Below are 121,973 nucleotides of genomic sequence, written 5' to 3'. Positions count from 1 at the left end.
TCAGAGACATTCTCCATCAGGCTACAAGTGACCACACTCTAGCCAGGTAAGCAAACACCAGAGCCCTTAAACACTGATTCTGGGCTAGAGTGCAAAGAGGAGCCAAATGCAAAGCCCACAAAGCCGAAGCAGCTAAACCCTCTCGGTACCACTGCCAGCACATCTCTCTCACCAGAACACCGAGGCTCTGAGCTTGATTTCGTTAACATTGATTCCACTGGCCAGCAACAGAGCAAGTTCTTCATCGGCACTGGCACAAGGTAAAAACTGAACTCCCTAAGCCCTCTTTGCGTTAGAAGTGTCAATTCTGAGTCACCGATCCAGCCACAGTTGCAGTTAGCATCACATTCACTGAACGTCTCCAGAACTTTCAGAATTTCAAGATATATCAAAAGTAGCACCAGGACTTTATCAACAGTTCCATCTCATTCTCCTTGCCTCAGTGTTTCCTACCTGGATAATAATTTTTAGTAAACAGGATGGTTTGAATGAGAAGGGCCCCTATAGGTTCACAGATTTAAATGCTTGGTCACCAGGGAGTGGTACTATTTGAAAGGACTAGGAGGTGTGACCTTGTTTGAGGAAGTGTGTCACTAGGGGTGTCTCCCTCTTCCTGCTGTCTGCAGATCTGGATGGAGAACTCTCAGCTATTTCTCTAGTACCGTCTGCCTGTGAGCTTCCATGCTCCCACCACAATGATAATGGATCAAACCTCTCAAACAGTAAGCCAGCCCCAATTAAATGTCTCCTCATATAGGAGCTGATACAGTTCTGGTCACAGCAACAGAACACTAAGACCGTTCATCCGAAGGCCAGTTAAATGTCTATACTTGGACCTTGAGGGTTAGTCCTTCAAGACTCCATACCTTATTATACTGATTTTTCTTAGTTTAGAAATTTCTGGTCATTTCTGTGACCTCCCCTAACTTTTAACAAGACTCAACCACCACACTCCCTAATTTATACATGAAATGTCTGGGAGTACAAATTGCTTACTGCAGCGAAACACTGTAAAATTAGCTGAAGACTTAACATTCTGATTCAACAATGTATCATTTCAGCATTACAGAGCTACCTTCTGCAATGGGATAATTCCAACATGTCACAATTCACTCCCCTCTGCAATGGGATAATTCCAACATGTCACAATTCACTCCCCTCTGCAATGGGATAATTCCAACATGTCACAATTCACTCCTCTCTGGTGGCTGCCACAAATTTAAGATTCCTTATGTTAAAATACAAAAACGCAAAAATTCCTAATTTTCAAAAATGATTCAACTTTGTTGATTCACAAGCTACACAATTAAGCAGGAAAAAAAGAATACAAGAAAACTCAAAGGTATTTCTTCAATGTCAGTTATCAGCTGAAGGGACAATAGCCCAAATGTGGTTTCACACAAAAGAATACTGATATTATACATTAGAATTGCAAAAAATTATAATTTCATGTCTTGGGCCTATGTGCAGATGACACTGCAGTGGTCTTTAACATCAAGTGCATGCTGGAATCAACTGGAATGTTCCAGAGAGCCTAGATCTCTAAAGATGGAACTTTAAAGCTCCCGAGAGTCAGGAGGGCGCAGCCACGCAGCAATGGCAAGTGTAGCCTCGATGTGGCCTCTTCCCAACGCAAGCTAACGCTTTCTTTAAACTAGCTAAGACTACCCTTCATACTAGCATAAGAACCCTCCCTTATTAATACCCACACTAATCTTTTCTATGCTATAAACTTGTCTGGGCTTCCCCATCCATCACTCATCTAATGAGCTAGCATCTGATGTGGGCTCCGTGTGGAACTGTTCCTATGGGGCCCTGCTCTACCCACACTCCCGTGTGGGTCCTTGCCATTGCCTGTGATGTCACTAACGGATTAGATTCCTAGGGTACTTACTTTAACTTAACGTCTATCCTCTCATCTCTCTCTCCCCAAGATCTCACTGTGTAGCCCTGGCTGAGATCTACCTGTCTCTACCTTCAAAATAGTTAGCAAATTAAAACCATACTCAATTTTACCGACTTTTCTGATTATTCTCAATATCCAGAGACTACATTAAATTCTATGAGACTATTCCCTTACTGAGAATATACTCATAGTATCTAAAACAAATCACTCCCCAGGCCTGATGCTCTAGTATAGCCACACACACTCTCACACTCACACACACACACACTCTCACACTCACACACACACTCATACTCACACGGAGCCACCGAACAACTGGAACCACAGGATCTAGTTGGAAACTTAATGACTTCATGACCTTCAGAGGATCTACTATCTCTGCATGTTAGCTCTTGTCACTAAGACAGAACACAGGGTTATACAAATTAAATTAGATAATGCACCTAACTTAAAAGCGGGCCATCAAATTTTATCCTAAACTTACAAAGTCCACAAATGAAAAACTCTGTATGGCCCAGTGGGAGGTGGCCAGGAGAGTCTGTCAAATATCCACAGGAAATAAAAACATTTTGTTTCTCTTATCTAGTTTTATGCAGTACGTATAACAGATTGGAGTATGTATGTGGCATCAGCGGTTTGGGGGTGAAAAAAATTCTTATAAAGATACAGAACAGCCTGAGAAAAGCTAACTTATTTTAGAAACAAAAGCTTAACATTCCTTCCTTCTCAATCTTAATGAATGTAGACCGAACTCTAATGGCTCAAACTGAACTACATTGTATCACAATGGTGAGGCAGCAACTCTACAGATTCTATTTTACTGGAATCTCTGAATACAAATAGAGACAGCATATGTAAATGCCTTGTTCTTGTCTAAACAAGACTGCGACAACGTACCCTAACGCAGACACAGTTACACATTTGGAGAAGCCCCTTGCCACCTTTAGTATTTCATAGCCCAATGAAGACTCTGGAAGTGCTCTAGTAAGAACATATCAATTCACTTTTAAACAGAAAGCCTCATTAGATGGTACTCCATGAAATGTCATGATGTACAACATTTACTTTCATAGCCTCAAGAGAGCAACTTTTCAAATATCAATGCATGCCACAGAGACAATGGACAACTTAATTTGAAAAGCAAACAAACCGTTGAAAATTGTTGACTCTAAGACAGAAATGGCAGCAGCTACGTGGCTATTCTGTACTGTTTTCCAACTTTCCTGTTACACCACATTAAGCTACACCACATGCCAAAACAACTAGGGAGCTGGAGAGTTCTCTCAGTCCGTCACACTGAACAGGCATGCGTGAGGACCTGAGTTCAACCCCCAGGACCCCTGTGAAAACAGCTGGGTATGGCACACGCCTGTCACTTGTGCTGGGGAGGCTGAGGCAGGGAATCCCTAGGGCAGGCTTTCTGCTCAGCAACACACAAGTTTCAGGCTTAGTGAGAAACTTTACCTAAAGCAATTACATTGGAGGTCAGCTACCAAAGACAAGCCCTGGTGTGTACATTCACACACAAAGCCACAGTCATACATACATGTGGATGGCGTTGCATACCCACAATCCTACCGCTTGGTAAGAGGACTGGGTTTTGAGGCCAACCTGGGCTATACACATAGCCCTTATGTCAAAAAAAAATTATTCTAAGCTGAACGTTATTCTCTTCTTCCCTTAAATAATATGAAACATACTTTAGTAATAATATAATTTTATTTAAGAACTTTTACTAAAAAATAAAAATAGTCAATACAGTTTAAATACACCTCGTTACCTTGTGTATATATAGCTCCTGCACGTGAGGAGCAGGGGCCCCTACATTTGTTTCAGCCATCTGAATTCATTCTCCTGGGCTCCATCATCTCAAGTCTGGACGTCAAATAGTCAGTATATTCAAAGAAAAGGAGTCAGTTCTTGGCTTTTCCTTTTTTTACAGGAAGCTGACCTGTAGCTTCCAAATACTTATTGATGAGCTCTTCTTGTGTGGATGGTGAACACGGCTGGTATTTGCAGTACTCCATTGTGTATTCTCCTTTTCCCTGAGAGAGAGAGACAGAGAGACAGAGAGTTGCGTTTGCTCATGCGAGTCAGGATGTGATTAATGTGCACGCACCCTTCTGAAGAGTAGTGAAGTGAGGTTGAACTCGCTTTGAAGTTGCTTACCTCTGTGCAAGACCTAAGCTCAGTGGAATAACCAAACATATTATTTAGAGGGACCTAAAAACAAAACAAAACAAAAAATATTTTAGCACTGCTGCTGAACAATGTTTGAGGAAAGTACAGGTATCTATCAGTCAATTTAATACCTTATGGTTAGCTTTCTATTGACGACTTTCAGTTTAAAAGACTCAAAAGCCAGAGCCACTTCTGTCTTATGCCAGACGGGAAATGCTATGTGAAAATTATTTTGGCAGGTGTAACTATACCAATTTTTCTATTTCAGACTATATACCACTGATGGCCTTCCCTTCTCATCCTCACACTACCTCCAGCTCACAGTCACACGAGTTTCCACTGCCTGTGTGTGTGTGTGTATGTGTGTGTATGTGTGTGTGTGTATGTGTGTGTATGTGTGTGTGTATGTGTGTGTGTGTGTGTGTGTGTGAGTGAGAGATGTTGGGCTCACGCTTACCACTGAGCCACACCCAAGCCCTCCTTTGGGTACTTACATGATATACTGACAACATCTTCCTAGAGGCTATCTATAAAGTGACTGATACTTTCTCCTCTGTGAGACTTAAGACAGGCACAGATCAGAGAATTAAATACTAGTCTTATAACACAATAAAGCAGCTATATAAATAAGATTAAGATGAGGAGAAAAATAACTATGCACCTATGAAACAACAAATTCATCAATATATATATAGCCAAGAGATAAACAATACTATGTTTAGATTTTGTACTTAAGAGTTGCTCTTACAGAAAATTACACAAATTGCCACCAGGTAGAAACCACAAACTCAAAAGCAAATGGTTCAGTTTGCTCCACAATTTTCAAAACCAAAACCAATTGGTTGCCTTCTGTGGCTAATTAAATTAACCCAGAGGGGTTACCTCACGAGGCTGAGGCACCAGGTTACTGTGAGTTCCGGGCTAGCCTGAGGAATCCCATGAGACCATCAGTGATGTACTTACCTCTGCATAAAGTGTGAAATAGTCCTCAATTCCATCTTGTCCTGTGATCACTCCATGGCGCCGGCTAATTCCTGCAAATACTGCTCCCTGAAATTCATTTGGAGCTATAACTTCCACAGACATAATAGGCTCAATAATACATAATGTGGCATTTGCCAAGGCTAGGTTTAAAAAGAGAGAGAGAAGTTAAGTATATTTGTTATTAAAGTGACTTTCTCTCCAGCTCTACATGACACAGATGGCACTTTCCCAAGGGTTCAAAAGCTTAAAGTTCTCCTGGACTCACTTTTCTTTTTATAGTAAAACTCCAAAGAGATAACATTTCACTCTGGTGTATTTCCATTACCATGCCTTTGAAAAATTCCTTAAATCTCATTAAACATCAATCATCAAGTCCCACACTATGTAAACTGCACATTAATTCTTAATTGCTCTCTCTCTGGAATCATCACTTGAGAGACCAACATAAACCCAATCTTTCTTTCTTTTTAATCCTTGGAACACGAGCACACACACACACACACACACACACACACACTCATACTCACACACACACACACACACACACACTAATCGCAGGGTAGGAGAGTGTGCTTAGAAGAGTCAAGTTACTTCTGACAAAGTCTTTCTTTTTCTAGGCTGACCAATTCCACTGTCTGACTGAGACTCGGGCTTTCAGTTTGCATCTCTAATAAGCTGTTTTATTCTTGTGAAAGCAGTCTGTCTGGATCTTAAGCTTCTTCACCAATAACAAAAAAATATCAGACTAGATGTTAAGAACCACTTCAACATAAAACTCAACGTGTGTTTTTTTGGTTCCATTTAATACACAACCTTTACACTTTTTAGTTACAATACTAATATTTACGGAAAAAGTAAAACAAGACTTCAAATATTTACACTTCAAATATTTACAAAAATTTAGCAGTAGGGCTAGAGCACAGACTGGCTGCAGTTCCCAAATAAAAGACAACTCAGGGGCTATTTTGATTTAGAATAGCCATAGTTTTTCCAGAGGCATCAACTTGCTCATAAGTAATGAATTAGCAGCCATTCTTGTATATTCATAAGCACCTGTAAAGACACTACAGACTTGAGGGCGGTCACTGCTAGAGTGACAATGTAAGACAAACCCTCAGGACCAGCAGGGATTGGCATCAGGACCCCAGGAGGGTACCAAACTCCAGGGATGCTCAAGTTCCTATGCCATTTATACAATGTCTCAGTATTTGAATATAGCACTCTTAAATTACCTATAGATTCTAGTACCTAACTCACAGTAAGTCTATGTAATAGGAACACTGGTGAGTCTCTATTTCAATCCACTAGTGAAAACAGTAAGCCAGGGGCTAAGGGGCTGGATGAGGAGGTAGCCCAGGGCTGAAACTAGTCCAGGTTTAACTTTAAGCTCCACCAAACTAGTATGTCAGCCTGAGTTATGAAGCTCCTTGCTCTGAATCTCAATTCTCTCAGCTCTAAGGTCACACTGTGAGAAGCTCACTTGCGGTGGTGGTTTGAGTAGGAATGGCTCCCACAGACTCCTGCGTGTGAATGCTCGGCTCAGAGAGTGACACTATTAGGAGGTGTGGCCTTGTTGGAGTGTGATCTTGTTAGAGGAAGTGTGTCACTGTGGGGGCGGGCTTTGAGGTCTCCTATGATCAAGCTCTGTCCAGTGTGGAATCCAGTCTCCTGCCTATGAATGTAGATGCAGAGCTCTTGGATGTTCCAGCACCATGTCTGCCTGCACGTGGCCATGTTTCCAGTCATGATGATAATGGAATAAACCACTGTAAGCCAGCCTCAAGTAAATGTTTTCTCTGTAAGAGCTGCCATGGTCATTGTGTCTCTTTACAGAGCTGAAACCCACAAGACACTCATGAGCTCAACAAAATGTAGCACATATGCGGAATCAAGACATTTTATGAGCATCGACTGAAGTAAACATGTTGGGAACTAGGTGGCGTGGTACCGCTCTAGGTCAAAAGGTCACGGGGCCTATTTCTTCCCAGTAAGGAAAAGAGAAAGCCCCAAGTCTGGAGTGGAATGGTGAGAGATCCCAGAGAACAGACGCTGGGTTAATGAAGTAAAGACTGGCTCTGTTTAGCATGGTGGTAAGCCCAGTGTTTGGGAAAATAAGCAAAGAGTTCTCTCTGGAAGTGAAAGCAACATTCACATCCACAAAGCCAGAGCAGACCAAGCACATTCACATTTCAGTTTAAAGTTACATAACTGATTAATCTTTGAGGCAAGTTCAAATTTTGGCCTAAATGGTAATGCATAAAAATCTAAACTGTCTCCTAATTTCGATACTATGTCACATATTTTAGTATATCTTACTGTATATAACAGACACAGCAATCTAAGTATAAGCTGCTCTTATACCCAGCTCAGTTAGCAAGAACATTCTTATCCAGAAGCCTACTATGGCATCCAGTGATTTATATACACCAATTCTTCCTGCACTTGATTTTATTTAATTACACTAATTATTATTTATTTGTTTTGTTTTGCTTTTTTGAGACAGGATTTCTCTGTGTAGCCCTGGCTTTCCCACTTGTTTTGTAGACCAGGCTGGCCACGAATTCAGACATCTACATATCTCTAATGAGATTAAAGGCATCTACTTTTAACCTTTTAAAAACTTCCTCTTTTTTAGGACTTTAAAAAAAAAGTCAATCTTCATTTTTATTCTAAATCTAATGACTCTTTTTTTTTAATTATATTCTATTTTTGACAAATATTTATATTTACTTGTGGATAAAAATGTAGTCCCATATTTTTGCCTTTGATCATAAAGAAATAGTGAGACAAAGAACCCAAATTAGCTGTTTTTCAAGCATACCTGGCTTGTGTACACAACCTCAGCTGTAATCCAGACTTCCCTTCGCATATCTACTGCACAGCTATGCATATCTCATGATTGTTTACATTGCTGTATGTGTGTGTTAGGGGCATATGCATCTATATTTATTTATATTTAAGTATAGGAAGAGTTAGAAAGGATGAGGTCATATGTCGACTGATGACCAGATAATCTTAGCTTTATCTAACCTCTGCTTCCATGAAAGTTACAAACATCAAGAACCAGCCTAAAACAATTGGTGCTTTTTAATTCAACTGCATTTCTAAAAAGTGTTAACCTATTTAAAATATTGTTTAAACTGAAGAAGTATTAAAGTAATGAACATTTCAAGGTCAAAAGGTGGGCATTCTAGCCGAGTCACGCTCAGTAACACCCACATGAGACAATCCAGACACTGCATCAATAAATGCAGTTTAATAAAATAAGTTTAATAAGATAAGGAGTTAGCAACTTAGCATAGACAACAGCAGCCCTCCCTGCCACAGCCTACCAGTAACCAGACATGCAAACTGAGACCAAAGGAGTTCAAAAAGCTCACAGTTCATACAGAATCAACAGAATTCTGATGCACAGAATACTTACAAAATAATGATCAAGGTCTCTCCCTGTCTATTTTAACTCTTTGGTGAGAATACATTTGAACTGTTATGTGAATCAATTTTATTATATAAAGACACTTTTATATATTATTAAGGAATTGGCAAATGCCAGATCTAGATGAGGAGGCAAAGAAAATGAATTTTCTGACTTCAGGGTAACTGCGCTTTGTTTTCCCTGAATTAAAAGCAAAGAATCAGATATGGCTGCCCATAGCATCTCAGAGTTCTGGTCACAGTTTTAATAAACGTATGGTCAAACGTAAGGTTGACAGATTCAGCAGTTTAGCAGAAGGTCTGTATTATGGATAAAGTTTACTGAAGTCTTTCAAAACACTTTCCCATTCTCATAATAATCCCTAACAGCTTAAAATGTGATATGTGAAAAAAATTACTTACAAATGTATAAGCTCCTTGACATTTAAGTAGGTCAGTTAAAATAACACGACTAATTTATCTTTAAAATACTTCTTAAAGTTCTGAGCATTTGTCTTCTCTATTAAAACTAGAACCTTAGATTATATATGAACTTAAAAGACATTAAAAATAAATACCTAGATGATAGAACAGGGCAGGCTTTCATTTTTGCAAGAAATAGAACCCAGCCATCTCCTCTGCAATTCATAGGCTGTAAGTACCCATCCCTCACCTGCGCTTCCCCTCCAAGTCCTGGGTAGAGGGCAGATAAACAGCGCTGCTCTGAGACTACGATGGTCTCCCAGGGAGGTAGACATAGAGTTTGTTAGCACATACCTTGTTTAAGGGCACCTTCTCCAGCTCGGATGAAAGAGATCTCGTTAGAATCAACCATGTGGTGTGCTCCATCTTGCAGAACAAACCGCAGCCCAGACAGCTTGTGACCAGAAAGAGGGCCTTTTTCGCAGGCATCCAAAAACCCCTAACAACAAATGAATGCAGAGTGTCACCCAAAATGCCAAGGGGTTACTGCTCAGAAGTACAACGCTCTTAGGATACATGCTGTCATGCACCTCTCAGAGTGTTTCTGAGTAAGCGTGGCATTCAGCTGAGCACTGTCGTGATGTACAGGATCTGAAGGTGTGAGCTGGCTGGAGCATGAAGCTGAGTGCCCTCATCCCCATCCCACAGTGTCCACTTCACTGACTGAATGCTCACACGCCCTCAGACAGCAGGATGAACCTTAATCTCAGAATGAAAACATGGAGGAAAGGCAAACTCCGGACACTAACCGTACCAGGAGCCGTGTGTAAGCATTAGCTTTGCCTTATGTCTTTGCCTTACTGTCAGGTCACATCATAAAAACCACATCATAAAAACACTGTTGTTTTTAACAACAGTTAGAATTGTTGTTAGAATTAAAGGGAATTTCATTTTTCCCAAATGCAATTCATCTTTTAAAAGACAACTTCATTGAGGTATAACTCATATACAAAATAACTGCAGAGATTTAAAGAGTACAGTTAACAAGTTTGCACTTCATTTCCAGTCACTTAAATACTTACAGAACACCACCAATTCAGTCACACAGCTACACACAGTGAATTACATTTCTGACATCTCAAAAGTATACATTATGTATGCTGAAAACTATGTAAATTCTTCTCTTGTGTGAATTTGAGTCGTCTGATATTTAGAAGTGTGTGAATGGCAAAGTATTATCTCAAAATAAAGATTATATCAAATAAAATACATTATCAAAAATGTCATTACCACTGAAAACAAAATTATAACCTGCTGTTCTCAAAATCAACAACTGCTTAGTGTGTACAGCAGCCTTAATCAAGTAACAGGGAAAGCAAAGGAAGCAAAGGCACTGTAGGGGCATAACCCAGGTGCTGGGTACTTAGCGGAGGAGCACTCCACAGCGGCACACACGGACTCCACCAGGGAGCACTCCACAGGGGCACACGCGGACTTTCATGATCCCTAAGACTGCCATAAATGGAATGGTTGACTATAATCAGTGTGGTAGCATTATTATGAAGAGGATTATGATTACCAGAGCATGCGGACCGAGTTGGAAGCTCTAAGATAGAAGGCCTGACTGTCCAGTGAAGACGGTGAACTAAAAGGAACACACGTATAATTCAATACCAAACAATCAGCTTTCACACAGAGACAAACGCAGAGCCTTGCTCAACATTACCTTTTCAACAGCGGGAACAAACTGCTTTGGAACATTGGCCCCAAATGTCTCATCAGAAAACTCCAACTTAGTGTAGTCCTCAGGGGCCAAGGGCTCCAGCACCCCTATTACTTTTCCAAACTGGCCGGCACCACCTGACTGCTTTTTATGTGTAAAATCAAACCTGCACATGATTAGGAGAAGGCAAACAGATCGGTAATTAGCAAAATGAAATAAACTCCCACTGACTTCCACAAAAAAACACATTTCACTGGGTGGTTTTTGTGTTGTTGTTTTACTTTGACTGTGATAGTCACACTGTAAAATTTTATTATAGAGCTTATTTAAATCTTTTCTATTCTTATTCAGGGTAAAAGTGAAACACGCCGCCTAAGCAAGTTGCTTCTTTCTTCTGACAAAAGGCTCAGTCTAAGGTTTCTATTAACCTACATTCCAAAGAGCTCAACCAGTTCTGGAGCTCTGCCTTGTATGTCACTGTGACTGCTTCTTGGAAAGAAGAATCGTGATGGCTATAAGTCATCATTTAGGTACTTGATTTTAATATTTGGCATTACCGACTTAGGTGATTTAAATTGTGAGCCAGATGTAATAATACCTGAAAATGATTAATGACAAAATGATAAAATGATAGCGATGAACAAAGACGACAAGTTAGTGTTCACTTGAAGCCACTGGACAGAGTATTTTCCACAAGTATTGCACACCAGAGACCCAAGCTCACAGGAGGCTATTTCTTAGGAAACAGGACACAAGCCAGCTGCTTCTTCCTTTAACCCGGAACTCTGGGAGGATAATGGCTTTTTATTTACAGTATCTGCAGGAGAATGGACATAATGGAAGAAGGCAGTGTGGATGGGAGGAGAAGCAAGCTTGGGGGGGGGGGGGCTTCCTAAACAGCAGAGGGTAAGAGTGTCTACCGCCTCTGAACAAACTTCCGGTGGCCAAGAGCTTCAGGATGGGCTGGGCAACCTCAGACTGAGAACGGAACTTTCCTGGGAGGGAAAAACCAGCATCCACCAGAAGCAAGAGAGTAAAGCGGAGGGCGAAAGAAGCACCGTGATCAGGTCAGGTCGGGTCAGATCTGGTCAGGTCAGGTCAGATCCAGTCAGAAGCACAGAGCAGGGGTCCAACTGCCACACACTGGTCCCACCAGGTACTCAGCATTCCCTGAGGTAATGAGCACTCAGTCTCAGTCTAACAACATAGCATCCCTATAAAACAGCCTCAGCCCAAGAGATGGCTCAGCAGAGACACCAGCCTGCTGCCAAACCTGATGACTTGAGTTCGATCCCTGGGACCACATAGTAGGAAGGAACCGGGTCCCTCAAGTTTACCTTAAAACTCCTGCCTCAGGACACATACCCTGTACATATACAAAATAAAATAAAGTGTGTCAAATTTTAATGATAAAATAGTCGGTATCTGTACCATATAGATTAACTATGTGGTTAAAACTAATCATGGCTACTTATTGAAAATTCAATAACATAAGCACTGGAGTACAGGCCCTTGAAGCAGTGCCCACGATGCAGGACGGGGCAGTGCAGGGCAGCTGCGACCTAAGGATCAGTCCACAGCCGGTGTCATTTGTGACTGTGGGGAAGGCACTATATCAGTGTGGGGTGGTGTAAACGGTTTGCATAGACTAAACACAGAACGTAATTCTGTCTCCAGTCACTTTATAGGTGTGAGACCTGAGAGAGAGGTTAAGTGGCCAGACAAACGCACTGCTACCTATCTCCAAAACCAGCGTTGGCGTCAACAGCAATACCCTTAGCCAAACGTTTTCCTAGAATGCTAACAGGAAAATATAAAGCGACCAGACCCCTGACTGACAGTCACTGCGGTGTCACTGGGGGCACTGCATGAGAACAGACTGGTGAGCGGGCAGGCGGGGAAGAGCAAAAACCAGCCCAGAGCCAACGCTAGCAATCGAATCTAGCGTTAATGACAATTGTGGGTTGTTCTTTTCATCTCTAATGTGTAGATTAATTTTTACCATTTATTTACTTGGAGACAGGGTCTCGATATTTTGCTCTGGGCCATCTGAAACTCTCAAGCGATTCCCCCAACTCTGCCCTCTAAGTGTTGGGATTGAAAGCATGAGCCACCATGCCTGGCCATTCTGATTTTATATTCATACTCAAGTTATGGACCATGGGTCTTTTTTTTTTTTTTTTAAACTTGTTTAATTCTCACATTGTAATATAAAATCAGTAGTATAAATTATCTGATTCTGGAAACTTCTTATCTTGGAGACAGTCTACACATTACAAAGTCTGAGTATAACGACTGGACATCTACCATTGGTGAGATTATAGTAGGTAACTTTAAAGACCCGAGTGGGCTTGGACAGATGGCTCAGTGGTTACAAACACTTTCTGCTCTTGCAGACTGGGGTTTGGTTCCCTGCAACAACACAGTGGCTCACAACCATCCCTAACTCCAGTTCTAGGGAATTTGGCAGCTTTGACTGGTATCTCCCTGGACAGGAGGCACACATATATTAACATGCAGGCAAAACAGCCTAAAACATTTAGAAGGCACAGGACTAGGAATGACACTCTTGAAGTTCAGCTTATTTAACATCTGAATGAAAAGCTGTTTCCCTTTTAAGTAATAACTACAACTTTAAGAAAATCCAAGAGCCAGCATACCAGTCTATACAGAATCTCTGACTACCCATTAGACTTTAAAATGCTCACTTAGGAAGCCCATACACGCTCCTTTCCCCCTCCCTTCCCCTCCCCACAAAGGGCTGGTTTGCAGATAAATGGCCTATTGAAAGGAAAAGAAAAAGACAGACATTTTCAATGTCAAGAAGAAATAAAAAGCTTGTTATCCCCTAGCTGCTTCCTGGCTGTTGGCTAGCATAACTAGAAAGGATGAGAAATGCTATACTGCTCCTTGTTTCTTAATAATCCACTTGCTCCACGGAAAGTCGTTGTTTAGAGGAAAAGTTCAGTAGCGTCCCGGAAGGCAACACCTAACACACACAGCGCAGGCCCCTCCTCTGTAGAATGTCACTGCATACACTGACAGTCTAGCCAAAAGGCCTCCAACAGTCTACCTTTTAAGAAAAGGGAATGGAGGAAAAGAGCTGGCTCAGCAGCGGAGGCAGAGGACTGGAGTTTGGTTCCAGCACCCATCCTGTGTGGCTCACACCTGCACAGAACTGTACCTCCCGCCTTCACACACGTGCACAAACACATAAAAAATCATAAAAATAGGATTTTAAGAAAGAGTGCAGCGGCAGTTCACGCTCTTTAAGCGTTATATTTCTAAGATCAGTGAGTCAGAGGAAGTATGCAGGCACGTTTCCGTTCTTTCCCTCTGATCCCAATCAGTCCCCTAACCCCTCACATGGTTTTTCTGCTTCCCCACTCTGGATCTGCCTCTGAAGGAACCTGGGTGAGCAAGCCTGCTCCTGGAGTGTCACATGGGAAGGGGAAAGAGGTGAATCATACTTGGAGCACTTTGCCCCTTGCCCTGTGAGGCTCATTTGAAAAAGGCAAGGTGTAGTCTACTCTGTGTCCCTCAAGAGGACCCACGGAGGTGAGGCCAGAAAGCCCTGCCCTTTCCTCTCCCTCCTCCCACACCTGCCCAGAGCCGCGGGCGCCCGAGGGAATGCCCAGGCTTCTTTCCCGAGGTACCCGCCTACCCCAGGGCGGGGCCGAGGCTCCGGGAGAGCCACTGCCCAGTTTCCTGAGCGAAGGAGGAAGAGGGAAGGAAGGCGCAGAGGACGCGCACGCCCAGCCCAGCCCCTGCCGACTTCACCACCTCACTGAGCCCCACTCCACACGGACAGGATCCCGGCTGGGCTGCACCGCTGTCACCTCTTAGAACCAGGATAGCCCGCGCTCACTGTCTCCGCAAAGATGGAAATCCCACCCACCCACTATGCGGCGTCCAGGGCTGCCTCGGTGGCGGAGAACTGCATCAACTACCAGCAGGGGACCCCACACAAGGTGTTCCTGGTGCAGACGGTCCAGCAGGCCAGCAAGGAGGTAAGTCTGAGAGGTGGGGAAGCCCGAGGGATCCGGCTCGCCCTACCACCCCCACCCGCTCCGGGCCGCTGGTCCCTGCTCCGCCTCGGAATAGCATTCCTACTGAGGTCCTCTGAAGGGACTCATCCCAGAACTGTTCGCTTTCACAGTAAGACAGAGAACCGATGCAGACAAGATTTTGTGCCTATTAGTTTAAGGAATTGGGGAATAAATGGGGTGAGAAGAGGTCTAGAGAAGACGCATTCTAAACAATCTGGAAGCTGTTACTGTTTCTCAATCGGCTGGTAGACTTGGCCAACAAAAGCTCATGGCCTCCAACCAAATCCATAAACTTTCAAGAGTAACTCTTAAGCCCTTTGCCAAAAAGGATGGGAAAACGTGAGAAATTAGCCCCGAGTAAGAAGACAAAAGCAGTGTAGGCTGCTGCCAGACTCTAACCGCCCACATCCTGCCTTAGAAGATGCCTTTCCCTCTGCTGAAGCCGGATTAGACTTTAAGGGCCTCACCTAGACAGTGTCCCTTATTCACAGCTCAAGTTTTTTAAAAAAATAATTTTTAGTTTTGAAACTGTACCAGATAATATGATTAGATATACACTTCAAATTTGTCTTTCATTTAAAAGGAAAATATCTAAATTATCTGTCTATCCATTAGATTTTCTGAAGTATTGTTTGCCAGGACAGATAAAAACACTTACACACAGTGTGTCTGAGCACTTGGCAGTAATCCACCTTAGGGCGTTTACTCACTCAACACTCTGGTGCCTTTAAGACAAACCTTTCCGAAGACTACGGTCATTGTGGCTGTGTTCTCTGCTTCCATCCCTCTTCCACACTAACCTAAATAACCGTGCTGGATGGGCTGAGTTTGATGCTAAACACCCGGTGACAGGGCCTCCTTGAGAGGCCAGGCTTGGGGAAGGGTTGAGGAAGGATGGGAAGATGTCCATTTGTGAGCACTGTCAGAATGAAACCTCTTGTATGTTTAAAAAGATGCAAAGCTTTAGTGCGTTTCTTCCCACCAGCCACCCGCCCAGCCATGAAATAAGAATGTCCTAACTATAAACGTTTGATATATTTCAATATTCTTTTTTCCACTCTATTTCCCTTAATTTTAGGACATCCCAGGAAGAGGGCACAAGTATCATCTTAAGTTTTCTGTGGAAGAAATTATCCAAAAGGTACGTGAGCCATCTTTTTTTCTAGATACACTTCGGTTCTCACCGCTGCTGCTATGAGATGTGTGAGTCCAGGCAGCCTCAGCTTTGCAGAAAAATCTCCAGGAGCAGCTCGAACTCCCGAGCTCTTTCTTTCCGCTCAAATAAATCACCCTTAAGTAAATTCCGAACAGCCTGAATTCATGCCTTGTATGATTAAATGAAGCAATTTACTCTCCGGTCATGATTGCTTTCTCATGCCTGCCTTTTATTTTGGTTTTTAATTGGTATTCAAATTAAGTACGTTTAGAAATCCAGTAACAATAGACGGCCAACAGTGATTCCACTGATCTTTCGATAAGGGGACAGGAAAGTTTGAAAGTTTTGACTGTGACAAATGATTAATGAAATAGATGTGAAAGGGAACTGTAGCCCAGTCATCCTGAAGCTGTGGGGGGTTGTCCTCTCCCTGAGATAACGAGAGGAAATCCCCTAAAGGCACTGAACTTTAGACAACCGTCTACACAACACGCTGCCACCCCTTACTTTACATTAGGGAGAGACTGGTAAGGCTACATTTGGAAGAAACGGTGGTTTCACAAGCAGAGAGAAAGGGTAAGGAGCAAACTTGGCAGGAGCCAGGTCTCCTGTGGGAGGCTGTAGCACACCATCCCTAAGAATTTCTAGATCTGGAACCTAGACACTTTTAATAATGGACGGCCATCTGTAAGACTGATCTTTTGTATTCCTTTTGTAAAAATGCTCCGAACAGCAAGTTACAGTCAACTGCATAGCTGAAGTTCTTTACCCTCAAATGGGACAAGGCACTGCGCCAGAAGTCAGCTTCACATTTGAGGGGGAAATTGGCAAGAACCCCGACGAGGAAGACAACACGTTCTATCAAAGCCTCATGTCTCTGAAGGAGCCCCTACAAGCACAGAATATCCCAGGTACACACATGAAAGCATGGAAAACGACCCGCAAACCTGGACCACAAAACTCACGTTGCCTATGTCGGAAATAACTTTTGGAAAGATACTTATTTCTAACCCAATACACCAATAAAAAGAGGCTTTGGGATTTTATACATGCATGGCTTAGTTTAGTGTTCACTCATGTTAAATAGAACGCTAGAAAGCATAACTATGACTTTTGATTTTTAACCTATTAGAGGTTAATAATTAAATTTAACATCTAAATGTTTCCTCTACCAGACAATTTTGGAAATGTATCTCCACAAATGAAGCCGGTCCAGCACTTGGCCCAGGTCGCCTGTGGTTATGTAGTGTGGCAGAATTCGACTGAAGACACATGGTACAAAATGACAAAAATTCAAACTGTCAAGCAAGTGGTACGTAGTCTCTGCACAGTATGTTACTAACAGCAATGCTGACAAGGTATTTACTGGGTTTCACAGTGGGACAGTGCGCCTGCCATTTCATACTGAAGTCAGTGAGGCTGGCAGTCTGAAGGCACGTTAGAGGAAACAGGGAAGGCAACAGCACTGGCCAACAGTCGCCTCTGGTTAGTGTGCTTTTCGGGGTCACACGCTACAGGAAGTGAGTGTGAGCAAGGCTAAGGGTTTTCTATGAATTATCGTCTAATAATGAGTAGTTCTAGACTGCATTTTCACAGGCTTATGACTCGCAATCTTTCATACCAGCAGTTCATATTTGGTTACCTATGTTTCCAGAGCTTTATTACTGTGTGACATAAACACTCAGGTGTGCTATACACTTTCAACAAACCACTTAATTTGGTTTCCAGAGGTCCTGAGGGCTACTTCTTAATGGCACTCACAAGTAAAGCTACACTATAAAACTATGGAGTTGGGAATCAAAATCTGACAGGTTTTATATATATATACTCAGTTTAAAACAGAGCAGTCCCTTTAGCAACCTAAACAGCGTATTTGAGTTGCTACTGCCAAGTCCTGCAGGGCTAACTGTGTTTTTCTTACTGAATGACGGCTCCATGGCTACCCAGAGACAAGACTGGCACTGCCCCCTGGGAAAACTGTGGCCCTGTGGTCTCTGTAAGCTTGGAGGAGTTCTAGTTATTCCTTGGCTCATTTGGGATTCTTTCCTTTAATCCCTCTGGTCACAGTTTATGACTTCACATTTTGTTACTAGCCTTATGATTTCTCAGGCCTGATACCATGGTTATGGAGAGATACATCTCCCTAGGGCAGAAATATATAGGAATTTCGTTTTTACCTTTTTGAAGTTAAAGGGGAAACTCAACTGGTACCTAATGGAAAACAAGAATGAGTATTGGGAAGCACAGGAGACAGTTTGTATAAACTGAGAGAACAGGGCTTCCTGCTGCCCTCTTTCAGCTTTCAGACAGCCAACTGCACAGTAGCACTGTCTTCAGGGTCTCTGTAACCACGTACCAGACGCAGCTGGTTACAGCCCTTGGAGAGAGGCCAAAACCTACGAAAACCTGCAGCATTTTGAGGAACGAGCAAGTCTGCTTTCTAAATGCATTCACAGATACCAACCTTGGCCACAGCATTCCTTCAAAGGTGCTGGACTTCAACCTAGACCAGGTGCAGGCCATACAGCCATAATCAAGAGTTCTCAAGCTGTATCTATCAACATACAAGCTAGTGGGTTTATGCTTATAAAAACAAACCTATGAATTTTCACTGTACTTGAACAGTTTTAATGAAAGCCCTAGCAGAAGGGCTTAAGTACTGCTTAAGTTCACGTGCATTATATATCTGTACCTATTAAAATCCAACATGTAGGGTCTCATACATGTAAGCAATGACTTTATGGGGAACTTTTTACTGATGTATTTGAAGGAACGCTTACGTTAAGATGCTGTAAATGGTGGCTGTGGGCCACATTTATACAATGGCGGTTGTGGGCTGCATTTGTAAACACTGTTGTTAGCTGCAGAAGCCCCGGCACCTATACTGCCCACAGCAAGGAGAAGCCTCGGCCTCCTGGAGCACAGCAAATTTCTGACCATGTCTACAGTTACACAGATGCAGTAGTTCTGTGTAACTCATGGCATGGATGCTTTTTATTCCTGAGTAACAATCAGTACAGAACAAAGCCTTAATTGTAAGATCGGATAACTCAGTCATTTTATTACTGTCAGTTTTCTAAAGAATGTTACATAATAGTTTCTCTCAATATGGGTTCCCATTGCCATCACCGACACTGGGGTTCATAAATAAAAAGCTACACACACTGATGCTTTTACACAGCTGCCACCAAATGGAGGGTGAAAAACCAGATAAGCATTTTTAGAGGGACAGACGTAAAGCAATGTGTTTCAAAAAATATTCGAAGGAATATTTGTTTATTCTAATATAAGAAAGTAGTTTTCTGTCAGGAAAAATTGAAGTGACTAGATCAGCATTGATACTGTCTACACGTGTTTTTGTTCTTGTAGCAGAGAAAGGATGACTTCATTGAGTTCGATTACGCCATCCTGCTCCACGACATTGCGTCGCAGGTAACGTGTCTGATGCATCTCCACGGGATGCCACTTCCAAAGGAATTGATTTGTAACCACACCGTCACTTATTTCCTTTGACACTAAGTAATGTTAATGACAGTTAAGACAGGCACCAGGTTGAAGTGTATTAACCCTGTAGCAACTGAACTTGGGAGGCGCTATTCTGTCTGAAAACATTTTAAATAGTATCGTCTACAAAATATAAGCCCAATTGTGTTTTTTAGTTTTGTAATGACATTAACTGTCTTTACTTGCAGGAGATTATCCCCTGGCAAATGCAGGTTCTGTGGCACCCACAGTACGGCACAAAAGTAAAACACAACAGCCGCCTCCCAAAGGACGAGAAGGCGGAGTAACGGCGCCCCGCCCCACCCTGCCCCGCCCTGTAAGACTGCCCACTGCCTCACCTGAGGCAAAGGAGCCCCAGTGTGACTCTGTATGTCTGGCTGCCTCGTTCACAAAGAACAGTACTCTATAAAAACGCCTTCCCAGCAGGAGCGGTACCATGTACATCCCCCAATAAAGTCCACATCGGCCTCCCAGTCTAGTTGCATCGTCTACTTACGGCACGGGGGCGGTTATGGTCTCTCTGAAGGCCACTTTGGGCTTTCCTGTGACACAAGGACAGCCATATTCTCTCTCCATTCTCTGGAAGGAAAGGGACAATACATAGTAACAGTGGGTGAAATACAGTAAGTACTGAAAGGCAAATGTCAAGTCACCTTAGTAACTAGCAAGAATCAGACATGATATTCTAACAACACAAGCTACACCTTATATAAGTGAATTCTAACTGATTCATTAATTCATACTTAGGACCAATTGCTCTATCTGCTAACATTTACAAAGTTTCATGTTTGTACACAATCACTGAAAGAACATAAAGTCTGTTGTTGGGACTTGTCATACGCGATGACAGTCTTGTATCTTTTGTTTACAGTTGACCAGATTTACATTTGATCTTGGGAGACTTTTTAAAAAATCTATATTGAACTGGCCTCCATGTCTTAAATTTAATCCATACAATAGTTTCTGAGACAGGGCTCCTCTGTGTAACTGTTTGGAACTGATTATATACATCAGTCTGGCCTTGAACTCAGAAAAGACATTCAGCCTCTCCCTCCCCAGCTACTTTGCTCTGCCCTTAAATTTTAAGAGCTCATCTGTGTGTGTGTGTGTGTGTGCCGTGTTGCCATGCATGTGTGGGGGAAGAAGAGGGCTGATAGATCCACTGGGGCTGGCGTTACAGGAGGTTGCGAGCTTTCAACATGAGTACTAGCAACTGAATCCAAGTCCCCTGGAAGAGCGGGAAGTGAATGTAGCCACTGAGCATTTCTCTAGTCCTCATGTCCTGGGGGGTAGGTATAAGAACATGCTACCTCAAGGCTTGCTTTACTTCACTCAAACCCCAGAGTTTTGGTTCCTAGAGTCTTTAATGTTGAACCAATACAGACCTAGATACACAAAACAACTCATTTATAGCACAACAGGAAGGCAGCGCAGCCTGCCATGCTTGGACATGTCCGAAGGAGAGCCTGCAGAGGCGCTATCAGTTTGCAGCCACTGAGAATTAGGAATTGCTGCCTGTTCCTTCAACTAGCTGTGTACCTGAGGACGACCTTGTACTGCTATTAATCTTCCCACCTCCCCTCCCAGAGTGGCTTCCCAGATGTCAGCCACCTTGCCAGGCCCATTAGGACTCTTAACAAAGCACACACGGTAACAAATGCAGCCGCGCGGAGCTCCTCTGGGACCCATACCTGAGCATAGATTTCCAGGTGCAGTTCCCCCATTCCGGACACAATTGTCTCCTTGCTCTCCGTGTCGAAGTGGACTTTAAATGTGGGGTCTTCCCGTGTAAACCTGCCAATGCCTTTGGAAAATTTTTCCAGATCGTTCTTTAGAGGAAGAGAAGTCATACAGGATTGGTTAAGCATGCAAACAGCTGTATTTTCAGATGTTTCTCAACACAACTGTATGCACTGGCAAGTAAGAAGGGAAGAGGAGCCATATCCAGTTCTACTCAAGCCGTTTTGAGAAAACGCAACCTTGGCCACCACAGCCAAGAGAGCAGGATTTTCTCTCCAGGTGAAGATAGACAACAAGGGTCCAGAACTTAACCCCATCCCTCCTACCACAATAACCTAACTGACCGTTTGTGGGTGTGGAAACTGCCTTTGGAAGGGAGAACCTGGCATTTTTAGAAATCCTCCAAACAATACAGCCAGCATGCTTACCAAGAGCCTTCTGCAAACTCAAGAGGATTAAGCACTCTGTTAAGACCAACAGCAAAAAAATATCCCATTGAGATGTTTCTGTTTGGAAACATCTCCTTGGTTGTCGTCTGATGTCCCTTTGAACTTTGATGTAATCTCAGGATGATAAGTCACTTCTCGTATCTCTTAAGAGAAGGACCATTCTATGAAATGTCACAGCAGGCTCAATGTAATCACAAGGCCTTTAAAGATGGATGAAAGCAGGGGCAGGGAAAAGCCATGGCGATGAGGAAAGAAAGGCCAGAGAGAAGGAAAAAGATCTAATCCATCGTTGCCCACATTAAACACGGTTGGGGAGGGGAAGGAGGACTGGGGAGATGGCTCGGTGGTTAAGAGAACATTCTGCTCTTCCGGAGGACCAGGGTTCAGCTATGCCAGGTGGCTTACAACCTGCAGCTCCGGGAGATCGGATGCCACTGACCTCCCTAGGGAGCTGCACACAACATGCATATATCCGCACACATACGGACACTCATAACTAAAAATAAATACACAAGATGTAAATATGAAATGGGGCATGTAGGAAGCCGTTGGCGCCAATAGATGGCGCCAGCTTCCCGCCCATTGTTCAGCCTACAAAAACCTTTCCCCTCGTGTTGCTTGGCAACCACATAAGTCACAGCCCAATCTCGGGGCACGTGATTGAGCTACAGGAGGATGCACCAATCAGGTAGCAACACAAGTTTCTTAGGCATTTATAAGGAGTGCATTTCTCTCCCACGTGGAGAGGGAGATAGTGGAGAGATGGCAGAGAGATACCACGTGGAGAGAGACCCGATAGGAGAGATTGCGGGAGATCCCACGTGGAGAGAGACTCGGTAAAAGAGATTGCGGAGAGATCCCATGTGGAGAGAGACTGGGCAGAGAGATCACACGTGGGAGACTGCACGCGAGAGGTCGCCTATACAGTAGACCCTGGTAGGGAGTCCCCGGCTCAGAGAGAAGTTTCCTGCTCAAGAAGTCCCCTGCTCAAAGTGCTGTACAATAAAGGTTGTCCGCAGAAGAATCTGTTTGTTTGTTGCACGCCTGTTCCTACCGGCGGGAAGCGTGGGCGCGTGACAGGGGCAGATGCCAAAAAAGGTGGGTGGGCAGCATCTGGAAGCTAGGAATGGCTCTGAGGTGAAAAGAAAATGGAGACAACCCCAATCATAGCTGTAGGAGGGCAGATATCTCCCCAAACACGAGTAAGCCATGAGGATAGCTTTCCCTTAGAACTTCCAGGAAAGTCTGCAGCCCTGAGCCGGGAAGATGGCCCGGTTGATACAGCTTCTGCATCACAAGCTGAGGGGTTGGGCCCGAATTCCCAGAACCCATGAAACACGGGCTACAGTAGCGCATGTCTAACTCAGAACTTCTATGGCCACATGAGTGGCAGCAACAGAAGAGGCGCTGGAAGGGAGCAGGTAAGCAAGCCCGGCACACAGAGGTGAGGACCAACACCACCCTATCTCAGAGCTGCCGGAGGTGCTGCAACGAGCCTGTGCTCACAGCACCCTGAACACATGCATGCTCACACTCCTGCAAATACCACCCTGCTTGATTACACTGGAGTGATCATCAGTCCCTGACCTACAGAACTATAACATAAACACTTTGTGTTGTTTTAAGGTACTAAGGTCTTAGTAATTTCTTACGGGAGCAACAGAAAATGAACAGGTCCTGTATGATTAACACTAGCAGTCCCATCCACATGATAATGCCTAGTGAGCCTGTTATCTCAGATGTAACTGTAGTGTAAATGTACAGACTGAAGTCAGGGTGTGAGCTCAAGGCCACACAGCTAACGCCCGAGGACAGTCAGTCCTGAGACCACACAGCTAACACAGAAGAACAGTCAGTCCTGAGGCCACACAGCTAACACCCGAGGACAGTCAGTCCTGAGGCTACACAGGTGACACAGAAGAACAGTCAGTCCTGAGGCCACACAGCTAACACCCGAGGACAGTCAGTCCTGAGGCTACACAGGTGACACACAAGAACAGTCAGTCCTGAGGCCACACAGCTAACACCCGAGGACAGTCAGTCCTGAGGCTACACAGGTGACACACAAGAACAGTCAGTCCTGAGGCCACACAGCTAACACCCGAGGACAGTCAGTCCTGAGGCTACACAGGTGACACACAAGAACAGTCAGTCCTGAGGCCACACAGCTAACACCCGAGGACAGTCAGTCCTGAGGCCACACAGGTAACACACAAGAACAGTCAGTCCTGAGGCCACACAGGTAACACCCGAGAACAGTCAGTCCTGAGGCCACACAGGTAACACACAAGAACAGTCAGTCCTGAGGCCACACAGGTAACACCCGAGGACAGTCAGTCCTGAGGCCACACAGGTAACACACAAGAACAGTCAGTCCTGAGGCCACACAGGTAACACCCGAGGACAGTCAGTCCTGAGGCCACACAGGTGACACACAAGAACAGTCAGTCCTGAGGCCACACAGGTAACACCCGAGGACAGTCAGTCCTGAGACCACACAGCTAACACCCGAAGACAGTCAGTCCTGAGGCCACACAGGTGACACACAAGAACAGTCAGTCCTGAGGCCACACAGGTAACACACAAGAACAGTCAGTCCTGAGGCCACACAGGTGACACCCGAGGACAGTCAGTCCTGAGGCCACACAGGTGACACCCAAGGACAGTCAGTCCTGAGGCCACACAGGTAACACAGAAGAACAGTCAGTCCTGAGACCACACAGCTAACACCCGAGGACAGTCAGTCCTGAGGCCACACAGGTGACACCCGAGGACAGTCAGTCCTGAGGCCACACAGGTAACACCCGAGGACAGTCAGTCCTGAGGCCACACAGGTAACACCCGAGGACAGTCAGTCCTGAGGCCACACAGGTAACACAGAAGAACAGTCAGTCCTGAGACCACACAGCTAACACCCGAGGACAGTCAGTCCTGAGGCCACACAGGTGACACACAAGAACAGTCAGTCCTGAGGTCACACAGGTGACACCCGAGGACAGTTAGTCCTGAGGCCACACAGGTAACACCCGAGGACAGTCAGTCCTGAGGCCACACAGGTAACACCCGAGGACAGTCAGTCCTGAGGCCACACAGGTGACACACAAGAACAGTCAGTCCTGAGGTCACACAGGTGACACCCGAGGACAGTCAGTACGCCAGCTAGTGCACTCTGGGCACTCTTGGCTTTTCTCTGCACTACCCACACTCAGGAGCATCATCCCACCTACTATCAAAGCTCAAGTCCTTCTGGCGACAAAGGATCCTCAGTTGATTGAAATTAGCATAACTTATGAGAATTTTAAATGTTTGCATGTATAAGAAGGCAAGGACACCCCCCAAATCTCCCTGGTTCATCTTGATTTCTTTCTGTTACTGCAAGTTATTATACACGTCTCCCATAAACTCTGTAGAAATGAAAGGTGTCTTTTCTACCTTGACTTTCTTTTCTATATTGGAAAATGAGCTGAAAAAATCCCAAGGTTCATCAAAACAAAGTGACAGCTGTTAGTGATGTGTGATACAGGATAATTTACCCAAATATGCTCTGTAAATGATACTCACTCGATATACTAATGAATTAACTTCAACAAGGCAACTTAGAAACTAAATAATTATGGCTCAAAATTAAACTGATTCCAACAGAGAGTGATATAAACACGAGGCTTTCCAGCAGTTCTGACTGTCGAATGGCAAATGATATCACACCTAATAATGAAGTTAAGAAGAGTCTAGTTGACTTATGGTTTGTAATCAGACACTTTGTAACAACTACAAATCTAGAAATGCGTTATAATCCACAAGCTTTTAATCACTCAACATTGTAAGGTACTGACAGTGTTACTCTGACTTCAGACAAACACCTTTCTCTCCCCCTTTTTAAAATTTAAGGCTCCAAGAGGGCAGACGTCAGAAGCTAGTGTTAGGATAACGTTATAAAGCACTCCCTACTGTTGGATGTCACCCATTCCCTGAACCACACTGAAGACCTATTAGACTTGACTACAAACTTACTGAAGAAGCAGAAACCAGCTAAGGGCTGCTCTCAGAGGAGGTTAGGGACATTACTGACGTTTAAAGCTCCTACCTTGTTAGAAGGCTTCATTGCTATTGAAATGACAGGATCAGGAACATGAATTGATTCCTAGAAAATATTTCAAAGGCAGTATCATGAGTCAGCACAGATTAATGTAGTACATTAACAAGACAGTCAACATCTTAGGCTGGACCACATGGATCTCAGTCTATTTTGTATTAAATACAAATGTAACATTAATAAACATGGGTGTATATTCACATGAACTCTTCTCTCGCCAAACAAAACACTTTATCTAATTTATCTGTTTAATGTAATCACTACAATGACGTTAATTAAATGTGAGCATATGGAATTCTTTTTGTGGGCATATGTCCTTATTGCTTGTTCTATATTTCCTGTTGTAATCTTCTAATAAGCTATTGTGTTTTATTTAAAGATTTATTTATTGTATTTATAAGAGAACACAGCTGTCTTCAGACACACCAGAAGAGGGCATCAGATCTTATTGCTGATGGTTGTGAGCTACTATGTGGTTGCTGGGAACTAAACTCAGGACCTCTGGAGGAGCAGTCAGTGATCTTAACCACTAAGCCACCTCTCCAGTCCCACTGTTTTATTTATAATAAAGGTAAAGGAAACAGAGAGGTCAACAGAGTCTTTATACACATTTCTTATCTGATCAATGACAGTTCTAAGAAGCAGAAAGTATCTTCATGTTATAAGTCAAGTAACTAAAGTTACTAAGAAGAATATAACATCACCTGGTCAAGGACCAGGCAGTAGTAGTAATACTGGGCAGAAGTGAGACTAACAGACACCTATGTCCTTCACTGTCTGGGTGAGCAATTCCCACAACAACCAACCACTTCATAAGGCAGTGGCAAGTGCTTACTTATGGGGTTCAGTGTTTTGCCTGCACGTACTCATGTGCACCAAATATGTGCAGTAGCCTGTGAGCACAGTAGACCGTACCGGATCCCCTGAAACTGGAGTTAGGTGTGTTACCATATGGCTGTGGGAACCCAACCTGGATCCTCCTCAAGAGTAGCAAGAGCTCTTAACTACCGAGCTATCTCTCCAGCCCATGGTAAGCGCTTACAGAAGTCCTAATCTAAAAATATAACGTCCTTATGAGATCTCAAAACTGTAGACTTATGGGTTTTGTGCAGCCTTATAATGACTTATAAGACCCAGAGAATACAAAAAACAGGTTATAAAATTATGAATTCACATGACACAGGGAGCACAGGGTGGCAGACCCCGCTCTGCTGCGGAAGAACAACGCTGAGAAGAACGCTGCAGACAAAAGGCAGGCGCTGCCTCAATACGCTTCTCTCTCATGGTCCTTCAGAAACCCCTGAATGCCTACAGTGCACTACATCTGATGTCTTCTTTGCACCCCGGCTTCTGAGGAGGTCTGAGTGAGAATGGTCCTCAGAGGCTCATAAATTTCACTGTTTGGTGTGCAGTTACTGGAACTGTTTGGAAGGGCTTAGAAGGCACGGACGTGTTGGATGAGCTAAGTCAACAGAAGTGGGCTTCAAGGTTTCAAAAGCCCTACGCCCACCCCACGGCCTATAGATCCTGCTGTACAGCTCTCAGCTACTGTTTTAGCACCATGTCTGTCTGATTCCCTCACCATGGTGATCATGAATTAACCCTCTAAAACCAGAAGCAACTCCCCTGTGAAATGTTTTCTTTTATACCAGTCACCTTGGATCACGGTGCTTCTCTACAGCCACAGAAGAGGAACTAAAATACCTTCTAAGCGCAGACACATTGTTATCCCCAAGCATTTCTAAACTACAGTCGGCCTTGTACTTCCCTGGGTTACTGGAAGAGAACTGATGTAGTAACCACGCTCCACTAGGACAGCAGTCTGACAGTGACAACAGTTACAGTGGCACCCGGTGGGCAGCAGGTGTCAGGGTGGAAGAGCTGAAGCTACATTTCCAAGTGTTATGTAGTAGAGATTTCCCTCCACATTAGAACTCTGGAGCGTTGAGGAATGGGTTACGAAGACAAGCCAGGTAAGAGAGCCCACACAAAGTACTTATGTGGCTGTCGTCCAAAAAGCTCTGAGCAGCAAAGGGTTGGATGACCTGCGGCACTCAGTGCAAACCTCTGGAGCTGTTTCACTGTGGTGTGAGACGCAGGAAACACTAGCAGACCTCTGAAAACCCAGTGAAGAACAGCTTTGCTGTCCATGGCTTACCATTGAAAGGTCACTGTTATCCTTGTTTGTGAACGTGTCTCCACTTGCACAGTCAATGCCAAACAAAGCACAGATGTCTCCAGCATACGCTTCTTCCACATCCTAGAGAGAGGCAGAGTGCAACTTATACCTGAACATAGAGAGCCCAGGGCAGTTTGCAGCAAGTAAACACACTGCACACAGCAATGCAGAAGTTCTGCATGCATTCTACACGCAGTGAGCAAAGCCAACACGAGGTCATGCCAAGGCTGGTCTTCACAGCTCTCTAAGACTCCGTCTACCTGACAAAATGTAACTAGGGGAAACGCCAGGGCTATGGCCTCTTTAACTGTTTGAGAAGCAGAGGTTACATCGCACTGCGTCAGAACAGAGAGACCACGCAGGACAGGCATACAAGGGAAACCGCAAAGGAAGTGTCATAAACAAAGGTGAATGGGAGTCATTGTAATAAAATATTTTTAATTTCTCACATATGCAAGCGATATGAAAACACAGGAAAGCCAGGACAAAGCCCTGTGGCCCCCGGGCTTCCGGTTCATTGGGCTTCCCCACTCAGCCTCTGATGACACATATTTGCTCGAGTCTGTGAAATACCTGTGACAGTAACTCAATAGCCTGCTCCTTGCTGCTTAGTTTGCAAAGCTGGCAAGTTTTGAGGCTACCTATTCATCTTCCAAGAGACAACAACTTCCTATTTCTCATTTCAATTAATAGGTCTCCCTGGGTACACAGAGCTAGACCAAAGAGAGGGACGGCTTCACGCACCTGGAATTCTTGCCATGGCCTATCTATAAGGACTACAAAAGGCCAAGGCATATTCAAATCAAAGACCCAGACTACACACTGTATGGCCGAGAGTTTGTATTATGTATTCCAGGCTGGCCTCATGAGTCTGCTTTATTTAACATCCCGAACACACACACACACACACACACCATCACTGCCGGCGTCTTTGTGGCTCTTGAGAAAAATACTAAATCTTGTACAGGAATAAAGGCTCTAATGCTAAACATGGGTTTTTCAGAAAGCAAATTTATCAAGTCACTTAAAAACTGTGATTTTATAACTCATTTAGGAATTACAGTTCTAAATGCCTCTAAGATTCCTTCTCTCTTCCACACAGGGTCCCCTTATGTATTCCAGGCAGGCCTGTGAGTCTTTCACGGTCAGCATCTTTATAGCTCTGGAGGAAAATACCAAATCCTGTGCCAAGTCTCTTCCTCTGAGGAAGCCTAGCTACTTCCTAACGCCACGAACCAAGCTCCTAACACCTGCCAACTTGTTTAACCTCTGGCAAGGCGCTGGATCAGAGCCCCAGCACAGCGGAGTGCAAAGGAAGCCAGGGAGGCGCGTGTTCACAGAGGGACAGCTTCGGTGCGTGCAGACAGCAGGAAGGCACAGCTGCTCTACATGCTGTGGAGAAGCCGTGTGGTGCAGGGGCCCGCCGCGGCATCAGCGAAGATACTCGCCTCCATCATGTCGGCGTGCATGCGCACCAGCCGCTGCACGCGCACTTTCTTTCCCGTCCTGGTGTTGTAGATGGTGCTTCCCTTCTTCAGCTCTCCTTGGTAATTGCGGACGTACGTTAACTGTCCAAAACGGCCTGCCTACAAGTCAAGATTGGGGTTTTAGAGGAACAAAAGGAACTGGAAGAAAGGAAAGCTTTTCAGCTGCCTCCAATCTCTCAGCTTTAGAGATGAGATTACTTCATGTTCCAGTTTACTGCACACTAGCAATTCACACTGTAGCCATTGGGATACCAACAAGGTCAGGAAAATGACTGCTGCCAATCCATCTTTTTGGTACCAGAATAAACTGCTGTACTGCTGATGTTACTACTTTGTTTATTGTTTACATTTAGGTATCTTTTGCTTTCTAATATTTCAAAAATTCACTTTAATACAATATGGTGTAAAAAGCACAGTGTGATTATGAAGGTAATTTACCCTTACCTGTCTCATCTGTCTAAAGATGACTAACAATTTGGAAAGTACACGAGTCTTATGAAGAAACTAAATGTTCCACGTTGGACTATTAGATACATACTTCAGAGTTGCCATTTATTATCATGTTAATTTATACAGTTAGCAGAACAGCAGAAAATCGCAACGGAAGTTCTTGAGATGCGTGTTTTATGAGTACAGGTGTTTCTGTATTTGGGGTGGGGAAAAGGGAGCTTAGGTACCTGAGCTGACCTTAGAGGACAGTGTGACAGTCAGCTTCCTCCTCCCACCACATGGGTTCTGGGATCAAACCCAGGCCGGCAGGTTTGGTGCTCACTGAACCGTCTCCCAGCTCCCAACAGAAATTTTAATTACAAGACCTTAAAGCTCACTAAGAAGGATACTGGAAAAACAAACATTTCTCAAAAAATACAGTAAGGAGGAAGAAAACTCTGATATAAAACATTAAATGCTCATATGTAAAAGTTTACCATGACAGCCGTAATGAGCAAAGCCCAGGCCTCTTTCAGAAAGACAAACGGGACGGAGACCCTGCTAAGGTAAACGGGACGGAGACCCTGTTAAGGTAAACGGGACGGAGACCCTGTTAAGCACAGTAAGTGAGGCACAGAGCGTTCCAAAGTCTTTTCTCTGAAATGAGGGTCCAGGTTAAAAGCACACGCAGAACATGGGAGTATATGGGGTGTACTGGGGAAGAGGAAGGGACCGATGGGCAGGCAGGAGGAATAAGCGTGTAATGAGAATTGGTAGAGAATCAGAACACATTATATTTAACAATTCATAAGAAGATAATATAGACATCAAGGGTATGAAATATATTTGCTAATTGATGTTAAAGAACACAAGAGTTAAACAGAAATGGACAGACCTGTTTTCAGAAGGTACCTGGAAGACTGGTTTTCTATGTGAGGTAGCATACATACATACATACGTGACAGTACTTCACTAACTCCGACCCAGACAGACAGGCTTCTCATGGGCTCTCTCCTGTGCTTCCTAGCTTCGATTTCACACTCTCTGTATTTAATGTGGGGTGTCGTTTCTGGAAACACTGGCATAGCAACTGGTAGGCTGCCCACACCTCACACCTATGCACTAACTGTACTCTGTGGGCTAGTAAAAAAAAAAAAAGAGGGCTAGAGGAATGGCCCAGCAATTACAAACACTGCTTTTCTTGAGGTTGGTCCTGAGTTTAATTCCCAGCACCCACATGCCTCCTATAACTGTCGTCCTACGGGATCTGATGCAGATGTACGTACAGACAGAAACATGCCTCCTATAACTGTCGTCCTACGGAATCTGACGTCCTCTTCTGATGTGCAGATGTACGTACAGACAGAAACATGCCTCCTATAACTGTCATCCTACGGAACCTGATGCAGATGTATGTACAGACAGAAACATGCCTCCTATAACTGTCGTCCTACGGGATCTGATGCAGATGTACGTACAGACAGAACACCCACAGCACGAAATGCATACATAATATCCTTTCCGAAAAGGCTATTAACACAGGAGGGAAGGTACGGAAAGGGCCAGGGAAACAGGAGGGGGATCTGGGTCACATATGATCAACATACACTGCAGGCATGAATAAAATAACCAAATAAAAATGTTCTTTAAACAAGTCAATGTTTAAATATATAAAAAGAACCTATCAGAAAGAGAAACGATCCACCCTGGGAACACACACAGTAATAATGCAAAGACAAAACCAGACAAGTAAAAGGAAACGCCAACAAAATAACTTCCCCAAGTTCCACATGAAGAAACAAGTGGAAACTGACTGGTATTTTACCACAAAGTTAAGTTGCTAGTCGCTTTTAAAAATCCAGCTTGTTGACAAGTCTGTATAAATTAAGTAAAACACCTTGGCCTTAACAATAAAAGAACGAGAGCTTTTGTTTACATTTACAAAAGAAAAAAGAAAAAAAAAAATGCAGACAGAGAAATGGCTCAGAGGTTAAGAGTGCTGTTCCCAAGTTTAGGTCCCAACACCCACGGTGGGCAGTTCACGCTACCTGTAACTCTGGGATCTGATGCTCTCTTCTGGTCTCTGTGGGATTCTGCACCCAGTGCCTACACCCTCACACACAAGCACTGATGAAAAACAAAGCTTAAGCAAAACCCAGCTGCTCTACGAACACACAGAAAGCAGCGTTTCCTCTAAACCGAACCATTTCCTCCACGTCCCCACCAGAGAGAAGAACCTGCTTCATGAGACTCAGGAAACCAAGAGACCTTGCAGTACTGGGGAGCTCAGAAAGCTGTCAGAATTCAAGAGCCGTCGGTGGCGAGAAGCAGAAAGGCTCTGGGCAAGAACAGACCCCAGATGCAGCAGCCTGCCAACTGAGCAGAGATTTCCATGGAAGAAGCTCTCGGGAGGCTCGACCACCAGGGGCTGGGTGCTGGGTGCTGGGTGCTGGATGCTGGGTGCTACAGCTGTCCAGGGCCCACCCTGACTCAGGAAACCCAGGCGGTGCACGTGCTTGCTCTGTGGCCCGTGCCCTATCTGGGTGGTAGACGCTTGTTTCCTTCCTCATGAGAAGGCATTAACAGCCAAACGTAATGACTTCTTTTTAAGGAGTGTAGTAAGAAGAAAATGAAGGGGAATTTTATACGGAAGAACCCTGACAAAGCCTACCTAAGTCAGGTGACCAAGGGAAGCATAATAGTAAACCCACATGCCTGATGTGTGACAAGGATGACACCTCCTCTGCCGCCAGCCTGTCACCCATCACCCCAATCTAGTCCTCACAGAAACATTAGTCTCAAATGGAACACATCCTTGACTAGTGCTTCTGAAAGATGTCAAGGATATGAGAAGCAAGGGAGAAAACAAATCTAAGCAACAGTCACAGGAGCTGTGTTAAGGTCTCTACTGCTAATAAAAGCTGTCACATGACAAGGGGGCGGAGTCAGGACCGGAACTCAAGCAAGGCAGGAACCCGAAGGCAGGAGCTGATGCAGAGGACGCGGAGGGGTGCTGATACTGGCCTGCTCCTTCTGGTTTGCTCGGCCTGCTCTCTTCTAGAACCCAGAACCACCAGCCCGGGATGGTACTGGCCACATCATCATTTGGGAAAAAGCACCACAGGCCAGTCTGGTAGGAACATTTCCTCAGTTGAAGTTCCCTTACCAAAATGACTCTAGCTTATGCCAAGGTGCCATAGAACTAGCTGTGACAGAAGTCTAAGGGGACACGATAACAGAATCTAATGTGTTAGCCAAATGGGATAAATCAGAAAGGGGGCATAAGCAATAACCATAAATATCTGCATAAATGTGGGTTTATTAATAATAAATTAACATTGTTCCATTAACAAGTTCCAGTTTGTAACTCCAGCTCCAGGGGATCAAATCCCTCTTTGGCATTCATGGGCCAAAGCAAACGCATCATTAAAATAAATAAGCACCTTCCGTGTCACAGCGTAACTAAACCACACTGTAAATCACCCCATCCTTACCCGGCTGTTCATCTGTTACCACCTACAGACCACGGGAATAGGAGAGCTGTCCGACTTCCTTCCTAAGTAACTCAGAACACTGTTTCTAAAAGTGGACCATTACTATTTATAATAATGTTCCATAATTACAAAATTTTAAGCCAATTTACTTAATACACTTGTTTGTTTGTTTTGTTTTTCTGAGACAGGGTCTCTCTGTGTAGCCTTGGCTGCCCTGGACTCTTTTATGTAAAGCAGGCTGGCCTTGGATCCAGAGATCCGCTGTCTCTACCTCCCGTGTGCTAGGATTAAAGGTGTTCTGCCACCCTCCCCCCAGCTACTTAATACAATACTAAACTACCTTTTAAAATGCTTAAAGTAAAGCCAAACACACTTGTAATCTCAGCTCTCAAGAGGTTGTAGAAAGAGAATTACCAATTTGGGACTAGCCTGGGCTACCTTATCCCAGAACACAAAACAAGAAAGTAAATTTCCAAACAATTTGTAGAAACATGGATTATGTCTATTAAATAAAACTACTCAAGTAAAATTATGCAGAGTATAATTTCTGAAAACCTTACATTTTAAAACCGCAGTTACTGCATCCAGAAACAAGGAGCAATCCTTAAGGAGCAATCCCTATCTCTCACCTCTCACATGGGCACAGAGTCATTTTATAATAGGGTTAAAATACATTAAAGAAAACTTCCACAGACAGCGGTAAGTTAAATAGTAACTTACCTCCAGTTTAAAAGCCAGGCCTACAAATGGGTGCGAATCGTCTCTTTTGGGGTTCATTAAGATTTTGGTCTTCTCTTTTGAGTCACTTAAAATAAAAGAAATATAAAACTATAAAATATAATACTTAGTCTTTCCGTGTGTACTGTACATGTGGTGGTGAGCGTACGTGTATGTATGCATGTATTTGCATGTATAAATGGAGACCAAAGGTGTCCTGTGGCCACTCTTGGCCTTAGTCCTCTGACACAGGGTCCCTCACTGAACCTGCAGCTAGGCTGGCAGCCAGCACACCCCAGACATCCTCTTGTCTCACACAGGTCCATCCCACACCACCAGAGCACAGTGTCACCAGCACACCATCAAAGTGGCTCTTGTGTCTTCACGCTTTCTCAGCAAGCAGGCTGCCCCACTGAACCACCTGTGCAGCTTTTAACGCTTCTTCCATATTAATTTCTTCTTACAAGGGAAAAAAAAATGTTTGCTGACAATTTCCGGTTTACACTCACAGAAAGAGCTCAGAAAGAAGAGTCCTGAGGGCTCTGCAACCACAGACAGGAGCAGAGTACATTACAACACTGAACTCGACAGATCTACGGGAGCCTTAAAAAGGTGCCTTTCCTTGTTGTTGCTTTGCATTTATTTTGTGTTGTTTTATTCTACGCATGTGTGGGAACGTGTATGAAGAGTCTGAGGACTTCTGTGAGTCCTAGGGGTCCAACTGAGATCATGAGGCAGCTGACACCTTTATCTGATATGCTACCTCACTGGCCTCAAATTTGTTTTCTTTAAAATAAAAAGATTCTATAACTGAAAATGAATGATAGCAAATTTTAAAAAGCAACACTTTAAACCTTGAGAGATAATAAAACAATCATACTTCTAAGTCACAGATGATATGGGAACCTACCTGGACAGTAAATATTTTCCTGTACACCAAAACTGATAACCAACTAAAAATGGTGATTTTTGTGAATAAGAAAAGAAAATCATAAAAATAAAAGGAAGAATAATCCTTAAACTTTTTAGGGTGTTCTCATAAACCAAGATTCAGGTGGTAAGACTTACTTCTGATTGAGTATAGCATAATTCTGGACTTCAGATGGGTTGGGGAGGTATTCTAACACAGCATCCAAAAGAGGCTGGACTCCTTTGTTCTTCAAAGCACTTCCCAAAAAGACAGGCGTAAAGCATCTACTCAGAGTAGCTCTCCGGATGGCTAGCTACAGAATAAGGGAAAATGATTCATGTTAACAATTTATGCTCCAGCTCAATTACGAACAAACCAAATGAACTGATACTCCAGAGTGCCGGCTCCAGGGAAGGGACACAAATAACAGCTCAATGACTCAGTCGACATTGAAAAACAGGGAAAAAGTGTTTTCCTTATAAGAAGGCCAAAAGCTGATTTATGGGACAATTACTTTTTGACACTCCTAAAATCATTATTTTTTATTTGGTATCAAAAGAGGTACATACATACAAAATAGACGCACAGAAGATTGTAAAAGGTATGCCAATAATTTTATAAAAGGGAGAAGACACACACACACACACACACACACACACAGCTGGGTGTGGAAGCACATGCCATTAATCCTAGCACTCAGAGCAGAGGTGGTTGAACCTCTGAGCACAAAGCTAGCCAGGTGAGGTTGACAGTCAGACCTGGAGAGCCTTCCTGTCACACTGCTTCCTACAGCATTGTTCAGTGCTTGTTTCAATTCCACCAGGAAGGCCCCAGGGTTCACACGTCTCAAGATCTTCATCAATACATGCTTTCTGGGTGTTTGTTTCCTTGGCTAGTTGGTTGGTTGGTTGGTCTTAAATAACATTCATCTGAATGGCACGAATGGTATCTCACTGTGACTTTGGTTTGCGTTTTTCTAGTGATTAGTACTGAAACTTCAATATCGTATTTAGGGGAAATGTTCATTCAAAAGTCTCTTGCAAGAATCTTCATTTTTTTTTATAGAAGTGAACTGTATTAAATATTTTCACTCAGATTTCACTCATAAAGCCCACTAACAAAAGAATCTATGTCCTCCACCCCAAAACTAACCCATTCTTAAACGATATTAAGATTCATTTTGAGGGCTGGAGAGACAGCTCATTAGTTAAGAGCACTGGTTGCTCTCCAGAGGACAGTGGTTCAGTTCCAGCCCCCGCAATCACCTGTTCACAATCATGTGTACCTCCAGTTCCAGGGCACACAAAGGCACTGAATGCAGGCAAAATACCCAAACACATTTTTTAAAACCATGCTTTTTAAGAAGAGCTATTTTTGAGAGCACTTGCCTTTAGGTCGGAAACCGAGGGGGTTTTTTCTTCCAGGAACAGCTCGCCGAGCTGCTCGTCTGAATCAGCAACGCACTCGATGAGCTCCTGCCGGTGGTCAGCGGCTGCCGCCCTCAGGTCAGCCGGAATCTCATCATACCGAACAGTCTGACTAAGACAAAGAACGCTCTCCTTTTGTACCTCTAGGAATGTTCAGTTAAACATATACACATCAAAGGTGTAGTAACAACTAAGGTGTTTCACTGACGGTCTGGCGAGAGCTCTGAGGCATCTACACCCAAACAGCAAATAAGACAGCATGCTCGGTGATAACTGAGCCAGGACAGTAGGCAAAGCCAGTTCCATGGACCACGGAATTGGCTCCAGAGTGGACTACCAGGGAGCAGGACCTCAACCCAGCACAGTCCTCCATGAGGGAAACACAGCACATACATCCTTCATGTTATACTAGGCACCATGGTCCACTTTCTACATACCAAGCTTTCTAAAATGATACACGATAAAATATAAAATCCTTCCCAATCTAATACAAACTGGCTTATCTTATCCTGGAGATTAAAATGAGTCACAGGACACGACATCAGAACAATGACTTGGGAGCCAGGTATAGTGGCACACGCCTTTGGTCCCAGTGCTCAGGGGTGGAGACAGTCCGTCTCTGCAAGTTTGAGAATAGCCTGGTCTACACGGCCTGTTCCAGGCCAGCCTGGACTGCATAGAGACCTTGTCTCAAAAAAAGAAAAATAACAAAAAACACGTAGAAAAGTTATCAATAAAAGATCCAAGTTCTTTTCCGTGTGGCTATAGGCCTATTTTACTGCCATTTAATTGAAAAGCAAAGACGACACCATATTTAATTTCTGAATTATAGCAGTGTAAAACTGGAGATCCGATAACTACCACACGAAAGTTCTATTATCTGCATTTTCAGAGGAGAAAGCTCGTTTAAACAAACTAAGTAAACATCGGCTAATTCTCAAGCTAACCTATCTAAAGCCTGATTAAGCTTTTGAAAATTCTATTAACACAGGAGGTAAGATCTGAAGGCTTTAAGACACCATAGCCTTGGGTCTATTCTGAAGCACGCAGCCTGTCTTGAAGTGGGTGGGACAGAATTCTTGAGACAGAACCCTGCTGTGTAGCCAATGCTGGCCTAGAGTTTGCTCCTGACTCCGCCCCTAAGTGCTAGCAGGCTTAGCCTGTGCCATCAGGGCTGACTTTCCATTTTACTGTAAGTGGTCAAGTCCATATTATCAAGTATGCTATATCTTTCCGTTACCACAGCTGGTATACATCATTACTTTCCTGGGCAACCCCCAGAGCAGCGGTTCTCAACCTGTGGGTCTCCACCCCTTTGCAGGTCACATGTCAGATTTCCCGAGTATCAGACATTTACATTACGACCCAGCCATTCAAATCACATGAAAGAATAACATTCAGGTACATTTCACAAAGATAATTAGTATATGTTTAACTTATGTCTTCCTTTCCTTCTATGTTTTCCAACATGGAGGATCTTAGTATTTTAGGACTTACCCAAAGTCTCCATCAAAGTAAATAGCTCGTTCTTCAATGAGGTCTATAATTCCCTTAAAATCACCCTCTAAACCAATGGGTATTTGCACAAATGCAGCATTGTGATTTAGTTTGGATCTGAAAAACAAAAACATGTATTGACTTCTCTCAAAATTATTTTGAAATGACAAAAGGCAAAAAGGAAAGAAAAGAACAATGGCAGACAACAGGGCTGAGAGGCGCCAGCAGTGAAGAGAGATGGAAACTGACACAGACACCGTAACTCCAAACGCTAAAAGATCAAGCCCGTCTGAACGACAAAGAACACAAAATAATCTTTTACTCCAGACTGCCTGACTGTCTCACCCAGAAGTAGAAGGGAAGACAGAAAAATCAGTTGCAGATGACCAGGACATTGAAAGGCAGCAGGACAGCAGAGCCTAGTTCTTATTCCTAAGCCAAGTGACAGAGAGACTACCATCCAGTGAGAAAGTTCTCAGTGGAAAACTCACATCAGCCTACACCTGGACTCAGAACAGGCTCTGCCTTGAGAAGAAATATGCTCTAGTTGGCATCATTTAGCATGTACTAGGTCTCCCTGTGTAACTGTGGACAGTGAGCTAAGCACTGCTAACATTTGAAGAAAGCCAAGCGCTTACAGATACTAATATTTGGGTTTGGAAATATAGCTTGGTGGGTAAGAGCACTTGCTGCTCTTCTAGTGGACCTGTTAGGGAGTTGACAAATGCCTGTAACTTAAGCTCCAGGAGACCCAACACCTCCTTACCTCCCTGTATATGTGTATATGCAGGTATGATATATACTTACAGAGACCCACATAAATATAAGTGTTGCAGGATATTCGATTATACTATGAACCCTGAAATTGTGTTAGTTGCTGAAAAAGCCTGTCTCTAGCTGTGGCTTAAACACCTTTGTTCCCTCTGGCTGGAACAGACAGTACCCACCTTTAATCCTAAACAGTGAAGGCAAAGTTAGTTTAGCAAGGAAGCAGCAATGTTTGAAAGTGATGTCTAATTGAGTGGCAGACAGAGCGACAAATCAGAGAAAGAGCTGATAGAATAGGATCTGCCCAACTCTCACAAGAGGAAAGGGATGCTGCTCACAAGAGAGCAGTGCGGAGAAGAGGAGGCAGCTTCACTAGGACAGTTGTAGAGACAGGTCGGAGAGAGAACAAGGTAGACACAGGTAAAGACAGAAAGAGCCAGAGAATGAGCAGAAGCCAGATTACAGCAGACTGCCAGAGTTAGTATAAAGCCACGCACAGCAATGCAGTCAGAAGCAGGGACAGAAGCCAGACTAAACCAGTCAGCTTGGAGAGGAGTTTGAGCCAGAACGGCTGAGTTGAAGCAGCCGGCCAGAGCTCAGAGAACAGAAAGGGTGAGCTTGTTCGGCAGTAAGTCTCAGCTGAACACACGCTAGGCGGGGATTGAGCAGACTGAGGAAGCAAGCCGTGGAGACAACATTTACAACAGGAGAGTAAAGCCACACTTCCATAAAGTCTAAAAAATGTCCTAACATCTAAGAACAGTTACCAAGGAAAGAAAACACATTTAAACTTAGATTGTGCTGCGTCCACGGTTAAGCCACGGCAGACTGCTCTACCTCTGAGCTACATCCCCAGACCACTGAAGAGCACCTCTATGCAAAATGGGGTTACAGTAAATGAGGGGTTGATGGAAGTTAGCTACACAAGTGCTGAGTATTTTTAAAAGACAAAATAACAGAAAAGACATAGAAGACTATCAAATTTATGAGCTAAAAAACCTCAAGAATTCTGTTTGGACCAATATGATTGCTCAACTGCTAGTCACATAAAATCATGTTTAAAAACTTTAAAATATTCAATTACTGGAGCCCATGTTAACATGGAAGACACAAACCACAAAGCCGTCCACTGATTCCCGTGTGTGAGTGGCATGGGCTCACACACACTCAAAACACACCCACACTAAATGAGTGAAAACAAGCTATCTCATGAGCCAGTGCGTAAGGAAAGAGAAAAGCCATGACAGAAGCCGATACATGGAGGCCAGATCCAAACGTCCCAAAAGTGAGAAGACACATAGGAGTCACACAAAGAGCCAAAGCAATCAAGTCACAAAGAGAGGTTTCTCGAAATCAGAACCAGCAGAAAGAGTTCACCCAGTGCCAGCCACCAATAAGGACCAAACACTGTTCACTTTTACCAAAAGATATTCCAGCACCGAAGAATATAAACATCACTTTCACATTTATGTCAGTACCTCATTTGTTGAAGGGCCCTGGCTGGGTTGGAGCCCATTCGGTCCAGTTTGTTAATGAAGGTTAAAAAGGGGACGTTGTAACGCTTCATCTGCCGACTGACTGTCATGGTCTGGCACTGGACCCCACTAACTGCACAGAGGACAAGGACCGCACCGTCCAGGACCCGCAGGGCCCTTTCCACCTCTATGGTAAAGTCCACGTGGCCTAAAGGAGACAAAGCAGTAAGGGAGGGTTTTAAAGAGCAGTTTGAGTTTGTAATATACAAACCAGTTGTCCTTGTTAATTCCCTATTGCTGCGAGAAAACACTGACCCAAACCATCATGGGGCGCAATCAGGTAGGTTCATCCTCAGAAGCTGAGGTAGAAACTCAAGGCAGGAACAGAAGCCAACACCAGGGCTACCTATCCACTGGCTCCTAATACTAGCTCAGCACTCTCTTACGTGACTGAAGACCACTTGTCTCGGGGGTAACAACCCAGGGCCCGGCCCCTCCTATTTCTCAGCAATTAAGAATCATCCCACAGACTTTCCTACCGGCAATATGATGTGAGTATTTTCACAAGTTGAGGTTTCTGTTCCTCCTTGTCTCTAGCTTGTGTCAATGTGACAAAAAACTAATCAAGATCCCCTGTCAACAAGCCACATAAGAACACAACAATCTTAAACAATACTATCTTCTCTTTTCTTTTCCCTCAAGACCTCATGTTAATATTAGTATCACAATATAAAACATAAGTTTCAAAACCAATGTCTCTTTTAAAGGAGTAAAGTCTCTCTTAAATATCTTAGATCCCATAACTGTTCATTGCTGAAAAATCAAAAAACAAGTTAAATACTTTTTTACTCCAAGAAGAAAGAGTCAGGAAACACTCAAAATCAAAGCAAAGCAAAACCCAAATCCAACAACGTAAAAGTTCCAACCCCCTGGAGTGGTGCCGGTTCTCTGGCTTTACCCTCACAACACACACAGCTTCTCTCCCAGGTTCAGGCCAGCTCCAGTCCACAGCACCAGCTGTCCTTGGTGGTCATCCCACTGCACCGTCAGCTCCGAATGCCGGGGTCCTCTCCAGGGATCTTCAGGGCTAATCCTACTCCATGACGCCTCAACTGCTCTCGATGACCCTGTCAATCCTGGGCCTTCTACTGAACTCCCCCCAAGCCTCAGCTGATCTTCAAGACCCCTTCATGCCTTTAGAGCCAGGAGCGCCTAGCTGACTCTTACGCATCACCACGATCGGCTGAACAGCACAGCATCTCTGTGCTGACCCTGGGGAAATAATCCCAGAAGATTTCACTTCGGTGACGCTGGTTTTTTCCTAATTACCGCTAACTTCTCACCTCCGCTGACAAGCATCGACTGTTCCAGCAAAGCCAAAACTTTAGTGATGTTTACTGCCTACTGATTCTTTAGCGCCAGCTGACTAGACACTATATAGTCTTAGTTCAAAATATCGCACAAGTGGCCCTGATACAGTGTTTGCTCACCTACAGCTTGTCCAGCATTCCTGCTTTCTAAGCACCCACAATAGCTGAGTAAGTTCTAAGCACTCAACGACTTTCTCAGTTCCGAATTCCAAAGTTCGTCCACAACCCTCTCCAAAACCAACATGGTCAGGTCTGTCAGCAGAATCCACGACCTGGACCAAGTTCTGCATTTAGTTTCCTATTTCTTTGATAAAATATCATGCATGGCCCAAAGCAACCTGGGAAGGAAAGGATTCATTCGGCTCAAACGTTACAGCCCATCACGAGGGAAACCAGGGTGGGAACTGAAGCAGAAACCACGGGGGCTGCTTACTGGCTTGCTCGGCACGCTTTTCTCTATCTCTGCATGCAGGCAGGGAGGGGTGGGGGTGCCCCAGGAGGCCTGGCCCTCTATCAATTAGCAATCAATAAAATGCCCAGCAAATACCTACAGACAGTATGACAGCATGTCGGGTGGCAAGAAATAACAAACCAGGACACTATGACAGGTCCTTCACCTGCTCACTGCACACATCTTTACACCTGGATGTAGATCCCTCGTGCCCTCAACCTCACGCACACAGTATCGGGTTCCAGGCTCAGCAGGGTCCCTGCTAAAGGCCATCAGGGAGAGCCCACAGTAAAGGGAGAGCCTTTCTTACTTTCCCGTGGTATTTTTCAAAGAAGCAACACACAGATGAGGTGATTTAAGTCCAAAACCGGGTAAAAATTCAGTCTTGCACTTTTAAAATTGATCCTCAAAGATGTACTGGGTCACGCTAGAAAAAAGAATTACATATATGTTTTTGTTTTTCCTCAAAGAAAACAGGAAATAAAGGGCCCGCTTACCTGGAGTGTCTATAATGTTGATATTGACATCTCTCCACATGGTGTAGGTAGCTGCTGACTGGATAGTGATTCCTCTCTGTCTCTCCAGCTCCATGGAATCCATGACAGCACCGACTCCATCTTTACCTTTCACCTAAACATGAGCACAAATTCACATTTTCCTGTCTCTCATCCTGAGAGAGAGATCCTGACTGAAATGGAACCAGAAGACAAAGCTAAAGTGTACAACTGAGAGAAAAGCCTAATCCTCTACCGGCTTCATTTCACAGAACTGTCATCCGGCACCAGCTCCTGGCCCGGCTACAGCGCTGGTCTCTCCTTGTTGGCAGCTGACAAGCATCCAGGACCATGTTTCCCCTGACCCGCTGGCTTGGCAGGGTCTACGAACTAGTGACAGGCAGCAGACCTGTCTGCTCTGCTCGGCTCCGCTGGGACTGTGAGGCTCAGAAGGGGGTGCTTTAGTGGATGCTCTTCACCTGAAGAACAGTTTGAGCTGGAGGGAAGTTCTTCAGCTCTGGCAGCAGCTTCTAGCGTCAGTATTGTAATTTGTTCGGTTTTTAGTAGAGCTGTAATCAGTGCCGTGCAAGAAAATTCCCAAAAAGAATTGTCTGCAGAGACTGCTGGGCCCATCAGATTTTCCTACTGTGGAGAAACTGGAATTGTGCAGGGTCAGGGGCCACTTACCTTGTGCTGGGCGGTGCCTTGCCCTACTCTGTATCATAAAAATCATTCAAAACCTCTTAGAAACTATTAACTCAGCAGACAGCAGCTTCTGCAATCCTAAAGCTAAGAATGTCACCCGGGGCCGATGGAACAGCTCCCCATCTCACTGTGTCCGTCCCTCTGTCCTGCCTTCCAATGCATTTGAAACTGACCACCTCTGACTTTCTTTGTTCTTTAAAGCTAAAGCATCATAACACTGCTTGCACATTGGAACAGAAATTTGCGACAGCCTAAATCTGTGTTTCTGAGCCATAGGCACTAAGAATGGCTCCAGATAAAAATCTCCTTTATTTCCTTTCAGATGGGAGCCGTGGTGTTTGTACATCGACAGCTCCTCCTGAGAGTCATTTTCCATTTACCGTGATAAACATGGACCCTGTAGTAAAGACCACTACAATAGCTGTGTAAGGGTCAGCGATCTGCTCAGGACACTTAGTGATCACTTTTGGATGATCCACAGTAACATCTCAACCCCTCTGAGGTGGAAGGACCCTTTCACGATGGTTGTCTAAGAGCATCAGGAAATACAGGTATGTATAATTCGGTTATGCAGTAGCAACAACTGTAAGTGTATGGTTGGTGGCGGGGTCGCTCATGACCACTGTTTTCATCCTAAAACAAGGCTTTGTGAAGCTTATGAAACCAGAACCACGGAACAATTGGAATCCAGTTTGAATGGCTGTGGAATCCCCAGTGAGCGCACCTCATGCATCGCGGCGATCCTGCCTGTGTAGAACAGCACCCGTTCCGTCAGCGTCGTCTTCCCGGAATCGATGTGAGCTGAGATCCCAATGTTTCGTATCTTCTCATTGGGAATTGGTCCTGACGAACACCATCGGTAGGTCTTCCAATGAGCCTGAGAAACAGTTTGAAAAGCTCAGTTTGGCACGCCTATTGTAAGAGATCACAGTTGAAATGTGAACTGTTTGTTTTTTTTCTCAACTTCAACACAAGGGTTCTCAACCCCCCCCCCCCATATTATATAAGAAGCCCTGGATTTAATTCTGAATAATACTGAAAACTAAAAATAGGATAAACACTCCTGCTAAATGTTAATTTTAAACTGAAGACTTTTGTTTACGTGTTTTGCTGGCATGTATCTATTTCTGCACCATATGCATGCCTGCTGCTTGAACAGATCAGAAAAGGCCCTTGGATAATCCAGAGCTGGAGTTATGGATGGTTCTGAGCAAAGATGACAGTTTGGGGGAGTCAACCTTTCCTCTGGAAGGAGTCATGGGGTGATAAAGGACAATTTGAAGGACCCCGTTCTCAGTCTACTGTCTGGTTCCCAAGACTGACAACCACCCTTATGGCCGAGCCATGTTGCTAACTTTTAACTACACACTACCATAAAGTCAGAACTACACCACTCAATGACCACTTTAACAAGAAATACAAGTTTTAGATTGAACCGTGCCTTAGGTTTTCTGTCTTTCCCTATCCTGTAACTTAAAGCTCGCAAGAGCATATAAGGGCACACAGGTCTACCCACCTAACAGCCTCCAGACAACCCCCCAAAAGTTTCCAATTCCATCTGCACAATTAAGTGCCTTTGGGGGTGGTAGTTGTTCCCGTCAGCTTTACAGTGGGGAGAGGGGATATAAGTATTGTATCAAAACAAAACTGCACCCCCAAAGTGCATGGCAAACACCTCTGGAAAGAGGGAAACTGACAACATGTCAAAGCAGACAGTTGACAAGTGCTTGGATGGTTAAACCACAAGGACATTTGGTACCAAAGCAAAAGAGGGCTCCATGACAGGTAAGGGGCCACATCTACCAATGGCTTCCCTGCTGAGTATCTCACAAAGACTTACAAAGTTCAATCTATACACCTAACTGGGAAACATGACCAGTAAAGAGCACCAGGAAGTTGAAAAGGACCCACTCGACCAGAGAGCAAGCAACCATATCCAGTAGTAAGAGGAGCACCGGATAAAAGTCAGAAATCCGGGGCTCGAGCCCCGGGGGCACTAACTTTCATCTGACCTTCACTTCTCTTTAAGGTAGATCATACCCATCAGGAGGCGGGACACCCCAGTGCACAGCTGCGGGTCACAAGGCCGAGCTGGCATGCGGATACCCAGGGGGTTTCGGGGCGCAGGGTAAGGAAGGGGTGTCGCCACCTGCCCTGCTCTGGAAGGCTCGCTGGCACCAGTACCTGCTTTCCCTGCCAGCCCAGAACCGCGGGGACCCGAGGGAGCGACCCACGCCCCAGGGCTGCGGCGACCCGCAGCAGCCGCATGACAAGCCTGGGACAGCCACCTCCAGGGCTCCTGCTGTGCTCTGCTGTGCTGTGCTGCGCTCGGCGCCGGCAGCAGAGCGGCAAGTGCACAAAGTCACGCCGGCAGCCCGAGCCTCAGCACTTCCGGGAGGAAGGTCAGGAGGACGCCCGAGGAAGGCAAGCAGAGGCACCTCTGTCTGAGCTCTGTGTAACGCGCGTCCTCTACTGGTCAGGAGGAAAAAGTGCAGTTTGTGCAGAGGATTGTCACAGGGAGGTGTCATTACTACCGAGTCAGGTAGTCTTCTGGGTCCCCTTGTCGTTAAAGGAAAAAATAAAGAATAGAAACCATCGCTGTATGAAAAATGTGCCGGGCATGGCGGCACGCTCCTCTAATGAGAACACATCGGAGGCAGAGAGCTAGGTGGGCCTCTTGTAAGTCCTACACAGAACTGAGAACCCGTTTCAACAAAACGAAACAAAAGCAGCGAATTTTGAATATAGTTGCTTTACTTGCATGACAATGAGAAAAAGTTTATAACAATTTAAATGGAAGGAGTACAGAAAATGTCTTCATTGGTACAGCCTCAGAGAATATCGGGAAATGGGCGTAGATAAATGTTGAATTACAAGTAAACTGTCTTCAAACCCTTTTTTATTGTTGGTCAGTAACACTAGCTATGTATTCTCCCATGTACAAAACTGCACCCGTGACACTTCCGCTTGGACATCTTAAAGGCTTTTAGAACTTTGACATATCCAAAACAGAACTTCTGATCTCCCCAAACCTCCTCATACAGTCTCCATCCTAGCAAAAGAATCTCCATTCTTCCAGCTGACCTAGCCAAAGATGGCGGTCCCTTTGGGACCCTTGGCTGACTGGTGAAATCTAAATCTCCCAGCACCTGCAAACCGCCCACTTCCTTCCACCTCTGGACAGGGCTATTTCTTCCTGGGGTTCCTGTGATGAGACTTGGGTTGATTTCACTGCTCTTTCTGCTTTGCTGACTAAAAGGATCCTTTCGAGCCGGACCATATTCCTCTCTGCTGAAAATGGTGCTGTGAATCGACTGATCTCTCTACTTTGGTGATGTTAGACTGGAACCCCGGCTCATCGCACCCCACCCCCAGCTACAAAACCCTATCTGCCCTCCTTCCCCAACCCCAACTACACAGAAAAGGCTCTCCCACCCCTCAAAGGAAACTACAGTTTAGCAGGTCCTCATCTCCTGGTTCAGGCTATCCACCAGGCGTGCCCAGCCTTTTAACCTTATATGGGCATAATCCCAGCTCTGCGCTCTTGCGCCATCACCATCCGCCCCCAAAATCATAAAACCTTGCTTTAGCCTGGGAAAATGACTTTACTGACCTTCAACTGTGAGGTTGGTGAATTCATTCGCCAGGCTGCTGCTGCCTTTCAACAAACCTGCCTTTATGTTGTGTTTTATAAACCGGTGACAGTGATGCAGCCGGAAGGAGCTTAGTGGACACATGGCGAGGTGCCCCCCCACCTCCACCCGCAATCATCTGAGAATAAGAGGAAGCTTATTGGGGGAAGGGAAGGGAACGGAACCTGAAAAGGGGGTACATGCAGAAAAAGGGGGACAAAGAAGGACAGAAAGAAAGAGGAGAGAGGAAGGGAGAGTCAGCAGGAGACACATGGGAGAAGGGAGAGGTCTTATTTGCCTAGCTGTGGCTCATACATGGTGTAAGCTGTTGTCAGGTCACTTGTTGAGTGGAGCCCAGAGCAACGCTAAGGATTTATACTTTTCATTTGACCTGAACTGGTTCATTTTGTTGGCAGAAAAACTTAGTGTAAGCTCAGTGGTTTTTTTTTTTTTTTTTTTTTTTTCTCCTTTTTTTCTTTTTTTAAACCAAAAACTGTTATGTTTTTTAATCAATAAAATTTTATTAGAATTAAAAAATAAATCTCTGGGCTAACAAATTGTCAACCTCAGCAGTGGTCCGGAGAAGGAAGAGGGAAAAGAACAGAGAGAACAAGTAAGGAAAGAAGGTGTGAGAGTCAGTCACAAGGTCATAAATCCATATGGCGTGGCAAAACACTGGAGAAAGAATGAAAAACACATAGCACCTGAGGAGTCTGTCCCATAATAACTACCTCAAAATTATTATCGAGAATTATAAAGAAGAAAAACTCTCTGTGTTGCCTGTTGCCGTAAGTGGTACGGAGAACCCTGGGGTTACACTTTTCAAGACATAACTCATAGAGAGGTAAGTTTTTCAGTAACTCAGCTTCACGGTTTATTTCTGTCCTTGTAATAACCCCTTACTCACTCATAGTCCTGTTACTTATCCCAATACAAACTCATCATTTATTCAACTTGGACCTTCCTGCAATTGTAACTTTGATCTGCCATCTTTGAGAAAGAGAGGGAGGGAAGGAGGAAAGGGGGGAGGGAGGGAGGGAGGGAGGGAGAGAAATAAGGACAAAAATTATGTAGACCGAAGCTTCTAAACCTAGTGGCAGATGTGGAGTATAAATGCTAAGGAGCAGAAATTCTGGAAACAAAAAGAAAGTTGTGGAATTATTTTTTCCTACTATTCCTTTAGCATGACAATGAACCATTCCTTTTGAGTTCTTTGGGTAAGTAATTGGCCCACCCTACTGGATTAACTTTTTTTTAAATATAGTTTATTTACATTTCAAATTTTATCCCATTTCCCGGATTTGAGTCCATAACCCCCCCCCCCCAGTCCCTGCTTCTATGAGGGTGGTCCCCAAACCCACCCACTCACACCTTCCCACCTCCCAGCCCTGGCATTCCCCTACACTGTGTCATCGGGCCTTGGCAGGACCAAGGGCTTCTCCTCCCATTGATGACCGACAAGGCCATCCTCTGCTACATGTGCAGCTGGAGCCATGGGTCCCTCCATGTGTACTCTTTGGATAGTGGTTTAATCCCTGGGAGCTCTGGTTGGTTGGTATTGTTGTTCTTATGGGGTTGCAAACCCTTCATCTCCTTCAATCATTTCTCTAACTCCTCCACTGGGGACCTCGTTCTCAATGGTTAACTGCAAGCATCTGCCTCTGTATTTGTCAGGCTCTGGCAGAGCCTCTCAGGAGACAGCTGTATCAGGCTCCTGTCAGCATGTACTTCTTGTCTTTGTTTGGTGGCTGTATATGGGATGGATTCCCAGGTGGGGCAGTCTCTGGATAGTCTTTTCTTCAGTGTCTGCTCCACACTTTGACTCTGTATCTCCTGTGAATATTTTTGTTCCCCCTTCTAGGAAGGACTGAAGCATCTGCACTTTGGTCTTCCTCCTTCTTGAGCTTCATGTGGTCTGTGAATTGTATCTCGTGTAATCCAAGCTTTTAGGCTAATATCCACTTATCAGTGAGTGCACACCATGGGTGGCTTTTTGTTTGTTTGTTTTGTTTGTGACTGGGTTACCTCACTCAGGATGATATTTTCTAGATCCATCCATTTGCCTTAGAATTTCATGAAGTCATTGTTTTTAATAGCTGAGTAGTACTCTATTGTGTAAATGTACCACAATTTTTGTATCCATTCCTCTGTTGAAGGACATCTGGGTTCTTTCCAGTTACTGTCTATTATAAATAAGGCTGCTATGAACATAGTGAAGCATGTGTCCTTGTTATATGTTAGAGTGTCTTTTGGGTGTATGCCAGGAGTGGTATAGCTGTGTCCAATTTTCTGAGGAACTGCCAGACTGATTTCTAGAGTGGTTGTACCACTTTGCAATCCCACCAACAATCTTCCTCTTTCTCCACATCCTTGTCAGCATCTACTGTCACCTGAGTTTTTGATTTTAGCCATTCTGACTGTTGTGAGGTGGTTCTCAGGGTTGTTTTGATTTGTGTTTTCCTGATGACTAAGGATGTTGCACATTTCTTTAGGTGCTTCTTAACCATTTGGTATTCTTCAGTTGTGAATTCTTTGTTTAGCTCTGCACTCCATTTTTAAATAGGATTGTTTGATTCTCTGAGCCTAACTTCTTGAGTTCTTTGTATATATTGGATATTAGCCCTCTATCAGATGTAGGATTAGCCAAAATCTTCTGAATCTGTTGGTTGCCTCTTTGTCCTCTTAAAAGTGTCCTTTGACTTACAGAAGCTTTGCAATTTTATGAGGTCCCAATTGTTGATTGCTGATCTTAGAGCATAAGCCATTGGTGTTCTGTTCAGGAAATTTCTCCCAGTGCCCATGTGTTTGAGGCTCTTCCCCACTTTCTCTTCTATTAGTTTGAGTGTATCTAGTTTTATGTGGAGGCCTCTGAAATGTGGAAAGACCAGAGCTGGTTTGGTTTTTAGGCCTGTGAAGAGGTTGGGCTGTGGGGTCCTCAGACTCAGTTTGAAGAAGTTGAAGTAGAAATTTCTCTACCCTTGGCACCCACCCTACACATTCCTTAAATTTTCCTCCCTGTCCTGTGCAAAAATAATGGCCCAGAGGCCCACCTCGCCTTGGCCTAAGGGACTTCCTTAAGTAAATAATTCTCAGGAGAGCCGTCCCTCCCCATCGAGCCTCCGGCGCTCGACTGCTGGTGTCTGGCTGAGACAGCATGGCGGCGGGGGCGGCTGAGGCAGCCGTGGCGGTGCTGGAGGTCGGCTCTGCCGGGCAGTTTGAGGAGCTACGCGCCTCAAAACCAAGTCACTCCTTGTGGTCTACTTCTGGGCGCCATGGGCTCCACAGTGTGTGCAGATGAACGATGTCATGGCAGAGTTAGCTAAAGAACACCCTCATGTTTCATTTGTGAAGCTGGAAGCCGAAGCTGTTCCTGAAGTATCTGAAAAATATGAGATTAGTTCTGTTCCCACCTTCCTGTTCTTCAAGAATTCTCAGAAAATCGACCGATTAGATGGCGCACATGCTCCAGAGTTGACCAAAAAAGTCCAGCGACATGTGTCTAGCGGATCCATTCCTCCTAGTACAAATGAGCATCTTAAAGAAGATCTCAACCTTCGCCTGAAAAAGCTGACTCACGCTGCCCCCTGCATGCTGTTCATGAAGGGAACACCTCAGGAACCACGCTGTGGTTTCAGCAAGCAGATGGTGGAAATCCTTCACAAACACAATATTCAGTTCAGCAGTTTCGATATCTTCTCAGATGAAGAAGTTCGACAGGGGCTCAAAACATACTCTAATTGGCCCACCTACCCTCAGCTCTATGTTTCTGGAGAGCTTATAGGAGGACTTGACATAATTAAGGAGTTGGAAGCATCAGAAGAACTAGATACAATTTGTCCCAAAGCACCCAAGTTAGAGGAAAGGCTCAAAGTGCTGACCAATAAAGCTTCTGTGATGCTCTTTATGAAAGGAAACAAACAGGAGGCAAAATGTGGATTCAGCAAACAGATTCTGGAAATACTGAATAGTACTGGGGTTGAATATGAAACTTTTGATATACTGGAGGATGAAGAAGTGCGTCAGGGATTAAAAAAGTTCTCAAATTGGCCAACCTACCCTCAGCTATATGTGAGAGGGGATCTTGTTGGAGGATTGGATATTGTCAAGGAACTGAAAGACAATGGTGAATTGCTGCCTGTACTGAAAGGAGAAAATTAGTGAACGTTAAGCATAATGTCCAAGGACTGCAGGAAGTATTTAATCACCGTGGAACAGTCGATGATTTGGTCCTGAGACGTGGACTGAGTAGAGACATGACACACTCAGCTATGCTCAGTGTGCTTCACAACGTTGTGCTGAAGAAACATATGTTACATTTTCCGTGAAGCATAGAAGGCAATAAACTCTTCAGATTCAGCTAAAAAAAAAAAAAAAATAATAATAATAATAATTCTCAGGAGAATCATAGCCATCTGACCCTCTAGTCTCAGACAGGGTCCTGACACATATGCTCACTAACCAACAGGTTTAAAGGTCAGTATGCTTAGCCAATGAGTTTAAATTATAACCTTGCTGATGTAACCTTTACCCCTAAAAAGTATAAAAACTGCATGTAACAGCCTTTCGGGGTCGCCTCTCCTCGGGATGTAGGCCACCCCAGTGCACTGGACTAATAAACCTCTTACTTTTGCATTGATCCCTGATCTCTTGTCTCATTCATAGGAGCCTCAAACAGGTTAAGTCTCAATTTGGGTCTTACAAGTTGAGGAAGAGCAGAGAACAAAGTCAGCTAGGGCAAGTGTCTAGTGGTGGTGGTGGGGGTTGGGGTGTAGCTCCAGCTTGTCCCATGGGTGATTGTTCTTGGCTTGGTGGAGGCAAGGAGTAGTTGGTGGCAGTTGTGGCCAGTTGTAGACAGGCCTTCTACAGAACAATAAAGCTATGGCTCTGTAGACAAAGGCGCCTCATGGAGGATCTTTACAAAAGAGACAGTTCAAGGTTCTAAACAGTTTATTGTCATGGCAGAAGATGGATGAGTAAAAACATACCCCATTTCTCAGGGTGGTCTTGAGCTTAAGTACCTTTTGCAGGGAGTAATGTCTGGGAAGGGAAGCTTATTGGCTAAGCCCTCCAGGCCTCTAGGTTCCTCATTAGCATGGAGAATGCTATTTTGGGCCTATGTGACCACAGGACACATTTCTTATATGTGAGAAGCATGGCGTATGTTCCAATGGCCTGGCCTACTTTGTTGGCCATGATTACTCTGGACCTTTCCGGATGTCCCTGGCTGAGCTCTCCCTCACTCTGACAATTAAAACTGTTCTCAACTATACCTCGGAGCAGTCATGTCCTCAAAGTCTTCACAAACTTTGTCCCAAGCCGTGCCCAGTCATCTGTCAACAAGGTTATTAAAAGAGCCAAATTAAACATGAAAGCAGAAAACGAGTTTTATTTAACGTGGCCACACTGGGAGGAGGGACAGAGAAGACCAGTGTCTTAGAATTTTATTGTGAACAGAAACACCATGACTAAGGCAAATCTTATAAAGAACAACATTTAATTGGGGCAGGCTTGCAGGTTCGGAGGTTCAGTCCAGTATCATCAAGGCTGGAACATGGCAGCATCCAGGCAGGCATGGGGCTGGAGGAATTGGGAGTTCTACCTCTTCATCCAAAGGCAGAAAGGAGAAGACTGAGTCCTCAAGTAGTTAGGAGGAGGATCTCATTGCTCATCCCCACAGTGACACACTTCCTCCAACAAGGCCACACCTACTCCAACAAGGCCACACACTAATAGGGCCATCCCCTGAGCCAGGCTTATTCAAACAACCACATCCAGTGAATCCCCCGCCCCCAAGTTCAAGTTACTGAAGTGAGGTTGAAGTTTAAATAGAGAGCTAAGAAAATGCACACATCAACAGTTCTGGTTAAAGTGTGGCCCTGCCAACAACTGTGACCCATCCTCCCGGTTTCATTCTCACCCCATAAGGTGGTGTGATAAGTTGTGAGAATGGTACGAAATCTTTCTGGAAGAGAAGGTCCCCCTGCGGATAGCACCCTTTCCTTCTCTCAGCATGAGAATCCTAGGAAAATTCCTATTTCTTTGGGATTATTTCAATAGTCTAGTAGATCAAGAGGCACAAGGGTGTCTTCAGAATACCTTTACTCCAGCCTTGTTAAACAAGCACGTTAAACTGAACTTTTTGTAAGGCTGACTAATAAGAACTTCAATGTCTGTGGAGGGTTTGGAATGTCCAGAGCTGATCTTATCCTGGGCAACATTTACTGCCCTAATAGCCATTCTTTGCCTGGCTGAATCTGACTTACCATCTTTGTGGCTATCTGGTAAAACCATTTATAATATATAAATTTAAGAGACCACTAACTTCTATAAACCAAAGGTTAAGAATGCCATCAGACAGCATCTGAGGCCTAACATAGAGATTTCTCTCTGTCTGTAACCAACCTACTGAACATTTCAAAAGTCTTATGAGGATCTTTGTCCTGTTACTATAAATCTACAGAAAACTATTACCATGTTAAAATATAGTACTGTAGGAAAACCTTTGTTCCCAAATCTCTTATTTGACTCCAGAATAAATCATTTTATCACTTTTGAGATTTTTTTTACATCAGCAATTATATTGTGATCAAATTACCACCCCCCCAGCCAACCATCAGACTTAACATGGGAACCCCAAATGGAGGAGTTAGAAAGGACTGAAGGGGCTGAAGAGGATTGCAACCCCATAGGAAGAACAACAATATCAACTAACCAGACTCGCCAGAGCTCTCAGGGACTAAACCACCAACCAGAAAGCACACATGAAGGGACCCATGGCTCCAGCTGCATATGTAGCAGAGGACGGCCTTGTCAGGCATCAGTGGAAGGGAGGCCCTTGGTCCTCTGAAGGCTCAATACCCTCGTGTAAGGGGATGCTAGTGCGGTGAGGCAGGAATGGGTGGGTGGGTGGGTGGGGCACCCTGATAGAGTAAAATGTGAGGGAGTCTGCAGAGGAAAGACGGGGAAAGGGAACCACATTTGAAATGTTAATAAATAAAATAAGCAATAAAAATACATATTTATCTAAATAAATAAGTAATCCCCCTTACCATCTCAGTCCCTCTCTGTATCTCCCTGATGCCCTTCTGTTTCAAAGCTGCCCCTGTCTGCTTTCATGCTTCTCCCATTTTTGTCACTATTAAACAAAAATCTATTTGTACTTTCGGGAAGATCATCAGAGTACATCTGAGGCACGTGTCTCAGACTTGCCCAGCTTTGCTATACCATGAAGGAATCAACATATTTGAAAAACACCTTAATTTATGACTTTCTATGTCTGTTTATTACAAAACTTCAGAAAACAGTGCCACGTTGATAGGGTAATCTGAATTTGTGTTCTTGGTTCATGCCCAATGACTTTAGCTCCACTCCTGGGCATATACCCAAAAGAAGCTTCAACATCTAACAAGGACACATGCTCCACCATGTTCATAGCAGCCTTATTTATAATAACCAGAAGCTGGAAAGAACCCAGATGTCCTGCAACAGAGGAACAGATACAGAAAATGTGGTACATTTACACAATGGAGTACTACTCAGCTATTAAGAACAATGACTTCCTGAAATTCCTAGGCAAATGAATGGAATTTGAAGCTATGATCCTGAGTGAGGTAACCCAGTCACAAAAGAACACTTATGGTATGCACTCACTGATAAGCAGATACTGGCCCAAAAAAGCTTAGAACACTCAAGAAACCATCCACAGAACTTATGAAGCTCAAAGAAAAGGAAGGACAGAAGGTGGATGCCTCTTTTCTTTGAAGAAAGAACAAAACTTTCATGGGAGAAAATAAAGGTACAAATAGAGGAGCAGGGATTGAAGAAGAGATCATCCGGAGACTGCCTCACCAGGGGATCCACCCCATATGCGTCCAATAAACCCACACACTGTTGCTGATGCCAAGCAGTGCTTACTGGCAAGAACTGACATGGATGCCTCTTCAGAGGCTCTGCCAGAGCCATACTGATGCAGAGGAGGATGCTTGCAGCTAGCCATTGGACTGAACACAAGGATCCCAATGAAGGAGCTAGAGAAAGAGACTGTAGGAGCTGAAAGTGTCTGCAACCCCATGGGAAGAGCAAAATTATCAACTAACCAAACCCACCAACAGCTCCCAGGGACTAAAACACCAGCCAATGAGTTCACATGGAGAGACCTATAACTCCAGGTGCATATGCAGCAGAGGACAGCATTTTCTGGCATCAGTGGGAGGAGAGGCCTTTGGTCCAGTGAAGGCTCATTTACCCAGTGAGGGGAATGCCAAGGTGCAGAGGTGGGACAGGGTGGTTGGGAGAGGGAGCACATTCATGGAGGCAATGGGAGGGGAGGAGGGATGAGATTGGGGGAAGGGGATAACATCTGAAATGTAAATGCAGAGAATATCCAATAAAAATTTTTTTGGAAAAAAAAAGAAATTGGCTCCACAATAAACTTTCTCTTATTCCTTTTGAGTAAAAACTGTTTTTGCACCAACAAAGAAAATCTCATTGCACTAAAACTTAAAAATTTAAAACACAAAGCCTAATTACTGCTTTTTATTTCCAACATGCACTTTAAGGCTACACCCTCATTTACTATTAATGAAGGAAACGCGGGTTTTTACTTATTACTTGGAATGGAAGGCAATGCTTTACTTTTAAAGACAAATTCTGTCTTAATTACTTTCAACGATTTAAGCTGGATTTCAATGCATATAAATCTTAGTAAAATGTTAAGTAGATAGTATTTAGTACATGGCTTTTGTGAAATATTTTACATCCAGCACATGGCTTAGACAAATGAGAGACTGTTTAAAAGGGAATGAGAAACAGTCTGCATCAGGTTCAAAGGTTAATGATAAAAGAATATATGTCCACGGGAAAATTATCAAGATATGTCTCATATTTGCAAACACACTGCACCTTGATCTTCCTAATAGCTGTATCTCTTTAAGGGTCTATGCAGGATCTCTTGAAAACTTATAAATTGGGCTACATACAACACACTATGTGACAACCTCTAAATGGCATATAATTTGTATGTATTCCCTATGAAATCACTGCGGTTAAGAGACATATCTTTTTCATTGTTATCTGATTTCTATAGAAGATAGATCAAAAGAGAAAAGGGGTCTATATATTCTGTAACTGCTATGATTAAGAGTTACACTGTGTCTTCAGATTTGACTGGTATTATGTAAAGTCATATGCATAAAGATCTAGGTAAAAGATTAAGTTATCTATGACATTCTGCCTTTCATGTCACTTATATAAAATACTGTTTAAAATGAAGTTTACTAGGGAGATGCTTCCGTTGGGAAAGTGCTTGCTGTGTGAACACAGGGCCCGAGTTGGATCCCGAGTACATATATAAAAAGATAAATGTGGTTTGTGCTCATAATCCAAATCTGGGGACAGGGGGACTGGTAAGTTCCTGGGGCTGGCTGACCAGGCAAGTTTAATGTGTGAGCGCTAGACCAATGAGAGGCCTTGTTTGAAAAATAAGATGATGACAGTGAGGAGCACCGCCAGACTTTGTCCGGTGGTGTCTACATGAGCACACAAGCCCACACACACATGTGCACTGGTACAGAATTTCCACTATGACAGCTTCCCAATGCTGTTACTGGTATACTAAAGCACGCACTTAAATAAATAAATTTTGTCAAATGCTTTCTTAGCATCTAGTGAGAGGATTATGTGGGTTTTTTCCTTTGAGTTTGTTTATATGGTGGATTACATTGATGGATTTCCATATGTTGAACCATCCCTGCATCCCTGGGATAAAGCCTACTTGGTCATGGTGGATGATTGTTTTGATGTGTTTTTGGATTCGGTTTGCAAGAATTTTATTGAGTATTTTTGCATCAATGTTCATGAGAGAAATTGGTCCAAAGTGCTCTTTCTGTGTAGTGTCTTTATGTGGTTTAGGTATGAGTGTAATTGTGGCTTCTAAGAATGAGTTGGGTAGTGTTCCTTCTGTTTCTATTTTGTGGGATAGTTTGGAGAGTATAGGTATTAGGTCTTCTATAATAGTCAGATAGAATTCTCCACTTAACTTGGTCCTGGGCATTTTTTGGTTGGGAGGCTTTTGATAACTGCTTCTATTTCTTTAGGTGTTATGGGACTGTTTAGATGGTTTATCTGATCCTCATTTAATTTTGGTATCTGGTATTTGTCTAGAATTTATCCATTTCCTCCAGATTCATAGGCAAATGGATAGAACTAGAGACTAACATCCTGAGTGAGGTAGCCCAGTCACAAAAGAACACACATGGTATGCACTCACTCATAAGAGGATATTAGCCCCACAAAGCTCTGAATACCCAATACCCAAGAAACAATTCACAGATGTTATGCTCAAAAATAAGGAAGACCAAAATGGGGATGCTTCAGTCCTTCTTAGAAAAGAGAACAAAGCTTCTTCTTCTTCGGGAAAACACTAAATGGCGGATGACGCCGGTGCAGCGGGAGGGCCCGGAGGACCCGGGGGCCCAGACTTAGGAGGCCAGGCGGCTTCTGCAGAGGATTCAGCAGCGGTCTTAGGGGCCGCGGTCGTGGTCGAGGCCATGATCAAGGCCGCAGGGCTCGTGGAGGTAAAGCTGAAGAGAAGGAGTGGATCCCCGTCACCAAGCTGGGCCGCCTGGTTAAGGACATGAAGATCAAGTCTTTGGAGGAGATCTACCTGTTCTCCCTGTCCATTAAGGAGTCTGAGATTATCGACTTTTTCCTGGGTGCATCTCTAAAGGATGAGGTTCTGAAAATCATGCCAGTGCAGAAGCAGACCCAGGCTGGCCAGCGGATCAGGTTCAAGGCTTTCGTTGCTATCGGGGACTACAATGGTCACGTTGGTCTTGGTGTTAAGTGCTCCAAGGAGGTTGCCACTGCCATCCGAGGGGCCATTATCCTGGCCAAGCTTTCCATCGTCCCTGTGAGGAGAGGCTACTGGGGGAACAAGATTGGCAAGCCCCACACTGTCCAATGCAAGGTGACAGGCCGCTGTGGCTCTGTGCTGGTGTCTCATTCCTGCCCCCAGAGGCACTGGCTTTGTCTCTGCTCCTGTGCCCAAGAAGCTTCTGATGGTGGCCGGTATAGATGACTGCTACACTTCAGCCAAAGGCTGCACTGCCACCCTGGTCAACTTTGCCAAGGCCACCTTTGATGCCTCAAAGTCCTACAGCTACTTTGATGTCTCAAAGTCCTACAGCTACTTGACCCCTGACCTCTGGAAAGAAACTGTGTTCACCAAGTCTCCTTATCAGGAATTCACTGATCATCTTGTGAAAACCCACACCAGAGTCTCTGTTCAGAGGACCCAGGCTCCAGCTGTGGCTACCACATAAGGGTTTTTATAAAAGACAAAATAAATGAACTAAGTCTGTTAAAAAAAAAAAAAAAAAAAAGAAAAGAGAACAAAACTCTCATGGAAGGAAATGCAAGGTCAAATAGAGAAATAGGGATTGAAGAACAGATCACTCAGAAACTCCTTCACCTGGGAATCCACCACATATGCAGTCACCAAATCCAAGCACTATAGCTGGTTCCAAGAAGTACTTACTGGCAGAGATGCCCCCTCAGGGACTATGCTAGAGTCACATAGATACAGCTGAGCATGTTTGCAGTTAACCATCGGTTTGAACTCGGGAATCCCAATGAGGTTGCTAAAGAAAGTACCTAAGGAGCTGAAAGGGTTTGCAACCTCATGGGAAGATAACAACATTATCAACCAACCAAACTCTCCAAAACTCCAATGGAGTAAAACACCAGCCTTTGTGAGCATTTTGAGAGACCTATTGATCCAGTTGCATATGTAGCTGAAGATGGCAGTTTCTGGAATCGATGTGAGAAGAGGCTTTTGTTTCAGAGAGGGCATGCTTCCCAATGTAGGGGAATGTCAAGACAATGGGGTGGAGAGGGGGATCAGAAGGGAGTGCACTGCTGTGAAGGCAAGTGGAGGGGGAGGTGGGAGTGGGGTGGGGTAAAGGGATAATATCTCAAATCATCTAATAAATCTATTATCATCTAATAAATAAATAAATAGAGAAGTTTGCATATCCTGAAGTTGAAGGAACTAAATGCTGGCAGCAAATCTACATGCCTCTGTAATGCAATGCGGCTGTTTCAGGCCTTCATTGGTTTTAAACATCTCTGGCGTACAGCAAGTAGAAAAGAGCTGGGTTCTAGAGTCCAGTGAATCACCCAGGTTCTAAGTGGGAAAAAAATCCGTTTTCCCACCTGTGAAATGGGGGTCTTGGGATTTATGTTTTACAATCTATGGCAATGCATAACCTCTACCTGTCCACAAGAGTTACAACTGCATTTCACAGACATTTCAAATTAAGGGCCCATCAACTGCATTTCACAGACATTTCAAATTAAGGGCCCATCAACTGCATTTCACAGACATTTCAAATTAAGGGCCCATCAACTGCATTTCACAGACATTTCAAATTAAGGGCCCATGTGCACATGGCCACATGGAGTAACTAATTTATCCCCCCCCATAGATAATTGTATTTACATTAAAAAATTTCTGATATAAGGCCCAGACTGTCCTTCATTTATGCTGTTGTTCAGACATCCTTCAGTGTTGTGGTTCCCCAGCCTAAGCCTCCATACTGGTGGGGTCAAGGCCATTCAACAGCATGCCTAGCTCCCAACTGTTTGTTAATATAATAAACACTTTAATAAATATAATAGGCTTCAGAATTTCAAAAAACTGATACGTGCTCAATTAACTTTAGTTATTAAGTGAATAAACATACTTTAAAAGATTTTAATGACCTATTAATGACATAATACAAAATTCAGAAAAAATAACCAGAATGTACCGTAATTAGCTAGTGAAGTGTGAATGTGGTTTTACTCCTTAGGAAAGACTGAGGCTTACAGAACAATGCTGAATTTTTTTCTTGATAAAAATTATGAAAGAACCTCTCTATATTCTTATAAACTCTATCCCCAACTTGTGTAAAGATAGGTTAGTACTTGAATTCCAGAGGGAAAGGCTAGCTGAATTCTTAAATGGTATGACCAAAGGAAGAGCAACTGAGGTAACAGCACCTTGCTCAGGACTACACATCTAATGAATTTTGAGAAAATCGATTACTCTAGTTTTCAAAACAGAAACTGTACTTTTTTTTAGTGTATAAGGCGTCTCTAAGCATCGACAAGACAGAAATAGGCAACATTAAAAGTTTTAAAAGGAAGGATATATAAATTATAATAAATTATGAGTGTGATATGGAACAAACCCTATGTTTTATGCAGAAATTATAAAATCCATATACATTAGCAATTTAAAATATTCTTTTGAAAAGAAACTGATCATTCCTGATTTTTTCAAGGTAATTTCCTCTAAAATACTAATAGTGTATATGTATTTATGTATAAATAATTTATTTTTGAGATAGGGTCTTTTACCTATCTAAGACCTCAAAGTCACCGCAATTCTCTTGCCTCGCCTTCTAGGAAATCTGGATCAGAGGTGTGAGCTACCATGCCTGGATCATTAATATAGCTTTATTATTTTAAGGTTTTAAGCTAGTTAATTATATAGCACATTATAAAACTTGAGAAATACTATCCTTCGAGACACTGGATATATTTTGTTTTAATGTCTTACTTTTCTGTACTAACTCAGTGATAGAACCAGGTCAGAACTGTTGGGGACTGGTTCTAATGCTATGTCTAAATTCATCTCCCAAATCACACAGAAATCTGTATGTCCAAACGCTGAGGGTCCCTGTCCCTAACTGGTTCTGGATTAATCAGTACAGTCAATGGCCAGTGGCTGGGCAGGATGAAAGAGGCGGGGCTTCTAGGAGTCCAGGAGAAGGCATGCAGGAGGAAAGATGGCCCAGGCCATGGCAGGAAAGGAGTGCAATCAGAATGAGTCAGGAAAGCGGCCCAGGCACCACTCTCCCAACTGGATCTTGGGTAGCAGAGATAAAATATAGATTTAGAAAGCCTTAACTCAGGAATACTGGAGGGGAGTGTATGCTAGCTGTGGGGAGGTTTAGAAGTATCCAGTCATTGAGCTAGTAAGGCATATTAAAAATAATGTCGTGTGTGTGTGTGTGTGTGTGTGTGTGTGTGTGTTTGTGTGTGTGTCTGTGTGTTTGTGTCTGTGTGTGTGTGTGTGTGTGTGTGTGTGTGTATCTGTGTCCATTTGTGAATCCAGAGCTCTTGGGCAGCTGCAGGAAGCTCAGAGCAGTTTAACAATTCACCGCTACACAGAACCATCACCATGGTAAGTATGTGAGGGTTTATGCATTTACACTATGGATAAATGTATTATACCTATTATTAAAATGTATACTTTAATTGAGTCAGTTTTATTTATATATTGTCATAGCAGAATAATTGAGAAAGTGAAATGAGCGTGTGTGTTTTAAAGTGAGTTCATCTTAAAGATTTTATATAGATGGTTAACCAATTTAGCCACATTGTTGAACATCAAAATTTTATTCCTAAAGTACGAACAATGTAAAGCTAAAACTTACAAGAACATTCAGATTCGGAAGAAAGTTTCGAAATTCACCACTAATTTAACAACAGGAGATTGGTCTTTTGTGTAGTAGCCAGCACCATGCCATGGCTTTGTTAAAATAACCAACTAAACAAAATGAAATGCACGGCTATTTATTTTTTGGTGATTTTCACAGGTGATCCTTTGACATTGAGTTTGTCCACAAAAATGTTTGATCTTCTTCCACTCTCAATGGCCGAATTTCGATGAATTTTCTCTCTAAGAAATATACATATGACTATTAATACCATTAAGCTAAAAGCCACTGTAATCTAGAGTTTTATCTTTAAAAATCCTTAATAACTGGAGCAACATATAAGAACGTAGAGCTATCTTACCTAAGGTTTACTGAATCACTTGCATCTTAAAGTGTTGTCAAAATTGTAGTCATAAGCAACATTTATATTTAATTCAGCTCCTGAGTTGTGCCACCCAAGTGTCAAAGGGAATCAATAGTCACGCATATCTAATAGTTAACATGCTGGCCAGCACACGCTATCACATGGTAAGTCACTTCTGAAAATTCTACTGGATAGAACTACCATGAGGCTGATGGCCACAGGTTTACAGAGCATCAGAAACAAACATACTTTCTCTACCCCGCACCCAGATTTTGTGTTTAAACTTTAAACAATGTTTCAATGCAAGACAAATATTACCAAAAAGATAGAGGCAAGTTTTAAAGTGTTTTTATAGAAAGTATTCAGGCTCTAAATTTCTAAACGAGTACTTGGATGCCAGCTCATGGAATTCCATAAAAAGCTTCTCAACTATTTGATGTCCATGAGTCTAGCACTGGTTCCTGAGGCCTTCTTCAACCCTGCACCCTCTTGGAGCCTAGACTGGATTTCTGTTTCAAGAAACTGCAAGTTTCTCCTAAGAACTTGGGAGTCAAGTCATGGTTCCCAAGAATTAATAACTTCAGAATATGTACTATGTAAAAGCTATACATCTTAATATGTGGTTTCAACAAAATTTTTCTAGTTATTCCAAAAGCAACTTCAAAAATAAAAATTTTTTATAAAATTTATCTAAAATATCTAATATATATGAAATATCACCTTAAATACTTTCCCAATACTATTTCATATTATGAAAGTATTTAAAATTCATTTATAATTAAATACTGAATTTTGACTTGGTACAAAAGTTAAGTTTTTAGAATACAAACCTTTCCCTTACACTGTCTATATAGATATCCAAGCCTTGTGTGAAATGGACAACTTTGAACATTTACATTAGGAGCTGCTTTACAATATAAATCACAGTATGTAAAATTTCCTTAGAGTTGTTGTCTAATTTTTCCTGATGATTCAGTACAGTTCTAAAATCCTATTTTTTGGTTTTCAGAGACAAATTTTGACTTGTATTGACCACACAGATTCAATATAAAGTTTCTTTTTTCATAAAAGATAAATCTTGGATATCCTTAAGAACTTAATAAGAGGCAAAGTTATACAACTTACTGTATTTGTGTATGAGGATGAGAGTGCATGTGTGTGGAGAGGTTCACGTTGGTGTGTATGTGCATTTATATAGGTCATATCATTTTTGGTCACCATAGTTTAGGGTTTGACTCAAGGTAAGCTGGTGTCTGTCTGTCTCTTCTTCCTCAGTGTTGGGATTACAGCTGCATGTTACTATGTCAGGCTACTTGTAACTTACTATTTAAGTTTTGAGAATTAAACATAGTGATTACATGGCAAAACCTCTACTGAATGAGCTATCTCCACAACCTAATCTCCATAACTTGTAAATCTCTTTAAAAGCACTGTTTTTAGAACGAGCCTTTACCTCCTTTTGAGTTCCCGAGACCCTGGGTGCTCATGACCCACGCTTCGCATTCCAATAGGCTTGTACTTCAGAACTTCATTTTGCCACTCATCATCAAAAGCATGAGCGTCACCTACATTCGATATCGAAATAAAGGGAATGAGTATGTAGGTCTCTTCTGTCAGTATTGCTTTAGGTCATCGTACACTTCATGACGTCTAACCCTACAACAGAGGCAGAAGCCTCTGCAACATTTCCCTTGTATTCACTATCTGCTTACTGACAATATGACTCTTCACGTATCTTCTTGGCTATCCTTATTATCCTATATGGGCTAGATGACTCAAGTATATCAATTATGAAATCTTTTCAATGGCCTCATAATGACTATAATGTTTTGAATCATTTCACCATGACCATAATGTTCCCATGTTCTTAGACACTCCTTCTGTAGCTTGCATTTTTATTCAGTGCTTCATGTTCCTAACGACTTCTTAAGCTTGGTGTCTGTTTCCTAACAATTTATGATGTCATGAGGTAGGTACACTAACCTCCATAAAAACAACACATAGATGCCTTTTAGATTACCTTTATAAAGATATCTTAAATTTGATTTTTTCCAACATATTGAATATTGATCATTACAAAATACTTAGTATCTCCATACATGTATGTATGTATGTATGTATGTATGTATGTATGTATATTGTGCTTTAATTATATGTGCATGTGTGAATGAGCACATGTGTTAGTGCCCTTGGAGGCCAGAGGCCTCTCCCTGGAGCTGTAGCTAAAAGTACTTGTAAGCCACTTGATGATGCATCCCACACAGGTTGGCCCTGGAACCCTGACTAGGGCCTGCAAGGGAATAAAGAAATGATAAATAGACACACATAAAGAAAGCTGGGATCAGATGGGGTGTAAGCACTCTGTTGAGTAGCACCAACCGCCAGACGACAACCTAGAACGTCACTGCTTTTACTGACGTGGGAGGGGTTAGGTAGTATCCACAAGAGGTGTCTGCAGACAAGCCGTCTAAATCTTTAAAAACATCCAGGAGGAGGAGGAGGCTGATGCTGCTAGCTTTTGTACACACTGTAAAGATGCACACTTGGACTTGAGGAAGAAGGCTTTGCCAGTCTCTCATCCGTCTGAGGCCTTGGTCCTGGTCAAGGCTGTACCCACACCAATGCTGTGCACTCACTTAGGGCCTCCCTCTCCTCACTACATCCTGACAGTGGACTGAACCAGGGTCCTCTGTAAGAGCAGCATGTAAGTAGTCTTAATGTCTAACCCATAACTCTAGGCCACTCAGTACAAGTTTTAGTAAGATCACAATGCTTATCATAAAGAAAGCTCAAGTATTTGGCCTTTCTCTTATATATAACAAAAAACACTTTGCTACAGTTATTATTTCTGTGTGTGTGTTTGTGTGTTTTCGCCTGTACACTTTGCAGCCATGGAGGTTAGACAACAGCTTCTAAGAGTAGATTCCCTCCTCTGCCATGTAGGACCTTGAGGGTTAAACTTGAGCTGTAAGATTTGGTAATAAGTTCCACCTAACAAGCCCAGAAGAGTAATTTTTATGTAATTCAAATATAATTTCCTTTTCTGAATGAAACATTAATCTAAGCTCTTGACTATGCTAAAACATTATTCAAAGTACTTTCTGAAAATTTAAGATAAATGTACTGACATTTCAATATAATTCTATTTTAATTAAGGCATAAAAGCTTGATTAATGCTTATTTAGGAAAAAAACACTTTGTCAATAGTGTTAGTAATTTTAATATAGTTTAAAATCTAATGAGAAAAGCTAGGCACTAGAATGGCTTAAACGCATTATAAATAAATATGTCTAGGAAACAAAGATTTGCTTAGTATCATGTATGCTGTCTCATACGCACTAGAAACTAAGATTATTTGTCCAAACTCTAGAAGCTATGGTCTGTTTACCCTGGAACCTTTAGGTAACCATTCGGAATACTTGTGAACATTAGGTTTGCACGTACAATGGTAGATAAGCTGAGCACAGACGAACCACATAGATGTTTACACACTCACAAAACTATTCAAGAGAAATTCATCAAAGCGTGAGTGGTACCTCGGATCAAAGTTATGATTGGCTTTTATTTGTTCCTTTAAGCTTTTCAAGTACGCTTCTTGACAATCAAAAAATTTAAAAAGCCCATTTTGCCTACTGTTATTACTAAAAGAGAAAACATCAAAATCTTTCATCTTATAAGAAAACTGATATCTCACATTAACAACTTGTAATTTTTTAAAAAATGTAAATTAGATGATAGAACAATTGAATAATTTTGATAAAAATTTCCTACACACTGTTTATCTTAATAAAAATTAAAATTCATGAAGTTCTAGAAATGCAGCTGCTATTTTAACTGTTGACAAGCACTTGTGCGTGTGTGTGCGCGCGCGCAGTGACTTACTTTCGTTCATATTGATGAACTCTTGATTGACCTCTTCATCTCCAGTTTTGTTGTTCTTTGACTTCCTAATGACATGAGCCCGGTCGTGGATGTGGTGACCAATAGCCATTCGTTCTAGGCCACTGTCAGAGTCTCTCATTGCCTTCCTGGTTTCTTTCACCTTTGAAGAGACAGTGAAAGCTATTTAACTAATACTTAAGGATGTCAGAATGGGTCCCGTCCTGTGTTCTTCAGGGTCTGTTTATGAAGTAAGGCAGTGGATTTGCTGCTGCAATGCCCATTATCTTGTATAATTAATAAAATGAGGATCAGGAGGGAGTGCACCTTCGTCAATGCAAATGGAGGGGGAGGGGGATGGGAGCAGGGCAGGGTAAAGGGGTAACATCTCAAATGTAAATACAGATTATCTAATAAACAAAAGAGAGAGAAAAAAATGAGTAACTATACTCAGTTCTCATATCAACATGGTATGGTAAAAAAAAAAAAAAAACAGTTTACCTTTTCCAAGTCATAATAAAATATTAAAACAATGTTATACAAAATTTGGTTACATAAATAAATCATAAAAAATAAGTTATATAAAATCTTCAAGGCTGGAGAGATGGCTCAATGGTTAAGAGCACTGACTGCTCTTCCACAGGTCCTGAGTTCAATTCCCAGCAACCACATGGTGGCTCACAACCATCTGTCATGGGATCAGATGCCCTCTTCTGGTGTCTGCAGACAGCTGCAGTGTACTCATAGATAATAAATAAATAAACCCTGAGAAAACAACAAGGCAATGGACAGAAGCTATTAGTGTAACTACTTACCCATTGCTTATGTGGAAGGGTTCAAGTCTCATGACTCCTAACTACCAACTCCACAGAAATTTAACTAGAATGTTTACACTAGCCAAAGATTATTAATATGATTTTCTGTATGACATCTATAATCATACTTTGTTTACTTTAAGACTTTGCTATGTTCAGCAAATGAAAATGGCAGTGAATCTGCTAAACAATGCAAAGAGATCGCTAACAGGTATGTCTGCATGTCAGAACTGAAATTCTGAATTACTTTATAGTCATTATTCAGTGATTCTAAAATCTTACTGCAACCTACAAGGTAATGGAAAAATGGGAATTTTCATATCAGTTTGTAGAAGCCAAGAATTTTCATTACTATGGGTCGTATTTAAAAACTTGTTTTTCCTCCCTGTCACTTAATTACCAGAAATAAGGACTGAGACTGATTATTGATAACTGCCTAGGCCATCCACTTCGGCTGGTTCTCTGACCTGCCATTATTATCCTTTGTATTCTAACCTTGGTTTAGCAGCACAGCCGGTTTCCTTTCCTTGTCTCCTGATGTCTAACTCCTCAGAGTTCTTGGGGCAAAGTCCCCCTTTAGTCTCTCCTGAGTTTAAGGTTTCCATAGTGATAAGTATCCTATCTCCTTGCCTCCTCCTGTCCGTCCCACTGTCAGACAATATAATTCTTCTATACTTCACTCAAACACTAAGAATGTTTAAAAAATCCTCAGTGCCAGACATGATAGTTCCTACCATTGATTGCAGACTTCCGAGACTGAAGCAGGACTGGGGTAGTTTGAGGCCCACTGGGGCTACCCAGTGAGACCATCTGAAAAACAACCGTAAGGAACACTTACTCCTCCTGGAACCCTACGGGTTTGAGTTGCGGCCTGGAAAACCTTTGGCGGTTCATCTCCTACTTTGGAATAGGTCATAACAGAGGAAGAACAAAACGAGTGCCCATTTGGATCCATTGAAAGTTGACCCTGGAGACAAAGGAAATTGCAAACTAAGATTCTAGTCAAATATGAAGATTGAATGCCAAGAAGCAACAATATTAGCTATATAGTTGATCCAAACAGAACCTGGCATCCTAATCTACTTCCATTTTTAGTGCTCATTTCTACTTCTCTAAAGAATAACAAGTGATTCGCTAGTCTGAGTCTGTGGCTTAGCTTTACATAAAGATGCCACAGTCCTTTAGGCAGAGGCTGTTTCTTTTTGTTCATTTATTTTATTGTATTTTACTTACACTCAAGATTTTATTCCCCTCCCGGTCCACCCTCCTGCTGTCCCACGTCCCATACCTCCTCCCACCACCCCATCTCCACGAGGATGTCCCCACCCCACCCTCCCACAAGCTATTTCCTGTAACAGCCTTGCCGACCAGGATCAAGCGAACTAGGCATGTATCAGGGGCTTTCATACCCTCTCTGGGTACCAGGTTGATAAACTGCAAAAACCATCACTAATGCCCTGGATCTTGGCATTGTTAAATGATCCATAGAATTCCAGTGGTTATTGGAATGAAACAGGTCACTTTCAGATCAAACCAAGTTACTTGTTTTGATCCTACTGTTATAAGCAGATCAGTAGAAGTATTAGTATTTGTTTAAAATATTCAGAGTGTATGAATCTAATCTAGCATACAAATCATTGTTTTCAGGTTTTTAATATTAAAATTCAGTTGCTAGCATCCCATGAGTTTTTGGAGAGGTAATAATAAAACATGTAAATTTATAGAAAATGTTCATTTGTAACAGACTCAGAAGAATGTATTGAGGCTGTAGTTTTTTTAAATTGCGGAAGTTAAGACTTAGAGGTTGTGAAATACAATTTTAAGTTTTCTATCGACTAAGAAAAGATCAGCAGGCTGACAGTATAATATCCTAATGTAATATAATCAACTTACACATCTGCTTCAGGGACAAACTACAAGTACTGTATGTATTAATCATGTAAGTTTTTTTTTTTTTTTTTTTTGCTATTTTAACTATGGTTAAAGATGTTTGAAAGTCACTATAACACAGGCGATCAATAACTAAAATAATGTTCTCTTCCATTTATCTTTAGTACTTACAAAGTTTCTTTGTAGCTCCTGCATACCGTTTCGCATGTTTACCATCATCCGATCCACTGCCTGAAAAGGGCTGACATCTGCATGCTACAGGATATTGGGAAGTATATTAATTACAGCAAAGATGTAAATAAGTCTTCCCCAAACAGATGAAAACGGTTCCCAACTTACTGTACGATAATCATGCAGTAATCAACTGGGGAAAATAATTTAAGGACTATATAATAAGAGTTGTTTGTTAAAGAAAGAGAAGCATATGCAAAATCTCAAATAGCCAACCTAAATTAGAGAATTGCATTGTGCACACATATACACATATTATACATAAGCACACACACATGTATCATTTCTCAGCTTTCTTAAACCAGACTTCTTTCTTCTCCATGCTTTGCTTATCTTTTTACTCATCCTTATGGTAAGAAGAGCCTTCTCTAGGGAGCAGGGACATGACTGGGACGGCACATACAACTCTTATAGGACCTGAGTTCAGCTCCGGAACCCAAGCAGCTCTCTACTGCCCTCTAACGCCGGCTCCCAAGTACCTGACACATTCTGGCCCTATGGGTACTGAATTCATGTGTACGACCCCCCATATAAACACATAAAAAAAAAGTCACCTCTGATTGATTTTCACCATTACACTCAAAAGTTTTGGGCTGTGGTTTGCATGGGCCATGGGTTTGCATGTTTGCATGGACCACAGTGGGAACTTGCTCATCACTAGTATCTTGGTGATATACTGCTTGCTTCCTCTCACTTGTCCTTCGGGAAGGAAATATGTTACATCGCAAACTTTAGAAATACCGGTAACTCAATTAGTACAAAAGAATGAAAAGACGCTTCGTGAGAATATAAATATTCTAAATTCACTGCATTCTAATCCTTGGATTACTCTTTAATATTAGAAACTAGTAAGGCAGATCAAAGTCGGAAAGTTGACAAGGTCTGCTAGAGAACAGCTATGCTTGTGAAGGAAGCAAGAAAAACCAAGAACTCCTTGGCAACCAAGTCGGAGAAGAGTTTCCCAGATACTGTGCGTTGTCACCTGATGGAGAGTTATCATGGGCATGTGGATACAATTTGGAGATTGATATCATACATTTTGATTAATTTACTATAACCATCTTGATAGAAGTGAAAAATTCTAAAAAAAGATATTTGCACCTCTCTCTGGATACTGAAGTAATGAAAAAATAGGGGTTTCCTCAGGAATTTCATGGTGAGAAAATAGAAAGTCTGAGGCCTGGCACTGGCTAGTGGAAAAAACGTGTCTCCCAGAAAAAGATATCCCATAATTACGGCAGCTTGTCAGACTCCTTGGCAGGAGAGGCTGGAGCTAATGGGAACACAGGCGGACTAGGACTGCCTACTCATACAAACAAAAGGGCCCTAAAGACGGAGTTGTGCCCCTCTCTGGATCTTTTGCTTCTTCCCAAATGTGGGGACATCAAACACATCTCTCTTTTTTCAGCTTTTCACTATTGTCTGTTCAACGGCCTGCTGAAGAAGTGGGTAAGCCTGGCTCGCTAGTGCTGTCAGGCCTAGGCTCTGAGGCTAACAACTCACTTTAGAGAACCCGTGCACTCAGGTACACGTGACGAACATTTCTAGTACAAAGCTTAAGAGCCATTATGGAAGTTAGTGAGATGCATGCAAACTCACTCTACTTGAGTTAATGAAAGTATCTGTTAAAAAAATGTAGCTAAAGTTATTTTCTCATGACACGAACCATTCCACCAGGCCTCCCAAAAGGCACAAGAGAAAAATTTGTTGTCTAAAAAAAAAAAAAAAAGAATAACAATAAATTTTAGTTGCATTTATTATATAGGCATAGCTAAAATATAAAAATGCACTGTTACTCAGAACATCATCGTTACAGACTTTAATAAACACACTCAATGTGTACTTTTAAATTACGTGTTATTACTTATTGTAGCATCTGCCTGGTCAGAAAATAAAGAATCCACAGTACTACTAAATATATGACTACTTAAATAAGGAAACTGGAAGAAAAAGTCTTTGCTATAGACCAAAACAAGCACTTCAGAACTAATTAAAACAAAGTATAATGACGAGGATTAATGCATTTTCTGTTGCCATTACATTTTTTAAGATCCACTACTCCTCCCATAGCCAATTAAAAACAATAATATTAAATTGCATTATTATCATTACCAAAGAGTAGATATTGTTTGGTTTCAATCTGGGACAAGGGACTGAGGTTTATATCAAAGCAGACCTGGCCTCCAGGTTCTCCTGGCATCCCTCAGTCCCTACCTGGCATACCCTGCCCCTACCCTAAACTTTCCAGCCCAGGGGCTGTCCTATCCGCAGAGGCTCTTCCCTATATAATCCAGACATTTTGGTCTCTCTGTCTTCTCTCTGCTTAATCAATCACCTTTTCTCTAATCCTCTTTTCCTTCCCTCCCAATTTCCCCATGGAGATTCCACTGGCCTCAATCCTTGGGGCCAGTGAACTTGCCTGAGAGCAGTGTCCCAATAAACCTGCCTTAGATATAATATAAGGTGGCTTGCTCAGTTCACCTGTGGACAAATAACCTATTAGATGGTGCCGAAACCCCCCAGGAGGAGTCGAGTCCACAGCTCAATGGCCCAGGACTTTGTATGTGGGGACCACTTCTGTCCGTTTGTCCTTCTATGCTGGATACAGGATTTCATGAGTACCCATCCCCAGCTAGCCTATTAGGGTCCAGGACCCTTCGGGCTCTCTCTGCTGAGTCTTTCCAGGACTTTTGTTGATTATGTCAGTGAATAAAGGACGCCGTAATTGTCCATGACCACTTCCTATTGACACTGGGGTGCAGCTTTGTGTGCGGTATGGTCATAAAGCTGGAATGCTACTTCCTGGAATGTCCAGGAAGGCTGTTTCACTGCTGTGCAGGTTCTGTGGGCCCATCTGCAGCTAGGAAAGAGTGTAGTAGAGCACCCGTAAGGAACTGTTTTGGAGCTTTTCTGGATGCAGGTTCTGAGAGAACACCTGGAGGCTAGAAGATAATAGTTTAGGGAGAAACCTTTTTTGGGGGGTGGGCGGGAAGTGCACATTTGAAACTCTTAGGACCATGGTGCTGGTAGGGAGTCCCAGGAGCAAGGAAAGGGAAACAGATCCAACCTCAGGAATGGGCAGCTGGGGAAGGAAACAGGCTGCTAACTGACAGTACTGATCTTGGGCCCACTGTCCTGTGAGAGGTGCATTCAAGTGGACTCCCTGAAGCTTACAAGAAGTAGAAATAAGAACTGTACTGGTGCATCCAACATGTTCCTGTTCTAAATACACATAATTTATAATTATTACTGTACAGATATTTAATTTGATGCCATCCCATTTGCCCAATTGGGCTTTTATTGAGCACTAGGCATATCTCAAGTGTTTAGTAGATATGGAGCCTGAGCAGAGGCACAAGGGAAGGACTAAACACAAGCCTTCACTCCCCAGATAAGGAAAGCACCCTCTCTCTCCCTCTCCCTCTCTCTCCCTCTCTCTCCCTCTATCTCTCTCCCCCCCCCTCTCTCTACCTCTCTCTCCTCTCTCTCCCTCTTCCTCTCTCTCTCTCTCTCCTCTCTCTCTCTCTCCCTCCCTCTCTCTCCCTCTCTTCTCTCTCTCTCTCCCTCTCCCTCTCTCTCCCTCTCCTCTCTCTCTCCCTCTCTCTCTCTCACACACACACAGAATTACCAGTCTACCAAACCTGAGAGAAATAAATGTCCGATGTTTAAGAGCCATTCAGCATAAAGTATTTTGTTATATCAGCCCAATTATACAGAAAAATAAGGGACCAGTAATTTTAGATTTAAATTTAAATGATGGCCTTGGACTTTCTGTTCAGAATCACCTTCCTACTTGACTTTAAGCATGACGTTTCTGCAAGTACATTTCTTTTATGCATTTTCCTCTTGATTTAAAGAAATTTTTGCAAGACAAATACTTTGAAGAATATTTATATGCAAATAGTTCAAAATAATGAATCTTGCTAACTACAGTTTCACAGAAGCGTTATCTATTTGGCTAAATATTTTTCATTCCACTTTCTGCTAAATATTTAGTGCTTTTAGTAAGTGTCTGTGAAAGTGACATTTATTTCTGTTCCAATTGGTGACCAATAAACTTCCAGCTGATTTGTATAAACATCTTCAAAACATTTCTAGCTGAATTATACACAAGTCTTATTTATATGCTTATAGGTAATAAGATTGTTTACTTCTTGCTTTTGTCATAAAGGCTAGAAGTGGCTTATTTATATATATAAATCCAAAGAGATATATGCTTGCTATAGTTACAAAAAGTATGATACAAAAATATTTTAATACTCAAATCATTTTCAGTTTTTATAATTAATGAGCTCTTGCACTGTCAATTTTTTCCTGGTGTTAATTTTTAACTTTTAAAAAAATTTTCAACTTTTAAGAAAATGAATTAAACTAAAAGTTGTATGTAATATGTATGTAACATTAATTTATAGTATTATAAATATAGCACTTATAAATGATATTATTTACTAATGAAAAGAAAAGTACCTTAAATGGGATTACTTATTTGAAATGGCGCATGTTTTTTATTAGGTTTTATGATGATCCAAACTATTTTGTTTTCTTTAAGTTTATTGCTTAGAAAATATAAAAATATTTTTCTAGAGTAATTTAGATTTCTTTGACTTGATTAACCATATTTACTGAATTCTAAATATATTTCAATTGCCAAGATACATTTTATAATGATAATTTTAATAATAATTCCTATGGATTTATTATTCTGTAATTGCTATTCCTGAGGCTGAATAAATAAAAGAGGTGAACCCAAAATATTTAACACACATATGTAAACTTCACCTTTTCTTTTATTGACTGTTTTTACCTCCCATCCTGATGAGAATAGGCAGTTATATCAGTTGTGGTAGTCTGAAACTGTGTGGCCCAGGGAATGGCACTACTAGAAAGTGTGGCTCTTTGGAGGCAGTGTGTCACTGGAAGTCTCCTGGCTGCCTTTAGGTCAAGATACAGAATTCTCAGGTCCTCCTCCAGCACTGAGTCAGCCTATATAACGCCATGCTTCCTACCATGATGATAACGGACTGAACCCCCAGCCCCAATTAAATACTGACCTTTATAATAGTTGCCTTAGTCATGGTGTCTGTTACAGCAGTAAAACCCTAACACAGAATTTGGTACCAGGGACTGTGGAATTGCTGTGATAGGCCTGACCATGCTTTTGTTTGTAGGAATGTAGATTTTGGAACTATGAATTTGGAGAGCAGTGTGGAATATTTTAAGTGTGGCTTAATGGGCCATCCTAGTGGAAATATTGACAACACTGGTGTTGAGGGTAATACTCTGGGGGCCTGGCTCAAAGAGTTTCAGAGGAGAGGAATTTTAGTCTGTTGCCTGGAGATCATTCTTATGTTTGGTGAAGAATGTGGCTGTTTGTTTTCGTTTTGTGTCTTTGACTGAAAAATCTACCTGATGCTAAGGTAAAAGAATTCAGATTAATTGCATTAACAAAGGAAGTCTCAGAAAAGCCCAACACAGACTCTGGTTTACTTTCATGAAGAGCATTCTGATCAAGTGTAGTGAGCTTAGAAGGTTCAAGTAATAAAGGGAAGTAAAACGGAGTTAGATCCTGTGTTAAAGAGTTAAGTGTAATTAAGGAAGTGGCGACGTTGGGGACAAGTTCCTACATAGCTAAGCTTACTATTTATGTTCTTGCAGCTGAGCAAGAGATAGTTGTATCATGTTAAGAGCTACGGTTACCTGGTTATTGTTTTTATTCGAACTCTAAATCTGGAATGAAATGCAATAGGGCCATGGAGCGTACACCTGTGACCCAGACCTTGAGGATGGAAGACACACACTTTTGATCCAGATCTGGAGGCATAGTGGCCGTGCAAAGCTTAGGTCCAGCATAGTGGTACTGCCTTTAATCCCAGCATTCAGGAGACAGTGGCATGAGATTTCTGAGTTTAAGGCCAGTCTACAGAACAAATTTCAGAACGGCCAAGCTTAGGCAATGGGGTTGCAAAACAGAAGCTGGTGGTGATGTGATAATATGATGAGGCAGGCGATGTTCTAGCCTCAGCAAGTAGCTTTAGAGTCAAGAATAGGAGGGCCTGTTGAGCAATTGATGCTGGTTAGCTGAGCTAAAACATTAGCAGTCATTAAGAGACCAACACCACTGAGTAAAATCTTGAGGGAAGTGTTTTGTGAGATCACAAAGGTATGTTCTAGAGATAATGCGTATTCTGTGACGTTGGAAGTATGTGATCTTTTTCACTTTGATTTATAGGGGATTACAGTTAAATGATTACATGAATCTCAGAAGAGACTCTGAAACTTGGACTTTTAACATTGTTGAGATTCCTATAGACTGTGAAACTTTTGAAGATGAAAAAAACATTTTGCATTATATGATGGGTAGGTGTGGACTCCATAGACTCATGTGTTTGAACAAGGCTACTGGCGCAGGGAGTGGCACTATTAGAAGTTGTAGCTTTATTAATATATGTGGCCTTGTTGGAAGAAATGGTTCACTCTGAGGGGAGTGGGTGTTGGGCTTTGAGGTCTTATGACTAAGCCCCTCACAGGGCGAAAGAGGGAGTCTGTCTGTCTTCGTGGCTGCCTGGGGAAGACAGTCTCCTTTCAGCTGCCTTGGATGTGTAGAACTCTCAGCTCCTTCTTCAGCACCATGTCTGCCTGGAGGCTGCTATGCTGATAATGAACTAAACCTCTGAAACTGTAAGCCAGCCCTCGTTAAATGTTTTCCTTTACAACAGTGTGTGCTTTCATAGCAGTAAAACCCTAACTAAGGTATAAGTCTTCTGAAATAAAATTTAATCTAAGTTTGAAGGTCTAGAGTGGTCCAATAATGATAAAACACCATACTAGATTTTTTTTTTAGTATTTAAACTGTAGAAGTATGTGGTACCAGGAGTCATCATTGGTTTTAGTTTAGTACATGAAAGAGAAGAAGTTATCAGGGAAGGAATATGTAAGAAACAATAGCTTAGTATAACTTACAGTTGTATAACCTTATGATCCTAAGTGTTTTAAGAGCACAGTGCAAGTCTATACCATTAACAACCCATTGTTCCAGGTTTTAGCTTTGGAAAATGCCTCCCCTTTTATATGACATTTCCATGACAGAACTGTTAGTTACACGCTACCAGTATGTAACTTAGAACATTTGTGTCACGTTTCTACAGAACTTTCTTGCTAGCTGTCTTTAAAATTACTTACAGTTAAGGAATCTTCACCATCATGTCCTCTACAATTATAGGTTCTTCCTCTACCATCAGAGATACTGAGCAAGTCTCTTCCAAGAGGTTCAGAGAAACTTCTCATCATGTTGCGCATACTTTCTCGGTGTGCAAGAAAAGAATCACTGTTGAAAATACAGATGAATAGAAAATTAAATGTTATCATTTTCGAAAACCTGGCATAGAAATACTATGAAGAAACTCCTGAGATAATATAATTGTTAAAAAAAGAAAATAAAACTTAGAAGAGACTATTTAATAAAAAACCTGGTATTTATAAATACAATTATAAATATAAATGAAATCTTATCCTATTTGCTATCCACTATATTTATTATACTAATGAAATATATTTTTATTTCATGAATAAATATGGTAAACATAAATTACCATATCATAAGTAGTTTAAGATGAGGAAAACTGAAACATATTTTTATCAGGTAAGACTACTCTGAGAAGTCTACAACATAATTCTATAACTGCAAAAGCATCAGGAAAACATTTCTATCAGGAAGACCATTTTGGGAAGTGTACACCATAAATTCTATAGGATTAATAAAGCCTCCTCCATGCTAAATGTGGGCACCAAAAAACCTAATAAAGTCTTTTAAAATTGAATGTGCACAAATATATTTGGAAAAAGGCTCTCTTAAAATAATCATACTTGTAGCTGGAGAGATAGCACAGTGGTTAAGAATGTCTGCTGCTCTTCTAGAGGAGTGGGGTTTGGCTTCCAGTACCCCCAGAAGGCTTATGCTTCTCATAAATACCTGCTTCTCACTGTATCTTCTGTCTTCTACAGGCTCCTGTACCACAGCCCTCTCTCACACATGCACAACACACACACTTAACAAAAAAAATAAACCCACTATTTTTAACTTTCCTGACAGAGTAGATCATTGACATACAGCATTGGGATCTATATTTATGTTTATGAATACCATGAAAGTACAGATTATATCTGAATAGTCAAAGCCAAAGCCACACATGACCTTGACAAGGCTAATTACTATTATTATTATTTCTTTGAGACATGGCTTTTTTGTGTAACTCTGGCTGTCCTGGAACTCAGAGATCTACCAGCCTCTGCCCCCTAAGCCCGTACCACCACGCCTGGCTGTCGACTAGAATTTTAAAGCTCACTAAATAACTCTGTAAATTGCCCCTGGTAATACAGCCATGTTCACAATATTAATTCACCCATATATCCTGTGGAAGGTCTTATAATGCCTTCTTCAGTTTCCTTCTTTACTGGTAAGAGGTGTTCACTGCAAAGGTCATTCCTTTCTTAGGTTTATTCCAAAGTCTTTTTTTTTTTTCTTTTTTCCCCCCATATAACTGTGAATATGATTGTTTTCCTAGTTCCTTTTTCTGCATGTTTCTTGTTTATATATACTTAAATTATTGATTTTATATGTTAGTTTGATGTCCAAATTGCTGAAAGTGTTTAGCATATCTAAGAGTTTCCTGGTAGAACTTTTATGGTCTTTTATTTAAAAGGTCACAAGAACATCAAGTTAGGATACTTTGACTTCTCCTATGTGTATCCATTTACAGGCTTTGCCTTAGTTAACACTTCACCAACCATATTGGGTAGGGGTAGAAGGGTAGATTTTTGTTTCATTCCTATCTTATTGGAAGTGGTTTGAGTTTGTCTCTGATGTTAGCTCACACGTTTCTCATATGTAACCTTTATTATGCTGATACATATTTCTTCCATTCCTAGTCTTCTTGGGGCTTTTATCATAAAGGGATGTTGTATTTTATCAAAAGCCTTTATTGTCTATACTGTAAAATGACCATGTGAATTCTTTCCTTCAGTCCCTTTATGTGACATATTTATGGCTTGCATTAGCCTGACCTACCATTGTATCTTAAGAATGAAGCCAACATGGTTATAATAAATGATCTTGAAATTCAGTTTGCAGACATTTTAGTGTTAAGTCCTGTGTTTATGTTCATCACACTGACATATTACTTTTTGTTGTGTCTTTATCTGGTTTAAAGGTTGACAGTTTCTTTCTGTCTTTATTCTATGAACAGTTTTGAGAAGTACTAGTGTTACTTGACCTTTATAAGTCTGGTAGACTTCAGTATTAAATTCACCTGGGTTCACACTATTTTAGATTGAAGATATTTTTTAATTACTACTTCAATCTATTTTGATAATTGTTATAGACCTGTTAAATTATATATCTCATATTAGTTTAACTTTAGTACATCAAATAATTTAAGAAATTAATCCACTTTATGTGATTTTTCTAACTTAGTGGAAATACATTCATTAAGGTATAATCTAACAGTCGATAATCTTCAGAATTTCATTGTTATCTGTTGTAATGTTTCTCTTTTCATCATTAACTTAGTGACTACTATTTTCTTTGGTTAGCTGGGCTAAGGGACTGCTGATCTTGTTCATCTCTTTTAAGTTTACTATCTTTTTAAAGAACTCAATCTTTCATTGATTCTTTATACTTTTTCATTTTTACTTTATTAATTTCTGCCATGTTTTTTTTTTTCTATCCACTAATTTGGGGTTTAGATTGTTTTTGTTCTTTCAAGGTCCTATAGTGTATCATTAAGGTACTTGACATTTTTTTCATGTAGGCATCTATATAAATTTCCCTCTCTAGCTGCTTTCTTTGCATTTAAGACATTGTATTCTTTCAGTTATAGGATTCCTTTTTTTCCCAATTTTATGGCATATTTTCTGTATTTACATTTCAAATGTAATAACCTTTCCCCCACTGCCTTCCCCTCCTTCTGCTCAACTTGCTTCCATGAAGGTGCTCCCTCTCCCAATCACCCTCTCCACCTCAGTGCCTTGATGTTGTTCTTCCCATAAGGTTGCAAACCTTTCAGCTCTTTCAGTCCTTTTTTCTAGCTTTTATTGGGGTCCCTGTGTTCAGTCTGTTTACCTGCAAGCATCCTCATCCGTATCTATGACTCTGCGAGAGCCTCTGAGGAGACATCCATATTTGGTTCCTGCCAGTAAACACTTCTTGGCACCAGCAATAGTGCTTGTGTTTGGTGGCTGTACATGGGGTGGCTCTCCAGGTGAGGCAGTCTCTGTAGATCTTTTCTTTAATCCCTGCTCCTCTATTTGACCTTGTATTTTCTCCCATTTTGTTCTCTCTTCTAAGACTGAGGAATCCACATTCTGGTCTTTCTTCTTTTTGAGCTTCATAAGTTCTGTGGTTTCTTGGGTATTTGGAGCTTTTTTTGTAGTGGAGGGGGGTAGTATCTGCTTATAAGGGAGTGCATACCATGAGTGCTCTTTTGTGACTGTTACATCACTCGGGATAACTTCAAGTTCCATCCATTTGCCTAGGAATTTCATGAACTCACTGTTTTTAATAGCTGAGTAGTACTCCATTGTGTATATGTACCACCATTTCTGTATTCATTCTTCTATTGAAGGACATCTGGGTTCTTTCCAGCTTCAGGTTATTATAGATAAAGCTGCTTTGAACATTGTTGATCATGTGTCCTTGTTAGATGTTGGAGCTACATTTAGGTATATCCCTAGGAGTGGTATAGCTGGGTCCTCAGATATTACTATGTCCAATTTTCTGAGGAATTGCCAGACTGATTTCAAAAGTGGTTGTACCAGTTTACAATCCCACCAACAATGGAGGAGTGTTCCTCTTTCTCTGCATCCTCCCCAGCATCTGCTGTCACCTGAAGTTTTGATTTTAGCCATTCTGATTGGTGTTAGGTGGAATCTTAGGGTTGTTTTTATTTTAATTTCCCTGATGACTAGGGATGTTGAACATTTTGTTAGGTGCATTTCGGCCATTTGATATTCCTCAGTTGAGAATTCTTTGTTTAGATCTGTACCACATTTTTAAAATAGGATTATTTGATTCTGTAGAGTCTAACTTCTTGAGTTCTTTGTATATATTGGATACTAGCCCTCTATTAGATGTAGAATTGGTAAAGATCTTTTCCTAATTTGTTGGTTGCAGTTTTGTCCTTTTGACAGTGTCCTTGGCCTTAAAGAAGATTTGAAATTTCATGGGGTCCCATTTGTTGATTCTTGATCTTAGAGCATAAGCCATTGGTCCAGGAAGTTTTCCCCTGTGCCTATGTGTTCTGAGCTCTTCCCCACTTTCTGTTCTATTAGTTTCAGTGTATCAGGTTTTATGTGGAGGTCTTTGATCCACTTGGACTTGAGCTTTGTACAAGGAGATAAGGGAATGATTTGCATTCTGCATGCTGACTGCCAGTTGAACCAGCACCATTTATTAAAGAGGCTGTCCTTTTTCCATTGAATGTTTTTAGCTGCTTTGTTAAGATCAAGTGACCATAGGCATGAGTTCATTTCTGGGTCTTTGATTCTATTCCATTGGTCTACCTGCATATTTCTGTACCAATACCAGGCAGTTTTGTTTTTTTCTTGTTTTTTTTGTTTTTTTTGTTTTTAAATCACAATTGATTTTCAATACAGCTTGAAGTCAGGGATGGTGATTCCCCCAGAAGTTTTTTGTTGTTGTTATTGCTGCTGCTGTTGAGAATGGTTTTTGCTATCCTGGGTGTTTTATTATTCCAAATGAATTTAAAAAATGCTCTTTCTGACTCTATGAAGAATTGACTTGGAATTTTGATGGAGACTGCACTGAATTTGTAGATTGCCTTGGGCAACATGGCCATTTTTACAATGTTTATCCTTCTAATCCATGAGCATGGGGATCTTTCCATCTTCTGAGGTCTTCTTCAATTTCCTTCTTCAGAGACTTGAAGTTCTTGTACTATAGATTCTTCACTTGCTTGGTTAGGGTCACCCCAAGGTATTTTATATTCGTTGTGGCTATTGTGAAAGGTGTCGATTCTTTAGTTTTTTTTTTTTCAGCCAGTTTGTCCTTTGAGTTGAGGAAGGCTACTGATTTGTTTGAGTTAATTTTATACCCAGCCACTTTGCTGAAGGTGTTTATCTGCAAAACTTCCCTGGTTGAATTTTTGGGGTCACTTAAGTAAGTATACTATTGTATCATCTTCAAATAAGGATATTTTAACTTCTTCCTTTCCAGTTTGTATCCCTTTGACCTCTTGTGTTATTGCTCTGGCTAGTACTTCAAGTAGTATACTGAATAGGTAGGAAGAGAGTGGACAGCCTTGTCTAGTCCCTGACTTTAGTAGGATTGCTTCAGTTTCCTCACCATTTAGTTTGATGTTGGCTTCTGGTTTGCTGTATATTGCTTTTACTGTGTTTAAGTATGAGCCTTGAATACCTGATCTTTCCAAGACTTTTAACATGAAGGCGTGCTGGATTTTGTCAAATGCTTTCTCAGCATTTAGAGAGATAATCATGTGATTTTTTTCTTTCAGTTTGTTTATATAGTGGATGACATTGATGGATTTCCCTATATTGAACCATCCTTGCATCCATGAGATGAAGCCTACTTTATCATGGTGAATGATTGTTTTGATGTGTTCTTGGATTTAGTTTGCAAGAATTTTATTGAGTATCTTTGCATCAATGTTCACAAGGAAATTGGTCTAAAGTTCTCTTTCTTTGTAGGGTCTTTGTGTGGTTTAGGAATGAGTGTAATTGTGGCTTTGAAGAATGAGTTGTGTCTGTGTCTATTTTCTGGAATAGTTTGGTTAGTCTGGCTAAGGGTTTACCAATCTTGTTGATTTTCTCAAAGAACCAGTTCTTGGTTTTGTTGATTCTTTGAATGGTTCTTTTTGTTTCTATTTAGTTGATTTCCGTTCTGAGTTTGATTATTTTCTGTCATCTACTCCTCTTGTGTGTATCTGCTTCTTTTTGTTCTAGAGCTTTCAGTTGTCCTGTCAAGTTGTTAATGTATGCTCTCTCCAGTTTCTTTTTAGAGGCGCTCAGTGCTATGTATTTTTCCTCTTAGCACTGCTTTTAATGTATCCCATAAGTTTGGGTATGTTGTGTTTCCATTTTCGTTACATTCTAAAAAGTCTTTGATTTCTTCCTTTATTTCTTCCTGTCTAAGCTATCATTGCTTCTAACATTGTTTAGCTTCCATGTGTATGTAGGCTTTTTGTTGTCATTATTGAAGACCAACCTTAGTCCACGGTGATCTGATAGAATTCATGGGATTATTTTGATCTTCTTGTATCTGTTGAGGCCTATTTTGTGACCAACTATATGGTCAGTTTTGGAGAAGGTGCCATGAGGTGCTGAGAAGGTACATTCTTTTGTTTTAGTATGAAATGTTCTATAGATGAGAGTTGGGTGTTGAAGTCTCCCCCTATTAATGTGTGTGGTGTAATATATGCTCTGAGCTTTAGTAGAGTTTCCTTTATGAATGTGGGGGCTCTTGTATTTAGAGCATAGACGTTCAGGATTTAGCGTTCATCTTGATATATTTTCCTTTGATGAGTAAAAAGTGTCCTTCCTTGTCTTTTTTGATGACTTTTAGTTGAAAATCTATTTTATTGAATATTAGGATAGCTACTCCAGCTTGTTTCTTGGGACCATTTATTTGGAAAGTTTTTTCCCAACTTTTTATTCAGAGGTATTGCCTGTCTTTGTTGCTGAGATGTGTTTCCTGTATGCAGCAAAATGTTGGATCCTGTTTACATATCAAGTCTGATAATCTTTTTATTGGAGAATTGAGTCTATTGATGTTAAGGGATATTAAGGAACAGTGATTGTTGTTTCCTGCTATTTTTCTTGTTACAGGTAGAGTTATGTTTGTGTGCTTTCTTCTTTAGTGTTTATTCCAAGAGGATTAGTTTCTTGATTTTCCTAGGGTGAAGTTTCTCTCTTTGTGGCAGAGTTTTCCACCTATTATCCTTTGTATGGCTGGATTTGTGGACTGACATTATGTAAATTTGTTTTTTTCCTGGAATATCTTGGCTTCTTCATCTATGGTGATTGAGTGTTTTGCTGGATATAGTAACCTGGGCTAGAACTTGTGTTCCCTTAGGGTCTTTATGATGTCAGTCCAGGAACTTCCAGCTTTCATAGTCTCTGTTGAAAAGTGTGGTGTGATTATGATCGGTCTGCCTTTACATTTTACCTATCTTTTCTCTCTTACTGCTTTTAGTATTCTTTCTTTGTTTTGAGCATTTGTTATGTGTTGGGAAAAATTTATTTTCTGGTCCAGTCTATTTGGGGTTCTGTAGGCTTCTTGTATATTCGTGGTCATCTCTTTTTAGGTTAGGGAAGTTTTCACCTATAATTTTGTTGAAGATATTTATTGGGCCTTTTAGTTGGGAGTTTTCGCTCTCTTCTACACCTGTTATCCTTAGGTTTGGTCTTCTCATTGTGTCCTAAATTTCCTGGATGTTTTGGGTTAGAATCTTTTTGATTTTTGCAATTTCTCTGACTGTTGTGTCAATGATTTCTGTGGTATCTTCTGCTCCTGACATTCTCTCCTCTTTCTCTTTATTTTGTTGATGCTCTAGCATCTATGACTCCCGATGTCTTTTCTAGGTTTTTGAACTTCAGGGTTATCTCCTTTTATGTTTTCATTGTTTCTATTTGTTTTCAGTTCCTTCACCTGGTTGTTTGTGCTTTCCTTTAGCTCTTTAAGTTTCCTCTTTAAGTGCTTCAACTTGTTTGTGTATATTTTCCTAGTTTTGCTGTACTTCCTTAAGTGTGTGATTTATGCAATTCTCAAAGATCTCCATCATCATCGTGAAGTATGATTTTAAATCTAAATCTTGTTCTTCTGGTGAGTTGGGATATCCACTATTTGCCCTGGTAGGAGAACTGAGTTCTGATGTTGCCAGGTTGTCTTGGTTTCTGTTTCTTAGGGTCTTGCACTTGCCTCTTGCCATCTTGTGATGATAGGTGATCTTATTTTCTCTTACTGGAGCTTGTCTCTCTGTGGGTCTGTGGGCCCGTGGTCTCTAGAGGGAGATTGTTCCTGGGTGTTCGTCTTTCTGGGTAGGTTGTGAGTTCTGATGGCAGAGCCTAGTTCTGATGAAACTGGGCCAGGTATGGTCTTGGGCCGGAAGCGTGTGCTCCCAGGTGTACTTCCCCCTGTGCTGCAGGAATTCTGGGCGGCCACTCCTGGGGTAGACAGTGGGCAGAAGTTAACTTACCCTTCCACTTAGGATGGAGAGTGCTCCAGCTCTTCTGAGCTCCCTGCAACCTGTGGGCAGGTGAGCCGCTGGTCCTGATAAAACTGGGCCAGGTCTAGCCTTGGGCTGGAATTGTACACTCCCGGGCACTACTTCCACCTGTTCCTTGAGAGTTCTGGGAGGCCTCTCCTGGGGTAGACAGTAGGCAAAAGAAGTTGACTCACCCTTTCACTCAGGATGGAGAGCGCTCCTGTAGCTCTTCCGAGCTCCCTGCAATCTGTGAATTGGTGGAACTGAGCTGGGTCTTTTATAGGATTCTTAACAATTCTCTTCTTGATTTCTTCAAAGATCCATTTGTTTTTCAACATTCTGTTGTTCAATGTCCACGAGTTTGTATATGTACTATAGTTTCTCTTGGTTTCTATCTTTATTCCTCCGTTGCCATAGGTTAAAACAATTGTTCCCATTGTCTATATTTGCTAGGACTTGATTCGTGTTCTATTATAAAATCTATGTTAGAGAAGGCTTCATGGATTGCTGAGGAATATATACTCTGCAGACAGATGTTAGAGGTTTTAGTCTGTGAGGTTATATAACTCAAATGTTCTCTACTTTTTGATAAGATAACCTATAGGTCTGAGATATTTGTGGTTCTCCTCATTCTTGTGAAACGTTCTGTGGAAAGCGGGTGTGGAGGCAGTCCCAAGACTCCGGCCAAGTCTTGTGACTAGCACCTGACTTCCTCCTGCTCTCCCCGCCCCCCCCCCCCCAGATTAGCCACTTCCACTGTGCGAGCTGCGCAGGCGCACCCATGATGCGAGATCAGGCCAGATGACGCAGACCTATGAACTGCAGCCACGCAACATGGACTGAGGAGGTAGAGTTGAGAGAGGAGAGAAAGAAGAGAGAGAAGGGGAGACAAAAGATTTTCACTGGCATGCTGTAAGGTTCCTGAATAAACTGCTTTGAGAAGAATGCTGTGTCATCACTCCTTTTCTGCTGGTTGGAGAAGGTAGTGACAATGTTCATTGATACAGTCCATGAGGGCAGTAGAAGCAGAGATGGTGAAAGCCCTGTGAGTATGTAAGGTAAGTGACCACTCTGGGACCACTTGTCAGTAGGCAGAACAACAGATCAACTTTATTTAAGGTAATTGGAGGTTAATGAAGTTTTAGAGGACTGAGGACAAGAACATTCAAGATGGGCAAAGGTCTGACTGGGGCCTTAGGGTACCTGGCATACCTCATTAGCATGGGGAAGCATTTCAGGAATCTCAGGTGCTGGCTGAATATGTTTTGTCAGGATAAAGAAAATTAATTCTATAAATTAATTAGGGCTACATGATATTCATTAGGTAGATGCTAGTGTAGGAGATTAGAATCCCCCAGAAAAAGTCAGAGAAGGAGAAAACATGCTAACAAGGGAGTCTTCCGTTTTGCACTGAGTTCAGAGACTATCCCATCATGGTGGACTTTGACTTTAATTAGAGTTTTCCCACAGGTATTGAAATGAATTTTTAGTGTTTTTTTTTTTCTTATATTGTGTGTGTGTGTGTGTGTGTGTGTGTGTGTGTGTGTATGTATGTGTGTATGTATGTATGGAGTATATGTCTAGAATGGGAATGTTCTCTCCATTGATTGCTCCCCCACTTTTAAAAAATATTTTATTATTTCATATATGTGGGTACACTGTCACTGTCTTCAGATACACCAGAAGAGGACATCAGATCTCATTACAGATGATTATGAGCCACCATGTGGTTGCTGGGATTTGAACTCAGGACCTCTGGAAGAGTAGTCAATGAATGCTCTTAACCACTGAGCCATCTCTCCAGCCCATTGACTGCTTCCTTAAAACCTATTTTGTTACATAAAAACAGAGACATATGCTTGCTTCCTAGTTCCATTTGCTTAAAATATTTTTCCCATCCTCTTACCCTTGGTTTGTGGCTATCTTTGATAGTAAAGAGCATTTCTTTTGTCCTCCCCAATTTTATTGGATATTCTCTGTATTTACATTTCAAATGTTATACCCCCACTCCCCTCCCTCCTCCCTTTCAACTTGCTTCCATGAAGGTGCTCCCTCTCCCAATTACTCTCTGCACCTCAGTGCTTTATCTGGTTGATGATGTTGTTCTTCCCATGAGGTTGCAAACCTTTCAACTCTTTCAGTCCTTTCTCTAGCTGTAACAAGCATTTCTTGAAGACAACAAATAGAAACCTTATTGGACCTTTTAATTAGGATACTAAGACCAATAATACTGATAAGCATGGTTTGTTAATTTTGTTAGGCTTAGTATTTTCTTATTGCTAATTTGCTTAACTATTGTTTCAGCACAGATATCCTTTCCTGTAGACTTGTGGATGTTTATCTTTCTCTTCAGTCTAAATGGTTCAATATCTTAAAAAGCTGCCTTAATTCCTTGTATTAGTTTGTATTATGGAAAGCTTGTATTTTTCTTTCTACTATGTATGACAAAGAGTTTTGCTAGCTATAATTACCTGGACTGACTATCTTTCAGAGTTTGAAATACATACTCCAAGCTTGCCTGGTTTGTAGAGTTTCTCCAGAGAAATCTACTTTTATTTTCATAAGCCTGTCTTTATATGTGACTTGTGTTGTTCTCATAACTTTGACTATACTTTCTTTGCTCTTCATATTTAATTTTTAGCTAATTGGTGTGAGGAAGGTTTTTTTTAACAGCCCAATAATATTTTATTCAGAAATGTCAGTATCAAACTCAAACTAAGCAACCCAAACATCTATCAACCAATAGATGCACAAAATGTGGCATATTCTGGTAATGAACTATCATATGCTATTAAAAATAGGGATTCTAATATATGTTACAACATGGATGACACTTGAAAACACTGAAGTATGTGAAAATGCCAATAAATATTAAAAGGATTTCATTTCATAATTCCACTATAACATTTCCAGAGGTTCCAGAGTCAAAAAATAGATTGATAAGAGATTTCTAGGGCAAATTTTGGAGTAAGATTTGAGAAGAAATGAAGAATGATCATGAGTACATAGCTTTTTTTTGGAGATGATGAAAATATTCTACAATTTTACTTACAACTATACCATTCTATGACTATACTGAAAACAATGTTTACTTCAATGTATGCATTCTATACTATATTAACAACATCCTTAATAAAACCATTTTTAGAAAAAAAAGGTTGTGAATGCCTAATAACATTTTACTTTTATATTTCATGTTCTATCCCATTTATAATATTTATTTACTTTTCTTGGATATTTTATTTATTTACATTTAAAATGTTATCCCCTTTTCTGGTTTCTCCTCTGCAAACTCCCTATCATATCCCCCCAAGGAGCTTCTTGTTCCTGGTTTCACTGAGTTGAAAAACCTAAATACCTCCTTTCCTGGATAAACATTTCTTTTCTAGAGTTGGAGAATTGTCTATTATGATTTCATTAAAAGTGGTCTTTATGTCTTTAGAATGAAACTCTTTTGCATCCACAATTAATAGATTTGGTCTTTTCATAGTGTTCCTGGATCTTATATTCTTGTATATTTCTTTGTATATTCTTTATTTCTTTATAACTGAATATTCTAATTCATCCTCCTTGTTTTAAAGCTCTAATATTGTCTTTCCCTTAACATATTCTATTGATAAAGCTTTTCACAGAGCTTTTTATTTGATTCAATGAATATTTCACCTCTAGCATTTCAAATTGGTTTTCTTCTCAATTTCTCTTTACTGAATTACATCTTCATATCTCATATTAACCTCATTACATTCAGCTGTTTGTATTCTCTTGAAATTTATTCAAAACAAGAATAGAAGGAAAAAAAGAAATAAAGAACAGTGAGAAAAAAAGAGAAAATGTTAACAGTTAAACTTGCATTGGGCGTTAAATGGAGCAGAAAGAGAAGCAGACAGGAGGGAACTGACAGGAGCAGTTTCTGGCCTGCTTGCTGTTTCCAGTCCTTGACTTCAGATTCCTTCCTGGGTTGCCAGATCAAGCCACATTCCTGAGGACTAGCAATGGCACTGCCCTTCAGTGGAAGGAGACAGGACCCCAAACTGCGCCAATCCTTCTAGGATATAGTCTAGATTTCTCTCATTCTGCTCCATTAAGTATTCTATTATACTTTACTATTAAAACTAGAAACTTTTTGGCAAACACTCACCTCTTTTTATAGCGTTTTATAGCTGTATCTAACTTCCCTGGGTTTATTTTCCCAAAGATCATGACCATGCTGCACACTGTCCACCATCCTCTTCTTCCTCAAAGCATTTCTAAAGAGCACAATTGCTTCAAATGTGACTGCTTTAGAATTAGAAAATGTGTACCTGGATTTGTGTTTAAGTGTATGCATAGGTTTTTTGTTTTGTTTCAGTTCACCTTTGGGTATAATTTACACTCAATAATTGTGCAGTTTTGAGTTTTCAAAAAAAATCAATAGCCTAAGCAGCATTTATATTCTGTTTTGAGCCTTTGTGGAAAATCATCTCCCCAAATTCTACTTACCATCACTAGGCTTTGTGTTAGGTCTTCATCATCATGATGAAATACCTCACAGAAAGAACTAAGAAGGATTCATTTCACTCATAACGTCAGAGGTTTCGGTCTGTTGAGGCAGAGAAGGGGAAAATGCAGGAAAGAGGCTCCCTTTCGAAGGAGCGAGGAAGGAAGGAGAATGCCCACACCAGCAGCTCTGCACTCAGTCTGGACGCGGCCTGTCGGGATAGTGCTGACTATACTCACAGCGAGCCTTTTGCCTCAGCTGATCCCCTCCAGAAACTCCTCAGAAACACCCAAGGGTGTGCCTTACTAATCCCGGCACTTCATAGGTCAAGCTGGCAATCCAGATTAACCAGCACAGGCTTTGTCAGTACTGTCTCACCCACTTTGGAATCTCATTCGATAGAATTATACAGTGTGTCATTTTTTACATCTAGTTTGACTCAGACTAATGTTTTTTATAACTTATCCCTGCTGTTCTTACTATTAACTAAATCTAGCACACACACACACACACACATATATATATATATATATATATAATTATATTATAATATAATCAAAACTATTTCTAAGTTTTTTCTTTATAAATAAGGCTGCTATAACTACTCAGTTTTTTTTCAATTTAAATTATTCGAGTAGTATCCTATCAGTAATTTTCTACTTGTCATTTATATAATTGATCAAATGAGTGCAAAAATATATCCTATCTATTTAAAAATGTCTTTTGCTGCTGATTGTTAAGTGTGTGTGCATAAAGTTATTTTTTAAAACAAGCTTTAGTCTTACCCATTTTATTTTACTCTTATTCATTTTAGAATATCAACCACATATCTATAAGTCTTCGTTATTTTTTAGGCTGAGGTCTTTTTTAATCTTCGTTTTGTTTGAGATAGGGTCTCATGCTGCTGAGTCTGGCCTTGAAATCACTATATAGCTGAGAATGGCCTTGAACTTCTGAACTCCCTACCCTACATTCAGAGTGTCAGGATTTGGGGCAGCTACCACTGTGCCTAGTATTTGGTTCTGGGCATCAATCCAGGGCTTCATGAAAGCCTGCTATCAACTATGCTACTCCCTCAGCCCAGCCGCTCTTTTCTACTACAGATTATGACCTTGCAAAGTACAGTCTATTTATAGCAATTTTGTTGTCTTTTTATCTCTTTTTCAAACGTAGTTATGTTAGTAGTATACGTCTGATATTGGTGTATTAAGCAATTGTTTAAATATGTGTGATAGACAACTACTCCAATAGCAGTGTCCTACAGTGCCAAATCCCTGGTCTTCATGCCATCATGTAATCTCTTCTGCCCCTGAACATGAGCTGGACTTCTGGACCCGATTTATAATAAATTGGATATAATGGAATAGCAGGATGTCACATTCAAAGTTATGTATGTCATAGACTATGGTACTCTCTCATGTACAGTGGCTAGTACAGCTTGGGGAGAAGTTTACATGAGGGAACTTAGAGGTATTTTTTTTTTTAAACAGCCATGTGAATGAACTTGCAAATGGATGATCATTAAGACAATATTTGTGATGACCCCTCAGTTCAATAGGCTGTAACCTCCTGAGGCTTGAGTTAGAACTACTTCTCTAAGCTTCTTGACTAACAGAAGGTGTGATATAATACTTTCAGATCCTATAAGCTACTGCAGCAATAGAGATCTGATACATATTACAAGACAAAGCACTTAAACTTTGGGGCAGCTGGAACAGGCACAAAAAGCCAATGGGAACTTCTGACCAGCAGGATAACATATTCATAGGTTCTAGGAATTAGGATAGGATTATCTTTACAGAAACCAATAAATTCTGCCTACAACAGATACATTCCTAAAACAACACTGTTTAAAGGTTCTGCCAAGACTGTTTGGTTCTAATTTCCTTCTCTATTTGTCTTTATGCAGGTTTAACGACTGGTCTACCATCTCCATTCTGCTGCTGAGCATGCCCAATCTATCGTTTTCTCTCAGATATAATTTCCATCTCTAGAATTTCTATCTGATATATAATATATATAAATATATTTATACACATTAGATATAGACATGTTACATATAAAATGTCACTTCCTTTGTTGAAATATCCTATATTTTCCTTCATTACAATCATATCTTCCTTCACATATGGGGCAAAATTATAACTGTCTTATTTTTTTTTTTTTTTTGCCCATTAAAGCTAATATCTTAGATGAGATAATAACTGATAACTTCATAATAAGTCCTTTATATAGAAATGAGTCATACAATGTACAGAATGTGACTATTATATTGTAGAGGTTCTGAATTTTGTTGTATTCTTCAGGAATGGTAAAACTTTCCATGCTGGAGAGATGGTTCAATGGTTAAGAGCACTGACTGCTCTTCCAGAGGTCCTGAGTTCAAATCCCAGAAACCACATGGTGGCTCACAACCATCTGTAATGAGATCTGATGTCCTCTTCTGGTGTGTCTGAAGACAGCGACAGTGTACTTATATATAATAAAAACTTTCCTAAGCAGGTAATTAATGTGGTTGCCTTAAAATTCAAATTGTCTTAAATGGGAGAATAAATCTTGCTTTATTCATGTATCCTCTTCAGCAAGCTGCCCTCAGAGCCTGGCTCATGCACAGGCAGTTAAGTTTAATATAGACTTGTGCAGATTTATCCACAGAAAAGCTGTCTAGCTGTCCCTTTGAGGAGGCTGTACATTCCCACTCTCAACCCCACCTGTCCAGTGACTGTAGTAGTACTGAGCTCTGTCCTTGGTTCTTAGGGAGAAAGACTTGAGTTTCCTAGTAGCTTTGACTGCTTTGCACAGAGCACATGGTGCTTGAGCTCAGGGTAGAACTTTCTTTTCACATCTGCCGGCTCCTCTTCAGTCTACACATGCTTTGGGTCATTTCCCAAACACCTTCTGCAGAAAGCTGTTTTTATATTATTATTTTATATATTATAAAAAATATAAGGCAAATTTGTAGTAATTAACTATAATATTGATGCGTGCTAATTTATTTTTACAGCCACTATTTGTAAACACATCTGGGGGGAAAAAAAGGAAAGAATGAACTTATATTTCAAATAATCTGTCCTTTAACCCGTCCTTTTTACTCCAGTCCTAACAAAATGAGAACTAAGACTTAATATAAATTAAAGAATTAGTGACAAGCGTACTAACCCATCTACTGACCTTAGGAACATCAAAGGGAAGTAAAACACACTATAACCATGCTTAGTTTTTTTCATTAATTTATTTTTATTTCATGTGCATTGGTGTTTTTCATGCATGTATGTGCCTTATATTTTTTATAATGGCTGCTTGGTTCTGAAGAAGGATAAAATGTTTTGTAGAGTGTGACTAATGGTCTTTTTTTTTTTTTTTTGCTAAGCATGGAGGAGGGGTGCTTTTGGATATGTATGTCTGTCTGTGATCTGTTACTATTTTTGACTTCAATTCTGGGTTCCCTGCCTTTGCTCAGAGGGTCATCCAACAGTTTAAATAACACTCCTGGTAGACATATTTTTGAATACTAATTACATATCAAATTACACATGTAATTAAGACATTACTCATTTTACTATAGCTAGGCATATAGTAAGGTCAAATATGCACAGAAAACTAGATACTGGTGAAACCTAGTTTTAAATGATGTTTCCCCAAGACCTCACTATGTCACTGGGAACCACTCACCATTTCTTGTTAACAGAAGTGTTCACTGCACACTATTTCTTTACCCCTGCCCCATGATTGCACTGATAAAGTCTCTTCCCAGGCAAGACCAGTTCTGTTCATGAAACAGGTAAAGAAAACAAATGGTGTCCCACGGCAACGTCCAACCACTGTGAAGCAGCCAGCACAACTCTCCTACTTAGTAATGCTGTCAAGGTGACAGCCTTCACTATATGAAAACTTGTTTTAAATATCCTAGTGCACAACCTTTAATCCAGAAGGGGGGAGGATGAGGAGGAGGGGGGAGAGGAGGAGGAGGAGGAGGAGGAAGCAGCGGTTACAGCAGGTGGACTGCTTTGAGATCAGCCTGATCTACACCGAGTTCCAGGCAAGTAAGGTGTCTACACAGACTTCTCTCAAGCAAAACAATAAAAAACACCCCCGCCCCGTTTCCCAAGTCAAGGAACTGCCACCCCAGAAAGCACTTCCACCCTTATATGAAGTTAAAGGACTATTTCTCATCAGAAGTTCCAAGTTGGCAGTTCCGGTCACCAGCTAAGCACTGCAGCTGCACAGGAGGACTTCGGATTCGGTTACCCACACATCTGGTCGCCCCAAGTAGTCAGCAGCCCGCACCTTGAAGATCCTAGTCCTCATCTCCCACCAGCAAACCTCACCTCCAGCTTCTAAATCCTCCTCACCCCACCTGCCCAGCTCACCCTCTCTCCTGTCCTCCACTTCTCCTTGCCCAGTATCCTCGAATCCTCTCCTCACACTCTATCTTGATCTCTTCCCACACCCTTCAGCTCCTGTCCCCACTTCTCATGTTCCCCTTCTCCTCACACCCCCCATTTGTCTTCCATCCCCCATTACACCTCACAGCCACCACTTATCCTCGCTTCTCCTCACCCCCACTTCTCCTCACACCCACTTCTCACCCCCACTTCTCCTCACCCCCACTTCTCACCCCCACTTCTCCTCACCCCACTTCTCCTCACACCCACTTCTCACTCCCACTTCTCCTCACCCCCACTTCTCCTCACCCCCACTTCTCCTCACTCCCACTTCTCCTCACCCCCACTTCTCACCCCCACTTCTCCTCACTCCCACTTCTCACCCCCACTTCTCCTCCCCCTCACTTCTCCTCACCCCCACTTCTCCTCACCCCCCACTTCTCCTCACTCCCACTTCTCACCCCCACTTCTCCTCACCCCCACTTCTCCTCATATCCACTTCTCACCCCCACTTCTCACCCCCACTTCTCCTCACCCCCACTTCTCCTCACTCCCACTTCTCACTCCCACTTCTCCTCAGTCCCACTTCTCCTCAGCCCCCACTTCTCCTCACCCCCACATCTTCTCACCCCCACTTCGCACCCCCACTTCTCCTCAGTCCCACTTCTTCTCACCCCCACTTCTCCTCAGTCCCCACTTCTCCTTAATCCCCCCCCCACTTTTCACCCCCACTTCTCCTCACCCCCACTTCTCCTCACTCCCACTTCTCACCCCCACTTCTCCTCACCCCCACATCTTCTCACCCCCACTTCTCCGCGCCTCCCGCCAGGTGTCCCCCCACAGCGTGCCAGACGCAGTCCCCTCGCCCTTCCTAGCGAGCGCGGCTGGGACACTCACGCGAAGAAGGGGTCGTCCTCAAAGCTGCTGCTCAGCATCCGGAACATCGTGGCTGCGCGGCGGGCGGCGGGCGCGGGTGGAAATGGACGCAGCTCGCAGCGCCGCCACCGGCCTGCTCCCCGCGAGCTTCGCGCGTCTGTCCGCGGCGACGGCCGCGCCCGCGACTAGGGCGGGGCCTGGCGCGTGGCCGCTTGCCCATTGGCCATGACTCTATGTCGTCACTAAGGAGGCAGAAGGGGGGCGGGCATTGCGCGGTTGCTATGGCACCGCGGTAAACACACCGCAGCAAAGTTTGTCTGGAGGCCCCTTTCGGGAGGCTCCTGAGAGGCAACTTGGTCTCAGAGCTGAGGGAACCAAAACATTATACTAGTTCTGAAAGACCTTGGTCGTTACACCCGACAATTCCGTGTAGCTGCTCAAATAATGAAAAGAAGGTTTTGAGAACAATTAAATGAGATGCGGCCCATGAGATTTCAAAAGCAAAACAGTTTTCTGTAATTCTAAAACTCAAAGCACTGTCTCCCAATACACAAATAACATCGAGACATAGGATCAAATACATAAAAGAGAAAAAGCAAAAGCAAAATGAAATCGCTCCATTTCAAGGATCAAATCAAATCTTTTAACCCCTTCCCAACGTTCTTAACAAACAGAATTTAGGCACAAGATTTGAGGCAAGCAGCTATATCTAGAAAAAAATTCTATTTCTAACACTTCCATTGTAGTATAAAGGGACCTTCTATTTATAGTAAAGAAACTGGTTTTCATCTTAAAGCGGAGCAGTACCTTAATGATAAGCCCAGACATTTTAAGTGATCTTCATGAAGCAGTATCGGTGAGATCGGTGTGTGGTATGGTGGGGTACAACATGAAAGGTTCTATTGGTTTATTAGGGTTTGAAAAGTACTATATAGTCCCTTTTGAGAGCCGGAGATGCAGAGGAGGAATGTGACAAGAAGAAAGAGGAGGCACACATCCCCTCAAGTCACTTGTCCCCACTCTCCAGAGTTCCCTTGGGGAGGCAGAGGGGTGTCCATGGCTCTTTGGGGCCCTGTGGGAGACATATGACATGCTGCCGCTGGGAAGAAGTGACCAGGGCCTGATTTGGAAGTGGCAGAAGTCCTCGGGGTTATTTTTGGGAGCTGGAAATGCAATCCTTTGAGCCTCCTCCCCACCCCCATTTCACCAGGTTTCTCTGGTAGTTCTGCTCCCCTGAGTTGGCCTGAGGCCGGGACAACTTCTCAGTCTAAAATGACATGGCCCTTCCAGGAAATAAATATTCTATTTTAATCTTTCTCTGGCCTCAGCACAATACTCAGAGAGCATGCATGGGTCAGAGGACTTGTAAACTAATTCCATGGCAAAACTGTCTGTAAACACCTGGAACTAGTTTCTGTTTCACAGAAAGCTTAGAGAGACTATACTTAAGAACAACATGAGTACAGGCAGAAGCATGACAAACTAATTAAGACACTTTTGCATTGAGGCAGAATAGAGAAAATTGTGAGGAAAAAGTTCCATCTTGTTGCAGGGAGCTTTTCTCAGAACCACACTGTTAAAACAGACTGTAAGGAGTCAGTCCCTCAGGGAACACAGAAGCAGTGTAGACGCCCTGTCCAATGCTATTTTCAAAAGTGGTAGAAGAAAAAGGACTGAGAAGACCATGGCAACAATTTTAAGTGGCAAGAAAAGAAGGGGTGCAGTCAGGAGAGAATGAACACCCCATTAAGGAAGCACTGGAGGTGTAGAGCAGGCTGAGAGAAGAAAGCCTTGACACTGGCTGTAAATACAATCACAGCTTGTGTGAAGCCCCCCGTCATTTACAGTGTGTGAGGGCAGGTCTGGGATGAAGAGGTAGTTACGTGTGTGGTGAAAACTTGAGAGGAGGGGAGGGAGTGTGCAGTTATAAATAGGGGAGTCCACATAGTCCTCACTGAGAAAGTGGATCTGAGTGAAATGTTAGAGGAAGGAAATAAATATCTTCTTGAACTTTCCAGGCCAGAATAGAGGCACCTGAAATCTGTCTTGAATAGTTCCAGTCACATCACTTGAAAGTCCCCTTCTGAGAGTAAAATCATATGCTTTATTTTTCAGGATAATAGTTCTCACATACTTCCTATGTCCCGAACATTGTCCTAAGTGCTTTCAAATACATGCTCCCAGTTAAACCCTCCCGCCCCGTGTGCCAGCATGTTTATCCTTTATCGTATGTGAAAACACCGATGTCCAGAGAAGCAGTGGCTCACTTTAAGCTGCGGTCGGTCCTGCTGCAAGGTTTACATTTTCTCCATCACCCTACTTTGCCTTCCTGTGACATTTAAAAGGATCACTACTAGTCCATCTGTGCGGGAAGTTACATAGTCACACACGTGGTCTCTAGCCTTGCCATTGCTTGTTTCCTTTGGAGGAACACTGACCAAGTCAAGGAAAGACTTCCAGAGACAGCATGACATGAAATACAAACCAATTCTGCAACTCTACTAGTAATGCCAACAGTTCAAAGGTCAGTGAAATTTATACCCATTAATCACTGGTTACTTAAGGATCAATCACATCTCAGACACTGCTTTAGCCATTTAGGGTACAAAATTCTCTGGCCTATTGGACATGTCTATTGAATATACATTAGCTCACTTGTCAGAGATTCTACAAATCCTCAGTTACAGCACCTTATATTTAATATATTTCTATCTTCCCAAGAAAGAAGAAATCAATTGGCCTCTGAATGCTGAAATTATACTTTATTATAACTCTCCAGACTCCTGAGTTTTAAAGTGTTATAAAAATCTTCATTACTGTGAATTTCAGTGCCCCCAAGGACTCTGTGCCCTCACCTTATTATAGATTATATATCCACAGTACAGAGATTATTGTCCCGGTGAGTTTTACTGTCGTCAACTTGATACAACCAGAGTCACCTGGGGAAAGGGAACCTGAGTTGAAGTATCAGTTCATTCAGACTGGCCTGTGATGGGGTCTTGGAAGAATTGTTTTGTTTGATGGTGTAAGATGGCCTAGCCCACTGTGGGCAGCACCACCCCTAGGTATCTGAGCCTGGGCAATGTAAGAGAGCAAGCGAAAAGGCAAGCCAGAAAGTAAACCAGCAAGCAGCACTCCTCCAAGACCTTTGCTTCAGTTTCTGCTTCCAGGCTCCTGCCTTGAGCCCTTCCCTGACATCCCCAGGGGCCACCGGTTACCTGGCAGCATAAACCTAAACAAACCCCATTCCACAACATGCTGTCGAGCATGGTGTTTATCACAGAAACAGAATGAAATTAGGACAGGTGTGTACAGGATGAGATACAGTTTGTCATGTGACAACCCTGGAAGGAAACACAGATCATGGGATAGTGGGTATATGTAAACACCACCAAGTTACAGGTTTGAAAGGATTTCTAATGGCCCCCAGAGAATTTCCTCATGCCACTTCTTAGCCACACCACTCAGGGTAAACAATATTCTGAGATTTGCTTCTTTCTTGAATCCACTCCTGTTAGACTTTTTAGTGGCAGTTTAGTCTCTCTCAGTGTGTATAAAGTTATCCATCTCTCATCAAAAAGAGTTTTGGATTATTCCTCAATTTTGCTTTTAAAAATAAGGCTGTGCTTGTATGTTTTAAAAATCAACATTCTGTCTCCCAGAGCTCCCATGGACTAAAACACCAACCAATGAGCACACATGGAGAGACCCCTGGCTCCGGTCGCATATGTAGCAGAGGACGGCCTTATCTAGCATCAATAGGAGGAGAAGCCCTTGGTCCTGTGAAAGCTTGTTTCCCCAGTGTAGGGGAATGCCTGGGTGTTGATTTGGGAGTGGGTGGGAGGGGGAGCACCCTCATAGACGCAGGGGAAGGGTGTATGGGTGAGGGGGGACCCGGGAAAGAGGATAACATTTGAAATGTAAATTTATAAACTATCCAATTAAAAAGGATAAAATAAACACAACATTCTGCTATTTTTAGGCTCTCATTGAGATTCTGAAAATGGTTTTCTTAAGGCAGTTCATGAAGTCAAGTCTTTTCCTATTGATTTGGCACATTAAAGTTTGTTAATGGTTCATGTTTCTAGAAGTAAACTGAGGTTTCCAGAAAAAAAAAAAAAAAAAAAGGACAAAAGCTATCCATGTTTAGGATTCTACAAGATCAAATGGTTGATTAAACTTTGTGACAAGACTGTTGCAGAAAGCCAAGTTACCATGGGTTCTTTTTAACCCTTTTAATAACTATCCATTACCCAACTCTCCTTCCTTTTGATTATCAAGACTTTTTAATGCATTTATTGGCCATCTTCAATCAATCCAATAGCCAAGAATGCCATCTTATGGCATCTGAAAACCATAGCAAAATGTTCTCAGCTTGGCTACAACTAGTTTACTTATGGTATTAGGTAAACCTTTATGACCTTTTCTGTATTTAATGACATCTTCAATAGCCTTCATGGTGGGACATCTTAGTCATGGCAACCTGAATCTATTTTGCTGTGGTCACTCATGGAAGCTTCTTGTTATGCCCTTGGAGGTGAGATCTATGTTTTGGACTGACATAATTAAGAAGGAACACTTTAAATTAAGAAATAGAATTATGGAACCTAAAAAGATGGAAAGGTAGGAACATTTCTTCAGAAGACAGTGCTAAGGTCATTTGTTCTTAGGAGACTTAATCCAGACTATCTAAAGGGATATTTGGAGGGTTATTTTTAAATCCTTGATGTGGTTGGACAGAATCCAAACTAGGGGCAGGATAACCCAGGGAATCTGTTGGAAAACACCGAAGACTAGGATTTCCTCATTCCTTACCATGTTTGAATGAGATTATCTGTTGCCAGTCACTGCAAGGCCATGAAAATCTCAGTGCTGTATGATATGTACTTCATGTGTGTGTATATGTGTGTGTGTGTGTGTGTGTGTGTGTGTGTGTGAACTCCTCCCTTTCCTTTTCTTTTTACCTATCCTTTCCCCTTCCTTTCTAATTATACAACCTACACACATGTATGTGTGTACATGTTAAAATCTGGGATCCACTGTAGAATAACCTAGGCATTTGTCTTTAAGGGTCTAGGTAACTTGATAAAAGCTAGACTCTCCTATAGTCAGGCGCATTCATTCACAGAACCCTTCACTGTTTCACTGGGGGAGACAGGATGCTGTAGAACAATAAGAGTTCCTACAGCAACATTGCTCGGAGTGGTAGGGTTGGAGCCGGAAGGTTGGCTGTGGCGCTGCAGAATCTGCGGCTTTAATCCACGCACTGGTATGAGTTCTTCTGACCCCCTTTTCTAACAAACAACGACAAAAAAGCCAGACCCAAACAAAACAAACCAACCACCCAGACCAAAAATATTCATTAAGTTGTCATCCTGACTGTCAGTTAGGGGCAGAGTGAAAAATCAGATTGGATCCAGTCAAACAATGAATGTGAGGGAAGAGAATTACAGAAAAGGACAATGGAATTAATCAAAATAATAACTAACTTTATTAAGTTTCTGCTGTGTGCTGGCCACAGCATTAATGCTCAAAAGATGGAAAGACATAAACACTGTCATTATGTCTGTTGTAGAAGAGCAAGCTAAGGGTCAGAGCAGAGAAAGCAGTTGTTAAGGTCACACAGCCTGCTGAGAACCACCTCTCCTGTCACCATGCTGTGTGGTTGTGGCGACCCAGAAGCATGGGGCCGACAGCCTGCTGCAGATGAAGGGGCATTGCCACGGTACAGTGCTCAGATGTACCCCACCCCTACCCCAGGGATTCATGTCCACTGGTCATATTGATTCTACATGAATTCTCTTAATTTTCAAAAAGTTAACAACTGATTAAAAACAAAGTACCTCTGAGCAGGCCACAGAACAAGCGTGTGGGCTGAACTCAGCTGCAGGCTGAGAGCTTGCGATCCAGTTACTGGGAATGTGCTTTCATGGCAGGAGAGAGGGACATGAGCCCCGTAACATCTACACACTGGCTTCTGCACGTAACTCTAAGCTAGATGGCTGGCAAACCATGTGTTGGCAGAGATATGATGTCCCCTGGCCTTTGGCATGAAGCCCTTGTCAGTGAACACCAGGCTCAGCCACATCACCAAGGTCCGGATTTTAAAATGTCAGGGTCACAGGCAGTATTTTATTTTGGAGGATGAATTTTCACCTGGATCACAAAAGCTTAGCTCAAATATGCCAGGTTCAATGTATTCTATTACTTGTAAAATTCATCCTAGTAAAGTTTAAATCATATTGAAATGATATTAGCCTAAAATGCTTGCATTTCAATTATTTTTCTAGATCGCCTTGTAATATAGTTTTGACAAAAGAATTCTATTGATGTCAGAATAAAGAATAAAAAATCATCTGCAAATAAAACTGTTTACAGCCAAGATTTTACCCTCTTAGTGTTTTGCTGTCATGGAGCTAGCACACACAGTAGTCTTGGGTATATGAATATATACACACATATCAAAGCTATACATATATAAAACTTTTGTATAAGTTACTAATAGACACTGAATAATGAGTGGATAATATGCCTGGCCTAACACATGAGTCCTGAGCTTCAATCTCCAGTATTGTAATATATAAATAAAAGGATTTTTCCTTCTCATAATATGTATATACACACTCACTCTATCTCTTTCTCTCCCTCCCTCCCTCCCTCCCTCCCTCCCTCCCTCCCCACCCTCTCTCTCTCTCACACACACACACATACACACAAAACCTCAATCAATTCTTTTCTTTTTGTGACACCCGGGCTTTACACCTGCTATGCAAGTATTGATTTGTTTCTCCCCCTGAAGACTTTAAAAATCCTTCTTGGATGCCTCAGTCCTACTTAGAAGGGAGAACAAAACACTCATGGGAGGAAATAATGGGATAAATAGAGGAGCAGGGATTGGAGAAAAGATCATCCAGAGACTCACTCACCAGGGGATCCATCCCATATGCAGCCACTAAACCCAAGCACTATTGCTGATGCCAAGAAGTGCTTACTGGCAGGAGCCTGATATGGTTGCCTCCTCAGAGGCTCTGCCAGTCATACTGATACAGAGGAGGATGCTTGCAGCTAACCATTGGACTGAACACAAGGATCCCAATGAAGGAGCTAGAGAAAGGACTGAAGGAGCTGAAAGGGTCTGCAACCCCATGAGAAGAACAAAATTATCAAACCCACTAACCAAACCCACCAACAGCTTCCAGGGACTAAAACACAAACCAATGAGTTCGAAAGGAGAGACCCATGGCTCCAGGTGCATATGCAGCAGAGGATAGCATTGTCTGGCATCAGTGGGAGGAAAGGTCTTTGGTCCAGTGAAGGCTCATTTTTCCAGTGTTTGAGAATGCCAAGGCACTGAGGTGGAGAAGGTGGTTGGGAGAGGGAGCACCTTCATGGAAGTAATGGGAGGGGGAGGGGAGTTGGGGTTGAGGGAAAAGGGATAGCATCTGAAATGCAAATACAGAGAATATCCAATTACAAAAAGATTTTTACATCTAAAATAAAATCATTCCTTCTTTTATTTATATATTACAATACTGGAGATTGAAGCTCAGGACTCGTGTTCGGTCAGGCATATTATGCATTCATTATTTATATGTCTGTTAGTAACTTATACAAAAGTAATCAGAAGAGTCCAGGACAAAATTATCAGAGTTTATCATTATCCTGGGCTTGGAATCGGAGCCAAAAATGAGGTGGCAAATTTGAAAGTGGGCATTAACCAAATGTATAGTTTGTGTATTTGTACCAGTCTAACTTCTTACCTTCCTGTTTACACTCCCTGGAACTTGTCTTCTGACTTAGTGAACTGTGTGTCTTGTCTAGATTTACTCTGTGAATTTTGGTAGCACACCTGAGCTTTTCTCGAGCAAAGACTGGTGGGTGTTCACAGCACAAGCAGGCAGGTAGCCGCTGTTAACCTGATGGCGGTGTTGAGATCTTGGCCTCTGTCTGAGAACAAACTCATTAAGGGATACTTGCTGACATGACGAAGCGCCAGTGAAGATCTCAGAGTGATGTCTGTAATTGCCCAGGCCTTTTTTACACTAGGTATCTGCATGAATTATAACTCTTCAGTGAAGATAAAAAGGCTTCTGCAAGAAATTGCCCCAGCGCTGTGCGGGCTGTCAGACTGGAGGGCATCTCCGATGAGATTAATGATGTCAGCGCTAACAGAAGAAGATTTAGCATAACCAAGATTATGGCTCTGCAGAAACCTGCCAGCACTCATTTATTTTGAATAAATATTATTTTTAATTAAAGTCCTAGGGTGGGTTATTCCTGAAATAATGAGATCTACAGTGATTTCCTTTGGGAATTAATTTTCTCTCTTAATTCTCAGTCACTTTAGTAGTTATGGCTCAGAGAGTCTTACTCATGACAGTCGGCTTTGTAGAACATACTGATTTCCAGCTAAAGACACTAAATAAGCCATTGTTTGTTATAATAAGGTCCTCTCATTTCCTAACTATTTATCGTTCCGTCCAAGCTCGTTGGCAAGGTACTGCCCACAGACATCTATGGTGAGTCTGCTTTGTAAAATAAGACAAATACTCACGAGGGAAAAATTGCTGTTAAAAGCAAGATGGCTGTGAACATAAAACAGAGAATTGCGTTATCCTATACTTTGATTGGCTTTATCCTTTTCTGAGTATCTTGTTAACTATTTTACATATTTAAATTCCCATTCACAAGGACCCTGACATGATGGAAAATCTCAGCTGCCTTTTACTAGATCAGAGAGGAACTTGAAACAGTGAATGTGAACTCTCCAGCTCAAGTTTAGAACATCAGTCCAGGAAGCTTTTCTGCTAATAGTAGCAACTGCCCAGCCCAAAGCTGGCTGTCTTAGTGTTCATCGCTGTGAAGAGATGCCATGAACATAGCCAGTTATGAAAGAAAGCATTTGACTGGGCTGGCTTGCAGTTTCAGAGGTTTAGTCCATTGTCATCAGGGCAGGGAACATGGTGGCACAGGGAGATATGAGGTGCTGTAGAATTAGCTGAGAGATAGAGAGAAAGAGAAAGAGACAGAGAGAGAGAGAAAGAGAGGGAGGGCAGGAGGGAAGGAGGGAGGGAGGGAGACAGACACATCCTGGACCTGCCTTGGGCCCTTCAAATCTCAAAGCTCACCCCCAACCCTCAGTGTCATATTCCCTCCAGAAGGCCACACCTCCTAATCCTTTTAAATAATGCCACTCTCTGGTGACCAAGCATGAAATCTATGAGCCTTGGGGGGAAGGGGCATTCTTTTTCAAACTGTCACACCAACCTTTCTATATCAGTATTCATCAGTACATGGTTTAACCAGATTTTCTGTGACTCAGTGGAGTAGCTCTTTTATTATTACATTGCAAAGCCCAAACATTATGCTATAAAACAATCACATTATTAGCATCAAAAATTCTGTGGGTGAAGAACTTAGACATATGACAATGCTTGTGATGAGGCCTCAGTGGGAACACTATGTGCCTGGAGGCAGATACTCGAATAGCCGAGGGTGGATGCAGGTTTGGAGCTAGAAGCTCAGTTGAGACTATTACCTAGGTAACAAGAAGTGGATTCTATGGGAGCCCGGCGTTGTCACTTATGGTGGGTCGAGTGTTGTCTTCTGTTGAAAGAGTACGTGTTGCAGGAAGGTGAGGCATAAGCATACAGCTCTCTGAACTAGCTGGCGGTGGCATGCTGTCACCCACTACCCATGTAATCTGCTGGCTGCAAGCAAGACTTAGGGACAGACAGACATCCAGAGTCGGGGTAAATTTGCAGACATGTTTGAAAGATATCACAGATAGTGACAAAGATGACTATAAACTGCTTCTTGTGGATGGTTGGTGTTGGGGCTGCTGGCTTTCTCTTTTGCTAAAGCCACTTTTTGTCCAGCTATTTCCTGCTCATACAGTGGTTTTTCAGACATATAAAGGGACGCTTCAGCAGTCAGCATCCTGATTTCTAGCTCTGGCTACCTTGATAAATTGGCCAGGGAATCTTTCTCCTCCAGGTGTAGAGAGCAAGGCTGTGTCTCCTATTTCTCTGTTGTCATTTGAGGACCAACTGTAGGCTAAAAGAAAACAGCAACGATGAAACTGGATTTGGCTTTTCATTTGCATGAGAGTCTACATCTGGGTAATTCAATAGCTGGTAATTTAAAACATCTGTTGACAGAGAGCCCTTGCTAAGGGGAGACAGAAAACCTGCAGCAAAGTCTGCTTAGAAAATGTTTAATTGGAACTGAATCAGCACTCTCTGTTGACTATAAGATGGATTCGTCCCTTTTGGTTTTTCTTTGAAAAGAGAGAAAGGTTAGTTAAGATACCAAATTATTTAAGCTGTCAAGCTGGAAAGGAACCAGAGTTAAATTGATGATGTTGTGCCTCCTTTTGCCTAGGTTTTATCCCATCAATTTCATGACAGGGGCAAGATGAAACCTCCAAGCCAGACTTTCTCCATGAGATAGTTTCAGCTTCCAAGAACGATTCTAATTGGCTAGGACTGGCCTGGGATAAAGTGCTGTAGCGAGTGGGTGGTTAGCAATTCTCAGGGTTTAAATGTTATTCTCTTTACATGTGAAATGTCTGTTTAAGGCCACTGTTGTTAATCTAATTTCACTGGAAGGAGCTAGTCTAGCATCTGGAATGTTGGAAGAAGCATAATGCCCTCCAGTACCCTCCATGAAGCTTTTCCCTCACACAAACAGAAATATAAATGAATAGATATATTGTATGGCTAAGGTTTTTTGATTAAAATTTGCTCATGATTTGTCGATGTAAAGCACAGCTTTTGCTTGAAAGAAAATACATTATATTATAACGAGCCAATGATGAAAGACACCGGTCACTGTGAATAACAATGCTCTTTATCACGGGAGAGGTCACGTGGGAGGTCACAGGTCACGTGAGCCTTTACAGTCATAGGACCAAAGAAAGAAATCAGTGTGTCTTGGTGTTCTATTGCTGTGAAGAGATTTCATGTTCAAACAGACACATAAGATATGTCATTTAATTTCAGATTCATGGTCCCAGAGGGTAGCCGAGTTCATGACCGTCTAGGCAGGAAGCAGATAGGTATGGTGCAGACGCACTAGCTTCTCCTGCAGCAGACAGAGAGACCAACACTGGGCTACTGTGGCTTTGGAAACCTTAAAGCCCATCCCTCAATGACACACCTTCCTCCAAAGTGCCACACATCATTCAACAAGGCCACATCTTCTAATCCTTCAAAACAGTTCCACTATCGAACATATAAATATGGCCTCTGGGGCCATATTAAAAATACCACATTGTCTTTACCAAATGCCTTTGTGAGGAGATCAGGAAGGCCAGGTAGAGCCAAGGGGAAACCTCTGGAGGATTCCAGATATTACCATATAGTGTTCTTAGCTTCATCAGTGGAAGTTAGCTTTCTGTTAAGCTTAGTGATACATTCTAAGTTTAACTTTGTGGTTATGAGGTTGTTAGATTAGATACTGGTGGTAAAAGGTTATTAAAAGATGCTAGCTCAAGATAAATTTGGCCCTTGATCTGCAATATTCCATCTCCCCATAATCACAGTGCTTTAGTTTTTGTAGGACCTTCAATATAAATGTGACTTCTTAAAAGATCTTGACTTTTTGAGACTCCACTTCATAATTATCAGGGACATTTCTGCTATGAATGAACTGGAGTGCTGTATTTCCACTGTGGTTTGGGTATTAAATATTCCCTAACCTCATGTGTTGAAGGTGTGGTGTCCAATGTAATTGCAAAGGTAGGACTCTGAGGAAGTGACTGGCTCAAGAAAGCTCTAAACTAAATCCATTGTTTAATTCACAAATGCTTCATAATCTGATGGCCTTTCTGGAGGATGGTAGAGGCAGGGATAGGCACTGGGCTTGAGGAAGCAGGTCAGTGAGGGAGCTCCCTTGAAGGCAGACCTTCACCCTTTTCTTTGCCTATCTGAAGGTGAGTTCAGTGAGCAATGTGTGGAAATCAGTTCTCTCCCTCCCGCCAAGTTCAGACAACTCAGGTTGGAGGCTTGAGCGCAGCATTCCTGCAGACCAACCCATGCAGCTGGATAAGGGAAATAAGAAATTAATACACAATTTCCACTTTACATTATCATAAGAAGCTATTTCCTTTATACAAAGCTAGCAAATGAGCACATCTGTTGCTACCTAAAATACTTTCATTAGATCATTTATCTAAAATACATTGATAAACGGTGGGAACTTTGATAAACATGCACAGAATCTAGTAAGATGGCAGGCAATCGTTTAATTTATAAAGTTCATTTTAGAACTGAAATCTACTATTTCACTCCTATTAACCTATACTGTCTTGTTGCTTCAAAAAGAACAGGAATTTTTGTCACCAACTGTGGCAACTCCAAAATGGACTTTCAAGTGAGAAAAACCCAATACTCTTCTTCAAAGAACTCATGTTAATCATTCTCCCAAGGGGGTTAGAAATTAGTGGAACACTGTTTCTTAGAAATTCTACCACAGTTACTGTAATGTAACGACACGTGTGGCTGTGGTAAACAACAACACGTTTGCAGGTCACCAGTCGGCTCCCCATTGTGGGACTGACAAGGGAGCGGAGAACAGGCGCTAAGGCGAACACAGGCTCCTTGAAGGTTAAGTGCTCTTGCTAGAGAGCTATTAAGTGATGCAGGGTTCACGGTCTGTGGTGTGTCTATAAAACATGTTTTTATGAGAAGCAGCAGGGCGTATTTACAAGACCATGGTTTAGATGTCCTATTTTTCACCTCCTATGAGTAGACACTTGTCATTCAAACACAGAGCATTTGAAAGACAACCATTTTTTTCCAACTTCTTAATTCTTTGTGAGTTTCACATCATGCACCCTAGTGCCACTCGTCTCCCTGTCCCTCATATGCACCCGTCCTGGCAACATCCCCACCCAAATGAAATGAAGAAACAAAACAAGGCATAAAAAGCATCCTGGAAGATGTCAGTGTGCCCAGCAAGTCTACCCTGTCTACACATCTCCACTGCAACGAGTCACTCACTGCTCTGGTCCCAGGCCTGCGGCTTCTGTGACACCATCAGTTTTGGATCCTCACTGGGACTTCTGCCATCCTGCTGTTGCCCTGGGTCACGGAGAGCCCGAAGCTTTGGACTAGCAAGACTCTCTTTCATGCGATCCAACAGTTCACAACTGGTGGAGATTTTGGGATGGGCCAACGCAAAGCCCTGGGTGTGGGTCTGGGTGGTGGGTAGCTGAGCGGGTAAGCCCACAGCTCTGCCTTCTGTGCAGCACCAGGGCAAACTCTGCAGCTCACCGGGTAGCTCTGGGGGAGGGGCACAGGGAGCTCATTATTTCCAACCCTTACAAAGTTAACAATTCTAAGACTTACCTTCTCCAGCTAAAACAAGTATGAATGAATGATCTATCCCTAGAATTTATTAAGAAAACATAACAAAAATCAAACAAGTTCAAACAAACAAACAACATCCACAATCCCCCCTACCTGCCTTTAGTATAAGTACTCAAGTCACTGCTGTGGTTATTTTGGAAAACATTTATGATCTTTTAAAAATTCTATTTTTCAAAAACAATCAATTTTTTTTTAACATAGAGACAGACACAGTTGTGAATTTTTCTCAGGACACTTGAGGACTTGGCTGCTCATTATTGAAGGGCTTCTGACTGCATGGTTTTCACTGAGGTTTGTCTGAGTACCATGCCCAGGGTGCTAAGAAGAGGGTCAGCTCAGTTCACCTCTCTGGGAACTGTAGTGGTGTCATTTTGCAACTCCACTCAAAGACCTAAAAATAAAGTGTATGCTTGTTGCGTTTAAAGTGTCTTACTACACCAGCACACAGGGGGGTCAGAGGCAGGCTCTGAATGTTCAAATCCCCATGATCTGATCCATCCATAGAATGTTAAAAACCCAAACAAAGCAAAACCAAAGTAACAACCAAACCCACACACCCTTCTTTACTCTAACTACTCAGTGCATTGTGCGGGTATTTGGAAAACATTTGTGCTTTAAAAAAATTCAATGCAAACTATGCAATGAAAAGGAGACTTTAATGAGCTCCTTGCTACGGCCAGTAGACACTAATCCAGAAGAGAGGGCACCATATAATTTTCACTTCATCCTTGGATACATGAATGGGAGAAAGGAGACTCCGTCAGTTGTAAGATTCATTTATTTTTTATACTTGTCCCGAAGAGCTTGAGCGTTAATTTGATTGCATTTCTGTCTATTTTGGTGCCGATGCTTAAACCCACTAATGCTGAGATGGCCAAGCGAACTGTCAATTCAACTGCATGAAGACATGTCAAGAATTACAACTCTGTGTCTGTGCATATATCCGGAAAGGATTAACTGAGGAAGACTTCTCTGAATGTGACTGTCCCCGCCTCACAGGCTAGGTGAACAGAATGGTCTAAAACAGAGGTCCTCTACCCGTGGGTATGATCTGTCTCCAAAAATATTTACATTACGATTCATAACAGCACCACAATTATAGTTATGAAGTAGCAATAATTTTATGGTTGGGGGATCACATGGGGAGCTGTATTAAAGGGTCACAGCACGAGGAAGGCTGAGATCCACTGGTCTAGGAGGTGAGTAAGGAGAACGCCTCGTGCAAAGGCGTGCACTCTGCTTCCTGATAACTGTCATGGGAGCTGCTCGGCTATCCTCTCCTGTCCTGGTGGACTGAAACCTCCAAAACCGTGAGTCTAAATGAGTCCTTCATTGTGGATTGTTTCACCCGGGACTTTACTCCAGCAATAAGGAAGTAACATGACTACCGTATCCCGACTGAGCCATGCAAACACCAACAGCTAACGGATTTATCTAAAACCGGACGATTCACAATAAAAACAATACTGTGCTCTCTGTGTCAAACACTGGGCCAAATTCTGTGGGAAAATGATAGTCAAAATAGTTTTGAAACATGTCTGGACATTTTATTTGGTTAAAAATATACTACTAGTTGGAGCCGCTTTAAAACTTGATCTTCATAGCAAAGGGTTACGATACCAAGCTCTGTGTCCCCCCTTTATTGTTTGGGGGGCTCAATGCAGGGTTTCTCTGTGTGGCCTTGGTCGTCCTGGAACTGACTCTGTAGACCAGGCTGACCCCCAGCTCAGAGATCTGCCCGCCTCTCCTCCAGAGCACTGGGATGAACGTGTCCACCCCCTCACGGCCGGGCGTCTCTCCTTATTTCAGATCTCTTATAAAGCCTCCATTTCTCATGGAGACAGCACTTTGTGTATTGGGGGGGGGGGGTGAGGGAGTTTCCAAAAGTAAGTTTTGTTAGGATGGTTTTTAACAGTTGTCTGATCATTTCACCAACAGATGTTTGAGTGATGTCAAACCAAAAACGTTGGAAAAGACCCAATTGTAGAATTGGAGAAGATTCCAGTTTTCCAGAGCAGCTATCAGAGAATGAGTCAGTGAGGCCAGGAGGTGCCCGCATTCTTAGCTGTCTAGTTTCAGTTCAGTTGTAAGCTCTTTCATGAAATCTTCCTTCTTTTCTCTTTGGATTAGGACTAATTTCTCTCTTTCATTTTGTAACCCAGTCTTTTCTCCTGCCACTGTATGCTAGATATACTATGTGTATATCTGGGCTTTGTATCTAGGCCTGGTGAGGATAGGTCCACTCACTGATTCACCTTCTCTATGCCCCAAGGCCCCCACAATATGCCAAGCATAAACTAAGCACCCAAAATAATATATACAAGTTGGTACTTATGACCATGAAGTTCTATTCCTTAAATAACATGGCAGACGGGTCAGTAGTGGTGTTGTCAAGGAAACAGCAGACCAGTGAAGGCTGACTGAGGACACAGCCGAGATGTGGGCCACTACCACAGACAGAGGAGCACGAGGGGGCAAGCAGGAGCTGGGGTGTAGCTTTTCTAACCATTACCCTGCAACTGCTTATTCTGTGCTTTATTAAAATGCCCTCCACATTGGGCTGCAGAGATGGCTCAGTGGTTAAGAGCACTGACTGCTCTTCCAGAGGTCCTGAGTTCAATTCCCAGCAGCCACATAGCAGCTCACAGCTGTCTGTGATCACAGTCCCATATGCAGACAAAACACCAATGACACATAACATAAATAAAAAAAAAAGACCTCGTGTCAAAATGTTCACTTGGCCTAAGTAATGTGCTTTTCTATGAACACATGTACTGCCATTTCCCTCACATCAAACAAAGAAGGTCAAAGTAAGAAAGCCACTTATGAATGTCTTTACTTTACATGCTAGGATGCTCAAACCGGGCAGATAAATGACATGACCCCAAGCACTCTGTCCCTCATCATCTGGGACTTCTCGTAACCAGTGAGTGACAGAAATGCTGTTCTTGGTACATTCTTTCTGACAGTGTACCTAGTGTCAGAAATAAAACCTAATTTGCATTAGCACCTTTCATTTGCAACAAGAATGTTTCAAAGCATGTAAGGTCACATATAAGGCAAGCTATTATCATTAATCAAGCAACATAAAACAGACTGTTCTGTTTACCAGCTTACTCTGCCGGCATATTAAAGACGGCAAAGGAGCATCAGCAAGCTTCAGTTTGGCAATGTGTTTGATAATGTTCTATGAAGTCTCCTCGTTAAATCTACTTTGGCTTCTGTGGTCATATTGTGGTTTATACAAAGAGACGGAAAGAAACAAAATTCATAACATAACAAAGCGGAGGGAGGAAGCAGTCACCGAGTTCTCTAGGACTACCACATTTATTTGTTTACTTAAAACAAAAGAAAACGTATCTTCCACAAAAGATTTATCTTTAAGAGGCAAATTCCTTGCACCCCGAGCCTCTGTAGGCATATGTATGGTGTGATGTATACAAATGGTGAACCTGTCACTGAGAACCACAGGTGTACTGTGAAGTGGGTCACAGTGTCTTCACAGACTCCCCACGGCAACTGATAGCTCATAGCCTTTCCTAAGAGCATGACAACACGCTTGCAGTTTACAAGTTATATAAAGAATTAAAATGCAGAATATTTGAGAAGATTGATCCCTCCTGAAATCACTACTGTTTTGCTGTTTTTCTATATTAACAACTACCTGGACCTGCCTTCATACTGGACATGTTTATTTGTAGAGCCAAGGAAAAGCCTTTGCTAAGATCAGGAAAACATATATATGAAAACAAGCATTTTAAAATAAACTTTCTGCGACTGGAGAGGTGGCTCAGTGGTTAAGAGCACCTCTTCCAGAGGTCCTGAGTTCAATTCCCAGCAACCACATGGTGGCTCACAACCATCTGTAATGAGATCTGATGCCCTCTTCTGGTGTCTGAAGACAGCGACAGTGTACTCATGTACATTAAATAAATAAACAAACATAAATAAAATGTTCTTTATAGCATCTGAAACTGAGTGTAGGGTTCTTCTGGTTTTTCATCTTTAACAGAGTTTCAGTAGCTCTAAAGTGTAAAAAGGATGGATCAAAACGGCTTCTGTATCACATCCCAGAGACTCCCATGGCTGTGTCCTCAGCTCCGGTCTTCAGAGACTCGGTATAAAAGTAAGCAGAGGAAAATGGAGGAGAATGTGTGTACTAGGGGTTGCAGTTCCACTTTACAGTGAGGCCCAAGGCTCTCTTGTCCAGCATGTTTAGTATGGACTGCGAAGACGTCCATGGCGTGTCTATTAGAGAAGGACACTCTACACGTGCCACAGTGGCTTCCTCAACAGGGGACAGACACTGCCTAAGCAAGCGCTGCGAGAGCTCTTATTTCCACCATGAGTATTGGGTCATTGAAGTTTGGGTATGAAGTGTCTCCCAAAAGCCTGGCTCCATGCTGGTGGTGTTAGCGAGGGCCTTACTGGAGCATGAGGACCCCCCAGGAGGTAGGGGACAGACTAGAAGCAGGTGGCTAGAGTATGTCTCAGAAGGGCACACCATGGCCTTAGCCTGTTCCTGTCTCTGCTTCCCAACAGCCATTAGTGAGTGGCTTTCCTGGGTATGGCCTTTTGCTGTGCTTCTGCCTGCCACAGGCCTGCAATCAGTGGGGCTGACCATGGCCTGAGATTGCTCAGCGCCCTTTCCTGAGGCACAGCAGTGCTCGGTGAGGACTAGTGTACTGGGCATGTGATTTCTTCAGCAAAGGGCTGAGGCCTGCCTATGCTTTTAAAGGAATATTTAATACAAAGTGATCTCTCAGCAAACACTACTCCTTTACTTAGTCAACATTTTCCAGACGAGACTTCACCATGTTGTCCGAGGTGTGCCGGTACTTGTTGTGCAGAGTAGACCCTTCCTTCCCAGCCTCCAAAGAACTAGGACTGGAGGACGGAGGCCACACTTGACACACACCGTGTTGCCTTCAAATCTAACATGATCACTGCTTAAACCTTGTAGTGAACCTTTTATGGTGCCCCAATCCTTAAGAAAGGTGAGCCGAGGAATTCAAAAAGAGTTTCCTACTACACAGGAGATGAAATCTTATATTAAATAATATGGGTCTTGTATATAAAATTATCAAATAGTGGGTCAGAACCATGACTTTGTAACAATTGTAATGAGAAACACTACTGAGTATTTGTTTATTTTAACACCAACATTTTTTATTATTTGCTTTATTAACAGTATAATGTGTTCATGCACTTAAAACTTTCATAGCAGATTCACTATCCACGGTGTTTGATTCAAGTTACCAAATATTTAGTTAAACATGAGGGCAGATATGAGATTTCTTTTCTCATGTAATTGGTTAAGTTGTTTTTAAGAGTGAAAGTTAATATTGGTATTTACAAACCTAACATTTCAAGCTTCCCGTCAATCCAACCATGAGTCTATTGCTCAGGCCACGGGACTGCCCATCAGTCTTTCTTGTCGGAGAGCTATCAGTCTCTTGAACCACTTCTCTTCAGCTTCAGCTTTTCCAATGAACAACTGCAGTAAAAGAAAGGAGAAGGAAGAGTTAGCTGATGTGACACAACAGGAACGGTGACAGAGCAAGTGTGTGTCGCTCAGCCCTGATGCCGCCTTTACTGCTTGGCCCCACCCACTGTGAGGCAGCAGTGTCAGGAGTCTTGAAGTAAAGGGGTAACCTGACCGGCAACTTCACAGCCTACACCTGCGAGGTCCTTTCTGAGAAACAGTCACGTCAGGACACAGACTATGTATCAGTGACAGGGTCACAGCTGAAAAGCCAATGGCAGGCTAGCATTAGAATGTTGACTGCATAAAACGTTCCCATTTCAGTTATTAATTTTTTTTCTATTTTTGATCATTTTTCTTAAGAACAGTTTTGGAAGTCAGGAAACATGTTTACACAACACCAGATTAAAAGGCTTGAGGTCAGTTGCCCATTTGTAGCAAAGGAAAGCCTTGAACCCTTCTGCACTGGTCTTCCTAGTGTCAGAGGAAAAGGACAACTTTGGGTGACTCAGAGAGCAGATGCGATAGGTTTAAGGGTCTCACATTTGGATGAGCTAGAGAATTGTCATCTTGGTACTTGATAGTCGTGGGGATGCTGTCAGGATCTATTTCCTTTCCAGTGCTGGGTGGGTCAGCAGCTACTGATGCTGGTCCTGATGCTGGAGTCACTTGCTTCACTTCACTTGGCTCTACTGACTGAAAGTGCAACACAGTAATCAGCATAACCTACGTTTAGCAATTGGGTTTCACAATAGCAAATACTGAACAGTAATAGCTCTGCTTGGTCTCCTCTGAGATGACAGTCATTCCTGAACGAGGAAAAATGTATTCAAAGAAACACAAACAAGTGTGAAGGAGAGTTTTAAAATTTTCTACGATCACTATGCATTTCTTATGAAATCAGTGTTTAGTCTTTTCTACTGAAACATACACATATGCATACATACATGCACAAACATACACATATGCATACATACCTGCACAAACATACACATATGCATACATACCTGCACAAACATACACATATGCATACATACATGCACAAACATACACATATGCTTGGTGTGTATATTATGATAATCAAAAGTCGCATTATACTTCTAGCATTAAATTGGCCTCAGATATAAAGAAAAATTCAAATAATACCTTTAAAATACACATCTATTATTAAGCTATAAGTCCCATACCATACTTTAGCATATCCACACAACTGTACAAATGCTCTCATGACCTGTTTCAGAATATCTTTATTATTCCTTCCAACATTCCATATCTATTAGCAGTCACTTCCTATTTCTCCAGCCACTGGAGAAAAGGAAGCCAACCGATCTAGGCTGTGCCTAGTCTGGGTATTTTGTGTAAAGGGAGCCATGCCACGAACGGTCTTCATTTAGCCTCGCATTTTAAAGAGCCACTAGTGTGATGGCACACCAACACCTCACTGTAACGTTGCTGAAGAACGTTCCCGTGTACGCTCTGATCTGAACATCATCCACTGGTGGACTCATAGGTTAGCTATTTAGATTATTTAAAAGTACTTTGAAATAAAAGCTTTAAAAATGTCCATCATATTCTGTAAGAATAAAACTAACATTCTTACTGCCCCTCAAGTGCATGCAGGGTTTGCCCGCACACCGCACTCAGTGCTGGGGCACAAAGGCGGGGAAATCACTGCCTGGAAGGAACCTGCGGTGCTGACTCAGGCAGACTTCAGTCTCCCTGACAGAGCGGTGGCCTGATGGGTGACTGCAGGGACGGAATGGTATGAATCAGATAAGACTCTGAAGTTAAACAGAACAGAGCAGAGGAACGGGCGGTCAGCTCTCTGTAGTCTTTTTCTACTTTACTTCATTTCTATTTTCTTTTGACTTATATCTACTTCTTAACACCCATTTTTTGAATGAAGCTCTAAACAAATATCACTATGGAAAATGCCTAGAGGATGAGTTGTACACAAATTAATTAAGTTTTTTTAGATTATTTATTTTCAATTTGGAGACCAATCAATTCAACTGTCTCATTAAACATTGCTTGGTAAACCCCAGAGACAGAGGGAGAATAAATTGGAACAGGACCCTGAGTTTGCTGGCGAGTGTTGCTGACTGAATTACCAGATTATAAACACACTTATAACAATAAATACCTAATTATTAGCCACAGTATATGCTCACAGGAAATAAATAAGATACTGACACAAAATGATGGGGATTGGAGAGCGAGTCTAGTTCAGATTGTGTGCCTAGGGACAGTATCTTTTATTTACAAGGTAAAATTTAAGACATAGGAGGAAGGAAGAGAGTGCTTTAGCCAGAGGGAACACTGTAAAATCAGAAGGGAGGGAGGCCAGCGTAGATACTGTGCAGTGAGACACTGCAGCCCAGTCCCTTGACTAGCACTTGCTAAGATGGCCGCACGACCACTCAGCGCCAGGACAGGAAGCTGATTTCAGGCAGAGGCCAGGAACTGGGAGGCACGTTGTTTCACTCATGGTACGGCGTTCATCTGCTGACGGCTGCCTAATAGCAGAGCTTGTCAGCTTCCATAGCTGTTTGGTAGAAGGGAAAGTCCTCCTGTGCTGGTCAGTAACAGAAGTCCCTGTGTGTCTGCCTGCTTATGCGAATGTGTCTGAGTGTGTGTGTACATGCGTGCATGCGTGTGTGCCTGCATGGTGCTGTTCCTCAGGTACTGTCTATGCTGGTTCTCGATAAAGAGTCTCTTATGCAGGTCACCAAACAGGCTAGGCTGCTGGTCAGTGGCTGCGGGGAGTCCTCCTGACTCTGCGTCTCCAGTGCTGAGATTACAAACACAGCACCACACTTTTATATGGGGTTCTGAGGATGGAATCCCAGCCCTTATGCCTACAAGACAAATATTTGACGGACTCTTCATCCCAGATGAACTAATGCTTAATGGTAAGATTTATTCATTGTCTTAGCACTTTATTTGATTCAGACTGATTTCATTTTCACACTAAAGGAAGCTGGTCTGCATGCATAAGAAAGACTTAGAGACAAAATGACCCTGAAGGCTGTATTTCTGGGAAATCAAAGAAAAGCAGACATTCTTACAAAGTGATTCCAAATGAAAGTATGCTTATCAATAACCAATTATATTCATGTGAATCACAATGTTAATTTTATACATATTAAAAGAAACTGATTACATTTTATTTGGCATTTTTCTTATATTTTGGAGGCATCATTGCCCCTCCCATGCCATCCAGGTTTCAAACATTTGTGTATCTCTTATCTACTGAGCCTAGAAGGCACACGGCCCTAGTGATAAAGTTACAATGCACAGTTATGAAACTGAGTTAAAGGCAAACCCAATATTCTGTGTGAGAGAATGGGACACGAGTCAGTTCAACAAGACTCGAGGAGTCAGTGTGTGGTGGTGCACGCCGCCTCATAAGGACCATTTGGCATGCTCCATACGGCTTAGGTGGGGATGCTGACCACAAGTTGAACTGCCTTGAAAAGATGCGGAGGAGCGGTGGGTTCTCTTCAAGTATCACTCTCGTTACACAGGCCAGTCACTCTTGCTCTGTTTCCCGTGTGTTTCCCACAGTGGGTGTCGGTGTCCAATCATGGGGGAGGACGGGGGAGTCCTGTCCCAGAACTCATGCTTTATTCCACTGACAGGGTCTCTCACGGAGCTAGTCCAGGAGGACCCAGGGACCTGTTTGCCCCACAGCACACATGTGACCATGCCTGGCTTTTTTGTCACCCCCCCCCCCCCGTTCCCCGTGTGCTGACATACAAACACACCTTTACCCTTGCAAGAAAGAGCTCTTGCCTAAGCCCAACATTAACAAGCTAGGATTGGAGCATGGAAGTTTAAATTTTAAATTAAAATTTAAAGTTTAAAACTAATAGATGCTTCTCAGTGATGGAAAATGTGTGAGAAAAATTTGGCTCAGCCATAAAAAAAATTCTCAGCACTGGACCATAGAGCTTCTGCCTTTGTGCAATGCTGTCACCTGGTGGTACAACTGGAAAATGACTTTCCTAATCCTCCAATTAGCAGAAATGCCTATGTTGCACAGGTTTTTTTTTTTTTTTTTTAAAACAACCCCCCCTTTCATTAATTAATTTATTCACTTTACACCCTGATTACAGCCCCACCTCTCCTCCAAATCTCCACTCACACAGCCCCTTCCTTTACCCCCCTTCCTCCTCTGGTACATCAAGTCACTGCAGGACTAGACATATCCTCTCCCACTGAGGCCAGACAAGGCGCCCAGTCAGGAGGACAGCCCGGGCTCCAGCTGTCGGGGAACCCGTGTGCAGACCAAGCTGCACTCTGTTACTCGTGCTGCACAGGGCTTTCTACTCTCCTTATGAACACTGGGGGATTATCTGCTAGACACAACAGTCTTAGGGCTATACAGCTGGGGCCAAGTTTATGTGGGACAGCATTTTAAACAAGCTGCACCTTCCTTTAAAGATTGCGATGTGTTGTAGGATGCTCGGTGTGTCTAGCGTGTCACTGCTATGAGGCATTTTCTTCCTTAGTCAGTGGAAAGCCACAGGTGAGAAGGTAGCCAAGCACGGCAGCCTTCTTTAGAGAAGGAAACTTTATACTGAGTGCACATGACTGTTCAGAGGACAAGGATCCAGAAAGTTGGGCCCTGGGTGATTTAGTCCTTGGGAGAGTTCATCTTTACTATGCAGCAAGGAGAGTCCATCATGTCTTCTGAGGACATGGATGAAATAGTACTCAGGATAATTTACTTCTCTTTGCTAAGTAATCTCCTCATAAATAATTCATCTTCTTAGGCATCCCGAGTCCTTGCCTTACACTGCAGACAGACATTTCAGACCAGACAGCGATGCCACTTTCTAAGCTAATGCATTGTCCCTCATTTTATACCTCAGAGGAGGGTACATTTACTCTTGTTAGGGCGTCTCTGCCCTTCTGATCATTCTGAAGCACAGTTAGTAATAACGGCCACGTGCTCGATGGCTAAGACTTTACTGTGTATTAAGAGGTGAATGCCATCTCCGGAGGCCTTAGCAGACTCTTCTGTTAAAACATCAATCCTTACCACATACGCTTTCATGAAGGAAAACCCGAGTTAAAAATAAATGTAAACAGAAACAATACCTTGAGCCAGATAGGAAAGTATTGTAGAACAAAGGCCAGTCTATAGGTTGTGGAGTAGCATTTCCACAGAAAAAAATCGTTCACTCATTATAAGAACATCCAAAGCCAATAGAGAATTCAGAATGAAGTTTGGAAAATAAGTACAGTTAAGACCAAACCCACGAACAAATCCTTCTTTAGATAAATGGATTTATACTATGCAAGAATAAGACCCTAAGTCCAATGCCTCTATCTCCGTTTTGTAGCTGTGGCTGTCAGGAGCTGTGGTGCCGCACCACCCCACCACCCCACCACCCCACCACCCCACCACCGCGCCACCCCGCCACCCGCCACCGCACCACCCCGCCACCGCACCACCCCACCACCCCGCCACCCCGCCATCCCACCACCCACCACCTCACCACCCCACCACCCCACCACCCCGCCATCCCAACACCCCGCCATCCCAACACCCCGCCACCCCGCCATCCCACCACCCCGCCACCCCACCACCGCGCCACCCCACCACCGCGCCACCCCACCACCCCGCCACCCCGCCACCCCATTACCCTGCCACTCACCACCCCACCACCCCACCATCCCACCATCCCGCCACCCCGCCACCCCGCCACCCCGCCACCCCACCACCCCACCACCCCGCCACCCCACCACCGCGCCACCCCACCACCCCACCACCCCGCCACCGTGCCATCACGCCACTGCAAGTTCAGACGGAAGGAACACTGACAGCACAGCGCTGTGGCCCACCCAAGGCCATCCAGTCCATACCTGACAAATATCGCCCAACTCATTCTTTGGAATAGTCTATATTTAAATGTATTAGGTAATTAAAAATTCTGGATCTCATTAACACCAGAAGTTCTATAGGAATAAACAATTTGATAGTTCTTACATTATCAGGTTAGTAAACATGAAACAGAATTTGTTTAAAAGACAGAAGGCCCCTTGCACTTTTAGTGAGAATTTAAATAGGTACAATATTTTTCAAGGGTAACTTTTGAGACATTAAATAATGCAAACGTGAAAAGTAGCTTCATCTTATAAAAAAACATGTAAGATCCAGAATATAACTACTTATAAACCTGATACCAGAAAAATAAGTGACTATCATTAGTATGTTATACAGCTTTACTATACTTGTACATGTACAGACTTTGAAATGCCATCAAAGCTCTTCTCTACTGAAGCCGACGAAGTGACACACACCTGGACAAGACCAGAGATCCCCCGTCTTCTGTTTGAACAATAGCATTAGCATTTAAAGTCCTCAAAAAAAAATCTATCTAGGAATAACAATTCAAAACGTATGCACACACACGTTAAAAAAAAACCCTGCTTCTACTGGAAGGAGCAGTACAGTCACAGCATCGTATGTGGTGACACCGCAGCTGCTTGGATAAACTTTAAAATACAAACAGTACCAGAGCCATGCTTGCAGTGAATCTTTGTTGATGTATTCTCTCACCACATGACTGGCACTCCCTTCCTCACCCATCCATATAGGAGGAAGCAGTCAGATCTCAGCAAAATCCATTCGTAACACCCTCCTCTAACTGGAACCCAAAGGCTCAGAACATCCATGTGGACACTTACCTTTTTCACGTCTTTACTTGATCTGAATGTCTGCTGAACAAAAGAATCACTTTCAATTGCTTCAATTTCTTTTACTCTTTTTACCTGTTCTACCAGGGTGGCTTGGTCTAAAAAAGAGAAATGTTAGAGTACTTTAGTACAAGCTTCTTACCAACACTACACCCACAAATGAAAATACTAAGTCAAGCTGTACTAAGTACTGTCCTTCTTGAGTTTCAAAAATAAAATATGCCTAGAAACTAAGTCTTTCATCTAAAAGCTAAAGCTTACTGAGGAGGCACTGCTATTGTGATTTTGGCAATTCTAAGCCCCTTCCCTCTACTTTTAACATTTTATTATGAAAACATACAAAAGGAATGAAAGAACAACAAAACCTCCCATAACCATCTTTAACACTTTGCAGTCTCATATATTTTGGGGTGGAAACCTAGAGCATGTAAAAGAAATCCAAGAGGACCTATTACACAAAAACAAACTCCAGACCACATACAGTTTGGTCAACTCTACAGATTAAGATGTAACATCAATAATATTAACATTATCATAATTCTGTTGGTCAGGACTCAGATTACCAGTAATTAAATATAATTTGCATGCTCATGTTTAATTTTACACTGGTATAAACAATGTCTTTATACAGTAGCTTGTTTGAACAAGATACAAACCAAGATCCACATGACACATGCTTGGTGGCAGGATTTCTTGGTCTCTAGATCATGCAGAGCCTCCCCCTCTTCACTGTCACTTGTTTACTGAGCAACTACTTATTCCGTAGTTTCCTGCCTTCTGGATCTGGCTGGCCTTAACCTCATGATGTCATCCAACACAGTTTTCTATCATCCACTGTTGGTGCAGATTAGCATGGTGACCTGCCTCCATTCTGGCTCCGTTTATTTTGATCATTTTGAGGTTTGGAGAGATGGCTCAGTGGTTAGGAGCCATTGCTGTCCTTGGAAAGATCCTGAGTTCAGTTGCCAGCACCCACTGGGCAGCTCACAACTACCTATAGCATCATTTTCAGGGAATCTGAGGTATGCTTCTGGTTTCTACATGTACCAGGCATGCATGTGGTACACATACATACATGCAGGCACTCACATATACACATAAGATAAAAATAAATAAATCTTCAAAACTTATAAATGCTACTGTTGCATAATTTTTCTTACGTTAAATCAGGAGTCACGCTGACTACCTGTCTTGATGTTCAGATTGATCAATGGGTTCAAGGTGATGATGCCAATCTGACCCTTTCCATTACAAAGTTCTTCATAAATCTTTCAACTAGTGGTTTAGTAACATTAATGTTTGCCTCTGAACTCAGTTATCTAATTAGAAGTCATAAAATACGACTTCTCTTGTATTCATTACTTCTGAATTTTTACATGGGGGACATTCTTGCATTAGCTGTCAGTGACTGAAATCAGCCTGTATTATGGGGTAACAAAAACATTTCCTCTCTAAAACTCTGAGTGTGAGCACAGGAAAGCACACTTCTGATGGCACGCGTGTGCAGTGCAGAGGACAGCTGGGTCCTGCTTCTCTCCTTCCCTGTGAGCTGGAGACTGAGCCTGACTCACCGGGTTTGGGTGGCCAACACTTTCACCCACTGCGTCCCCACAGCCTCCATCTCTCTTTAGTGTTTTCAGTCCCCAGGTTAGCAAAGGTGTCAGTAATGAACTCACAACAATGTGTAAATAGTTTCAATGACGCTTACATTGTTCACTCTGGGTCCTGTGTCTGATCCCTAGTAGTGAAGCCAGGGCCACCTTACACAGCTCCTGTCCCTCAGGTGACATGAGCCACCTGTCCACTCCTGTCGGAAGGGTCTGCAGCACAGCCATCATAGCTGAACGGCCACCACTTCCCAAGCCTTTCTAATGTGTAGGGAAAAGATCTTCTAGGAGAGAAAATGTTACTATTACCTAAATTAACAATTATGATTGGAAGTAATTTTATAGTTACGTATCTTTTCATATGCTAAAATATTTAACATTAACAATGTTGTTGAAATGATTCATTTCCCATTTAGGTATGCATTAGATTAAAAAATAAAATGGCAATGATTCCTATAAACCACAAAGGGTGTTAATGTATGTTATTAAAATTTGTTCTTGACCTTAACATTTATCTGATGAACTGTCAAAACACTATGCTTTAAGTTACTTGAGATAATTCTCTATTTGATTATGCTACTAAATTTTATAGGGTTATTCATTTGCTTCAGTTTATTTTTTATTTTTACATCTTGCTCTATGACTAACATGTTTTTAAGTTGTGATGTAGTTCTAGGTTAAATTGTAAACATTACAATTCAGAAACATTGTTTTTTTTCTAACCCCAGAGCCTTCATTCTTCCTGAAACCCAAAGGTAATTATTTTTATTTGGTTTGAATCTAGCTTCTGTGGCTCACAAGCCGATGTGAGGCACTCGTACGTATACTGCACTCCTCTCTACCTCGATGTCTTCGCAACAACTCCCACCCCTCAGAGCGTCTGTTACTCCTGCACAGCGATGGTCACTACTATGTAGTTTTATGATGATCCTTGTATGAATGCTCAAACAATGACAAGGCTACTGAAGTAGTTCTCTTTCAGACAGCATTTGAGTAAGAAGCAGGACTAAGGTGTCAATTCTTATTTTTGTGTTTTCTTTTCCACACATTGGCTGGACAAAACAAAATTACACTCTTGTTGAAACTCTCGCCCGACACTTATGCCAATACAACCAGGAGCCAATGGACACTCAGCTAAGGCAGCTCAAGTTTCGGGGTTTGGACTGTATGTCTAGTGGCTGGGTTAGTGTGTGAGAACTAGCCGGCCGGCCACAGGTAAGGATCTGCATGTGAGCAGCCCTCCTTCCAGCAGCCCTGGCCTAAATGTGCGGACTGCCACCGAGACAGACATGAAGAACACAAGAGGAAAAGGTTCATAACATTGACATTGCGTTAAAAAACCTCGCCCCATCTTATGAAGGACACTTTTCTGTATAAGTCCACACTGCCCAAGCGCTGCAGAGCAGCAAATAGCTCCCTTTGCTTTAGTATAAAAGGTTCTTTGGATTTTAATTATGTGATGTACTGAGCATATAAAATGAGAGATTCTTTGTCTGGCTAATGT

General features: G+C 42.2%; 5 protein-coding genes across 10 annotated transcripts in view; 2 read left to right on the top strand and 3 right to left on the bottom strand.

Moving 5' to 3' along the window:
- Positions 1-3,616: 3,616 nt before the first annotated feature.
- GFM1 (G elongation factor mitochondrial 1) lies at positions 3,617-45,409 on the bottom strand. The gene is made up of 18 exons (XM_080915638.1): positions 45,210-45,409; positions 43,750-43,902; positions 42,324-42,456; positions 40,009-40,213; positions 37,763-37,879; positions 36,223-36,377; positions 34,997-35,147; positions 33,932-34,016; positions 29,250-29,387; positions 27,781-27,882; positions 25,614-25,670; positions 21,032-21,169; positions 19,837-19,919; positions 10,635-10,797; positions 9,263-9,407; positions 5,051-5,211; positions 4,076-4,129; positions 3,617-3,951 (listed from the first exon to the last, which is right to left on the bottom strand). The coding sequence occupies exons 1-18, from the start codon at positions 45,291-45,293 to the stop codon at positions 3,820-3,822; spliced, it is 2,256 nt and encodes a 751-aa protein (XP_080771764.1). The 5' UTR covers positions 45,294-45,409; the 3' UTR covers positions 3,617-3,819.
- LXN (latexin) lies at positions 14,407-19,769 on the top strand. Its single transcript, XM_080915289.1, has 6 exons — positions 14,407-14,641; positions 15,759-15,821; positions 16,570-16,747; positions 17,012-17,148; positions 19,206-19,268; positions 19,529-19,769. Exons 1-6 carry the CDS (start codon positions 14,513-14,515, stop codon positions 19,625-19,627), a joined length of 669 nt encoding a protein of 222 aa, XP_080771415.1. The 5' UTR covers positions 14,407-14,512; the 3' UTR covers positions 19,628-19,769.
- Positions 45,410-49,811: 4,402 nt separating the features above from the next.
- LOC308419518 (glutaredoxin-3-like) lies at positions 49,812-51,009 on the top strand (the record flags this gene model as incomplete). Its single annotated transcript, XM_080915285.1, is given in 2 exon segments — positions 49,812-49,881; positions 49,884-51,009. Coding segments are annotated over 2 exon segments (1,002 nt in total). The 3' UTR covers positions 50,816-51,009.
- A 10,070-nt stretch (positions 51,010-61,079) lies between these two features.
- On the bottom strand, positions 61,080-93,476 carry MLF1 (myeloid leukemia factor 1). The gene is made up of 8 exons (XM_080915297.1): positions 93,318-93,476; positions 75,502-75,646; positions 69,989-70,033; positions 68,263-68,346; positions 67,040-67,168; positions 65,390-65,549; positions 62,961-63,072; positions 61,080-61,385 (listed from the first exon to the last, which is right to left on the bottom strand). Exons 1-8 carry the CDS (start codon positions 93,362-93,364, stop codon positions 61,280-61,282), a joined length of 828 nt encoding a protein of 275 aa, XP_080771423.1. The 5' UTR covers positions 93,365-93,476; the 3' UTR covers positions 61,080-61,279.
- Positions 93,477-111,832: 18,356 nt separating this feature from the next.
- RSRC1 (arginine and serine rich coiled-coil 1) overlaps positions 111,833-121,973 on the bottom strand; it is a 326,235-nt gene continuing 316,094 nt past the window's right edge. For all 6 annotated transcript variants that reach the window (XM_080916538.1, XM_080916542.1, XM_080916541.1 and 3 more), the window contains exons 8-10: positions 118,854-118,960; positions 112,698-112,850; positions 111,833-112,166 (exon numbers count right to left, since the gene is read on the bottom strand). In XM_080916538.1, coding sequence (XP_080772664.1) covers positions 112,074-112,166; positions 112,698-112,850; positions 118,854-118,960 — 353 coding nt within the window. In that variant the 3' untranslated portion in view covers positions 111,833-112,073. The remainder of the gene's footprint in view (positions 112,167-112,697; positions 112,851-118,853; positions 118,961-121,973) is intronic.

Source organism: Micromys minutus, assembly GCF_963924665.1.
Source record: "Micromys minutus genome assembly, chromosome: 4".
Taxonomy (NCBI): Eukaryota; Metazoa; Chordata; class Mammalia; order Rodentia; family Muridae; genus Micromys; species Micromys minutus.
This window is presented reverse-complemented; position numbering and strand designations above follow the sequence as displayed.

Coding starts and splice junctions, on each gene's coding strand:
- MLF1 (XM_080915297.1), bottom strand. CDS start 93,364: ATGTTCCGGATGCTGAGCAGCAGCTTTGAGGACGACCCCTTCTTCGC. Junction 65,550..67,039: donor CCCGTAGGGTTCCAGGAGGA/GTAAGTGTTCCT, acceptor GTCTCTTCAAAG/GTGAAAGAAACCAGGAAGGC. Junction 63,073..65,389: donor GTTCATCAATATGAACGAAA/GTAAGTCACTGC, acceptor TATCGAATGTAG/GTGACGCTCATGCTTTTGAT.
- GFM1 (XM_080915638.1), bottom strand. CDS start 45,293: ATGCGGCTGCTGCGGGTCGCCGCAGCCCTGGGGCGTGGGTCGCTCCCT. Junction 35,148..36,222: donor GGTTTCCGACCTAAAGGCAA/GTGCTCTCAAAA, acceptor TTCTGTAGCTAG/CCATCCGGAGAGCTACTCTG. Junction 27,883..29,249: donor TGCACGCCGACATGATGGAG/GCGAGTATCTTC, acceptor GCCTCTCTCTAG/GATGTGGAAGAAGCGTATGC.
- LXN (XM_080915289.1), top strand. CDS start 14,513: ATGGAAATCCCACCCACCCACTATGCGGCGTCCAGGGCTGCCTCGGTG. Junction 14,642..15,758: donor TCCAGCAGGCCAGCAAGGAG/GTAAGTCTGAGA, acceptor CCTTAATTTTAG/GACATCCCAGGAAGAGGGCA. Junction 19,269..19,528: donor TCCACGACATTGCGTCGCAG/GTAACGTGTCTG, acceptor CTTTACTTGCAG/GAGATTATCCCCTGGCAAAT.